Source organism: Leopardus geoffroyi, chromosome A3 (assembly GCF_018350155.1).
Source record: "Leopardus geoffroyi isolate Oge1 chromosome A3, O.geoffroyi_Oge1_pat1.0, whole genome shotgun sequence".
NCBI lineage: Eukaryota > Metazoa > Chordata > Mammalia > Carnivora > Felidae > Leopardus > Leopardus geoffroyi.
The window spans coordinates 55,288,401-55,412,248 of NC_059336.1; the positions used below are offsets into that span (position 1 = coordinate 55,288,401).

Sequence of the window (123,848 nt, forward strand, 5' to 3'; positions counted from 1 at the left end):
GATGCTGTTATTGTCTCCATTACATGTGAGCAAATGGAGAGAAGCTGAAGAAGCTGCCCAAGATTGCACAGATAGCAGAAGATTGAGTGACTGAATCCAGAAAATCCACCTGTACAACCTACCTGCTCTCATGATGGACTGGGAACATGGGCTACAGAATGGAGGCCATTCGTGATGCTGTTGAAATAATCCAGGCAGGAGCTGACAAGAGTTGTGGAGCGAACTCAGGAAGCAGTGAAGGAGGGACATGAGGAGAGAGACTGGAGAGCTTTAGGAGGTGGGATGGACAAGCTCCTGGTGACCCTGGCTGCGAGGAAGGGGAAAGAGTCTGAAATGACAGACAGCTTCTGACCTCGATCACATAGGTGGGGAGTGGTGTCATTCACTACGAGGACGTGAATAAACTGGCAAGTAAGGGGAGGAGGGAAATGATGATTCTATTCAGTACCTGCTGAATCTGTGGTACCGGCAAGACCTTCAGACAGAGGTGTCCACCAGGCCCCCGTAAGATAAGAGCCAAACTCAACAGAAAGACCTTTTTGGAGGCACAGATTGGGAAGCCATTAGCATAGGGGAGGAGTACGATCTTGGAAGCAAATGAGCCTATTCATGGATCATGTGTAAAGAATGAAAAGAAGACAGAGACTGAATCCAGGATTGGGAATCACAAAGCCAGGGTAGAGGACACACTGGGGTTTGTAAATTTTCGAACCAACATGACAGCATAGAGACAGGGTGTGATGCCCCATTGCATTGTCCTATGTACCATTTATCTCATTTGGGGGGAACACCAATGGTTAAGGGCTGGGTCCAGAGAGGGAAGACAGCAGACATTTGCAACGAAGCAGCAGCACGGAAGGAGGACGTGGAAGCCAAGGCAGGAGAAAGCTTCCAGAAAAGTGGTATCAAATGCCTCACAGAGAGCAAATGAGAAGTACCTCAAAGATGTCCACTGACTTCTCTGACATCACCAGCATCCTTAGAAAGAGCCATGCCATTGAAGAAGTGGGAGCAGGAGCCACACTGCCTGGAGTGAGGCACGAAGGGGAGGTTGGAACATATACAGGGTATGGAAGCACACCCAGGGACGAGGCAGAACAGCCCTCAGGGCTGCTGGAGGGCCCCTGGGGAAGTGTGGGCACGTTTACAGAAAGAAGAGGAACGGTTCTGAGGGTAACCAGAAGATAACCAGGGGGACCTGGCCTGGGAGGTCAGGGCGTGGGGGCTGAGATAAGGTATACACTCTCAAGGTGAACACCCCCAGAACAGAGAAGGGCAGTAAAGAATGGCTGCGTGTCCGCTGGGCAGACTATGTTGGAAAGCTGGAGCCTTCCGAAAATGAAAGTGCTCAGCACCGACGTGGACACAGTGCACCTGGCACACTCATATGGGTGAGCGGCAGGTTCCTTTTGGGAAGTTGTGTGACACGAGGTATAAAGTCACAGTGCATGCCCGTTGACTCGATAAAGTCCGTTTGGGGAATTTCCCCTCGGGATAAAGGAAAAGAAAAAGCACGCATTCAACCATGCTTGTGGCATATTATTTACAGTATTATTTTTAAAACGCGCATGTGGCTAACGGTATGGAACCTGGTTAAATTATGGAACATATGCTCAATGGATGGAATAGTATGAGGTCATTAAAATCCTAATTATGATGCTTAGAGCTGCACAGAAAAGTGATGATGACAGTAATGGAAAACCAGTTTTAAGATCTGGTATGTAGAGGTCTCATTGCAACTACGTGAGATAGGCTTTCACGCGCAAGTATACGACAGTAGAATTCCTAAAACTGAGACTAGCTGTTGGCTGGGGATATTGGTAAGATTACGGGTGATTTGTTTTTTCTTTCCCCTGTAGTAGACTCCTTCTGAATCCTAATGCTACAGTGCTGGTTGGAAGGATAAAAATGTATCTTTGTATCTTATGAGTTATTACCTTATTCAAAAGAGAACATCGCTGATTTTCGCCCCCTCTATACTCTGATGGTACTGAGGTCCAATAAGATGGGTTTTAGGATGCCTGGGTGGCTCAGTCAGTTACGCATTGGACCCTTGATATTGGCCCAGGTCATGATCTCATAGCCCTGCAATGGGGCTCTGTCCTCGCAGCTCAGAACCTGTTTGGATCCTCTCTCTCCCTCTCTCTCTCTGTCCCTCACCCACTCACGTGCACATGTGCTCTCTCTCAAAATAAATAAACTTTAAAAAAGATGGATTTTTTGTGGTGTAGTGACTCCATTAGAATACCCCTTTCATCCAGTGTCAAGGTTGACTGTTGATAGTAACTAATGTTGGGGGGAAGGGGAACTCCTCCCTACCAAGGCAGCGTAGGTCATCAACAGCCCACAGCGTATTGGGGTGCTTTACATAGAGAACACGCTAGCCCCACTTTTTAAAAAAAATTTTTAACGTTTATTCATTTTTGAGAGACAGAAAGAGACAGAGCGCCAGTGGGGAAGCATCAGAGACAGAGAGGGAGACACAGAATCCGAAGCAGGCTCCAGGCTCTGAGCTGTTAGCCCGATGCGGGCTCCAACTCATTGACTGCGAGATCATGACCTGAGCTGAAGTCGGACGCCCAACCGACTGAGCCACCCAGGCGCCCCTATGCCAGCCCCACTTTGAATGACATTCTCAGTGACATGCCAGGAGGGGTTGTGGGTGGAAAGCAGGAAAGGGAAGAGAGGGATCCACAAACCGTTTTCATTCTGCGGGGGCAAGACCTTGCTGTCACCAACGCTCTCATTTGCTTCCCATGCCCCTCTCCCCCAAGCCTCAGGATGGAATGCGGTCCTTATGCCTTGGTTTTGGGTCTCAGTCTCTTACCATTGGTCTTCTTCTTTTTCTCTCTTTTTTTTTTTGTACACTAACAGAGAGTTTATTAGCCGTTCCAAACGTTGATGTAAATATACATTTTGAAATGGCCCTAGAAGGCCAATGGTAGCAATTCTTTGTTGGGGCAGCTTGGGGTGGAAGCCATGGGTACCCGACCTCCGTGTGCCAGAATGTTCTCTCATTAGAATAAGCTGCTGCTAAGTACAATTTTGGCTTCTAGTCTTCTCTAACAATTTACCTTGTATGAGAAGAAATCAATTTAATAAGTGAGATAACTGTAAGTTCAACATGTAAGCATAAGAAGAAATTTATCTGCAGTAGATGAATTTTAAAATACAATTAATAGGCCTGATGTGTTTCAAGAGGCGTTACAATGCACACGAATCACCTAGATTAAATTCTGGAAGGGGGCAGAGTTCCATTCCCCTGCCTCTCTGCATTGAGTTGCTTATTCGATTGTAAACTACTCCATCTTGTGGTTGAACAAGGGTACTCATAGCTAGAAATGACCCTTGTCACAGAGAAAATCACTGTATTCTCTCCCCTGTTATAAAAACGATGAATGAGCTGAAAAAAAAAAAAAAAAATCCAAACTATACCTAATAGAAAAAAGTAGCATTTATCAATAATTTCCTTGTCTAGACATATCTAGACACATATATTTTATAAGTCAAATACGGGGACATAATACTGGTACATTCTTTTATGTAAGACATAGTAGTTACCATTTCATTTGCCTGTTTTCGCCTCAACGGAATCACCATCTCAACACGATTCAGGAGAGAGCTCATCAGTGTTTGGTTAGCAGGTTGGAATAAAAACTGAATATTTTCAGGGGCGCCTGGGTGGATCAGCAGGTTAAGCGTCTGGTTCTCGATTTCTCCTCAGGTCATGATCTCACCGTTCAAGAGATCGAGCCCCCGGTCAGGGTCTGTGCCGAGTGTGGAGTCTGCTTGAGATTCTCTATCTTTCTCAAAATAAACATTTTTTTTTTTTTTTTAAAGCTGAATATTTTCCTAACAGGGTAACCACAGCCTCCATGGGCCTCGGCTTCCTGATCCATCACAGGAGGAAGGGGAGGGTGTCAGAGACTGAGTGCCAGGGAGTCCCAAATCTGGCCCCCAGACCTTCTGGTGCCTGTGATCTCATGCTGTTCAACATGTTTATGTTGCCTCCCTGGGGAAGTGTTTGGTCTGCAACTTAAGAATTAGTGGTTCTTGGGGCACCTGGGTGGCTCAGTCAGGAAAGCCTCCTGCTTTGGCTCAGGTCATGATCTTGCACTTTGTAAGTTTGAGCCTCGTGTCGGGCTCTGTGCTGACAGCTCAGAGCCTGGAGCCTACTTCAGATTCTGTGTCTCCCTCTCTCTCTGGCCCCTTTCCCCCGCTTGTGTACTCTCTCCCTCTTAAAAAACAAAAACAGGGGCGCCTGGGTGGCGCAGTCGGTTGAGCGTCCGACTTCAGCCAGGTCACGATCTCGCGGTCCTTGAGTTCGAGCCCCGCGTCAGGCTCTGGGCTGATGGCTCAGAGCCTGGAGCCTGTTTCCGATTCTGTGTCTCCCTCTCTCTCTGCCCCTCCCCCGTTCATGCTCTGTCTCTCTCTGTCCCAAGAAAAATAAATGTTGAAAAAAAAAATTTTTTTTAAAACAAAAACAAAAAAAACAAAAAACAAAAAAAACCTTAAAAAAAAAATTCGTAAATGATTCTTACGTCCCCTCCACTTGAGACATTCAAGGGTTCTGTTCCTAGCTTTGAGAACTAGTGGTTCTCAAAGTGCGGTCCCAGGACACTGGTATCATCTGCCTCAGAAATGCAAATTCTCCGGCCTTTTCAGACCTACTGAATCAGAAATTCAGGGAGGTGGGGAGCTGGATGCGTCCTAACAAGCCTTCAGATGATTCTGGTGCTTAAGTCTGACATCAGTGAAAACGGGCCGTCCGTTCCTATTCACTTCTCTCTCAGCTCCTCATTATTAATTTTCAAATTTTCCCCTCCACACAAGGATTGGGCTACTGCCGTTCAACTGGTCATAATGTGGGCTATACTATGAATTGGTCTGGCGGGTTAGTGGCAAGAGTGTCGCTGATAAAGTAACAGGACAAAGTAACATCAGCTTTCAATAAATCCAGAACGGCTTGAATTGGGACTTGGCTTTCAAACCCCAGAGGCTGCACCTTTTCTCCACCTCCGTTGCTAGCACCAGGTCCAAGCTAGCATCATATCACCCAACTTGGCACAGAAGCCCCCCACTCGGCCTCCCTGCCCTCCCTCCCCATTTCCTGCAGTCACTCCTGGGTGTAGCAGCCTCTGCATAGAACGCTCATGACTCCCCCCGAACCTTCAAAAGAAACCACTGCCTTAAATAACTTCAAGGCACCATGCTCTGCCCCTACCATGGCTCTGACCTCACCTTGTACTATTTCTACCCGCCCTCCCACCCTCTGCTCCAGCCATATCTGCTTGTTCCTGATCTCACCTCAGGGCCTTTGCATAAGCCCAGCCCTTGCCCGGAGCCCTCTGGTCCCAGAGGTACCTGTTGCTCACTGCCTGGCTGCCTTCACATCTCCGCTTCAATGACTCCCCCCTGACAGCCCTGTTCAAGTCACAGCCTCTCCACCCTCACCCCTACCCCCTCCTTCCCTGCTTCCTGCTTCCTGGCACTTTCCACCACACACAACACCACGCACCTGATTTAATTTATCGTTGGTTTCCCAGCTGGAGTGTGAGCCCCGTGAGGGGCGGAATTTTGCTTTCTGCTCGGGAACATCCTCAGGACGTCCACGGGGCTACAGGTAGTAGTGATCACTAAGCATTTGCTGGATAAAGAAAGAGCGTCTAGGGGCGCCTGGGTGGCGCAGTCGGTTGAGCGTCCGACTTCAGCCAGGTCTCGATCTCGCGGTCCGTGAGTTCGAGCCCCGCGTCAGGCTCTGGGCTGATGGCTCGGAGCCTGGGGCCTGTTTCCGATTCTGTATCTCCCTCTCTCTCTGCCCCTCCCCCGTTCATGCTCTGTCTCTCTCTGTCCCAAAAATAAATAAACGTTGAAAAAAAAAAATTAAGAAAGAGCGTCTGGGGAGCTTTGGCTGAGGGGGTTCCCACTCCTCTCGAGATGGGGTCAGCCCATGAACAATAGGAAGACCGAACTAGACTAGGGAAGGAAGTGCTACCATGACGCTCGTGCAGTGGGACTCTTTCCTGCCCAACTGAACTTGGACTCAGAATCCTCCCAGTGCAGAGATCCAGGCAGCTGCACCGAGACAATCCATCCATGCGCCATATGCCTACGACTTTGGCCAGACTTTCATTTTTTGTTAGTTTGTTTTTTGGTTAAAATTCACACATCACCAAATCAAATCTTTCCTTCTGGAAATGTCTTTATTGGTGGAGCCATTTGGAAGGTGTGAAATTACCCCACACAAGCTCTTCCCTCAGGCCACCTGCCACAGAAGCAGCCCAAGAGAAGGCTGTCTCCCTCGGTTTCATTTGGGAATTTGAATGTACGGATCTTTCCCAGAAGGCCTTGCCTCCTCTGACTCCATGATGTATTTGGACCTCGAGGTCTGGCACCAGCTTGACCTCGTTCTTTCCAAGACTCTGGTATAAAAGTAACAATAACATATACTCCATACACACCTGTATTAGTTTTGTACACCAGCTGTAACAAATTACCACAAGTTTAATGGCCAAACACAGCACAAATGTACTGTCTTTACAGGTCTGCAGATTAGAAATCCACCTCTGAAGGTTTAGTCTCACCAGGCTAAAATCAGGGGGTGGGCAGTCTGCATTCTTTCTGCAGGTGCACACTCCCCCTTAATATTAAGGCTAGGGATTTATTTTGCTGATTAGATCAAAAGTATAGACTATGCCCTCAATGATTCAATGTGTAAATTCTCTTATTTAGTTTTTCTGACTTAAAGGAAATGGGTAGATTTACGGAGCCACAAGCAAGTTTTTCTTACCCTGCAAATTGAGCTCAGAGGTTAAGCAAATTGTTTTGACAGTACTCGAAAAGAGTTGAGCACTATAATGAGTACTGACAGCCATATACTAGGTATGTTCAAAAAAAATTTTTTTTTCATCAAAGTACAGTTGACATGCAAATGCCCTATCACTTTGTGTACAACTCAGTGACGCCACAAGTCTGTCACGCTGTGCTCATCGCAAGCGTAGCTAACGTCTGTCATCATACATGCCATTATCGTGCCATTGACTATATTCCCTAAACTGTCCCTTTCATTTCTGTGGCCTTTTCATCCCGTAACTGGAAGCCTGTACCTCCCACTGTCCTTCCCCCACTCTGCCCATCCCCTGCCTGCTCCCCTCTGGCAACCACCAGTTTGTTCTCTGTATTCGTGGGCCTGTTTCTGCTTTTTGCTTATTATTTGTTTTGTTTTGTTTTTTAGATTCCTCAGATAAGTGAAATCGTGTGGCACCTGTCTTTCTCGGTCTGACCTATTTTGCTTAGCACGATACACTCTAGGTCCATCCATGTTGTTGCAAATGGTAAGACCTCATTCTTTTTTAGGCCTGAGTGATACTCCACTGAATGCATACTAGGTGTGTTAGAAATTAAAAACACCAGGGCGCCTGGGTGGCACAGATGGCTAAGCATCTGACTTTGGCTCAGGTCATGATCTCATGGTCCGGGAGTTCAAGCCCTGTATCAGGCTCTGCATTAACAGTGAGGGGCCTGCCCGGGATTCTCTCTCTGCCCCTCTCCCACTCATGCTCTTTCTCTCGAAATAAATAAATAAAACTTAAAAATAAAAAAAAAAGAAATTAAAAACACCCATCAATTTAGTCTCGAGCCACTAGTGTCTGTCACCCCCTCAAACCTCACAAGCCCTGGGTCATGCTTCACACACAGTATGGCCTCTCAGCTCCCGTTTCAGTGTTACCCATGAGTGGGCTCCATTGTGTGGAAGGAGCTAAGTTTGTAAAGATCTGCTCTGGAGTTTTGGGTGGCTTACTTTTGGTCTTCAAATTCTCCCTTCAAGCCCTCTGAGATCCAAAAGGGTCTCTACCCATCAGCCAGGCAGTTCTAGGGAAGGAGCGGCGTGTGGAGACAAGGGTAAAATGCTGGATGGTGAGCTGCCCCTTTGTCTGACATACCACCATTCGTTCATTCAGATCCCAAGTTCAGAGGCAGGCTGGGTGGGAGGCAAGTGGAGGAGGAATCTGGGAAGTTTGGGACCAGGGAGAGACCTCAGATGGCGATACCGTTTGGACAGTCAGAAACACCTATCACATACACGTGATGGTTTCTGGGGCTGGTATTTAGGAAGCCGATAGACAAAGGCCAAAGTTAATCCACTGTGCTTTTTTAAACAAGTATTTTAAAGGTAGGAGCAAGAAAATCAGAAATTAAGTAAGTTGACCTTACGATTTTGAATTCGTCCCATCTCAGTAATGAACTCAACGGGAATTCTTAGCTTGGTGGTGGGTAGAAGCCCCAGTCCCCGGGTGAACTTTGGGCTACTGTGAACCTCTCAACATTTTTGTATGGTATTGCCGATTCATGACATTTTTCCAGGGCCAGAGTCCTTTGCTTTCATCTAATCCGATTACTCTAACACGGATTAGTAGAATTTTTATGTGGTTTAAATTCACATCGTTTGGAAAGAAATTGAGCGCGGACAGCGTGCATGATGGCCTCTAGCGGGGACAGTATTTGTTTGCAAAGATGTCGGTAGAGAAAGCCTCCAACACCTGTGTGTCTGGCCACAGCTGACAGGCCTTTCATAGTTTGTGAGATAGGTCAAGGCAAAGAGAAACAAGAAGGGAGAACATCAACACGAACTTCAAGCCAAGTAAAGGCAAACCAACTCACATATGAAGAAATAATCATAGCATGGTCCTCAGAGACCCAGTGACACATCAAGTCAGGATTGTTTTCCTATCGATTCTGTTCTCAGGAAGAAGCCCAGAAAGAATGAATAGCCACGTCACAGGCTTCTCTAAATGCTCGCTGCCGGTCAGGGCTCACTTTTCCCCCCAAAAGCAGTTTTGACTTTTTGGGTCAACACTGGTAACATCTGTAGGGAAAAACAAACAAACAGAAAAACCCACAACTGACTTTTCTTCCCTTCTAGGCTTTTTTGGCTGGCCCGATAATTACATTGACACAAAACAGATTAATGGAAGAAAAACAAGCTTTAATTTTGTCCATATAAAAGCTCACAGAAATATGAGATTCCCTGAAGTGACCAAAGCCAATAGCTTTTGGTATCTTTTAAACAGAGAAACACTTATTTGTGAAGAATTGAGAAGGGGTTTGGGCTTGGGGTAGCAAATAAACGAAGAAGTTACGAGGTTTGTTTATAAAGCCTTGGTGGCCCTGAATGCCCTATTTTGGGGATAAGGATGCCTTCCACACTCCAGGTGCAGGGAGGGTAGCCTTCACATGAGGAGTATTTCCTGCTTTCAGGGGACAAAGGAGGGTCAGAGTGTCCGTTTTGCACTGTTTCTTAAGTAACTGTATACATTTTTAAACTTTATTTACTTATTTTGAGAGAGAGAGAGAGAGCGAATGCACAAGTGGGGAGGGGCAGAGAGAGAGGGAGAGAATCCCAGGCAGAGGCTCAATCCCATGAACGGTGCGATCATGACCTGACCTGAAATCAAAGGGTCGGATGCTTAACCAACTGAGCCACCAGGCACCCCTGTTTCTTAAGTAACTTTGACGCAAAATGATCAACATACCAAAGTGGCATATTTTGGGGTGGCCAGCCCTGAGCCCCGTCAGTTCCCTCCTCTGAAACTTCCCGGGAAGTGCACACATTAAAGCTGAGCTGGTGGTTGTAGAGAGCAGAATCAGGTTAGTAGCTGAGTGGTAAGAGGTCTGTGAAGGAAGAAAAGAGTGTAGATTAGAATCAGGATGGACTCGGGGCGCCTGGGTGGCGCAGTCGGTTGGGCGTCCGACTTCAGCCAGGTCACGATCTCGCGGTCCGTGAGTTCGAGCCCCGCGTCAGGCTCTGGGCTGATGGCTCAGAGCCTGGAGCCTGTTTCCGATTCTGTGTCTCCCTCTCTCTCTGCCCCTCCCCCGTTCATGCTCTGTCTCTCTCTGTCCCAAAAATAAATAAACGTTGAAAAAAAAAATTTTTAGAATCAGGATGGACAGATAAGAACAATGGAAGTAATTTTGCGCACAACTCATTAAACCACCTCCCAGTCCTGGGACTTGATCAGTGCAAACAAATGGCTGTGCTTCATTTAGCTGATGCACAGAGTTCATCTTCTCTTTCAATAGATGTACATTAGACGCTACTTGTCCTGTTTGATTTACATCACAGCAGCATTTTTCACCGATGATTGCATATGCTACTCCTCGCTGGACAGTGAGGGCTGGATGAACGAGGGGGACAGCTGAGGCCAAAGCTGTTAACTTCTGACTGGGTAGCTCCCAAGTTCACGTGATGGTGTTGAACTCTTGTTCTATTACCATGGAAAGGTTTAAGATCACCTTTTCCAATTCATAATTCCCACAGCTTGGGAATGAGATCCTCAATGCTACAAAGACCTTGCAGTGGTGATACCCAAGCAGATGTTCTACTCTGGGATGTTTATGTGGCCTGACTTCATGAACAAGGGGGCCCAAGTCTGCCATGTGACCAAGACTTAAAAAAATTTTTTTTAATATTTATTTTTGAGAGAGCAAGAGAGAGAGAGAGACACAGAGCGCGAGTGGGGGAGGGACAGAGAGAGGAAGGCACTGAATCTGAAGCAGGCTCCAGGCTCTGAGCTGTCAGTACAGACCCTGACGCGGGGCTCAAACTCACGAACCATGAGATCATGACCTGAGCCGAAGTTGGACGCTCAACCGACTGAGCCACCCAGGCGTCCCGAAATTTGGCCAACATTTAAGGAAGAGTATGTAGTGGCAGAAAGAGCCAGACATTTGAGTCCATATCATGCTAACCATTTAGCTGGGAACCCTTTACGTACCTTGTACCTTTACATACATACCTTTACATATATAAGATAAAAAGACCAATGTGATTCAAAGGTAAGGTCAGAGTGGAATCTGTAATATCTCAGATCTGGAGCTTTCTGTGACCTATCCTGCTAGTAATGTCAGCATCCACACATCTGCATTTTCTGTTTTTAAGACCAGAACATCTGACACGGGAAGCCTGTACTCTGGCTTTGGCAACTTTATTCTTGGTTTTGTCACCTGGCCAAGTTAGACTTTTGGTCTACTCCCATATAGCTTTCCATATAGTCACCTTACCACACAGTCAGGTAATCCAATCCAGGAGGAGCTGAGATACCCCAAGTCATACAAGGGTGGCCTGAGAACTACCTAAGACATTTGGTGACTTGGCAAACATCTGTGCCATGGGAGGTAGCGCTAAGAGTCATTTTCAATCTCCTTGACCTGTTGGAAGATGCCATCTAGGGACTCAAACCACGGGGTTTGACTGCAACATCGTCCTGGTATGTCACCCAGGAAAGGTCCAGTGGCATGTCTTTATCTGGGAGAGGGACAGTCCTTGAGCTCCTATAGAGGTTTTCCCAGACCTAAATCACCCCCCCCCCCCCCCGAAGAAGAGGCGGCGGGATCTTTTTCTCGTCGTGGATACCACACCTCATCGTTCACCCATTTCCCATTACTTACTCCACCAGGTGTTCACTGGCAGGATTGAAACCAGTTCAGGTTCTTTCACACTATCTAGATGTTGACATAATGAGCGGTCATATTCATCAGTCCCTGCAGCCAGGGTTTAGTAAACCGGTTAAATCTAAGGGGACCTGACAAGTGACAATAGATTATAGGCAACTCTGCCCATCTACGCTGCGGTGCTTAATACAGCCTTATATTCAGAGAAAATCATGGCGTCTACTAAGACATTACGTACTGGACCTAACGCCTTTTTTGGCATTCCGTTAGGACTTGAATCCCAAGACCAATTTACCAACACGTGGAATGGCAAACAATGGGCATTCCAGTCATTGCCCCGACAGTAGCTCCATAGCCCCATAATTTGTCATGGGATGGTGGCCAGGGATTTGAAAAAATGGATATTGCCAGAGGAAATGGTGCTTTCTTATGAGGTAGATGTCATGTTAACCTGTGATGATGTATCCTCCCTGTCTCAAGCAGCCACGTCACTCCAGTAGTTAAAGTCACAAGGGTGGGAGGTAAATGCTGTCAAGATCCAAGGTCAGGGTCAGTCAATACAGTGCCTGGGTGTCCTTTGGTTGAGTAAGACACAGGTGATGCGGGAGGCAGTTATCCATAAGATCTGAGCCTTCTCAATCCCTACCATGGTAAGGGTATTACAGGCTTTTGTTGGCTTATTGGATTACTGGAGACCTTTTATTTCCCATGGAGAGCAGCCGTTAAGACCTTTATATACCTTGGTTAGGAAGGGAAGTTGATGGGATTGATGTGCTAACCAACAAAAGGCTTTCTTAAAGGCAAAAATGATAAAGGCCCTGGGGTTATTGATGCCACATTGGAGTTGTGAATGAGCTGTGAGTTCATATCCAGAAGGGCTGTCTGGGGCTCATGGCAGTGACAAAATGGGAAACGAACCTCCTTAGCTGTGGCCCATCTCAGTTGTGGAAGAGAACACCAGTCAGGTATAGTCCCATCAAGAAACAACTATGAGCTGTGTATCTCGTACAGCAACAGCTAGCAGTCCTGCTGCCTGACCTGCCTGTGATGATGGCAGGAACCTCTCTGCAGGTGGGAGGATGGATGAAAGACATGTTCAGCAAACCTAAGAGTGCCTGTGCCCAGGGAAGCCCCTCGCAGAAACGGCACCCTTCCCCCCAACAGACATTATTCCCCAAGGAAAGGAAGGGGGAGGCTGGCCTCCAGCACCCACATGGCACACTGATGGTGGCTGCCGGGGAAAGCCCACCCCAAATGAAGTCCCTCTGCCATCCCACTGCACTCCGATGTGCTTTGGGTCAGAGGAAGAGATTTGGGAAGGATGCGCTGAACCCGACGCAGCTGTCCAAGTATGGCAAGTGTCCACTCAGTACCCACCCACACCACCAGGTGGTCATGAGGCAGATCCACAAGCTGCTGACAAGGACTGTCCCCGATGCCACCACCGGTGACAGCCGGGGCACGTTGGTCGGACCACATTGCAAATAGATGGCACAGGCCCTCTGCCGGTATTGGAAGGGCACAGATACGCGCTGACCTGCGCAGGGCTTTTGCCAACCTTTGCCTGTAAGAGAGCCAGCCAGGCTGCAAGTATAAAGGGATTAATAAACCAGAGGGCATGTGTGGGACTTGACTCGGATACATAGAAATCAAGGGACTCACTGTACCGGCTGTGAGGGTCAAGAACGGGCAGAGGCCCGGGACATATTATGGACTTTCCATCTGCCGGACACTCCATTGCTGCAGGACTAACTGAAAGGAAGAATGGACTGATCACAAACATTTTCAAGACTTTGTCACCAAACGGCCTCCTCAGAAGATGGTCTCTATGACTAACGGCAATTCCACGCCGTGACACCTCACCTACAGCAGGACAGGTATCGGCGTACGGTGGGTAACCAACAGCAGCCCCACGCCTGGGCGCTCAGGTGCAGGACTCTCAGGAGGTTGAGGCCTGTCTGGTTGGAGGAGGGACTCAGTTTGCAATTGCTACAAGCCCTCCCACCTGGTAAGGCTTCCGTTCATTGGAAGTTAGCTTGGAGTGCCTCTCTAGGGAGCCTGGTGTCCTAATGCCTTGGGGCCAATGGCTCACAGCTGGTATTATTCTTTTTAAAAAATTTTTTTATCAAAATTTTTTTTAATGTTTATTTTTGAGAGAGAGAGAGACAGACAGAGCATGAGCAGGGGAGGTGCAGAGGGAGACACAGAATTCGAAACAGGCTCCAGGCTCTGAGCTGTCAGCACAGAGCCCGACGTGGGGCTCGAACTCACAAACTGTGAGATCATGACCTGAGCCGAAGTCGGACACTCAACCAACTGAGCCACCCAGGCACCCCACATCTGGTATTATTCTTAACCCCTGGACATTGGTTGGGGCCCAACACCTGCAAATAACTTCTCAACCTCCCAACTCTTCATGATGAGCAGGGTTGTTATTATGGGTACCAACCAAGATGACAATATAGACACACCCTCTCATTATATTAAGGAGCGACATCTATAGTATCATCCCCCGGGAAAATCCCTAAGCCAATGGTGGTGTTGACTCACGGGGACCAAACTGCTGTGTTGCTCTGAAATGAAGATTTGTCAAAGCTATTGTTGTAAAACATTTCTCTTATCGCCCCTACCCTCACATTTCTGATGTTCCTCTCCTATCACGTCAGGAAACCTCCTCCTGTCATGGGCCACCACTTACACTGAAGTTCACCATCCCCCTGTGGAAAGGACCTCTTTACTGGGTCGCTGGGGAACCATTCTTTTTTTCCTTTGGGCTTAAAGGTATATTAATGTTGCTGTCATGGCACAGGGGAGCAAGTCACATCCTGATACCTGGCTCTAGGGTCATCACAGAAGGACAGGAGATTGTACGTGCTGTAAAGATGGCAGGGGTGGAGTGTAGGAGTGCTGACAACATTGACTCCATCTTGGGCCTTCCATCTTGTTCATGCCCCATGATGACCCCCCTCAGGGCCACATGTTCCAGGCCCCATGGAGGTTAATGTACACCCTGACTGGAACGTGGGAGGGCTTGTTCTGGTCTGCCCTAAAGTGGTGCGCAGAGGGCATGTATTACTGGAGATGGCTGGTGTGCTGAAAGTCCCACTTTGGGTAACTAGTGGAGATCCTCTGGTGCATAGATGGTGCCGCTTTAGAAAACTGCCCTGTGACCTCACCACCATGCCCCACACTCCAGAAAAGCTGGGGATTCAGGTTGGTCTGGGCAGAGACGAGGGATGGAGAACGGCCACGTACCTCTTGGATCCTCCTGCCTGCCCGATCTCCACGTCAGTAAGAACCTGGAACGAAACTCTCCGTAAACGGTACGCACAGTGTCTTGCGTCAGTTTTCAGTCTCAAAGTGCCTTCTCTGTGTGGAGGATACTTTACTGACCCTCTTCCACTTTCTATCACCGTCTGTTTCAGGAGCCTGGGGATTGGCTCTAGAAATGCTTCCTTGAAGGTCACCTGTAGGGGCTATCTTCCAATTATCTCAGAAGTGATGAGCTGGGTCTTTTCTGGCATAGCTTGCATGAATCCAGAAGGACTTTTTTTTTTTTTTTTTTTTTTTTATTGCCGTGTAGGTGGTCAGCAGTACTCTCGAAGGTCCTTCCCGGTGAGGTGACAGTGCATGTTTCCTTCTAAAGACCTTGAGATCTCTTGGTCTTCTGGTCAAGAGCGATGGTGAGGCTTGTCTGTCAGTGGAGGCCATGCCTCTTTACCTGCTGGTGATGCACCTCAAGGATGCTAGTTAGTTCTTATATATAGCTCGTCATAGCACACGTGGTTCCCTTAATTCCCACAGTGTCCACTGAATCCAGGAATGGAAGTGTTTTTGTTTTTAGAGAGAGATAGGGTACAAGTGAGTGAGGGGCAGAGAGAGAGAGAGAGAGAGAGAGAGAGAGAGAGAGGGAAACGGGGCTCACCCAAGGCAGGGCACAAGTGCATCTGATGTGAGGCTCGAGTTCACGAACCATGAGATCGTGACCTGAACTGATTGAAGTCAGATGCTTAACTGACTGAGCCACCCAGGTGCTCCAGGAATGGAAGTTTGTGTTTATCTATTTATGTACTTATAATTAAAAAAAAAAATGTGTATTTTTCAGAGAGACAGCGTGCGAGTGCGGGCAGGCAGAGAGAGGGAGACACAGAATCTGAAGCAGGCTCCAGGCTCTGAGCTGTCAGCATGGAGCCTGAGGCTCTGGGCTTAAACCCACAAACCATAAGATCGTGACCTGAGCTGAAGTCAGATGCTTAAACGACTGAGCCACCCAGGCACCCCAGGAATGGAGGTTTTTAATTGAAATCATTTTCTTTTTATTTATTTTTTTCTTTTAACGTTTTTATTTATTTTTGAGACAGAGAGAGACAGAGCATGAAGGGGGTTGGAGCAGAGAGAGAAGGAGACACAGAATCGGAAGCAGGCTCCAGGCTCTGAGCCATCAGCCCAGAGCCCGACACGGGGCTCGAACTCACGGACCGCGAGATCGTGACCTGGCTGAAGTCGGACGCTTAACCGACTGCGCCACCCAGGCACCCCAGGAATGGAGGTTTTTAAATGTCAGGAGGCATTGGATGTCCAAGCACTCTTTCAGAAGCGATCAATCCATCTCTCCTATTTGGAGTATTCTGGATCTTTACAAGGGCCAGGGGCAGCATCTGGCCATTTAAGTTCAGTTTCTTGACTGGTCTTTTCTAGAGTCCTTTTTATGTCTCAATTTTTTTTTTTTTTTTTAATTTTTTTTTTCAACGTTTATTTTTATTTTTGGGACAGAGAGAGACAGAGCATGAACGGGGGAGGGGCAGAGAGAGAGGGAGACACAGAATCGGAAACAGGCTCCAGGCTCTGAGCCATCAGCCCAGAGCCCGACGCGGGGCTCGAACTCACGGACCGCGAGATCGTGACCTGGCTGAAGTCGGACGCTTAACCGACTGCGCCACCCAGGCGCCCCTTATGTCTCAATTTTTATGTTCCACTTGCCCTGATGATCGAGGACGGTGTGGAGTCCGAAACTGTAACGAGTATCTCCGAGTCTCTCCAAGCAGGTGGTTTATCTCTGCTGTAAAAGGAATTCCTTGGTCTGACTCGATCCATAAAGGAATGACGAAACACGGCTTAATCTGTTATTAGTTTCCTTACACTACTGCGGCAACAGCATATCACGTCAGCTAGCATTCAGTCTGTCCACCAAAGGTACAAAAACCAAAGAGCGAGAATAGCCCATGCCTGGGGGCAAATCTATACAACGCATTTGGAACACTCCCAAGGGCGGTGCAGCCCTGGGAGGACTTCCCAGGGAATGTCAATTTCTTCTAGAAATTTGGTGAGGCTGACAAGTGGGCACCGGGAAATAATCTGGGCAGCAATTTTGTGGAGGCTGGGGCGGAACCAATTGTCTTTTAGTTCCTTACCTACACCCCACCTGCACATGGGTCCCATTCGATGGGAGAGAAATACAAGCCAACAAGTTCAAAAGAAAGGGGCTACAAAAGTCCATTTGGCCCAATGGGGAATCCATCTGGTAACTTGTTTGCTTTGGCAGCTTTTAGGATCCATTTGTCTTTTTCGGATTGGGGTGGGGAGGAGACATCAGTCGAGGAGAAAGGCGGGCTTAAAAGCTGGCCGGAGAGGGGCGCCTGGGTGGCGCAGTCGATTAAGTGTCCGACTTCAGCCAGGTCACGATCTCGCGGTCCGTGAGTTCGAGCCCCGCGTCGGGCTCTGGGCTGATGGCTCAGAGCCTGGGGCCTGTTTCCGATTCTGTGTCTCCCTCTCTCTCTGCCCCTCCCCCGTTCATGCTCTGTCTCTCTCTGTCCCAAAAATAAATAAACGTTGAAAAGCTGGGCGGAGATAGGAAGGGACTTTTCTTGGGCTGCACACTCAGCAGCTCCGTCCGCCCTATTCCTTTCTAAAGATACAACATCCATTTCCTTAGTGTGGGTTGAATACTGAACAATGGGGATTTTAGAAGGAGGGGAATAGCTTGTAACGAGGCAGCAATCATACGCACATTAGCAGCAAGAGGACTGCAGAGGTTAAGAATCCGAGGGATTTCCAAATTGCGCCAACAGCATGGCAGACCCCCAAAGCCTATCTGGAGTCCGTGTGAAAACTGGCAGTTTTCCCTTCCACCGACGTACAAGCTGTGTTGAGAGCTAGCAGTTCAACTGCTTGGGTTGATTTTATAGCAGGTAAGGAAGGAGTATGCTGCCAGTGTTTCACGTGGGGACACTATGGCATAGCCGTTTTTTACATTTCCCTGGAAATTTCATTTCTGGAAGCCATGACAAACTAGAGGTAAATCTGGGCTGCCTCTGGGCGGGGGGGGGGGGGGGGGGGGGGGGAAGCGGGTCTAGGAGGTCCCCCGGTGGCTTTGAGACCATTTCTATAGTTGCAAGGCAAGCATCATGGTGGGGGGTGCAGGGGGTGCAGTGAGCATGGTCGCTGGATTGAGAGCATCACAACAACTTAAGATGGTAGAAAGTCAGTCACAAGGACTTGGTCATAGGTGGTCTGTCGCTGTGTGGAGAGATGCTGGGTCTTACGAACTTGTCAGAGGGCAGACCCCTCACGGGGAACGTGGGCGAATGGGCGAGCCTAATGAAAGGCTTTGTCAATCAAGGAGGCAATGGTGGCTATAGTGGGCAACCGGGGGAGCCATGCCTGATGCCACAGGGCCTGGCAGACATGAGCAGTAGGCCACAGGATGAGTCTGAGAGGCAGAGGCTGTCCTGGGACCCTGTTATTTTCATGGCAGTACAGATAAGAAGGTTCGTCCGAATTAGGTAAGTGGAGAGCTAGGGGTGTGGACGATGTTTATTTTAAGGCTTCAGAGGAGGTTAATGGCTTCAAAGGCTGGTCAGCAAACTGGCTCTGGGGTGTTCTCTGGGAGGAGGACATACAGAGATTTAGCAAGGGCTGCAAAACTAAGAATCTATTGGTAGCAGTAGCTGGTTGCCCGTAGAAATTTATGTAACGGTTTTGGTTTTGGGGAGAGAGACAACATTGACTCAAGGCATTTTAGGGTGAGCTTTTTTTGTTTTTAACATTCATTTATTTTTGAGACAGAGAGAAACAGAGCATGAACAGGGGAGGGACAGAGAGAGAGGGAGACACAGAATCTGAAACAGGCTCCGGGCTCTGAGCTGTCAGCACAGAGCCCGATGCGGGGCTCGAACTAGGGTGAGCTTTTGAACACCCCGAGGACATCTCATGTCCTAAGTAGGTAACAGTTGCTTGGACCCACTGAAGTTTAGATGGGGAGGCCTGATGGCCTCGTTCAGCTGGTGCCTTTAGAACGATGAGGGGGTCTGTAAGAGCAGTTGGTCTCGTGTCTTTACAGCATAACAGATCATCAACAAACTGAACAAGAGGGGGGCCTTGTGTGAAGGCTACAGAATCCCAGTCAGCTTTAAGGACTTGGGAAAATATTGAGGGAGACCCATAATATCTTTGAGGTATGCGAGTTCACGTTAACTGCTTCCCTAAAGAAATCTTGAGTCAGGGCACAGTAGTATTAAAGAGAAAGCCAAGCAGAGGTCAGTCACTGTGAACCAGATGGCATTCCTGGGAATTGAGGTAAGAGCAGTGGCCGGATCAGGGACACAGGGTAAGGAGGGGGTGCAGGACTTTATGGCTCTTAGGTGTTCCAGAGGTCGATAGATTTGGTTCCTGTCCGAGTCAAATTTACCTTCTTTCTTTACTGGCAAAATTGGAGTGTTACAGGGTGAGACAGTAAAGACCAGTGCAATCTCCTCCCAATGAATTTCCTACAGGCTCAACCCCTCTCTCTGTGTATCTGGGGATAGGGTGCTCCTGGATGGAAAACGGCTTACTTTCCAAGAAACGCACCTGGCTCGGCACTCAGTGACAAGCCAGCCTCACCTGCATGTGTGGCCCAGAGACAAACCGGGCATCTTTTCAAGACCCCTCCTCTCCAGAGGAATCTAAATCAAGATGAGTTACCGTGTGGTCTGAGGGCAGGGAAATGAGCACCTGTCTCGTTATGCTTAACAGTGGCGTTGTACTTCCGTAACAACTCTGTACCAGAAAGGTTTGCCAATGAGCAGCCGGACCCCAGCAAGTCATGCTGGTCGAGGTGGTTGAGACAGGGGCCATGGAATGGGTGCCCGGAGTCTCTGGTAGCTTGAACAGAATCAGGTGACAGGCAGAGATGAATCCTCGGAGGGGCTGGTAGGGCAAATCACACCAAGGTCAATTTAAATATCCAGTCCCTCGGCTCAGGTCATGATCTCACGGTCCGTGAGTTCGAGCCCCGCGTCGGGCTCTGTGCTGACAGCTCAGAGCCTGGAGCCTGTTTCAGATTCTGTGTCTCCCTCTCTCTCTGCCCCTCCCCTGTTCATGCTCTGTCTCTCTCTGTCTCAAAAAAAAAAAAAAAAAAACGTTAAACATCCAGTCCCGTAAGACGCCTGGGTGCCCCCATTAAGCATCTGACTCTTTTGATTTGGGCTCAGGTCACGATCCCATGTTCGTGAGATCGAGCCTTGCATTGGGCTCTGTGCTGAGTGTGGAGCTTGCTTGGGATTCTCTCTCCCTCTTCCTCCACCCGTCTCCCCAGCTTACATACACATTCTCTCTCTCTCCCTCTCTCTCGTGTGCAAGCTCTCCCTCTCTCTCTCAAATTAAAAAACAAAAATACAATTCCAGGTCCTCTATTTTCAATTTAACAGTGGGCTTGGGTGTGACTGAGGATCGGCTGACCCTATGAGTTGATGGCGAATTGTCCCACAGGAGAAAAACTGACCTTCTGGGGACACCGAGGTCCCAGAGGATTGTTTCTTTGACTTTTCTCTTAAGGGTAGGACAATTATTGTTCCAATAGTATTTGTTATACTATCTGCGAATGTCTAGGGGCAGATAGGGAGGGTCACAGTGGCCTTTGAGTAGCTTTGAAAGTTACAATTCTGTCGCTCTAAAGATTCAAACTGCAGAGAAAGAATAGTTGATTTTAACTTTTTTTTTTTTCCTGCCAGCTATTTTCAAAGAATTTAGTAGCTGCTTCTATTGTGACATTTATAGGCTGGCTGGCCCATCCAACTACATTATTTTGAACTTGCCTCTTTATATCAGGGAGAAAGTTTCCTACTAAAGTGGAAATTAAAAGGTTTTTACATTCTGGAGTTTCTGGGTTCAGTGCAGTTACACGTTTGAAGAGTTCGTATAAAGCATTCAGCCAAGGCCTCTGGATGTTCTCCTTCCCTCTGAGCTCACAATTCAACCTTAGACCAATTCACTTGAGGGAGAAAAGCCTCTAATATTGTTCCTATCAAGCCTTGAATATCAGCCTCCAGCTGAGCCACATCCTGGTCATTTGCAGAAGGGCCTTGGAGAATTCCTGGCCATCTGTTTCCTCCGCGAGGGGGTTTTTCCAGGGGGCTGTCTGGCCTGCCTAATAACCCCGGTATAATCACGGGAGGAAAGAACACTCTTAAGCAGGCAATCAAGGTCTCCGGGAGTAGGGTTGTGAATGGCCACTAATCTTCCTAATTCCTCTCTAAATTTGGTAGGATCTTCTGAAAGTGGAGGTAAAAGGCTTTATAATTTCAAAGGTTTGCCGCTGTCCAGGGGATGTGAATTCTTTGTGGTGGCTGTACCAGGATGCATCCATAAAGGACATTGATAGGAAGGCCTGAGGCTGGTAGGGTCTGCCTACAGAGCCCTGGAAAGTAGGAGGAGCTGTAAGGGACAGTAAGCGAGCCTCATCACCTGCCCCAGGTGCTTCTGCTATATATATTCCCTTTTTGACGTTCAGCATTTCCACAGATAACCTGTATACCCTGGGCCGGGAAGTCAGGCCAGAGTGCCCTCAGTAAACCTTGTAGGGAAAGAGAAGTTAAAACAGGTAGCTGGGTGTTTAAGGGATTTTTCTAGGGAAGGTGGGAGAGTTTGGGAAGCTAAGGGAACTTCCTGGGGAGCTGGGGCTGGCTTCTGCGAAGGGGGATTTTGACCCAGTGCCTGGAGATCCAAAAGATCTTCTGGAGGGTAGGGGACAGGGAGATGGGGAGTAAATCGGTGCACCAGAAGTTGGGGACAGGGGATTTGTGTTAGATGTGGATTTTAATCTTTGTTCCCAGTCTAATTTCTGTTCTTTTGTCTTGTTAAGGGAGCCCCTAATGTTAGGCATTGTATTCCCTGGTGTCCTGTTCTCAATCCGATCTTCCCAGAGATACCAGAAAGATAGCTCCGTAGGAGGAGAGCTCATTACATTTGCTTTTGTTTTTTCATTTTTAAATTTTTTAATTTTTTTAATGTTTATTTTCCACAGAGAGAGACAGAGAGCATGAGTGGGGGAGGAACAGAGAGAGAAAGACACAGAATCTGAAGCAGGCTCCAGGCTCTGAGCTGTCAGCACAGAGCCTGACACGGGGCTGAAACCCATGAGCTGTGAGATCATGACCTGAGTCAAAGTTGGATGCTTAACTGACTAAGCCACCCAGGTGTCCCACATTTGTTTTTAAATATAGAAAATTTTCCCATTCAAAACATCCCTCATCTGGCCATTGACGAGTGGGGTCTCCGTTAGTATATTTATTCCAAATGTGGCTCAATCCAATAAGCCTTTTTAATGGAAAGACCTGGAGGTAACTTCCGAGGCTTAGAATAAATCAGTAAGTCTTAGTCATGGATGCAAGTGGCATCTCCAAAACAGTGCCCCCACAATCCAAAGTCTCCCGGAGTTACCCTATGAAAGCACAGACCTTTGTTGTCACAGGCGAACAGTGTAGTGAAAACGGTGTCTCTGGTCTGTCATGGGAACATGAGACGCCTGCAGTCACAGACCCGCTAATCTGTGACATGGGGCAGGTGCCCCAGGAACGGGGCTTATGGGGCTTTTCTAACATTATTTCAAAATAATGAAAGTTGGGGTGACAAAGGCCCCCTATAGGCTGGGACCCCTAATAACAAACTCCCCTGAGAGCCGGCATGGAAGGACAAAGAGACCACTGCCTGTGACCTCGTGTCTCGGATCCCCAGTCTCTTGGACTGGCCACCAGATGCACGGTGGTACATGTACCTTCTAGATGGTGGATGCCAGCAGGAATACTCTCACTGGTCACAAAGCCAGGCTCTCAGGACACAGAACAAGACAGAGGAAGACCTCATTCACTTTTTACGTAGGGGACCCACAGCAAAGTCGGTCGAAAGAGATGCTGGTCTGGCGAGAACCGTGAACTTATCGGTGTCAGGCCGCTGGAACAGCCGGCCGATGGGGCCCATGTCTGTGTTCCACCGTGGGGGTTTCTTCCCTGTGACAAACAACACAAAAGACAGACAAAAGAAAGCAGTGAGCATCTGTGGGAGGAACAGAATCAACAGAGGGCAAAAGTACCCCTGACAAATCTTTACCAGAGTCGCTGTACCCAAGGAACTAGTGCACACAGATGTTTTCTCCTAAGGAAAGGGCTCTCACCGTCAGACTCCGTGCTCCGTCTTGCTTTTAGGGGACCCTGCGGGCAGAGCTCTGGGAGGCTGGGGGTAGCAAATAATTGAAGAAGTAACGAGGTTTGTTTGCACAGCCTTGGTGGCCCTGAATGCCCTATTTTGGGGACAAGGATGCCTTCTACCCTCCAGGTGCAGGGAGGGTAGACTTCACATGGGGAGCATTTTCTGCTTTCAGGGGACAAAGGAGGGTCAGGGTGTCCTTCTTAAGTAACTTTAATTCCAAATAATCAATATGCCAAAGTGGCGGCCTGTCCTGAACCCCCATCACACACATTCACCAAGAACGTGCCCACATCAGATACTCTGCTGGGTATTTTGCCCATGTTTGTTGAGTGTCCATAGAATCCCGGAAAGCACAGACAGTGACTCCGTTTGTCCGACGAGAAAGCTGAGGCTTGGTGAAGGCAGAGTCATGGTTTCCCAAGCACCCAATACGGGCCAGGCCCTCCGGGCTCAGAGCCCGTGAGCCCAGAGTGTGGAGGCCCCATGGCTGTCACCTCCGGTGACTGTCCTGGTTGTGCCCTCTGCTCTGACTCATTCCCTCACAGTCAACTGTTTGCCGCAGTTGCAGCAATCGCCTGCCTTCTAATTGTTTTCTCTAGTTGAGACTCTGGGGACATAGCTCTGACTTGATCATTTTTTTCATAACCCTGGAAAGTAGGAGGAGCTGTAGGGGACAGTAAGTGAGCCTCATTGCCTGCCCCAGGTGCTTCTGGCCTTTGGGCCAGACCCAAAGGAGTTCTCAGTGAATGTGGGTGGGGCCACAGAAGAGTCCAGACTGCACAAGGCAGACAGGCAGATCGCTACCTTTGAAACTACCTGACCGTTTTTATGAGGAATCAGTGATGAAGTCCTTGAACTCTTCCTGTCCCTTCTGTGAGCCAGGCCGTGGGGCACGAAGATGAGCTGAACATTCTTTCTGCCGTTGCTGAGTTTACAGTCTGGTGGGAAGAAAATACATGGACAGGCACTACCGGCTGAGCACTGTGACTGTTGCATGGGACCAGTGCTGTGAGAGCAGAGGAGATCGAGGGGGGATGGTGAGGCCAGGCCTCAGCACCTCAGATGGCTGTTGGAGGGTGTTGGAAGAAATAAGCCCAGAAAGGTGGGTAGAGGCCATATTCTTTAATGGTCAGGGGCTCCCAGCAACTGTGTGGCAGAGAGAGCATTCAAACAGCCTCCTACAGACCTTCACTGGCTGTTTCTGTTTTAAGATGGCCCAGGGGTGACCCTGGGATGCACGGTTCTTTTGTCTGTGGGACCACTGCCTTCTGGGAATAGGACCTGCTGTCTTCTAGTTGTTGTCCCATCTCCTGCTCCAACCACGGCCTTCCATGGGAGCTGCCACAGTTCCAACACGAGCCCCGCTCCCTGCAGCCACCTGGAGGTGGGCTCATGAGTGGTTTCTTGGCATTGCCGGAAGCGCCTTGAGAAGCAGGAGATACGAGAGCCAGCAGGAGTGTTTCTCGCCTGCGGGAGTAGCAGTTGTGCGAGAAGGGAAGGAAACAGAGGGCGCAGTGAGAGTTCTGGAAGCATGGCGTCCTACAAGCCTGAGGCGCTACTCCCTTCCTGCAAGATGGCGGCACACCTCTTCCTGCAAATAGGCCGGATATCCTGAGAGCTTCCTGGAAAATCCCCTTTGCGGTGTAAAGATAGTCCAAGTTTGGGGCTTTTGCTGCCCACAGCCAGGAGAGTCCTAATAGCACCTAATCCTAAGCAAACACCACTACCGACTGACCCGATACTCAGTTTCCTTAACTCTATCCATTGAACACCCCTGTGAAAACCTCCTTTCCTTCTGCCACTTTCTCCCCTCACTTCAGAGAAGCAATGCTTGAAAATTATAAAAGAGAAATTCACCTTAATGCTGGGGGACACTGTGAGGGAACAGTTTCCTCCAGAAGCCGTGGTGGCCTCAGTGTGGAGGGCTTCCAGGAAGGTTACATACAATTGTGAAGAGCTGGGTAGGAATCTTTTCATTCCTGACCTTGAGGTAAAGGCCTTACACTGTGAGGCTGGCTCCCCTGGAGAGGTTTCAATCTTTTTTAGGATGAGTGCAACCAGGTGCTGAGAAAAGGCAAAAGGAATAAATTTGGACTTCTCACGAACAGTTTTCCGAGAAGATCCCGAAGTGCTTCTAACTTTTGTTAAAGCTGAAGCAAGGGTGAATTAATGAAAAGTAACAGGGGGGCACCTGGGTGGCTCAGTTGGTTAAGCTCCAGACTTCAGCTCAGGCCATGATCTCGAAGTCCGTGAGTTTGAGCCCTGCGTTGGGCTCTGTGCTGACAGCTCAGAGCCTGGAGCCTGCTTCAGATTCTGTGTCTCCCTCTCTCTCTCTCTGCCCCTCCTCTGCTCACATTCTGTCTCTCTCTCTCAAAAATAAATAAACATTAAAAAAAAAAAAAAGGAATTTACCACCCTAGGAAAGGGTGGTAAATTGAATAACAAAAAGCACTAACATAGAGAAGTTACCGCAATCGTAGAACAGAGAGGTCATAGTATAGCAGTGCCTTTCATGGTTGAAGCCTTGTTGACCATGTAGGTTTTATTATGATTCGGGTATGGTGAGGCCGACAGATCAGGAGGTGACTGCCATGGGAAAGTCTTTTGTCACAGTTCCCGAGAGGAAGGGGCATGCAGTGCCACACTGGGCCATGCAGGGCAGCACCAGGAGCCGCTGGGACACGTGGCCTTGAGGTGATTAGGGCAGGAGGAGGGTGTCCTCAAGAGTGACAGCCAAAACAGGTGGTGGCTGGAGGTGTGGAGGCTGGACCGGTTGGTTTGCATATGAAAGGTTCGCTGGCAGGCAGGTCTGGCCCCAGGATGTGAACGCATCAGAAACACATGGTTAATACAGGCCTCTGCTCCATAATCATTTATGACTTACACGAGGAAACTTGAAGTGTCTTCTAATCCTAGTGAAATACTTGATCTGTGGTTCCTTTCATATATATCATATATATATATATATATATATATATATATATATATATATATATCATATATATATATCATATGTGATATATATATATGATACTAATTTCATTGATTTAGTTTTTGTTTTGTTTTCTTTGAGAGACAGAGAGTAAGAATGGGAGGGGGGAGACACAGAATCCAAAGCAGGCTCCAGTCTCTGAGCCATAAGCACAGAGCCTGATGCGGGGCTCAAACTCATGGACTGTGAGGTCATGACCTCAGCCGAAGTCTGATGCCTAACCGACTGAGCCATTTGGTGCCCATATTGATGCTTTAGTTTAAGAAGCTAATGGTTTATGATTGACAGATGAGTAATACTATGATAGCACTTGAATTCTTCTTTGAAAATCCTTTGCACACTTTGCACCTCAGTAATGATTTGTATTCTACTTCCTGTAAAATGACAGTAAAAATTCTTTGCTAAGACTTTGTGCACAGTAGTGATGTTCAGTAGCTTTTATAGGTCAGTGTTCAAAAATTATTTCCGGTTTTTAGTTATGCGTTGATTGTTTTAGCCAAAGGCTTGGAATAGGAGAAAGTTCCGTTGTTTTTCACCACACAGTTGTTCACCAAAGGGGCAATAATTTCTGAGGCGATGATTTTTATTTTTATAGTTCAGTGCCTGTTAATTCTGGGGACTGTGTTACAGCCTATTAAAGGCACTTGACTTCAGTGTTTGCAAAACACAACCTATTGATCCTTCCTCGTAAACGCCTCCAAGTACCTCGCTGGGTGCCCTCTACCGTGGCCCTGGAGGCTTTCCCAGGCTGAACACACCCGATGTCTGTGTGTCCCTGGATCCAGTCTGGCCTGGACACTTGCTTGTTCTGCAACATCAAATCGCTCCGCCATTTGTGCCATTGCGTTTCAGTCTGTTCTGGGTAGCCCGTGAACTTCGTGCCACACGAGGAGGAAAACACCTACCGAATGACGTGGTCCTTCATTTTCAAGGAAACCACCTGCTGACATCACCACTTCTTCCAAGCTCGTGGGTTACCATGCACTTTTGTTTAGCCGAACGACAGAGGCGAAAGAGGGATCTTTTGATGAGAGTCACAGCCAACGTTTATAGAACACTTCCTGTGGTTTCAGGACTCCTCGTGATCCTTGGACGTGTGCCACTGTTCTCCCCACTTCGCGAATGAGCAATCGAGGGGTAAGGAGGTCAGCTTGCTCGAGGTCACAGTCACGAACTCCAGAGACTGTTCTGAAACCTCCACGGACCGCCTCAGGGTGGCCCTGCAGTTACTTTTATGATGTAACAGTGCAGAATGAGAATCCAATGGAATCCAGATGAGAATCCAATGGAATACCTGTGGAAGGTGTATTAAGTGGACACCCATGGACCCATCTCCCCAACCCTCTGCCCCCACCGGGTGCAGCGCCTCTCCCCAGTGTCCTACAACACCTGCTCTGCCTCACCCACCGCATTCGGGCCTGCCCCCAAAGGCCAGGCTTGTTTTCCTTATGCAAAACAAAACAAAAACCTTCTGCCAGTGGTCCTTACCATTACAGGGAGGGACCCCTTTGGGCATCTTGTGAGAGCGATGGACTGGACCTACGCCCAGGAAAAATGACAGAGCCACAAGACCTTGGAAAGGTCTGGAAGGTTTCACCTGTGCCCTGAAGTGTGGGGAGCAAAAGACAGAACTACTTAGCAGTTCTACTGAGATAACCAATTACAATGAGGGGTGGAGGCTGGGCCATCGTGGGCAAACTGGCGGGGGTCTCACCTTCCTCAGGCTCCGTCCCTGGACTGCTGTCGTCGTCCACGCCTCGCCTAGAACCTTCTCCCCAGGCATCTGGCCCACCACTGTTGTCCTAGTGATCCCATCTCGATGGCGTGGCTATGACACCCCTCTTTGGATGTGATGCAGGCTCTAGGTAGGGTATAGTACAAATGCGAAGTAATCAATGCTTACCTGTCCATTAGGATCTGCCGGAAGCCCCGCCTCCTCTGTCGAATCTTCTGACTGCACCAAACAACGTGGGCCATGTGAGCACAGGTGGTCAGGGCGGCTCACGCGCTCCATCCTGTCCTGCCTCGGTGGGTTCAGAGCACGCATGCTGGAGCCGATTTTCCAGATTTCAACCTGGCTTGGCTGCTTCCTCACTGTGTGACTTTGGGGAAGTTACTTAACCTCCCTGGGCGATGATTTTTCTGTGTCTATCTAACAGGGTTCCTGCAGGGATTAAATTTGCCAAGTATTTAGAACAGTATCTGGCACCGAGTAGGAACTACAGAAGCCATTAGCTCTTGCTGTTATCTCGAGGCCATAATCTTGTCAAATGCCTACTTTAAGAAACTGGCTCTTATCAGCCCTTCCCAACGCTGTCCACACACGCAGTGGGTGGGGTGTTCCGGACACACTCCCCAAGTTTCCGAACGAGGTGGCTGAGAAGGTCACGAACCAGAGGCTGGAAAGCCAAGTGCCTGCTGCTCCTGCCCTAACCACTTGTTTGCGAAAGAGCCCGCCTCCAGCTGAGCAAAGAAACAAGGGCTTGGAGCCGATTTAATCCTCTTGGTTGGCTGCCCCATCCCCACACTCGGATGGCCCGGTGCCTGGGCTGCAGTTGGAACAGGCTTTCCCACTTTATCTTACTTGATCCGGGTGCTGCCAGGGCAGACCGTGACCCCACCCTGACGTGAGGAAATTGAGACTCGGAGGGCAGGGTGATTCGCCGAGCACACAAACCCGCGTCTCCGCCGGAGCCAGCACTTGCCTGGCCCGGACGGGGAAGACACCAACAGCTTCACCCCCCAGATGTCCTCCTTCCTCCACCGTCACTGGTGCTGCTTCTGGCTCTTCTCCCTACCTCAGGCTTTAAAGCCTAGAGCGGAGTCTCTGCCTTCTTTCTGCTGTGCGTCCCTTCCAGCAGCACTGCAAATGCCCCACCATGTGACGGCCTCCCCAATAGGTCTCCAGCCTGATGCACGCCAGATCCGCAAGATCTGCAAGATCCAAGTTACAGCCTCTCGGTTCCCAAGTGTGTGCCGGGCAGCACCACTCAGGGGTCCCCAAACACCGGAAACTCTGCAAAACCCACGCCGGCCCCTGTCGTGTCACTGTCCCCTCTGCCACCAACTGCCCTTCCCGGGTTTGTGGTTCTCTGAAGTACCAGATGCCCGCTTACTCTCCTGCTTGGTGTCTACAGCCCCTGCTTCCTACAGCAGTCTGTCACCTTTGTCCAGGCCGTCTCTGGAACATTCCACACACCCATCCCCTTTCTAGTCACTCTGCTTGCTCCCTCAGTGTCACTGCAGGCTCCAGAGGGGTCCCCTACTTCGAGTCCCTCTTGCTCCTGCAACAACTGTGATCTGCATGAAGGACAGATTTCAGAGCGTGTTCCCTAGAGCTGCCTTACAGGAAGGTGGCACTTAACACTCATATTCTGTTATAGGATGACCCTTGTACAACGTGGGAGCTCGGGGCGCTGACCGTGATGCAGGAGAAAATCCGTGTGTAACTTCTGACTCCCCCAAAACTTAACTACTAATAGCCTACTGTTGACCGGAAGCCTTCCTGATGACAAATACTTGTTCAAAACATCTTGTGTATATCTATTATACATTCTTATAGTCAAGCTAGAGAAAATGTTATTACGAAAAATCGTAAGATATATTCACAGTACTGTGCTTACTGAAAAGAAATCCACATGTAAGTTGGCCCGTGCAGCTCAAAGGACAACTGTACTATGTGCTATGATCCTACCTAATAGCTAAAATAAGGGAGTCGTGTGGCTAACAGTCTGAAATCCTTGTTCTAATCTCAGCCCTCGTTGCTATTCTCTCAAAGGCTATGAATCCCCCTGGGCGGTGAGCAGGGACATCTCTCCAACATTTCCCGCTGCCGCAGACCTGGCTGGGTTTCCGTGGCAACCTACCCCACCGGCAGCACCCCAGCCCTCAGGTTTCCTTCAGTTCCCCCAACATCCAAACGTCCGTGAACTTGCCTCCTGCCTGTCTCCTGCTGCCGGAGTCTGCACTCCCACGTCGTACCCCACTCCCGTCTCTGCTGGGTTTCCTGTCCTTCAGGGCCCTGGTCAGTGGCTCCATTCCTGGCTTCACTGTGACTGCACCGCTTTCCCATGAGACCTCCTCCAGTTGGTCTCCTCCACTACACCGAGGGACCTGCCAGGAGAGCCTCCGGCCGGCGCATGTGCGGTTGGCCCTGCCCATCCGGCAGGAGGGCGGCAGGTGCTAGCCCCACGCTGGTGGCCCCACAGCCACCTACAAGCCCTGAGCAGACCCGTACCGCACGGCGGGGCCACACGTCACTTCTCTCTTGTCAAGGTGAGAGAAAGCATTGCTCGGACAGGCAGGGGCTGAGCAAAACCTGCCAGGACTTCACAAGAGAAGGACTCCTGCATAGGAAAAAAACAGAACATGTTTCCCGCGATTCCGTGGGAAATGAATAGTGCATTGGGTCTGATGCGGTGACATGCCTCCCACATTTCATGTTACCGTACCCTTCAAGGATCTGAAGTATGTACACGTTTCAGACCTTATCCTAGATTTTTTTAAGCCAAATTTACAAAGAAACCAGTACTAGATAACTCTCTACAGAAAGAAAACTGAACACTGAGGGTCTAATTCTTTAAGTATTGTATTTATTAAAACAACCGTATTAAAATAGATTCAAGGTACCTCTGACACCAATTACCTTTTCCCCCGCCAGAAGCCTACTGCAAAATTGCAATAAAGTTAAGATCCAAGTTTCTCAAAGAACTTTAGGAATCCTATAACCAACTCAAGTTAACATTTAGCTATGACTAAGGAGTCTGTCCAGCTGTTGGCCAAAAACCTAAATGTGATCCTTCAGACCCAACACAGGCACCAAGGCTGTACCGGGGAAGCAGCCCTCCCCGCCGCTGACCTGCAGATGGCTACTGCGCGGCCGCCCCGGGGGCGGGGAGGGGTCACCTGCAGTCAAGGACTCCACACCTGGGCCCCCACCCCTGCTCTTCCGCCTCTGAATTCCCGGCCTCCCCACCTTCTTTCAGAGCCTCTGGATCTCCTGCCTCGGACACCTCTGCTGAGACCTCTGTGGGCTGGGGGAGCACCTCCCTCCCCTGGGTTAGTCTCTTGTTGACACTATAGCAGTGATTACAGACTCTAATTCCATTTGGCTCTCTCTGCAGCTTTACTGAGGTAGAACTGACGAAGTTGTAGTAATATATTTCAGATGTACAGTGCGACGATGTGGTATCCAGTAGTCCCCCCCCTTTTTTTTTTATTTAAAAAAAAATTTTTTTTAACGTTTTATTTATTTTTGAGACAGAGAGAGACAGAGCATGAACAGGGGAGGGTCAGCGAGAGGGAGACACGGAATCTGAAACAGGCTCCAGGCTCTGAGCTGTCAGCACAGAGCCCAACGCGGGGCTCCAACTCACGGACCGCGAGATCATGACCTGAGCCGAAGTCGGCCGCTTAACCGACTGAGCCACCCAGGCGCCCCAGTAGTCCCCCTTATCTGTGGTTTCAGATAGCCGAGGTCAACCCCTGTCCGGAAGCACACGACCCTCCTGCTACTTTATCAGAAGGTCAGCAGTGGCCTAACACTATGTCCCAAGGCCCAGGGCACACACCTCACTGCATCACCTCGCGTGGGCATTTTATCATCTCATGGCAGCATGAGAAGGGGGGATACGGCGCAGAAACGTATCTTGAAGAGACCACATTCACGTAACTCTTATTACAGCACATTGTAATGGTTCTATTTTATTACTGTTAATCTCTTGCTATGCCTAATTCATCAACTAGACTTTATCATGATATTTATGTGCAGGATAAAAGCCCGGTATGTACAGGGTTTGGTACCATCTGTGCTTTCAGGCACCCACTGGGCGTCTTGGAACAAATGCCCGGTGGGGGGGGTGGGTGGCTAGTGCACATATACATGGATTGTGAAAGGGTTCCTACCATCAAGTTAACGAACCCAACCATCACCTTGCAGAGTTACGCACCCCCGGTCCCACCTTTTTTGGCGAGAGTGCTTCTGGTCTACTCTCTAAGCAAACTTCCATTGTAACAGTACAGTATCATCATCACCATGTTAGATCCTCAGAACTAATTCACCTTGTAGCTGAAAGCGTGTACCCGACGTGGAGAGCGTTACGCTCGGGGCAAGAAGCTGGACGAAGACCAACAGCACGCGGTGTCGCTTCTATGTAGCATCTTTACGAAGTTGAACCCATAGAAACAGGAGGATGGTGGCTGCCAGGGGCCGGCGGGAGACTGGCCTGTTGTCTGAAGCCACTCCTCTGACGCCTGGCAGCCCAGCCCTCTCCGGCTCCTGACAAAGACGCTCACAGCTTACTTCATTCTTCTGAACAAGCATCCTCACCTCTCAGTTTGAAAAATATGGGATAACAGCCGCCGTACGGGAAAACCACAGCAGCAGGAGAAGCGAGTTCTGGTCTACCTCTCTTGTTCAGTTAGCAGTGTAGCGCTGGTGGGTCCCTTCATTTTGGAGGCCGGGCCTTCTCGTCTGCAGAATGAGGTTACTTGACTAGATTTTGTTGAATGTTCCTTTCAGATCTAATATGCCAAAATTCTATGAATCATGCTTCTAAAACTACCTTCTGAAAAAGTTTAAAAAATAAAGCAGCAGAATGAAGCTAAACATGTTTTAAAAATTGTATTTACAGGGTAACCTTTACGAAGTAGCATTTAAAAATAAACCGTCTCACAACTCAAACGCACGATAGTGTTGCCCTCATACTGGCCGGCAAATATTTATCATATGTCTGCCGCAGGCCGGGCACATATACACAGCGTTTCCTCTCCTCTCCTGTGAAAGAACACTTAGCGCTTCTTCCAGGTAAACTTTCTGCGGGCTCCCTCCTGGCCTGGCTTCTTCCGTTCTCTGACCCGTGGATCAGCAGTCAGCAGTCCAGCTGCAGTGTAGAGAGAGAGGCCTTTATGAACCATGGAAATAGCACGCTGCCTAGCCGGAAAGCAACCAGACCTGTAATAATTTACCAGCCTGGAATAAATCTCATGAGAGCAGTTTGCTTTCACTCTTTTAGGACATTCTCCCCATTTCGAGACAAACACCAGCTACGTTGTTTGAGTCTGCTCTCCTTACTTATCCCACGAGGGCCATGGGTTCTTGTAGTTTTTAAGCCTGTTCAACTTAAGTCTGCTCTTATGTGGGCGGGCACTCTTCACTGTGACTGGACTTACGTCGCCGACTTATTATTACAGGTGTGGAAGTTCGAATGGAGAAGAGGCAGAAAAGCAGCACTGTATGGTGAAGTAAGAGGGAGTATATGGGCACTATAGGTTAAGAACATGAGTTCACAAACACATACAGTATGACTTATCAAACATATCTGAGAAAAGAAACTTCTGGAAGCTTCCATTCTCTTAATCATCAGGAGCAATTAAGATTTCTAGGCAATTAATGAGTTATTCTCAAACATATGCCCCAAATAATGTGCCCCAGTGGTGGCTGGAACCACAGATTTCAAGAATACCAGTGATAAGAAAGCTCTTACATTGCTTTTATAAATACGTAAACAGACCCCAGTCTTTCAGTGTCTTTCTCACTCTTCCAAAACTAGCACTTCTTGTCACTGCATACAGGTCTAGGTATCTTATTAGGAGTATGTGAATGGCCGTAAAGCAAAGGGGAACTTCAATCACTTGTTATGTAAGTTTTTGCATTTACTTGTCTTTAAAAGGCATGGAATAAAACAGTATTTTGGACAAAATGCAGACATGACTTGTCTAAATTCTAGTTTGAATTATAAATAATAACACTTTATTACTTTTTAATATACACAGTAAGTCAAACTAGCAGAACTGTTAAGTAAGGTCCTACAAGTTACTTTAACAACTAGATATGAATCCCACAGAACAGTGGGTTTCTTAAAAATCAATTTGTTTATGGACTTTTAAGAGACTTAAAAACGCAACTAACTTAAGCCCTAAGCGGTGCTAATCTGCAGCACGGAGTGAGGACCCAGCGGCTCCCGTGGGAGGGCAGGGGGTGCAGAGGCCAGCTTGCGTGCCCAGAGAGGAAGTGCAGGCACAGAGGCGCTAAGTGACTCGCCCAGGCCATGCAGCCAGCTAGGAGCGCCTGCAACGCTTTCTTCCCTTTGTGAACAGTTCGAGGGTGACCTTCAGCTAGAACTGCCCTGATTTGTAGTTAAGTGTGAAAGTGGGGCCCTAATGGACATATTGACTGTGTATTCTTTCTCACATTGCACAGACTCTTGTATTCATGGTGAGGTGACAAGAGTGTTGCAGTGAATAAGACAACATAAAATTCACAGCCACATCACAGTGGAAAAACAAAAATCTCCAATGATGTTGGAAACAGTAGGGGCTTGGTTATTACACCAAACAGTTACAAATTTCTATGATAAAACAATCACCGGGGGGGCGCCTGGGTGGCTCAGTCGGTTGAGCGACCGACTTCGGCTCAGGTCATGATCTCACGGTTTGTGAGTTTGAGCCCCATATCAGACTCCGTGCTGACAGCTCAGAGCCTGGAGCCTGCTTCGGATTCTGTGTCTCCCTCTCTCTCTGCCCCCCCCCCCCATACTCTGTCTCAGAAATAAACAAACATTAAAAAAATAAAAACAAAAAAACAAAAAAACAAAAAAACCCATCACCAGTTCACCTGTGAAACACAATGGAGTAGCGCTTGCTACACTGGATAAGAGGTTAGGCCTTAAAGGCCAAAAGAAACTTTCCCGGACGTCGGGAGGACCTCCTTTTCTTTTTTTAATTCAAACTCACCTCACAGAAATCAAAACCGTAAAACACTGTTATGATCCTGGAGCACGAAAAGAGAAGCCAGCAATCTGCGATACCAAGTACTCTCTGATTTCCGGTAACTGGTGCGGGACTCCGTGACCACTTACAGATGGCGCGGAGACAGCTGCCCCCCCACCCCCAACTCCCACCTCAGTGCGTACCTTGTCTCATCCACTCGACCTCTTCCTCGGTGACAAAACTGCACAAGGCTTTGGCCATCGCCAAGCGTATGGCTCCCGCCTGCGAAGACCGCCCACCACCCGACACGGTGCAGGTCACATCGTGTTTTCCAAGCCGGTCCAGGAAGTGGAAAGGGAACATCAGCTGTTCTCTAAAACGCGTCACAAGGAAAGGAAGTTTACTGTAAAGATACCCGCTTTAGGAACTGCTCACATTCTCAACATGTATACAAAGCATATGAGGCTTGCCAGAGATCATACTTCATGGCCAAACCCATTAAGTGAAGGACGACTGGTATTTCCGATACTTGGAATGCGAGGTTGACTCCTTCTTCCTGGATACGGCGATATATGCTCTCTCACTGCTGACCCCTTTTTCTCTCACGAGAACCTTGCGAAGCTCGAGGATAACCTCGTAAAGAAGACTCAAAGTGGGGGACCTCTCCTCGTCAGCTGAATCTCTCTGGATTCAGTCGGCAAGCAACGTCAAATGCCATCTGGACTCGCTGAACAAGGCGTACCATAAATACCTGTCTAGTGTGTGCTGTTCATCCTGGTGTGGTTGGTTTTTAAAATTCTTGGCACCACATTCCACTCCTCTCACCCCCACGCTCCCCCCGCCGAAACACCCATTCCTATTACCAGTTCTCGAAGTGGCGGGGTCCCACTACCCGCCGGGTGCCAGGTGACGCCGCACAACCCCAGCCAGGCCTGCTTCCCGCAGCAGTCAGGGAGTGCCCACTCGGGCATGGGCAGGCACCCCCGGATTAGAGACCGGAACACAGACACGACACGGCCCTGGAGCTTCTCTCGCTCAACCCAGCAAGTATTCGAACATCATTTATGTACCAGGTACAGTGTTCACCACTGCCTCTGTCAGGGACTTGGATTTTGCTATTTTTTCTTTAAAAATTTTTAAACCTTTATTTATTTTGAGAGAGAGACAGAGTGTGAGCAAGGGAAGGGCCGAGAGAGAGGGAGACACCGAATCAGAAGCAGGCTCCAGGCTCCGAGCTGTCAGCACAGAGCCTGATGGGGGGCTCGAACTCACGAACTGCAAGATCACGACCTGAGCCGAAGTCGGATGCTCAACGGACTGAGCTGCCCAGGCGCCCCTGCTATTTTGCCTTAACACCTCTACTGAATATTTAGCAAAGCCAATTTATATTGCATTTGCTTGCTTTATCTGACAGTGTGGCTTTCTGGACACCAAATAAAGCTTACTGTCCCACAGTGATGCTGAAAGACTGATGCGGACGGGACATTCACATTGTACTCCTTGGACTGCATGAGCAAAATAATCGCATGCAGATACATGGGCAGAACCTTCTCTCTGAACAAGACCTTCCAAGAACATAGTTAACTGGAGTTTGCAATAGCACTGCTTCAGTAGGGATGCTCTTTCCATAGCACACGGAAGGTCTCTGCACTGCCCAACGCAGGTAAGCGGTCAGTGACAGGTACGTGACATTAGTAAGAGAAGCTCTGGCCACCCACTTGTTTGGGAGCGTAAACATTTATCTGTCTTAATTCCTAAGATTCCCTAACAAATGCTTACATAAAGAAACCTAGACTAAAATTCAGAAGACATACATTCTACCATCTACTCCAGATATACTACAGTGACTGAGACGGACCGGTCAAGGTAAGACAGACCATCGTGAAGGGTCTGGACGGTTGGGAAGCTGGTGCACACGGAGGAACAAAACTAAATTTATACGCAGATGAAAAAACACGCAAAGGGAAATGATTACCTACAGCTATCAATTTTCGCTCCTCTGGACTGCAAACGAACATAGACAAAACCAGCCTTCATCTTCTCGCAGGCATCTCAGAGGAAATCCTGGGCTAAAAGAATCAAATTTGGGGCGCCTGGGTGGCTCAGTTGGTTGAGCGGCCGACTTCGGCTCAGGTCATGATCTCACGGCCTGTGAGTTCGAGCCCCATGTCGGACTCTGTGCTGACAGCTCAGAGCCCGGAGCCTGCTTCAGATTCTATGTCTCCCTCACTCTCTGCCCCTCCCCTGCTCATGCTCTGTCTCTATCTCAAAAATAAATACACATTAAAAAAAAAATTAAAAAAAAAAAGAATCAAATTTGTTTTGTTCTTTGTTATATAATCAAAGTTATTTTGAAAAAAAAAAAAATAAAACGATTTCCTTTCTCTCTTCTCTGCCTTATGGCACCAATTCAAAAGCCTGTAACTTAGCATCTGTACAAACGCATACTTTTTTTTTTCTGTAACCACTTAGAATGCTAACCTTATCTCCCCTACTACATGGCTAGTGTTGTGTGAGGAACGTGTTTCTTTTGTACAGATGATCAACTCAGAGTTGCTTTAATGGTTGGCTGATGGAGCAAAGGCCTTTCCAAATCAGAAGGGCTATTAATCCTTGTATCCCACAGTGCTAGGCACATAGTAACAAATGTGTAAGTGACACATGAACGAACGAACAAGTTTTCTGATAACCCTGGGAAGGCAACACAGTCAGTGCTCCCAATGATCTGTCTGCTATGTTTGTGCAAACAGCCTGAAGAAAGGGCCCCGGAGAGACAGCTAGCAGTCCAGCGGACTTTCAGAAGAGCCATCTGAGAGATGAAGTCCAACTCTCTCCTACTGACTAGCCAAGTGACCTTTAAGTATCTGGGCAAAGGTCACACAACTAGAAAACAGAACTAGAAGCAAGATCATCTGATTCTCCGTTCAGCTGTCTTCCTACTGGTCAGCGGTCACCTCGCTGCGGAATCTGTAAGCTCTCGAGCTGCTTCCGCATGAGGAAAGGCCAGTCCACAGCTAGCACAGCTGCCCCAAATCCCTGCAACCGCTTAAAGACGAGATGGTCTGGGGGCCCCTTCCCGCCAAGACTAGCCTTAGGCTTCCCAGAGAAGAAGTTTCTTAATGACAGAAATCGTTATCTTCAACAGCTCTGATCTCTTCACAACGCCCAGAACAGGACTGTGTACACGGACAATCCTTAGCAGATGCCTGCTGAATTCAGAGTGAAAAACAAGTTCTAAGGATTGTTAAGGCTACCATTTAATTATGAGACCAAGCCATAAACTGAGACTTGTTAAATCATCGGGAGCTCTATCTGAAAGCAAACTGACAGTTAGGGTCAAATGCCATTGCTCCAAGCAGTTCCCAATGCTCAAGTTCTGGGTCTCTCTTTGGCTTTTCTGAAGGGAAAGAAGGGCTTCCTCCACCCATCTCCCTGCAAGAGGGACGGCAGAATTAGTTCACTCCGTGAACTACAAGCTGAACGGACTTGGTTACTCTTTGACCCAGACATATATGGCAATAAAATAAACATACATTTCCTGAAGTAAGTATGCAATCCAGAAGCTTGCACTACACTAACAGGGTTCTCTTTTCCTTACATAAGCATGGGGATCGTAAGAGCTCCTGCCCCCTTTCACCTTAAATAGCACACTACACATTCAGGGCACAGGAGGATTAAAGAGGAGGGCCTGATCATGCAGAACTTGTGTTACCTGTGGATAAGGACAGTAACTACTAGAAAAATAATAACCATCTCCAAAAGAGGCCTTTAGATAGTGACTCACAGAGATCAAAGAGGATCATGTTTCGAGGACTTGAATTCTGATACCTGTTTATGATTAATGTCTGTTTCTCCATGGGCTACAAAGTTCCAAACATAAAGCTGCCATATTTAGCCCTGGGAACTAAAGCAAAGCCTGATGAGCTCCTATTTTAACACATAAACGTCAGGTTTCATTGCCTGCTCAATATATAATCAATTTCCTCTGAGTAGGAAAAAATCCAAAGTGACAAAGCAGACTTTTTCTAATATTTTCCATGTAAGGGCCAAGGCTGGTTTTTGTTGTTTTGTGTGCATCCACCCCCCCCCCCCCGCCCCCGCCAACTAGGGAAACACAAGGTGGTAGTCTACTCTTCTTTCATTCTGGCATAGTCTGCATTCCAGAATGTGAGCTACATCCCAAATACTCCACTTCCAGTAGGAGCTGATGAAGAGAGGAGGAAGATTCAACTGATGAGGAATTCTAGAGATGCTTTTCCAAAACCTGAAAAGCTACATAAAGAATAGTGGTAGCTTCCCTCTAGCTAGTTTGATAAATTAATTACACTGGTAAAGAGAAACCATCATTCAGACATACATAATCGGAAAATCGGAAGCCCCCTTAATATAAAGAATAAAGACGAAAAGCAAACGCAAAAGCAGAAACTAACCTGTCTTGTGTCACTGGAAAGTAAAGCAGATAATCGATTCCATTTACTTTTATTCTTCCACTTCCATGCTCATAAACAACGGCTTCTGCTTTTGCACTCTTTCTTTTACCTTTAAAATATAAAATTTCTACCAGGGAAAGTCTTTTAAGATATTGGCCGTTAGGCCAATGCTTTGAGACCGATAAAACAACATTAGATCCCCCCTCCCCACACCCCAGAATGACAATATATACAGGGGGCGTAGGGAAGTTCTAGAACTACTGTAAGTCAAACAAAAACAAAACAGGTGACTACACCATAATCCATGTAGTAAAGCTTATTATGGGGTAGTTTTGTTCCTCAATTGCATTTTAGGAATACCACAATGATTTTCAATCAGTTTCAATAAGCAGTGAGATAATTCCTATGTATTTATGATACTTGAGAAAAACGACCAATTTACAGTGTTTGTCGTTTACAATCCATCAGAGCGTATTTAATCCGACAGCTTTTACAAATATATGAGGGGTATGAAAAAATATCATCGGTAGAAATGAAAGGATTCCTCAGGAAAGGTCCCATTTCTTTGAAATCACTCGGTTTCTTCAATTTTGAAGAACTGCAGGTCTATCATGTAACAGGGTCGGTCCTTAAAAGCAGCAGCAAAATGAACGTCCGCCTGGCCACAAGGAAGAAGGGAGGCGAGGACCACATTTCACGGATTCGGTATCTGACAAGCAGATTTCCCGAGCATTTTCATTTTACACAGGAAACCTTTATTAGGAACACTTTTTCTTTCTGGCAGTTGAAAAGGTGAAAATAAAAAGATTTAACATAGATCTGCGAAAATAAATTGTTAACGTGATCGTGTAGGCAAACATCCACATTTTTTCTTGGGGCCTTAAACGGTTCAGACTTTCAAAACTTCAGTAGAGCCTTGAAAATCAGAAAATCCAATGTGGCATCAGTGAAAAACAAAACAAAACAAAACAAAACAAAAAAACACAAAGAAAAAAACCCCCAAATGAACCAAATGAATACCAGGGAGCAAGAGCAAATAAAAATAACTATAGTTTCTCCGTTTTCAAGAAATTTATTTTCTCTCCCCAGAGTGTCATTACCTTCGCTTGTGCTGAAGGCCATTCCTTGCCCGTCATACTGCAAGGGTTCAATCAGCTGTTTTCTTGATTGAACAGTTACACTCCTGCGAAACCTCTGCACAAACTCTTCTTCTCCGGCACTGCACTCCACTGTCAATAACCTTTCTAGCAGCCGAATGAACTGTGCATACTGCAGACAATAAAATAAAAATTCATTAGAAGATGCAAGTGTAATTGCATTTGCTAAGTTTTTTCTATTTTTGTATACTTGATCTTTCCGATGTTGCTTTTCTTGATGAATTTTGACAGGATGACACCCGTGCACCTTCACATGCTGCTTTTAAACAGCGTGCAGATGCAACGCTTTCCCTGCGTACCCGCCGTGCCCAGGCTTTTCTCTTAAGAAACAAAAGACACTTACCATGCAAAGAAAAGTCCATTTCTCTGTATTCTAATTACATGAAATGGAGACTTAAATTCGTTTAAAAACATATTTAGATGATCTTCAAGTGTAATTTCTACTCTTTTATTAACTGGATCAAGAGGAGGTTCCAAAATAATTTCCAGTAAGTTATGTATCGTAAAATGGGAAGAGTTTGATTTTGAGAAAATGTACCTCTTAAATTATATTTCATAATATATTTGGCAAATATATCTTTAGCTGTTCAAGCTGTGTTACTTTAATGTTTATGATTTCCTTTAAAACCGAACAATCAAGCTATTTAAAAATTCAAGAGATACTTGACTTAAAGGGCAACCTCTTGAAATAAATTATCCCTGCTACTCTGTGCGTTTTTTTTAATAGTTCTTGAACATGTGATTAGAAAGTAAACAACTTGGTATTAACCCCTTAAAATTAGAAGCCACAGTAATCACTCTAAAGTGTTTACGCAGAAGGAGACAACTAACACTGGAGATCCTTAGTTAATGTGCAGTGTGAGACTCAATTTTTGATAACCTTATGTACGTTTTTGTCAGCCCTAAAAATCACACTCCTCTGTCACCTCTGACTTCATTGTGAACATCCGCCATTAATAATTTGAAATGTGGAGAAATCTCACCAGTAAGATTAAACAGATGGCTCCAATGACTGCTTCCTGTGCTGTTACCGCACAAGAGAAGGGAGTTTTTCTGAGTAAGGGTGACATACTTTGCCACCTGTGGTACCCGGCCTGACAAAGCTCCGTTCTCGCACTCCATTTACAGGACCGCGTCCTTGGTTCTCAGCGCTTCTCTCAATCCCACCACACACTGACTGTGAACGTACAAAGAAGTACCTACAAGTACAGCATGGCCTTTCTCCGGGACCAGGGTGAAGGTTTAAGAAGTCCCTGCCTCCCTCATCTGGATACCAGCCATCCGTTTCAGGATTTCTATTGCTACCCTGGACCCTAAAAGTATAGAAGACTATCGTATGCACTACATATACTATCTATGCATGTGATATACACATAATATATATATATATATATATATATATATATATATATATATATATATACACACACACATATATATATACATATACATATGTATATATACATATATATATGTATATATATATATGTGTGTATATATATATATATATATACACATATATATACACACACACACATGTATATAAAATGTATCTATTTGTTTTGTCTTTCCTGTTGCATACCTGTAATGAAGTCCTTGGGATGTCTTCAAAATGGGAGAAAACAAACAAAAAACTAACAACCCCAAACTTGTAGTATAAAGATCAAAGCAGCCAGAAAACAGAGGACACAATGAAATGACACGTTCAATGAAGAAGCAAAGAGAGATTTTTCAGTTAGATCCATGCAGCAATACCGACTTGGCAGTTTGGATATTAGAAATTAACTCCAGATCCACCGCTCACCAAATGCCTGACACCTTGTTAAGCAAATTGCAACGTTTCCAAATCATTAATTTCTTCAATATGTTAAATGAGAAAAAGAGCAATTTAAGTACATGACTTAAAATCAACACGGGTGGCAAGGTACTAACAATGTTAGCCAGTGCCATGGAAGAAAAAAAACCCTTCTTGGAACAATCTGTGAAATTTACATTCAAATCTTCTAGAATAATCTAAATTTGGAACACCCACATATGTAAAACATCAAATTTCCTCTGATAACATTGGCATGTATTAGAACATTTAGCAAAAGACTCCAATTAAAACCTAATGCGGGAGCACAAACTTTATAGGGTAGAATACTCCCCAGGGAGCTGTTAAAAATAGGAATTCCAGGAGGACACCCCTAGAAATTCTGAGGTAGGTCTGAATCTTGGGAAACCGCATTTTCTAGCCAGCATTTCAAATGACTGATGCAGGTGGTGTTACAGATTCCAAGATGAAAACTACTGTCCTTACAGATCCTGCACGCGGGTCAGCCGGGGAGCAGCAAACTGCATGAAAGTAACCAACCGTGTGCTCCGTTCTTTTCTGACTTAACCTCTGAGGATTCCTTCTACTTACCATTAGCTTATACAATCAGCTATCTGCTCTACCGGAGAAAGTGAAAACTGACATCTGCCACAGTCCCCTAGAACAACTGGCCGAGCGCACAAAGGCACTTACACACAAGGATCTAGACACCAGGCATGTCACTTTCCTGACCACAGTAAGGCCCTGTGGCAGAAATCAGCTGTAAATATGTTCTAGAAAGGAAAACTGTCTTAGGAACACCTGCGTCTGAGAAACATTACTATGACGATCCTAAATACAGCAATTGTCTGCATTCTTATGACACAGGTCCCCTTAAATTTAAAAGATTAATTACTCACATCTTGATCTGACAGTTTTTCCACTAACATTTCTTCTAGTTCCTCCTTAATCAGCCATCTGCTGCCAATCAGGTCTCTGTTAAAATATCACATATATTCTCTTTTAAATTAACCATGCAATTAGAGTTGTATCACAAAAGATCACACATGTAGTAGCGATTCTTGATTAGAAAACAAATTTTTGTATTCTAAAGCCTTAAAACCCAAGTAAACTATTTTTGAGAAGTATTAGCTCATGCCCTTATTCTACTTTAGAAAAGATACGCAGTCTAGCAAATGTTTTGTTTGAGGATTTAAACATGCCACTGTGGAACTCATGTGATACGAAAAGGTACCAGGTTCTTAAAAATTTAAATGGTGCTTACTTTTCATAATTCACTTCAAAAGAGAAGTTATGGACACAAAGTTAGCCTGTCAATGGACTAAAGTAGTATTAAGCCCAAAGAGCCAGGGGAAGGATTTACGACTTAAACAAGGGATGCTCAAACCACTTGTCTTCTGCCTAAGAAAAAGTTAAGTGAATAGGCCAAAATAACCAGGTTGACAGATCTAATCCATCACAGTCTTTCACTGTAGATCTAATCTGATTCCACTGCCACATGGAAGTCCAAATCTTTGTTTTTGGTATTTCAGTGAATAGGCAGCTATATAAACAAAAATTCTAAGGACATCATCTTCAAATATAGAAATTAAGTGTCATTTAATACATAAATCTGGAATGCAGATTTAACTTTAATATCAGCTTCCCCCCAAACAAAAAACTCACCTATTATTCTGACTCCTAACTTGAATGATTAATGCTGAAATAGCAAACAAATTCCTAGCCTTTAAATATGCCTAAAAACACCAATGACAAGTGTCATGTTCTTCATTCAAATTTTTCATGTTATTTTTTTTTTTAATGTTTATTTATTTTGAAGAGAGGGAGAAAGTATGAGCGGGGGAGGGGCAGAGAGAGAGGGAGACACAGAATCTGAAGCAGGCTCCAGGCTCTGAGCTGTCAGCACAGAGACCAATGTGGGGCTCGAACCCAGGAACTGTGAGATCATGACCTGAGCCGAAGTCAGACGCTTGACTGACTGAGCCACCCAGGAGCCCCAAATTTTTCATATGTTTTAATGCAAGAGAAGAACTTACTTGGTTTTAGTTTTTTCTGAAAATAGACCTTTGGCTTGCAACTGATTCTGACGTTTTTCTACATCTAGTAGCTTTCCATATGCTTCCTGTGGCAAATAAAATATACACACTAAAATAAGAGATACAGTACATTATTTCTACTTCCTACCTTCCCTGTGAGCAGCCTTCATTTCAGAAGTGACCTCATATAATCTAGCTGCACAGCAAATAATACTGAAAGTGCTTTTTAATTATACTATTTCTCATTCAAACTAAAGGACAGTAATTTCAATGAGAATTCTGTATCACACGCAGTGCCATACTTTAACTGATTTTTAAATAACCCTATAAGAAATTTACTCTGTAAAGAACTCTATATAAAAAAATTCCAGTGAAGTTGGTAAAAACAAAACAAAGCTATGAACTATCTTCCTTTAAGTTCCACGAGTAGGACCAAAAATTTTCCTTTAAAAAAAAATCATAATTTATATAGCAATATGCACTTTAAACTTAGGGAATTAACCAATAAAAGTTATGGCATTTGTAGCTGAACTACTTACCTAATATTCAATATTTATATAATATTTAAGTCCTCACCATGTTAGTCTGTATCTTAAAAAGTTTGCTACTACGTTTATTTTTCATTATTTGATTTCTTTCCATTAATTTACTTTCTAACAAAGACTGAGTATTATGTCACTTGTTAAATTATAATGCAAACGGGGAAAACTGCCATTTTGTTAGAACTTGTAAAAAGCAATAATCTGGCAATGAAGATTATCTAGAAAATACATTTTCCAAGAAATGAGTTGACAAAAGCAGAATCACACAAATTGTCTCCCAGTTTTTTTGACTGAGCAAATTTACCTGAGGACTCACATCCACTATGTGTGTACTCATTTATAATTTTTAAAAGTTTTTTTTAAATGTTTTACTTATTTTTGAGAGACAGAGTATGAGCGGGGGAAGGGCAGAGAGAGAGGGAGACACAGAATCTGAGGCAGGTTCCAGGCTCCGAACCACCAGCACAGAGCCTGACACGGGGCTCGAACTCCTGAACCACGCGATCATGACCTGAGCCAAAGTCAGACGCTTACCCAACTGAAGCACCCAGGCGCCCCCATGCATTTATAATTTACCATCATCTACCATACGGATACCCAATAAGTAGACATTTTCAAAGCATGAGATGGAGGGGACATGACTTTTATTTTCTTGCTGGGAATGACCCCTTCCAATATCATTAGCTAATGTCAGGTAATGAAGACACAGCTTATTACCAATGGATATGTCCATTCATATCTCAGTCTTGAGAATTCCAAATTTGTGAGATGCGACTTCTTACACACACACACACACACACACACACACACAATCACAAGGTTGTTGACAGAGTCTGTTCTAGGAAAAGGGTACGTGTCCCTTTGCCCTGGTCTGTGTATGTACCGGTGTGTACATTAACAGTGTATGCGAGTATCTCAAACAGAGTGAAACCATCGCTGGGTCAGTAATTCAAAGGTAAATTCCCAGGGAAGACGCAGCAGCACACAAGCCTAGCACTGGTTAGAAATACAACCTCTCAGGTCCCAGCCCGTACTTTCAGATGAGGAACGTCTGAGGGGGCGCCCAGCGACCTGTTTTAATGATGAGCCCAAGTGATATACACTGCAGTTTGGATGTGAACGCTAGAAGTACCAAGAGTCTAGTTCAACACAATACAGCGAAGGGACAAAATCAGTTAATCGCACTCTAGTGTGCACATTAAGTGTAACAATGTCTACAACTACATCTGAAGTACAAACGTATCACCTGTAGCGGCACAACTACAGCGGTCTACCCCAAAGAAAGCAAAAGCAAATGTGAACCACCCACGTGTAGCATGTGTGCCTGCTACTCAACTTAAAAGTTTACCACTTCTCTCGCAAGAATTATGGCGAAGCCTCATTTGACTGTTTGTGCTGCGGGTGCTTTTAACTCACTTCAAAAGGCTAAGATACTGGGTTGTGACCCCAGCTGGATGCGACCATATCAGAATCATTTCTGTGCAACTGTTTCTAGAAAGTAATTCTCAAGTGCTCTGAACAGGTCAAATAAAGGAACAGGTAAACCAAAAGAAGAAACAACAACCTACAAAACGAATCCTGCCCCACTTGTACGAAGCAGAACAGACACGGTGCCGAGAGCACCTCACCGTGCACCTGGCACGAACCCGTCAGCAGGCAGGACATCAGCCACGCTGCCGCACCTCGGCGTCTGGGAAAGGGATGGCGCCAGTCTCTCTGGTCTGCTCCAGAGTCTGGAGATTCTGAGAATACGTAAGTCAGACACGTTGTATCTTTCAAACACAGCTAAAAAAATTGTCCAAGAGAACACCAACAATAGTAATAACGATGCCCTCCCCTGCTTGTAAGGCTCTTTTGTTATTTTCTGTAATAACTAAGGCAATAATAATAATAATAATAATAATAATAATAATAATATTAAGCCTGCCTCATAGTCAAATTTCAAGTCAGTGTGTAGGCTGCTAAAGTCACCACCATTTTCCAGTGACTCTGGGCCAATTTTTAGGCCCATACTCTTCTTCCCATTTTTTTTCACTATACTATTATTACCTTCCAGGGTTATATTTAGCTCCATAATAATGTGTTAAATAGTCCAAGTGAAATAATCAGAAAAAAAAGTGTGTAATATGAAAAAAACACCCATGAAAAGTACATGCCAAATTTCAAACACGGTACATTCTATTCATTTAGGGCAGATACTTACACTTTGGTGGTTGTAACCCATCGATTTACACGATTCTCATTACACCACCCCATATACTTCTTCAAACAGGAAAACACATGTCAAGTACTTAGCACAGTGCTTGACCTGTAGTAACGGTCAAGAAGTGACAGCGGGGGGCCGGGGGGGGGGGGAGGTGTGGCATTCAAGAGTCTAACAATTGAAACAGTTTTACCGGTGTACCATTTCTATTTATTCTTTCTCTTCTCTATATAATAAAGCCGCTCTTGAGATTCTACTTGGTTAGTTAGAGACAACAGCTCTCTGGAAAGTAGATTGTATAGCTTCAACTCCCTGAAGAGATGTGTACTAACGTGTATCTAAAAATCCTTGAGGGTATAAAATATGCCAGGAACTGTCAACATCACAGATTATCACTGGTAGCTTCTGGTATATTGTTAAGTTTCCACTTAATTTTTAAAGGACACTAGAGAATCAGAGTGACCCCACCTACACTAAGTTTATATACTGTATTTAATAGTATAATTTTCAAATATGACAGGAATAACCCAGATGTGAAATGCTGAATCATTAATCACAGCTATGATTAATATTTCATAAAATCAAAGCAAGCCTATCCACCCCTCGTGTCATCAGATTTCCATAATGTATGAGTCAAATTTAGAAAGTGCCTAATTTGAAAATACCAGATGCTCAGGTTGCAGAAAAAGGATACTTAAACCAAGCCCTCCCCGAGCATAAGCAATATGATTTTTAGTATCCTTCTAAAATCTGTTTTGGGTGTATTAATCATGTAGAAATTCCAATTTTAGGCAAGGTAAACAAATAAAAATTTCTTGTGGGGGTGGTATAGGAAGTCAACTGTATTTTGATACCCAAAACATACAATAATAAACTAATAGTAATTACCGTCTTAGATACTAGTTAAATAACAGAAAAGTAACCGACTTAAAATATGTTGTTTAAAAAAAAACCCACAGAGAATTCAATTCCCTAACTAGCAATCTTCTCAATTTTTTGGCTACTGGCATATACAAAATGAAATGAAACAAACATAATATATAATTCATTTGTCACAGTTACTGCTATTTACCTAATATTCCAGGTGACATACTACCCTAGACCCTTGCTATCACTCTGTTAACACAATAGAGCTACAGAGTCTTAAAAGAGCATGCAGAGATAATGTCAGCACCAATCCGGAGCTTTTTAAAAATCAGCACTTGGCATAGTTTTAAAGGAGTTCTTTCATAATACCTCACTGTGAGAAGGATCACTATTTTAACTCCATTTTTAAAGATAAGGACACTATATCAAAAATTTTCAATATTCACCACAGGGTTACAAAGAAGATGTAAACGACGTGAGAATTTTGTCATACTAAGTCCCCAGGACTTTGGCTTCTTGGGAGTCTGGAATCTTCACATAATGAAGCCGCATGCTTCTGGGGCTGCCGTTCTCGCGCTTTATGAACACAGAAGGTTACTGAAGTCATTTAAAATAAACCAGAGAATTTCTAAATAAGTCAGCCTTCCTTCAAAAGGCAAATGAATCCCATTTATGCATAAGTTATCAGGATTAGAATTACTTGGTTTTCTTTCAAATTTTAACCTTTTGTTTTTTTTTCACTTCAGCAGAATAGTTTAAATACATAATGATCTACTTATTCCTTAGTTTCATACTTTTTTGGGTACAAATTCCCTATGTGGCCATGTAATTCCTTCAATTTATAGAAATACTTTGAAAATCATCCATTGTTTACTGCAAACTAGTCCTGAACATGAGGTTTCTATAAGATGCGCAATTCCCAGAGCCGTTTTTAGAGATGCACAATCGTATCTTAAAAATCGGGGTGAGGGGGCTCCTGTCAAAGTTCAGCAAATGCCTAATGTATCTGACACCTGTTTGCAACATCAGTGCCACCTTTCCCAAGTACTGGTCTCATGGGGCGTTAACAGGTGTTGTGGGTAGGAAGGGTTCCGTGACCCATTGTTTGAGCAGCAGTGGGTCACTGCAACAGGTTTCTTTACCGAAGGACTTTATCGTGCTGTCGCGTAGCTCCTTGTTAGAGCTCCCCAGGGTGCAATACGCAGCACTGCCAAACTCACTCAGTTTCAGAACCTTTCTCATGACGAATAGTTGATAACTTGTGTTTCTCAGCAACCACTTTGGGAAAGGCTGCAGTAGACACGCCTGGACTTAACGAATCATCTTTTACAGAGGGTTCCCACTTCAGAGTCAAATAATCACCTCCCGTAATGAAATTGAAACAGTTTTCAACTCACTTTTAGTGAGCGAACTTAAAATTTTTCAAAAGTGTGTGTCTGCATTAACGAGTGACCCGGAATTCACATTTCCCTACAATTAAAGGCCCTGCCCAAACTCGACCATGACTGTCCAGGCTGCAGGTGCAGTTGTCTTGCTCATGGGTCCAGCCTTCTTTGCCACCAGCACGGTCGGCCTGGCCAGGCTCCGGCTGCTGTGGACAAGGGGTACGTAGCCCCGGCAGACTGGCCGACCCAAAGGCAGACCGCTCTTCCGGCCCGTCCCTTAACTATGTACACACGGTCCTCCTCATCTAGCCCTCAGCTACTCCCAGCTCAGTCGGTCCACGGTACAGCATTTTCTTTTCTGCACAAACACGTGTATTCTCTTTAAAAACTCTTCCCTTTCCTTTACACTTGGGCTTGGCTGTTTCAGGAAAGTTCTCTCATTCTCCCTTTGCTTCCTCCTGCCGCGGCTGAAACCCTAAAACTGAAACTCTAAATCACGTCTGAAAAGTATACAAGTGCTACTCGTCACATGGCTATTAAGGAAATGGAAAGCCATCCATTTTGGGTGAAAAAAGACAGATGAGCCAGTGCCAAGCAAGCGTGGAGCTCCCTTTTCAGTACTCAACCATCCTTGGAGAAACTCCCTGAGTGTCTTATTTCTTCTTCCTTAAACCACTTTTTACTGCTTAAGACATGACCTGTTTGTACTGTTCTATACTTTTTACATTACATAGGTACACCTTATTCACTACTGGGTAAAGGAAGTGTTGTTTTTTTTTATTGACTTCCCCAGGAACCTGAGGACATATATTGTCTCCGTAAGAAAAAGGGAGTTCCAACGAAGGGGGTAACATCCTTTAGAACGTAAAACACATCTACGAAGCTGAGACTGCCACGGATCGGCACGTTTCCTCCACTTTACGCTTTCCTATCATGCTTCACTTCTGGGAACAATAAATTGCTTTCTTCTCGTCCTCATCTTCCCTCAAAATCCTCCCGCTTCTCCACAAAGCCCGGATGGACTAATGATAGGCCAGTGGGAGACAGTGTTCACTAAAGCATTATATGTTCTCCCTCACCGTAAGCCACACCAGGACTCTCTCGTATTAGCCACTGTCAGGTAATAGATAAGCTCCATACACATACAAACGGCGACCAAATACTCAAAAGAGGAACCGGCATTATTACAGACGATAAAAAGGTTAACTGATGTCAGAAAGGTCTCCTGGCAGAACTGCATACAGGATCTAGATCTGTGGGGGGTTTTTTTGAGTTCTGTTTCTGCTTTGTTTTGACTGCCATGCCTCACACAATTACAGTTGGCCAAGGATGAAAACCGAGACTGGCTCAGGGTCTTTTTTACCTGGTCACGTGGTAAGAAATTACACCAAAGGGACACGGTAACAACGACGATACATTTCCAAGTGTTTAGTGCCTGCCTCGGTCTCTGGGGGCCAAGTCCTTGCTGCGTGGGACAGCAGCACGGGGCTCGCTCTCCCACAGAATGGAACACCATCCACCCCCCTCCAAGAGAAGGCAGAACAAAGGAGCCGGCAAACACACGAAGCGGCTTCAAGTTGGAACCTTTTACTTTATACCCAGTGCGGCCTTCCCCCACAGAACCACTTCTGTAAAGTGGCCAGTCAGTGAGTATTCATTCAGTCACGTACTGTTTCGAAGCAACAAAGGGTATCTGGCATGATCTGGAAAACGAGGCTGGTAGGACTGCAGTTGTGAATTCATAATAAAACTGGCCACACATGACGCTGAAGTGACTGGCGTATGTTTAGGAAAGCATTTATCCTTTCTTCCTTACAGAAGTTCACCTTAAAATTCCATTCGAGAAAGTTTGGGAGATACAAGGTTTTACTAATTATCTGAACTAAACGCTCAAGTTAAGCCCGAAGATCTGTGATTCGCGGGTGTAAGCGAAGCCCCACGCTGCGAGGGGAGTCAAAACCCCCGACGAAATAAACCAGACCGAAACTACTGAATTTAACTGACACAGAAAAGCCCAAAGAACTCTGCTCTCTGCGACACAAACTGTATTACTCAAAAAGAAAAAAACAACCAAAAAAAAAAACAACCAAAAAAACACGTTTATTAATGTAATTCGACCTTTGAGTCAGACTATGGTAGTGTTTCATCTACGGAGAAACCGACCGGTTTCTGGAGCGGTACCTTTCCAAAACACACACGGCAGCCAAAATAAAAGTTGGGCCTCTTTTGCAATGTGTAATTTCTTCATTATGATGGAATGCAACAAAATATCTTGCCCTTGGGTCGCTCAGTTTCAGCCCAAACAAATGCAAATGGCTTGTCAGATGACAGCTGTTTGATAAGGCTCCTCTACAAGACCTGCATGCTTTACTTTTTTCCGTGAAACTTGGGATGAAAGGCAGAAGGCAGGAAGAGAATTAATGTAGCATACAGTCTAAAGGCAATGCTACAACCGTGATTAAGTAGAAAAGTTAAAAGGCACAGATTTTCCACAGCTTCGCTGCGTGCAACCCATCCGTGTAACAAGTTGACAGGCCGAGCGCGTCAGCTCCATCATCCCCTCCGACAGCTAAAACGCGGCACCGCATCCCTTTTCAGAGAAAATTTGCGTCTGCACCATGAAGCGTTGTACATTATTTCTTAGCACTGCAGGGGGCTCAAGTCCATATGGAACCTTCACAAATATTACCACAGATCAAACCAGCGGCGTTGGGAGGCAGATTTGACATACCTATTTAAATGAACAGCAGGGGTCCTCGGGCAGCCTCGGGCGGCGCGGAGGAGCTCGGCGGAGCGCCAGCCGCGGCTCCATTACTCAGCAAAGACACCCTCTACATTTATCATTCATTTCATTTCTGCCAGGGCAAGAAGCTCATTTGCCCAAGGTCAACAAAGAGCGAAAAGAAGGTTTTCTTTTTTTTTTCTTTTTCCCCAAGAAATAAATGTACCTGACAAGGGGGGATTTTTGTCCTGTGGGTTTGTGGAGCACAAATAAACACCGGGGCGTTCTGAAACAGCAGAGTGAATGTGTGCCTGGGAGTCAAGCAACCTGAAATCTGACGGGGGACGGGGGAAGCCCGGTGAATGTTTTCGCAACTTTTAAAAATCACATAATGAAGAAAATAAAACTTGACATCGTGTTCTTACGGTGAACGGGTTCTGCTGTTGAAAACTGGATATTAGCATCCAGGCCTTTCATTCGTGGTACCCTAGGGACTTCCCAAATCTGCCATCAGACACCTCTAGCTCTGAAACAAAATAAAAGCGGGTCCCAGTACACTCAAATGCGGTTGCAAGTCAAAGTGTAATAAAATCATTTCTTAGGTCTTGTGGAGTCACAAATTCTAGATTCCTACACTGCCTTCGCTTCTGAAAAGCAAAAATTATGTATGAATAAACAAAAAGCACAGACAACAATTGGACTCTCTCCCACGGTAAAGGCCTTACAGCCCCTGACAGCAGTATATACTTGTCCCCTTCCCTGCTTCGCCCTTTACCTTCGAAGCACGCGCGGGCCTTATTACTGAGCTGAGCACCTATCCCCTAAAATGATCTTAATTTGGAAGTAACAGCCTTTGAAGGTCAAACCGCCCTGATATAAATTCTGTGATGTTTACCATTAGCAAAAATGAATTAATAAAATATAAAGCTTTTCAACACACTGCCTTACCTCTAGACGTCTTAGTTTTAATTCAATATGAAACATACAAGGTAAGTTCTGAAGCTGACTAATCTCTGATATAATTAGTCACTTACCTTACGGTTCATATTATTAATCATAAATGTAATATACTTACATGCATTAGTGAATAATACGACTGTTTGCCAGTATAGAAGAGAAAATGAAATGGACGGCCATCTTCTCCCCACTGGATTGCTAATGAAAAGCCAGATGGAAAAAAAAATAAACAAAAATAAAAATATTCACGGAGAGAGCCCAAAGAGCTGTATTTAACTGAAGGTAAGACAGGTCTATAATTCCGATTAACTTTTAAAATAACAAAACAGCATTAATATATAGTACTTTAATATGTAGTTCAGCATGTTTAACATGTAAATATTCAGGATATTTAAAATTCCATATTCATTAACATAAAACAACGTTTATATCTGGTAACATATTCCTATATATTTCACCATGAGAATTTCTAGAACTTGTTTTAAATAAACACATATAAAATAGCCCAAATCTTCTTGTTAGGACAAAAACATTTAAGTTTGGCTGTAAATACAGTACGCCCCCATATTCCTTAAAAGGAAAACGGATAAAGTCAATGACATCGTACATTCAGGACATTAGGAAAAAGCACACTCTAACAAAGGAAAACACTAAATGGATTTTTCCATGCCACATTATTTGTTTCAACTCTGTGGTGACATACCTCTGAGAGTTTAAACGTCTAAAACAGAAGGGGCCCCTGAAGGTGTTATGTGTAATTCCTTTTGAAATACAGATGGTCATTCACATCTAATAAACACCAAATAAACTGAGGAATGGAGTCACTGCACTACATAAACCAAACCTAACTCCACGTCCTTTGCCCTTATTTCTACTGAGTTGTTTCTTGGTTAACCATTTGTGGGAACACCCAATATGTTAAAGGTACACTCCTTTGTCCACTACATAAGTTGAAAACTCTTTTCTCTCAATCTGTCACCCACCTTTTAATTTGGTTTACAGGTCTTTCATAACCAGTAAGTTTAAAATGTATATATATGTGTGTGTGTCTATAGCATGTGTATATATAGCATGTGTGAAACATAGCACGTGTGACACAGTCACTTCCTCCATGGCACCATTTCGTGACTGTTTTTCACTATCACCTCTACTAAGAAGTCTTGTTAGACATTTCCCGCTCTAACTGCCTCTGTCTCCATGAAATTTCAATACCACAAATACACTGCATATTTGTTGATGTACATGGTGGCCCTCTGGAGGGCCATAAACATTGTAACAGCTCAGACTTTTCTCACCTCCTATGCACCCTTTTATGCCACCTCAGGGACAACATCACTCCTATTGAGTGAGCATGCTTCAAGACTTTGGCTTCCTAAAAACTATTTTCCTATATTTTCTTCTGGAATTTTTATCTTTTTCATGTGCAGAAATTTCACCTCTATGAAATTTGTGTTCGTGAGGCAGAAATCCAAGTTATTACTTTGTCTAGCAAAGAGTCATTATCCCATTACTCTTCTGATACTATGCTTTGTTGAAACACCACCTGTACAATAAGTAGGATATTTTTGTCTTCTGAGGATAGCTGACATTACACATAGGCCACTTTAAGTGAACATACGTAAAATGAAGACCAAAATTTCTAATAAATTATGAAGGAAAGTCTTGATAGGGATTTCAGCTTGAAAAAGAAAACCAAATTCTTATTTGCCAATGGCTATGGATGAATTAAATACTTCTCCCACATCATTTTCATAGACTTCATGAAATCCTGCATATCTTCCAAGATTTAGAACTTTACTCTGCAATCCGTTTCCACTGTATCGTTAAAGCATTCAAGTCAGAATGTGCCCTAGAAAGATAAAACTCATGGCTGCAGATACGACTCTACTGTAAAACTTGGAGGGGTTTCTGAATTGGGTCTCATTTCATGAGTGTAAGTGCATGAGTATGTATGTGCGTGCATGTATATATATTTGATTTCATGATATTTCATTCAATCTAAAGATGTTCCAGATTTTAAGATGCCCTATCCTGTATGTTCTATAAAGAGAGAAGGAAAAAAAGCTGATCATCATAGCTTACGTTAATTGTAAAATGAGTCCCGTTGTCAAAGATCTTAAAATTGAAAAACTGTCTTAGAATTCACATCGACAAGCATGCTGACGCTGAGTCCTCTAATCTGGTCCACTGGTCTGTCTGTCGGAATACTGCACCACTACCCCACATGATTCAAAGAAGCCTTTGCTGCATTTTGATAGCTGGTAGGGTAAGTTTCCTTCATCATTCTTATTTCTTTTTAAACACTTCTCGCTGCTTCTTGCACATTTACTCTTTCGAATAAAGTTTCTGAGTTTCCCCCAAAAGTCTTACCAGGACTCTGATGAAAATTACGCTAATTAATACTTTGAAAAGAAGCAACCTTGCAATCTTTCCTTACAGGAACATGAAGTCTTTCTTCCCAGCTATTCAGATTTTCAATTATGATCTTGAAGCTGCATAATTTTCAACATAAATCTCTTGCATGTTTTTGTTAACTTGTGTCTGTTTTTAAGTTTTTGTTGTTCTGGACACTGCCCCCTCCCTCATTTAACTATGTTTTCTAAAAAATTAACTATTTTCTTAGTAGACTTTTTGGTTTAGAATATATCACAGCAACAGTGAGAGGAACGTAGAGATTTCCCATATACTATCTTTGCCCCCACCTATGCATAGCCACCTTCATTATAAACATCCCCCCCCCCCCCCCCCCCCCCCCCCGCTAGTGTGGTATCCTTGTTACAAGTGAACATACTCTGTCTGGCCATAGTTTACATTAGGTTCATTCTTGGTGTTGTATACTCAGTGGGATCTGGATCCACCAGTATAATATCATAGACTAGTTTCAATGCCCTAAAAATCCTCTGTGCTCCACATACTCCCCTCAATTCCCGGCAACCACTGACCTCTTCATGGTCTCCATAGTTCAGCCTTTTCCAGAATGTCCTATACTTAGAATCATACAGTAGGTAGCCTTTTCAGTCTGGCTTCTTTCACTCAGTAATTTGCATTTAAGTCTCCTCAAGGCTTGACAGCACCTTTCTTTTCAAAAGTGCTGAATAATATTCCGTTGTCTGTACCTACCACAGTTTAATTATCCATACACATACCAAAGGACATCTCGGTTACTTCCGAGTTTGGGCAATTACAGATGAAGCTGCTTTAAACATCTGTATGCAGGTTTTTGTGTGGTCTTAAGTTTTCAAGCCCTCTGGATAAATACCAAAGAATACAACTGCTGGGATCACAGGGGAAGAGGATGCTTAATTTTGTAAGAACCTGCCAAACTATATCTTTCAGGGTGGCTGTCCCATTTTTGCATTTCTACCAGTGAAGAACGAGAGCTCCTGCTGCTCAACATCCTTGGCATAATTTGATAATGTCAGTGTTCCGGGTTTTGGCCATCCTAAAAGGTGTGTAGTGGTATCTTAGGGTTGCTTTAATTTGCGTTTCGCTGACGCAAGGCATCTTTTTATATGCTTATGTGCCACGCATAGATCTTCTGTGGTATCACTAAGAACTTAGGCTCGTATTTAAATTGGGTCATCAACAGTAAGAAATTACTGTTGAGTTGAAGAGTTCTCTGTGTATTTTAGGTAACTGTCCTTTATCAGATAGGTCTTTTCCAAATATTTTCTACAACCTCTTTGTGGCTTTTCACTCTCTTGACAGTGTCTTTCTCACAGCAGACAATTTTAATTTTAATGGAATCCAGCTTATCCTTTGGTGTTGTATATAAAAAGCCATGGCCAAACCCAAGGCCTTCTAGGTTATTAATTGCTGATTCAATTTTCTTAACTGACATAGGCCTATTCAAAGTGTCTACTTCCGGAGTAAGTTTTGGCAGATTGTATTTTTCAAGGAATCGGTCCGTTTCACATAGGTTATCCAGTTTGTAGGTATGGAGTTGTTCATAGTATTCTTTGATTATCCGTTGAATGTCCTGGTATCTGTAGTGGTATCCTCTCTTTCAGTTGTGGTATTTGTAATCTGTATCCTCGCTCCTTTCTTCTAGTTAGCCTGATTAGAGGCTCATCGATTTTACCGATAACATAAAACGGATGTATACAATCTATGATCAAAGAACCAGCTTTTGTTGATTTTCTCCACTGATTTCCTGTGTTCAACTTCAATGACTCCTGCTGCAATTTTTATCATTCTTTTTCCTTTACTTACTTTGGATTTAATTTGCTCTTTGTCTAGTTTCCTAAGATGGAAACTTAGATAAGTGATTTTAGATCTTCTTTTCTAACATATGCATTCGATGCTATAAATTTCCCTCTGAACATTTCTTTTACTCACTCCTCTCATACAGATTAAATATTAGAATTCTCTTGCCAGAGGCAAGGTTAAAGTTTACAGCTCTGGACTCTCGCAGTATATGTATGTATGTGTGTGTGTGTGTGTGTGTGTGTGTGTGTGTGTGTATACACACACACACACACACATACACACACCTACTGAAATAGAACTGTCTGCATGTTTTTTTTTTTTTAAAAACATGAGTGATATTAAGCTGTATTTACCCTACATACTTGCTATAGACTGTCTTCCCCTGCCCCCCCAAATTCATGTTGGAACCTAATCCTCAATGTGCTGGTATTTCAGTGTGGGGCTTTTGGGAGGTAATCAGGTCGTAAGGGCAAAGCCCTCATAAATAGAATGAGGAGTGCCCTCACAGAAAGAACCCCAGAGATCCCTGGTCCTTTCACCATGTGAGGACATAGGGAAAGACAGTGGTCTATGAACCAGGAAGCAGGCCTTCACTAGAGTGAGATTTTGGATTTCCCAGCTTCTAGAACTGGGAGAAATAAATTTCTGTGATTTGTAAGCCACCTGGCATGTGGTAGCCTGAATGGACTAAGACAATACTACAGCATTTTCACTTGCTTTTCTCACCCAACAGTGTGTCTTATCTGTACTAACACAACTAGAACTACCTCTCTCGATCATCAGCATATTACTCCACAGTAGGATTCTCTGACAGTTTAGTTAGCTATCCTAAATTGGTGAACATTTAGTTTCTAGTTTTTTGCCGACACGTAATACTTACAGCTTCCAATCTGATAAGGGATAATGGTTTCTTCTCATTGTTTTATAGAGCATGGTTTCTGATCTGATAGTTTCCTATGTTTACTGGTTGCTTGTATTTTCATTAATGAGTCGCCTATTTTTCTCTTAAGCTTTTTTTAACTTTAAGAGTACTTATTCTAGATAACAGACCTCTGTCTTGTTTCAATTTTTCTCTAGTTTGTTGCTTGCTTTTTTTTCTTTTAAGTTTATTTATTTTGAGGGGGTGGGGAGGAGCAAAAAGAGAGGAAGAGAGAGAATCCCAAGCAGGCTCCATGCTGTCAGGGCAGAACCCGATGTGGGGCTCGATCTAATAAACCGTAAGGTCATGACCTGAGCCCAAATCAAGAGTCTGACACTTAACTGAGCCACCTAGGCACTCTAGTTGCTTTTTAAATTTATAGTGTCTTTTTTCCAATTCAGAAGTTCTGAATTTTAAAATAGTTTATTGATCTCTCTCCTTTGCTTTTCTTGTGACTTACTGGTATAATCTTACCCATTATTTGATAGTTGTATGTTTATCCTTCAACTAGCCACTTTAATTCTATTCTAGAATCTAAATCTCTTAATTCATAATGAACTTTTTAAGTCTTGACCTAATTCTGTCATCTTATGGATACAATTTTTTTTTTAATTCCGTTGAGTGGATTAAGAAATAGGACACTTCTGTCCACAGAAATGCAGACACCTATTTCCATCTATTTTTTAAAGACTGCTACAAAGTTAAAACAGAAAATGAGAATAATCCAAATGTTCAGCTCAAGAAATTTTGTGTCTATGAGCCCTCTTTGAAGAATCTACTAGAAAATGAACTCCATTCAACCAAGAGATGACAAAGGAAACTGTAGCAAAAGGAGTTATGGGCAGCTTTTAATAATTTAATTATAGATGTAAGATTAGAACAAAGATGAGTAAGGGGTATACAGAATAAAATGTTACCCAAACCAAAGGCAAAACAGAAGGAAAGCGTGAAATGCAACACTCTAAACTGAATTAAGTATCCTCAAACAAGCATTTGGGTTTACTGGAACATACCCTGAATCAAATCTTCGAAACATGGGATCATAATGCACAAAAAACTAAAAGAAATGAAACACCTTAATCAGAGAAGAAACAGAAGAAAAAGCTAAAATCATCAGAAATGTAGGGGCACCTGGGTGGCTCAGTCGGTTGAGTGTCCGACTTCGGCTTGGGTCATGATCTCACAGCTTGTGAGTTCAAGCCCTGTGTCAGGCTCTGTGCTGACAGCTCGGAGCCTGGAGCCTGCTTTGGATTCTGCGTCTCCCTCTCTCTCTCTGCCCCTAACCCACTCACATCCTGTCTCTGTCTCTCTCAAAAAATAAATAAAAATAAAAAAAAATTTTTAAATCATCAGAAATGTAGACTGACTTATATGTTACTCAAAGAAGAATTAGATTAAAATATAATAAAGGACATTGGGGGAAAAAGTAGAAAAACAATCAAGAAAATGAAAATGAGACAAAGGAAGAAGAGGAGTCAGACAGACAGACCACGACTGATGTGGGAAGCAACCAAAGAAGGAATAACATTTATATAATTGGAGACCCAAAGGACAGAAAGAAAAAATGGAACAGAACTAACATCTATAAAACTTTCTGGATGTAAAGGACCTGAATCTACATACTGAAAGAACTCATCAGCAGCACAGTAAGCTAACCTTTACCAGTCAATTCAATGACATATTTTCATAAAGTTACTAAACAAAGATAAGGCATCTCTAGGACCACCAGGGGAAGAGGTTAAATGACTCCTAAGGAAAGATAACTAGACTGATATGAGACTTCTCAAGAACAACAGCCAAAGCAAAGCAACAACAGAGCAGCACTTTCAAGAAACTCAAGAAAAGAAAGCGTGAACCAAAGATTTTTCCCTCCAGCCTCGCTGTCCTTAAGTATCAAGGCTATAGGAAAACAATTTAAACACATAAGAGCTCTAAAATTTTTGTATCTATGAGCCCTCTTTGAAGAATCGACTAGAAAACGAACTCCTTTCAATCAAGAGATGACAAAGGAACCTCAGCAAAAGGAGTTACGGGCAGCCTTTAATAATTTAATTATAGATGGAAGATTAGAACAAAGATGAGTAAGAAGTATACGGAAGAAAAATATTTTAAAAAATAGAATACACACAGACACATATTTTTGTATGTGTACACATAGACATGAATTTATTTGTAATGTTGCAATTCGGTCTTTTTAAAACAGCTCCTGTCCACCAAAATACATACAGGCAGAGAAAAAAAAAAATCGCAATTTATTTGTTACCAATGAGACCATCATGTTACTTATTAGATCATCCTTACGCTCCATTCCATACTGGTTTGTGTGGTTTTGACCACCTTGTCATCAACTGGCAGGATGCTCGTATCATCTTTGCATGCTTAGCATTTCATCCTTCACCGATACTGCAGCATGTTTTTGTAATGGAGTATCATTTTCAAAAATCAGAACAATTGATAATTTGAATGTTTCCAATATTCAGATATTTAAATACTGATATTCTACTGTAAATCTAATGTAGTTTTTAAGTTTGTGGTTTTGTATTTTCTAAGTGGGCAGTCCTAACCTCTATAAATAATAATTGACTTACTCCCAATTTCGGTGCCTTTTTTAATCCTACTGCTTAAGCCTTTCAAAACAATACCGAGTACCAGGGGCAAGTGGAGACATACTTATTTCTGAACTTAAGGTAAAGGAATCCAATGATAGCTTTTTTTAATTTAATGTGTTTCTGTTTCTCAAACTGAGAAAGTTTCTGTTTAGTTCCAGTTTAAGAGTTTCATCAAAAAATAAATGCTGGGGGTGCCTGGGTGGCTCAGTCGGTTAAGCATCCCACTCTTGGTTTCAGTTCAGGTCACGACCTCACAGTGTGTGAGATCAAGCCTCGGGTCAGGCTCTGTGCTGACAGCAAGGAGCCTACTTGGGATTCTCTCTCTCTCTCTCTCTCTCTCTCTCTCTCTCTCTCTGCCCCTCCCCAGCTCATGCATGCACACATTCCTTCTGTCTCAAAATAAATGTTAAAAAAACCCCAAAACACTGAATTTTGTTAAATTACCTTTTTTTCATCTATGAAAATGTTTTTTCCCCTGACTCGAATAACACATTAATAAATTCCTAATATTAAGCCATCCTTATATTCCTGGGGATAAAAAGGTTCTGGCACATTTTTCATATAATGCTTTATTTGGTTTGCTATCATTTTATTTAGTGAGAACAGACTACAGGTATTTATGCGATTCATGTCTAGATCTAATAATCGTGTGAGCCTTTAAAGTGACTCTGCAAGCTTTCGTTCTTTTTTTCTGCTCTGCAACATGTTAAAAAGTTCAAGCTTTAGCCAAGGTATGACAGACCTCACGGACAGAAGCTCTGGGCTTTGCTCCTCTCTGACTACCTGTGACTTCTCTAGCTTTGAGTCTAACCAGTATTCTCCTGATTAGGACAATTTGGGGAATCATATTTTTCTTTAAACTACCTGTGTGAGAGTCAGTGGGGTGCGGCAGTGTTTTGGAGCAACGACTGCTGGGGCCTGTGCACATCCTGCCTCAGTCGCTTCCTAGCTGTGTGTCCTTGGTGTTTCAATTCCTTCGTCTGTAAGATGAGGAACACGATGGTATCTACTTAACAAGACTGTTGTGAGGATTAGGAGGACATACCTACAAAGCATTAAGAGCTGGCCCTGACTTGCTCTATGTTTCCATAAATACTGGTCATTTTTATTAATTAGGATACTCTTCAAATTAGAATAAAGCCACCCAAAAACAATCTTACACTTTAATAATACCCTCTGAATATTATTTAAAAATTTTAATACTGTCCTTTTATGTTTTCCTTTCTCCTTGACCAGACTTGCCAGAAGTTGATCAATTTTCAAAGAACCAGTTGGTTTTATTTATCCTACCTCTTCTTTCAAATTTCTTCATTCAATAGAGTTCTTTTCCTACATTCTTGAACTGAATACTTAGTTCATTTACTTCTAGTCTTTCTTAATGTCTGCCAAATACATGTTTGCCTCTGTATAACACCTGCCCATATCCCACTGGGTTTGCTATAAACCATTCTCATTGTTCTACATTTCTAAATAATCTGTAATCTCAATTTGGATTTCCTCCTTAAACCAACAGTTTTATGGTCCTGTTGATTTTAAGTCAGAAAACCTAATCTATATAAATTCTTGGAATTTGTTATTTTTCTCTATGACCTATATAATTCTATTAATATTCCATTAGCATCCATACAGAAAAATGTATTCTTTGTACTTGTATGTGTAGCTATAAAATCATGCTGTGTTATTCAAATTCTTTAGAGCCTTAGTTAACAGCTTTTGCTATGAACATTTCAATGCTAAATGCTTGGTACAAAAAGGTTCATGGTCGTCAAAACCACTTAATGGATATTAGATCCTATCAATATAAATTAACATTCTTGTCTCATCGAACCATTCCCCGACCTCCTTGAATTCCATTTCATCTAGTATTAGGTGCTATTCCTTGAGCTTGTCACCAATCTGGTATATATCTTTGTTTTTTCTGATATTTTTATCACTTGCCTGTCTGTAACAGCAGAGCAGGATTTTTATGTTAACTCAATCCGGAAGCTTCCATCTTTTAATAAAGAGGTGGCACTTTCCAAACATCATAGTCTAGTCAAATCGAAATTTCCCTGGTATTTTTAAACATAAAAAAATCAGTTTGCCTATGTTTACAAAGTACAGCAAAACTGGTAGGTAGGTGGCAAAAGGAAATTTGCTAATTCTCAAGGAGTCCTGTTTAAATACAGTTAACTGCAGTGTAATAAAATCCTACTGCTACTGACACAGTTCCAAAATAACAAGCATTCTGCAGGGATCTCTAGAAGTTTCAAGTGTTGCATTCCAAGTGATGTAATAACAAACTTTTAATACTGAGAAGCTGGTGAGATTTGAAAGAAACAGCCTCAGAGGGGTGGATGCATAAGAGATGCAAAGAGTAGAGATACACAGAACAAAGAGAAGAAGACACGTAAGTGAGGAGCCTGTGAGGTTGAAAAATAGACAAGCCACTAAAAATAAGAAAAAAAAAAAAATCAGTTACACATTTACAGAAACACCACTAGGTTTGGGTGTGTATGCCTTGTATATGCAGTTTTATTTCTAAAGTGTGCTGCATCTTTAAATTTGACCTGTACTTGTAACACAGCCTTCATGTATGATGTCTCCAAGAGCTATTAAGTGAATTGGTGTTATAGTTTACAATCAACCATGTCAAAGAAATGAGAAAATATAAAAAGACAGAATGTATTTATAAGAAGACCCCTAATACTTGTAACGGGATTCAAAATACAAGTTCTCATTTCGAAGAGAGAAGGGAAGCAGCAGAATGAAAGAAGGCCTGGCTCTGCACACAGGTTAAGACTTAGCAGAAGTATCAAGGCAACGCAAATACATTTTTTATAGAAATATCTGCTCTCCTACCAATCTCTACTTAATCAGCTCTAATTAGATACTGAGTAATGAATGCTGCCTGCACATCGAGCATCTGCGGCTACTGGGCTCTTCTCTACCGGGCACATTTTTGCTGCCGAGTTACATGCTTACTAAGAGTCAGTTGTGTTCGTTCCCAAACCCGTTTATTACAATTGTACCTCCTTCTGTAGTTATGTGAGTTAAGTATTACATAAACGGATGAAATATGAGTGGAAACAGAAAAGACAGTTTTCGCATCTATGAAAACGAAGTTGAATGCTTTAGAAAAACTGAAAGGCAGGTTACCAAAAAACCAAGTTTGTCCATCTTCAGTGTGGTTAGAGAAAAAGTCTGCAGAAGTGAAGAAATATTTTGCACTCAGATTTCTTGGAAAGTCTAAGTTCTGTGCTCCACCGTGAGGAAACCAAACCTAAAACACTTTGATGATACGTCAACGACAGCAGGGTTATGCCAGAGAAACAGGGAGAAACAGATACCTACTCAAAGAAAAATACCCTCTAGGGTTATAGGAAAAGATTGATGAATAAATGTAAATTTATAGCAAGTGTTTTTAAGAAGTGATTTCTGGCTTTAGTACTTTTTAAATTAACTGACAACTACACCAGTCCACACTAGGGAACAGGCTTTTAATGTAAATTAGACAACAGTAAATACATGATTTCCTGGTTTGTATGTCTTCTTCAAGATTTAATTTTACACATTTAAAAAATAAAGAGAAAAGCTTAAAAGAAGCCAGAGAAAACAGAGGGCCAGGCAAGAATGATGGCTAACTGCTCATCAGAAACAATGCAAGACAAAAGACAATGGAATTATATCAATAAAGTAAGGAAAGATCAAAGGTGGGGGGGGGGGAGGATCTATATTCAGTGAAAATATGCTTCCAAAATGAACAAAAATTTTAAATTTTCAAGTAAAAAAAAAAAACTGCATTAGGCTTCAGCAGATCTGTTCCACACTCTTCCTCAAAAAAGCGTATTAGAATGCAAATAGATTAGTATGACATTAGTATAGGCATGAACTCTAACCTGACCTGATTGTAATAGAACTTACTTTAAGAAAACAGCTTGTAAATTGCAGTCATTTCTCATTAGGTATAAAATATCACTGGCTGACTTCACAATGGCCATGACACAGGAGCGCATCTCCACCATGTGCGAGCGGCTGCAGATACGCAACGTAACACTGCAGCACAGGAAGAGCTGTTCATTCATTCTTGAGCCAACTTACCTCTCTGTTTTGGAAAAATCTGTTCAGGATGCTGTAAAATAAATTAAAGTGCATTAGATAAATTACTGTAACATAGAAACTGAAGTGAAATTTTTAAAAAATATTAAGATAACTACCTTCATTATTGGCCTGGCTTGCTTCTCAAACAAACCACTTGGAAAAAGGTAAGCAATAGCTCTCTGAAAAGACACACAAAGGTTCATTAACAGTTAACATAAACACAAGTGACTGAGTGCTTACTACATGCCAGATTGCAAACTAAGAGTTTCATACACGTTATCTCATCTCATAATCTTTTCAATGGGATAGTAAAATCACCACATCCACATCCCCCCAAAGAAAATAATTTGTAACTATTAAACTGGTTATTAACAACTTTGAAACACGGAGGTGATACCGCAAGCTTCTCTTTTTTGAAAGCAAACGAGAGGCACTCGTCTACAACCTCTGTGCTCAAGAGCACCCCTTCGAACTCCCCGCTGGCGGTGCAAATATCAAAGACCGAACACCGAAAAGAGCAGGCTCTAAGTCTCATCCACCGTGACAGCCCCGACGTTTTCTGACACTCTTTGAACTCTTCCTAGAAGTTGTGAGAGGCTTTTAAGCTACATTTTTTCCAGCCAAGTTCTCCTAAATGTCTGTTTCTCAATGGGGATGCTACTGGCATTTTGAGTGGGACAGCTCTGGTGCAGGCAGCCCTCCCCTTCCCCTGGACTGCAGGTCACTCAGCACCCCGGCCCTTCTCCACAACCTGTGCCAGTAACATCCCCGGTGCCTGTGACAAATCTCACCCCCACGTTTCCAAATGCCCCTCGCCTCCTCGTACGCCGCCACCTTGACAACTGCGTAAGCCATTCATTCCAGCGTCTTCTTCTCCAACACCGCTCCTCACAATGAAAAGCAAACCACGTGCATTGTCATTTCTGTTGAAGGGTGTCGGATGAGAAGTCTGTGGCCTTGGATCTCATTAGCTCTGTATATAAACTCTAAATGAACTGGCAGCTCATGGAAACACAGTGCTGCTCTTTTAGAGAGGCTGTTCTCACGATGGGCCTCTCTGCCCACCCTCACAGGAAATGTGCTAGACCAGATTCTGCCCCCGAAAGTAGGGGCCTGTAATTTGGGGCTTGTAAATTCCATTATATTAGGGAGCCCGTCTGTGACTCTGGGTCGAGCTTCATTCTCCCATTCGGCCTCTTGGCAATAAAACCGACACTGAAGACACTCTTAGATCAAACATCAGAGGGCTCATTTTGTGAACTTTTTTTCTTTCCAAAACCAGAGACTCCTCTGCCTTCCTTCTCTGAAGGAGAAAAGGTGGACTTTTTAATAAGTGATGTTGAGAGAACTGACTGCCATTTGGAAAATGATAAAAGTGGATGCAAACCCGACAGCATACACAAGAATAAACTTCAAATGAGTCAGACGGCTAAACACAGAGAATCAAATCAAACAAGTACTAGAAGAAAAAACATGGTGAATTCCTTTACAAGCTACACCCCCACAGGCAAAACCAACATACAGCTTATTCATGGATTTATAACAATAAAATATGAGAAACACTCAGCACCGCCCCCCCACCCCCCGCCAAGGTTGGTTGCATAAATGATGGCACACCCTTGCCATCAAGCACTCGAGCCATAAAAAAAAAAAAGACAGGTAAAAGCAAGATGCAAAAGAAATGTACTTAGAGTGTGACCTCTGGTGTAAGAAAAAGAAATAAGATAATACACATATGAATGGGGGGGGGGATATACATCGGCTTCTTTCCACACGGAAAGGTAAAGTGGAAACTAAAAAAAACCATCATCTATTAAGGGGTGGGCAGCAGCAGGTGAGGGGCATGGGGACGAGTCCTCTGAAGCGTGAATATGTCATACACATTAAAGACTAAAATTTTCAAAACAAACTCTAAAACTTAATGCAGACATAAACCAATAAACCTAACTTCTAATGACAAAAACAATTGCAAAGAAATCCCCAACTTTATTTGGAAGGCTTAGCATCAGGAATATTAATACTAAAACTCTGAAATATTATGTGTATCTTACATAGCATAAAGTAAATACATATATTAATTTTAGAGTGACCAAAATTTTACTGTAGAGGAGATACAAATATAAAAGAAATGTCAGTTTGAATGAGACAAATCAATACACTCATGATCTTTAAAAAATATTATTTCCTACATTATTCCTCTAATATTTAAAAGATACTAGTTTTTAGTTGTGTCCCCTGAAAGTGCATAGAAGCAATGAAACTCTAGGAACAATGCGTGGCCCCTAGCATCCAGATCTTAGTTTCTAAATACAATTTCTTAGTACAAGGAACAGCGTATGGCAGAGAAATGGTTAGGCCTTAGGCAGGAAAAGTATAAAATAAGCCTGAGACACTTTCCTATGCCAGAAAACAAGGAAGTGCTCAAAAAGACAGAGAAGCCAGCTTCAAGGAGCTCCCACTGGCCATACCTGGGACATCGCGAACATCAAAAAGAACAATGACTATGCCTTGTACATGCTCGATATGTACATGTTGAAGAGTGTGCTTGTGAACACACACACACACACACACACACACACACACACACAAGCTCACTGGCTTTCTCTTTTTTCCGGAGTTCTGAAGTAGGGGGCGAGGAGAAAAGGAAAGCCTCTGTATGAAAGAATACCAGTTAAATAAAAATAGAAGGAATGGCGGAAGTAGAAAATCATTGTTTTATAACTGTCAAGGTAATCACCAATTTCAGCCAAGGATCACCAGTGGATGCTAAAATCATTGGATGAAAGGTTACTGGGGAATGGAATATTCAAATGAATCCAAAGTATCACCCTAGAGATTACCTGCCAGTTACAAGGCGGGGAAGAAGTTCCTTTTACAATAAAGAGGTCTAGCGGTTACTAGTTTTAACCAAGGGATAAGATATACAATCAATAGTGGGACAAACTCACGATGTGCCTCCCGGTGTGAGGGAACAAGAAGTACACAATATCATGGGAGAACTATCTGTATATACTCTAAATCTAATCACAAGGAAGTAGAAAGCCAGAATGTGGGATAACTGTAGAAGACAAATGGTCTGAGTTCTACAAAACTAGCTGGCTATAAAGGCATTTGGGAGAAAATTGAGAAAATTTAAGTATAGACTATATAATGCATGACATTATAGAATTATTATAATTGCATTTAGGTACAATAGTGGTATTGTGGAAACAATGGTATAAAGGTTGTATGTATTTAGCGGTACATGCTGAACCATTTAGGGGTTAAGTGTTATATCTGCATTTTCAATGGCTTATTCAAAAAAAGCTTTAATGTACAGAGAGAAAGGGAATGTGGTAAAACGTTAACTGGCAAATCTATGTGAAAAGTATACGTATATATGTATGTGCATGTTTGTATTCGTTGAATATTCAAATTTCCTGGAAATTTGAAAAATGTCAAAATAAAAAACTGAGGAAAATGTTAAAAATTAAAAAATAAGTCAGCCAGATCTTTCCAAATCTAACCGGTCTCAGCAGGGCCACCAAGAGCCTACAGCACCTGTGGGCCACCTAGACTTCAGGCCTGGTTCCCACAGTCGGACACAAGGCTGGTCAGACATCTTGGCCAAGGGGCTACTGACTCCAGGCCTGGGGGAGAGTATTAGTGGGGAGGACTAAAGGACAGCTCTTCAGCTGGGGGTGAGCACTCCATAATTACAGGGGGGAAATCCAACCAACTTTCAAATTCGGTTCAAGCTGTTACTGGCATCATTTTCAAATATAAAACTTACCATTAACTTAGGAGTCCAAGAAGAGAATGAAAATGTAAAGAATTCCATCCCACCGCTGGATTTCTCATGAAAACTAAGACTCAGATAAGTCACGAGGAAGTTAATTGGCAGAACTTGAAAATAAAGTGTTGACTGCAAGGGGCGTCTACGTCTTACAGGCAATCTCAGTTTTAAAAAAATAAAAGCAAGCCAATAAAGAATCTGCTAGAAATACTCTGCAGTTTCCTGAAAGGATGAGGAAAAGTAGCACTGTCTTAAAAAAAAATCTCAGCTAAAAGCAAATTAACACATATTTACTAATTCATAATTCCTCACCATATTATTATATTAGGTGATAATATAGTCTGAGATGATAAAATACCTACACGATGGGATGAAGTGAGGTGAGTGATGTAGACACTGTAACGTAGTATTAGGCTACTAACGACCTTCTGATATGGCAGAGAGAGGATCATGTGCTTCTGGACTGGGACTCACCACAGATCACTGGAACCACAGAAAGCAAAACCACAGACAGAAGGGTAATACTGTACTCAAGGGATAAATCAAGAACCAAATTGACTGCAGAGTCCTCAAGTGAATCAACTAGAAAATAGAACATTTTATAGACAATTGGGGAAACTGAAATACAGATTAATATATAAATGTTCTCACACCCTGCTACAGACTATATTCAAATTAATTTTGTTAAACGTGATAATGGTATTGTGGTTGTACAGGAAAACATCCCAATTTTTTGGAGATATGCACTCATGCATGAAGGGCTAAAGTACCCTAATGTTTGTAATTGACTTTAAGAGAAAGTAGTTCAGGGGCGCCTGGGTGGCGCAGTCGGTCAAGCGTCCGACTTCAGCCAGGTCACGATCTCGCGGTCCGTGAGTTCGAGCCCCGCGTCGGGCTCTGGGCTGATGGCTCAGAGCCTGGAGCCTGTTTCCGATTCTGTGTCTCCCTCTCTCTCTGCCCCTCCCCCGTTCATGCTCTGTCTCTCTCTGTCCCAAAAATAAATAAACGTTGAAAAAAAAAAAATTAAAAAAAAAAAAAAAAAAAAAGTAGTTCAGCCACAAAATATGAAGGTGAAGTAAATATGGCAAAATGTCAAGTTATTTAAACTAGGTGACGGTCATCGGGTATGCATCGTACAATGATGTCTCCTTTTCTGTATGACTGAAATTTTCACAAGAAAAAGTATACAAATTCATGTTTACTGCTATTGCTATTAGCCTAGAATATTTCACTTTTTCAGTTCTGGTTTCTACCCCCATGTTTAATATACCTACATAAATACATAGATGTGTGTGTGTGTGTGTGTGTGTACACAGATACATACACACATACAAGTGATGAATCTTATTCTTTTACAATTGAACTGAAATTGTTTTCAGTTCAGATAGAAGCAACTATTGTCCGATATAAGCAACTGCTGTTTCAGTCAGATATAAGCAACTATTGTCTACACTTCTAAATTTCTATTGATTCTTTCAGTGTATTTTTGAACTGTTTTCAAAACCAATATTTCAGGTATTTTGAATTGTTTTACTGAAAGACAAAATAAAATGAAATCACAGAATGATATTACTTATACTTCCAAAGTGTTCTCTTTCTTTCAAATAAGACAAGGCAAAAAATACAAATTCTCACTTGGGGGGAAATGACAGAGCAATCTTCTGGTCAACACAGTCCAAAGGAAGTCTCTCCGATAATGGAAATATTCTATAATCTGTGCTGGCTGATACGACAGCCAGTAGCCCACGCGGCCATGATGCACTTGACACGTGGCAAGTGTGACTGAGGAACTAAACTTTAATGTTAGTTCATTTTAATGAACTTGATAGCCATTCCTAGTTTTCTCTTCTGTGAGGTGAGGGCATTTTAATACTCTGGATCTGTGATTTGATTCCTTGGGGGCTTGGATGGGGAACTCAGCATCAGGGAAAGCTGTGGAAAGTCCAATTTCCTGACATTTCTCTTGATATCACTGAGGCCCTCTGCTACTAACCAGAATGACTTTAACTTAACTGTGTCTCAGAACTTGGATTCTATACCCCATTTCTGCCTGAATTTGAATGCTGGAGACAGGAGGCAGAAACATTTATATACAGTAAGTGGCAGGAAAACCTAGGCATATACATACACACACGAACACTCATGTGGGGTGAAAATGAAAGTAATATCACAAGACTCCACAGATACCCAATTAGTCCTCTTGTAATGTTTATTAATTCAGGGGCCCTTATTACAGTTGGCGGCTCCTGCCACCCCCGTTTGTTCCTTTCCAGTTAATCTTAACTTGCTACTGGAAAGAAAAAGATGTAAATAGTGAGTTGTGACCAACACTGAAAACTCCTGCTTGTTTTGCACCTCTTTCCTCCTAGGAACAAAGCAAAAGGAAGAAAAAAACAACCAAAATGACAAGCATCCCCTTCTTTCTTGTGGCCTCGTAATGCCCACCTGATGGAACAAGGTCATCCTCCAGAGCCCATGAGGACAGAGCCTCGTCTGCAACATGCCCTCCAGGGAACCCTCTCCCAGCGTCTGCAGCGCATTCAGTCCAGGTCCCCACCGCCACCTTAAAGGCAGAAATGGTGAGGGGAGGCAGGCACCCATCAGCTTTCTCTACCGCTGCTGGTAGTGACACAGCTCCTGGACACTGTGCACGTTTGCAAAGAATGAGACCGTGCGTGTGTGCTGCAGTCTGCTGTGCCAGCACCAACCTCCGAGCACGGTGTCACCCAAGTCACTGCCGTCTCGTTACAGAAGCTCTTCCATCAGCTGTAAGGGTACTGGCCCCTGCAACGGGAGCGAGACCCACCAGGGAACACGACAGCTTTCCTGCTTCCTGCCTTTCAGACTGTCTCCTTACCCAGGGATAAGATTTCACCTTCCTTGACCAGGATGACTTGTGTGTAATCAGGACCAGGCAGGCACATCCCAAACCCCTACGGGGGTCTGTTAGGGCACGGGGACCTGACACTTTAGCAGAAAGGGACTTGTGCAAGCCCTTCCAAATACGGCATCTACCTCTCCACCTCTCTCCATACCGCCACTAATTTGCCCCTTTGGCTTCCTCAATCAGTTTCTCTCCAAAGCCACAGGCTCGAGAGACTTCCCCAAGCTCTCCCTGCAGATGGCATACAGCTTCACCCTCACTCCTTACAACGACAGCCTCTGCCCCGCACCTGAAAAACATCTCATAGAAGATAAAGTCTTCCACGGGCTCATGCCTTGAGTCCTCGGGGCTTCCCAAAATGCACAATACCTAACAATACTATTCCTAATTCAACATAAGGCTAAGGACCGTATTTCAAATAAGTATAACAAAGAAGCAGCAGCAAGAATGGTTAGGGGCAGAAGGGCTTTTTCACACAAAATTTTGAATTAAGGTGGGGCGCCAGCGTGGCTCAGTCAGTTGAGCACCTGACTTTGGCTCAGGTCATGATCTCGCGGGTCGGGAGTTCGAGCCCTGCGTCGGGCTCTGTGCTGACAGCTCAGAGCCTGGAGCCTGCTTCAGATTCTAGGTCTCCCTCTCTCTCCTCCCCATCCCTGCTTGTCCTCTGTCTCTCTATCTTTCAAAAATGAATACACATTAAAAAAATTTCTTTTAATTTTAAATTAAGGTAAAGATTTGGTTGGGAAAGTTTTAGAAGTACGAGAAACGAAAATGAGAAACAAAGGCAAAGAAAGTGTTAAAATACTTTTTTTAAAAAGTTTTCCTGATGTTATTCAGAAGTATCTATATTAGCATGATAAAAAAAACGGAGAATTGAAATATTAAGATAGGTGAGGTTAAGTCAACCAGAAAATCAGTGAAGGAAGGCGGTGAGAGAAATATTTGACTCTCTGCTAATGTAAACTCGTCCCCTGTAATGTTCCAGGGTTCCTGGCACATGTGTGGCACTTACTGGGCACTAGAGAAAAAGCACCAGCAGGACATGGCCTAGGACCTCAAGTATCTTAAAATTAGAGGAGAACTAGCAGTTCACTTCTGAATTGTGGCTTAGCCCACTTGGACCACATGTATCAACTACAGTAGAATTAACGGAAGTTTCCTAATCATCTGAAATAAGCATTGTTTCACTTCTAAGCAATCTACATAAAAAACTATTACATAAACTAAGAAACAGCCAATTCTTCCACAGAAACAAAAAACAGAAATATATGCATTTGACCAGTGAACGACACAGGTTTCAATTCCTGTGAGTCCCTGGTATGCACGGAGTTTTGTTCTGATAAACACAGTGCAGTACTTGTAAATGTATTTTCCTTGCGATTGTCTTAACACTCTCTTTTTTCCAGTTTGCTTTATTGTAACTGCATAGTGTATAATACGCACAACATACAAGGTATGTGCTAATCAACTGTATCGATACAAGGTATCGATAGAGCTTCTGGTCAACAGGAGGCCATTAATAAGTAGCTAAGTGACATTGAGGGGAGTCAGAAGTTCTCTGAGGATTTTCGACTCTACAGGGGGTTGGCACCCCTGAACCCTGTGTTGTGGAAAGGCCAACTGTAGGGGATCAATTTCCTTCAAGAAGCTTGAAAACAATATTACTAGCTCAACATCGGTACTTGTCTTAGGCTAGCATTTGGGTTTCAAGAGAACCTTTTCTTAGTAGGAACCAGATTCTGGGTGTAGCTTGTAGTTGACACTCGTGTGCAAACATCATCAATGTCTACGATTATACACCTGAAGTAGATGCCAAATCATTGCCTGACTCTGATTTAAGGTTGCTGATGACTTAATCTTTCAGACTTAAGTTCACTCAGAAGAAACTCTGAGCCATAGGGATAGGGGGAAAAAAAGTATTTTCTTATAATTAAGTTCTAGATTAACATTTCCTATATTAAGTTCTGGAATTCAACTTGGCAAAGTTCTTAGGTATTTTAAATCTTAGGTGTTACGTCAAATTTGAAAACAATGTTATATACATGATGTAGGTTCAATAGTTGGTTGTCACAAAAACAAAAAAACAAACCACAAAAATCCTGCTTCTTTTGGAAATAAAAAAAGTGGAGCATACATTTAATGATAAGTACAGAAACCTTTAAAAGTTTAGAGGCACCTAAGTGGCTCCATCGATTAAGTCAACTCTTGATTTCGGCTCAGCTCATGACCTCACGGTTTGTGAGATCGGGCTCTGCGCTGACAGTGCAGAGCCTGCTTAGGATTCTCTCTCACTCTCTCTCTCTCCCCCCCCGCCTTTCCGCCCTCCCCCTCGAAATAAAATAAAGATTTAAAAATATTTATTGGACGACAGCATGGTTTACCTGAATCTAAAACAAAAAAATACTGTCAAAAATAAAGAATGTAAATTAAAAAAAAATTCATCCACATAAGTCACGGAGTAAGGTAATTCTCATCTCGTAAATGTTTCCTACATTTCTAGGTGTCTAACTAGAATACTGGGTAATTCAAGCGTTCTCTAAAACGAAGGCGAAGTATTTAGCTACATTCTTAGGCTTAAATCAAAGTATAAAAGGACTGCAGGCTCAACCCAGGAGGAGCACCGGGTCAGGAATGCAATCTCTATTAATTAGGTATCCCAGCTGGGCAGTGGGTTTGCAGCTGTTAACTTGATCAATGACTTACCTAAATGTCATCTCTACTGATTCGCTTATAAATTACCAGCAAGTGAGACTAATGTACAGGTGCTAATTTATTTAAACTGTTCTCTACAGTTCTACATAGCTTTATAAACTGCATCTGGCACCTAATGTTAGCTGTCAGTTGTACTTAGACATGCCTGTCCTAACGACTCTGTTCATTAGAAGTGAGCACAAATTATGAAATATTGTGAAAAATGATACATCAAATGGAATGGGCACAGCAAATCAATTAGAGAAACTTCATACAGCATATTCACACTTAGGAGAATAAAACATTCTGGTTTCAGAATGAGGTCTATAATACCAATTAAAAAGTAATTGGTAGACTTCAGCAGTGTTATATATCAATTTGCTGGCTTTTTTCCTGAAATGCTACAGTAATGTAGAACTTAACTTTTAATTCCCAAATAAAGACATTAGTAAATGCAAGTGCAATTCTGTATCCATAACGTTTAACACAACCGAAATGTCTCCAACTTAAAACTGGTAAGTGATACTACTTAATTCAAAAAGGGAAATGCAAATACCAGTGGTCCTCAACTTCTTTGGGTGCTGACAGCATGATTTTGAAATAACCGTAACCCACTGTCTACTCTAGCATAACAATGTGTTACAATGTCACTGAACCAGCCTTTTGCCTTGGGTCACTAACGAAAACGGATGCAGCCCTGCCTCCGTTACACGCTGGGGGCTTATTTCTTTACAGTCTCCGTACACAGTCTTCTCTTGGCCAAGTTGGAACTGTTTCACATTGAATACAGAACCCACTCGGCTCACTGTTCAATCTGACAGTTCAATCCTCCTCATGGTAACCGTACGGTTATAGACCAAAATATTTTTTACACGGTGATCAACATTTGGCAGTAATCTGTGAAAGGTTTAAGGAACAGGAGTTGAGAACCACAGGATTAAGACAGATTTTCAAAACATTCAGCATAGCATTTAAGTATTTCCAGCAAGTGACCGTATACACTACTGACTGTGAGAGGGGACCGACCCTCTCAGATCTGCTGGAGGTAAAGTAGCATCATAGTGGTTCAGTGGGGAAGTGCAACGAGTGGTTTCTTCCTTTTCAAAAGAACTTAAAATAGTAGGCAAAAATTAAACTATCTCGAAATGCAGAAAATCTACTTTGCCCATGACTAACTTCTTTCTAGTTAATTTGTTATTTCACAAACTAAAAATTTTTTTCACATCAATACAATACCAAGATTGAGCATTAAATACAGCAAAGTAATTTTGCACACACACAAAAAAATGCTAGCCAATATACAGTGCTGTAGCTTTAACAATAAACTTCTAAATAATGTAACTTTTAAGTAAATATTAAAAGTGACAAGAATTATTTTTATTCAGAAAATTTTATAACATATATACCTCTTTTTATTTTGCAAATCCACAACTGTAATCTTTTTTTAAAGTATTTTTTAAGTTTATTTTGAGAGAGAGAGAGAGAGAACATGCAAGTAGGGGAGGGGCAGAGAGAGAGAATTCCAAGCAGGCTCTGCACTCTCAGTGCAGAGCCCAATGTAGGACTCGAACTCACAAACCGTGAGATCGTGACCTGAGCTAAATCAGGTGGACACTCAAGTGAGTAGACACTCAAGCGAATGAGGCACCCGGGGTCCCCTGTACTCTTTTTAAAAGCCTTTATACATGCTATACATACATAGCATGTAAGATTAGCAAGGTATAATTTCACATATTCTATATGCTGCACTCAGTAGGGCCAGATTTCTATTCAAGTTCAGCCTTCTGCAATCAAGTTCTAAACCTAGAAATCCACAGAAAAATGCCTACAAAGAGCTGAATTAGCCGACGTAAATTCACGATTTTACTTAGTAGGAAGGACACGCAGGGCCTCACGCCAAGTTCAGTGGCTGTTAGTTTTAATTCTCAGGCCTAACAAGTTTAGTTATGCCAGAAGGCTGGAGGGGAGAGCAGCCAGAGGCAGACTCACAGACATCTTGACAGGAAAGGAGATGGCAGGGATCAGCAATAAAGCATAGCCAGGCCATTCAGTACAGGGACAAACAGGAACGACGAGCCACAGTCAGGGTTATCACAGCTCAACAACCATGCTAAAAGGAAAATCCTGAGGCGTAGTAAGGTTAAATTACACTCCCTATACTCTGCTAAATAAGGCTGGGGAGACCATCATTTATTTTAGAAAATGTTACCCAAAAAATTAATCTTCGAAAGTGTGGAAAAACAGGCTTTGCATACAGAAAGACCTGGCCAGCCCCGGATTCCTCAACAGTAAATACTGACCCCATAAGGTTTTTATAAAGATTGAATGTGGTAATGTATACCAGGCTCCCAGACAGCATCTTGCACATACATAGGAGGTTTTTGATAAGTGGTGGTATTTTTCGTTACAGATAATAATTAAAAATAGTTTCCCCCCCACGATCTCGCCGTCCGTGAGTTCGAGCCCCGCGTCGGGCTCTGGGCTGATGGCTCAGAGCCTGGAGCCTGTTTCCGATTCTGTGTCTCCCTCTCTCTCTGCCCCTCCCCCGTTCATGCTCTGTCTCTCTCTGTTCCAAAAATAAATAAACGTTGAAAAAAAAAATTAAAAAAAAAAAATAGTTTCCCTTATCTGCAAACTTCACTTTTGCAGACTGTCTAATTTCCTCATCATATAAAATAAGAGAAAAATTACTGTACCTGGTTTTCAATTCTAAAACACATTACAAAAAAGCATTACAACTTCTAAATATGTAAAAGCAATCACAGTGTTCTTCCAAAAGATTATCTGGAAGTGTAAAGCATTTTCCTGATTTTTGGGTATCTGAAATTTATTTGGTTTTGTCTTTAGAAATAATTAAGCATTGTGTCAGTATGGAAACGCTACATAAGACTCATCAGCTATATACTCTTTCAGGTTATATATACCGCCAAATCTCAAACACAAATAATAGGTTTGAAAACACACACACAAACAGGAACTGCAATAGGTATATATAATTTTAATTCTTTGGTTAAAGAATTGAGCTGGTTGTCTCTGTCCTTTTTTGCTTTTACATCTACTTAGATGCCAAAGACAGTCCACTAAATTTAATAAAATGCCCAGAGCTAATTGATTTAAATGTGAGACTTAGTGAGGCAGATCAATCACTTGCAGGGAAGTCCAACACGGCAGAATTATGTCACTGGGGTCACCATTCACTTCCACACGGGCATTTAGGCAGTGTGCTAGGTGAGACCAAATCCAACCTGTGGCTACAACGCAATCTCTGGTTCCACTCACTCAGTGATAAATCAATATACTAAACGGCACTTCCTATTATTCTCCTCGACATCCAGTCTTAGGTGGGATGGGAGATGTGTGTGACAAAGGTAATTAGAGAACTAGTGAATGATTCAAATTATAGTAGATTTTACTTATGACATTTAACAGTAATGAGAACAATAACACGCTGCATTAATCTCATACTCTACTTATATTCTGAGGTAGGCAAACAGGTATTATTTTAGAGATGAGAAAATCAAGTGACAGAGTGCTGTGACTTGCCAAACATTATAGTGGTTAGTGACACTGCAAGGAATCTCCTGATTCCAGGTTCTGCATCTTGCAAAAGCATCACTTCAACTACAATGAATCTCTTTAAAAAAAAAAAAAAAAAAAATCAACTTAAATTTAACAACAAAGTCCTATATGTTCCGTAGATATATGCATTCCTTACAACACAAGAAATTCCGCTTCATTTTAGAAAATTTTAAAGAAGCAGTTGGATGGCTTTCATGTTAATTCATGATTTTATCACTCTATTGGCTAAATCTAAGGGAGATTTTTACTATATTCTATTAGCAAAAGGACACAAAATAACATCAAGTTACCTTCACCACCTGCATACACACATGCAGTTTTAAAAGTACAGAGAAGCTGTCACCTCTCACATTCACATACTGATTTTAAATACCTCTTCTCCGGAAAGCAATTCTATATTGTAAGAACCAGAACAAAACATATTGTTTCAACCTGACTGAATGATAGGATCCTTTTAGATTCCTCTAATAATACAAAAAGAATACGCTAGATGGAGACACCCATGTGTGTCTGTGGTGAACACCTTAACAAATTTTAAAGATATCTTCATATATGAAAGTTGTTTTCAATCTTAAATATTTTTGCTTAAGTACATTTTACAGATACTTTCAGCTATCATTATTTTAGCAATTGGATAAGTAGTACGGAAAAACCAATTTCTAAAATATATAAAATAACAAATCGTTTAATCTGAATATAATGGCACCTAATTTACCAATGTGAAAATTACACAGTGAGCCTAGACTTTCAAGCAGGTAAATGAATTAAATTATAGACTGTGTCTGCTACCTAGAAGTTAAATCCTCTTGAAAGTATTTTTAACATCCCAAACTAATATTCTGATTAAGTATCTAAGCAATGAAATAACCACTCCAAACAACACAGGTAATTTTTAATACTAACAGTGTGAAAATGGTTATCTTCTCAGACAGAATTACAAAACCACTGAAGGGATTTATTTCTTTCAATAAGCTAAATATGCCCCATATGCCCAGAAAGGTAGTAAAGATCCTCAAAAATGCCATAGTGGTAAACTCAGTTGGGTAGTGGGATTCTCTTCCTGACAACAGTTACTCAGGGGCACACAGGTCCCAAGAAGAGAGAGGAGAACCAGTTTTATTGTTTTTTTTTTTTAATTTTTTTTTGGAATCTTTGTTTATTTTTGAGAGAGAGAGAGAGAGAGAGAGAGAGAGAGCATGAGCGGAGGAGGGGCAGAGAGAGAGAGAGAGAGAGAGAGAGAGAGAGAGAGAGAGACAGAGTCCAAAGCAGGCTCCAGGCTCTGAGCTGTCAGCACAGAGCCCGATGCGGGGCTTGAACTCACGAGTGGTGAGATCATGACCTGAGCTGAAGACGGAAGCTCAACCGACTGAGCCACCCAGGTGCCCCGAGGAGAACCAGTTTTAAATGCAAAGAGCAGTAAAAAGAAAACCAACCACAAAGAAATCCCAGGCCCAAATGAATTCAACCAAACATTTAAAGAATACCAACTCTTCACAAACTCTTGTGAAAACAGAAGAAAACACCCACCAACTCTTTCAATGAAGCCAAATATTACCCTGAATTCAAAATGAGACGAAGACATTACAAGAAAACCACAGATCAGTATCAATCAGATACAAAAATCCTCCACAAAATGCTAGCAAACTAACTCCAAAAACACATAAAAAAGATGACCCACACAAAGTGAGATTTATTCCAGGAACACAAGGTTAGTTTAACATCCACATCAATTTATGTAAATAAAATAATAATAATAATTAGAAAATCAGCATTTGCTTCCATCAAGTCCAGAACAAATCTGTCGGTAAAATGAGACCCTCCTTTATGACAGACTTTGCGATTTGCTATGTCATAATTTTTTTTTTGCTTATGCTTATCTCTTCAGTTTTACAACACGAAAGTAGCTGTTACTACTCTAACTTAATAATGATAAAAACATAAAAAAGTCAACTACAGTGACATACCATACCAATAAAAGGCATGATTGTCTCAATAAAAGCAAAAAATAAAAATAAAAATAAAAATAAAAAGCATTTGACAATATCCAGTACCTCTTTACAATAAAAATACTCAATAAATTGGGTATGGAATTGCCTATGCCTGATAAGAGTATCTGCAAAAAGCCCATTGCTAATGTATTTATTGGTGAAAGACCGAATGCTTTTCCCCTAAGATCAGAAACAAGATGAGGATGTCTACCCTTGCCATTTCTGTTCAACATTACTGGAATGTCTAGACGTGGCAATTAGAGAAGAAAAAGAAATAAAATGGATCCAGACTGGAAGGAAAGAAGTTAAGCTGTTTCTATTTGCAAGTGAGAGCATACTGCATGCAGAAAACTACATGAACAACCACAAAACAAGTAACAAAATGGCAATAAATACATATCTATCAATAATTACTTTGAATGTAAATGGACTAAGTGCTCCAATCAAAAGACATACAGTGACAGAGTGGATAAAACAAGACCCATCTATATGATGCCTACAAGAGACTCATTTCAGACCTAAGGACACCTGCAGACTGAAAGTGAGGGGGAAGAAACTTCATGTAAATGGATGTCAAAAAAAAAAAAAAGAGCTGGATTAGCAATACTTACATTGGACAAAAACAGACCATTTTTTTAAGGTTATTTACTTATTTATGAGAGAGTGTAAGCAAGCGGGAGAGGGGTGGAGGGGGTGGGGAGAGAGACAGAGAGACAGAGAGAGAGAGAGAGAGAGAGAGAGAGAGAATCCAAAGCAGGCTCTGTCTGCACGGTCAGCACAGAGCCTAATGGCAGAGGTTGAACTCATGAACCGTGAGATCATGACCTGAGCCAAAATCAAGAATACACTTAACTGACTGAGCCACCCAGGCACTCCACAAAAATAGACTTTAAAACAAAGTCTATGAAAAGAGACAAAGAAAGACATCATATAATAATAAAGGGGACAATCCAAAAAACAATATAACAACTGTAAATATATATATGTACCCAACATGAGAGCATCCAAATACACAAAATGATTAATAACAAACATAAAAGAGCTAATTGATAATAACACAGTAATAGTAGCAGATTTTAACACCCCCACTCATAGCGATGGATAGATCATCCAAACAGAAAATCAACAAGGAAAACAGCGGCTTTGAATGATACACTGGAATGGATGGATTTAACAGATGTATTCAGAACATTCCATCCTCAAACAGAATAAACATTCTTTTCAAGTGAATGTGGAACATTCTCCAGAACAGATCACATATTAGGCCACATAACAAGCTTCAACAAATTCAAAAGGATCAAAGTCATACCATACATCTTTTCTGACCAAAATACTATAAATTTAGAGACCAACCACAAGAAAAAACTGGTAAGAGTACAAATAAATGGAGGTTATATAACATGCTATTAAACACTGAATGAGTCAACCAAGAAATCAAAGAAGAAATCAAACAGTACATGGAAATAAATGAAAATGAAACACAACAGCCTGAAACCTTTGGGATGCAGCAAAAGCTGTTCTGAGAGGAAAGTTTATAGCAACACAGGCCTACTTCAAAAGCAAGAAAAATCACAAACAATCTACTCTTATACCTAAAGGAACTAGAAAATGAAGAACAAATACAACCTCAAACGAGCAGAAGTAAGGAAATGACAAAGATTAGAGCAGAAATAAATGATATACAAACTAAAAAACAACAGATCAATAAAACCAGGAGTTGATTTGTTGAAAAAAATCAACAAAATTGATAAAACTCTACCCAGACTCATCAAAAACAAACATACAAACAAAAAACAAAAAACAAAAAACTCAGATAAACAAAATTACCCATGAAAGAGGAGAAATAACAACCAACACCACAGAAATACAAACAATTGTAAGAGAGTATTATGAAAAACTATATGCCAACAAATTGGACAATCTAGAAGAAATGGAAAAATTCCTAGAAACATATAACTTACCAAAACTGAAGAAACAGGAAATAGAAAATCTGAGCAGACTGATTACCAGCAAGAAGATTGAATCTGTAATCAAAAAACTCCTAGCAAACAAAAAGTCCAGGGCCAGAGGGCTCCAGAGACAAATTCTACTAAATATTTAAAGAAGAGTTAAGACCTGTTCTACTCAAACTATTCCAAAAAACAGAAGGAAAATTTCCAAATTCATTTTATAAAGAGAGTATCACTCTGATACCAAAACCAGATAAAGACACCACAAAAAAGGAGAACTATAGGCAAATATCTCTGATAAACACCGATGCAAAAATCCTCAACAAAATACTGGCAAACAGAATCCAACAATACCTTAAAAAAAAAAAATCATTCACCACAATCAAGTGGGATTTATTCCCAGGATGCAAAGGTGGTTCAATATTTGCAAATCAATCAATGTGATACATCACATCAATAACAGAAAGGATCATCTCAGCAGATGCATGAGAAGTATTTGACAAATTATAACATCCATTCAAGATAAAAGCCCTTAACAAAGTAGGTTTAAATGAAATATACCTCAATATAATAAAGGCCATAAAAGAAAAACCCACAGCAAACATCATACTCAATGGGGAAAAACTGAGAGCTTTCCTCCTAAGGTTAGGAACAAGACAAGGACGTCCACTCTCACCACTTTTATTCAAAATAGTACCAGAAGTCGTTGCCACAGCAATTAGACAACAGGAAGGAAAAAAAAAAAAGGCATCCAAAGTAAAACTTTCACTATTTGTAGATGACATGATACTACATATAGAAAACCCTAAAGACTCCACCAAAAAACTAGAATAAATGAATTCAGTAAGGTCACAGGATACCAAATCAATGTGCAGGAATCTGCTGCATTTCTACACACTAATAATAAGCAGCAGAAAGAGAAATTAATACAGTCCCATTTACAATTGCACCAAAAACAATAAGATACCTAGGAATAAACCTAACCAAAGAGGTGAAAGACTTATATTCTGAAAATTATAAAACACTGATGAAAGAAATTGAAGACGACACAAAGAAATGGAAAGACATTCCATGCTCATGGACTGGGAGAACGAGTATTGTTAAAATGTCTATACTACCCAAAATAACCTACACATTTAATGCAATCCCTATCAAAATACCAACAGAATTTTTCACAGAACAAAAAAGTCCTAAAATGTATAAGGAACCACAAAAGACCCTGAATAGTCAAAGCCAAGTTTAAAAAAGCAAAGCAAAGTTGGAGGTTTCACAATTCCAGACTTCAGATTATATTACAAAGTGGTAGTGATCAAGATCATATGGTACTGGCACAAAAACAGACACACAGATCAATGGAATAGAAAACCCAGAAACAAACTCACAATTATATGGTCAATTAATCTTCAACAAAGCAGGAAAGAATATCCAATAGGAAAAAGTTCCTTCAACAAATGGCGTTGGGAAAACTGGACAGCTACATACAAAAGGATCACTTTCTTTCACCGTATACAAAAATAAATTCAAATGCATTAAAAGGGCGCCTGGGTGGCTCACTCGGTTAAGCATCTTGACTTTGGCTCAGGTCATGATCTCACGATTTGTGAGTTCGAGCCCCACTTTGGGTGAGCATGAGTCCTGCTCTGGTGAACACAAGCCTGCTTTGGGTGAGCCCTTCTCCCTGTCTCCTAATCTCTCTCTGTCTCTCCCTCATGAGATTCTCTCTCCCTCTCTGTCTCTCCCACTTTCTGCCCCTCGCTCACTTGGGCCCCCTCTCTCTTAAAATAAAACAATAACAAAACAAATAAAACAAAACACCCAAAATGGACTAAAGACCTAAATGTGAGAATTGAAACCATAAAAATCCAAGAAGAGATCCAAGCACAGGCAGTAATTTCTCAGACATTGGCCACAGAAACATTTTTCTAGATATGTCTCCTGGGGCAAGGGAAATGAAAGCAAAAATAAACCACTGGGGCTATATCAAAATAAAAGCTTCTGCACAGTGAAGGAAATAACAAAGTGAAAGGCAACCTATGGAATGGGAGGAGATATTTGCAATTCATTAGTATCTAAAATAATAAAGAACTTCTATAATTCAACATTCAAAAAGCAAATAATTCGATTAAAAATGGGCAGAAGACATGAACAGACATTCCTCCAAAGAAGACATCCAGAAGGCCAACAGACATGAAAACAGGGAAATGCAAATCAAAACTACAATGAGATATCTATCACCTTGTGCCTGTCAGAATTGCTAAAACCAACAACACAAGAAACAGCAGGTGTTGGGAGAGGATGTGGAGAAAAAGAAGCCTACTTGTACTGTTGGTGGGAATGCAAACTGGTGCAGCCACTCTGGAAAACAGTATGGAGGTTTCTCAAAAAGTTAAAAACAGAACCACCCTACGACCCAGCAATAGCACTACTAGGAATTTATCCAAAGGATACAGGAGTGCTGATTCATAGGGGCACATGTACCCCAATGTTTATAGCAGTGCTTTCAACAACAGCCAAATTATGGAAAGAGCCCAAATCAACTGATGAATGGATTAAGAAGATGTGGTTTATACACACAATGGAATATTACTCGGCAATGAGAAGGAATGAAATCCTGCCATTTGCAACAACGTGGATGGAACTGGAGGGTATTACGCTACGTGAAAGAAGTCAGAGAAAGGGAGATATATGTTTTCACTCATATGTGGAACTTGAGAAAGTTAACAAAAGACCATGGGGGAAGGGAAGGGGAAAAATAGTTTCAAACAGAGAGGGAGGCAAACCATAGGAGACTCTTAAATACAGTGAACAAACTGAGGGTTAATGGCGGGGGAGGGGGAAATGGGTGATGGTCATTGAGGAGGGCACTTGTTGGGATGAGCGCTGGGTGTCGTATGTAAGTGATGAATCAAGGGAATCTGCCCCTGAAACCAAAAGCATACTGTATACACTGTATGTTAGCTAACTTCACGATAAATTATTTATATCTATATATCTATATCTATCTATCTATAATAGAACTACCCTATGATCCAGCAATGACACAACTGAGTATTTACCCAGAAAATACTAAAACGCTAATTCAAAGGGATACACACATCCCTATGTTTATAGCAGCATTATCTATAACAGCCAAATCATGGAAGCAGCGCAAGTGTCCATGGATAGATGAATGGATAAAGAAGATACGATACGCACATACACACAGAAGAATATTATTCAGCCATTAAAAAGTATGAAATCTTGCCATTTGCAATGGCATGGATGGAGCTAGAGAGTATAATGCTACGTGAAATAAGTCAGTCAGAGAAAGACAAATACTATATGATTTCATTTATATGGAATTTAAGAAACAAAACAAAATGAGCAAAGGAAACAAAGAGAAAGGCAAACCAAAAACCAAACTCTTAACTATAAGGAACAAACTGATGGTTACCAGACGGGAGGTCGGTAGGAGGATAGAGTTAAGTAAGTGATGAAGGAGTGCACTTGTGATGAGCACCGGGTGTTGTATGGTGTTGAATCACTATGTTGTACCCCTGAAACTAATATAACACTATATGTCAACTATAATGGAATGCAAAATAGAATAAAAAAAACTTAGAACAAGTTACAAAGTTGTTAAATTTTAAGTATCTTTGTTAACTATGTTGGGACATGTCTAGCAAAAATGTATCATTACTACTTTTATGAGAGTTAGAACAACTCAAGAGTGGAACAATAATAGAGTTCTAACTCTCAACTCTCAAATCATTTAGAACATGCCCTGACTTTGAAAATTTATGTACAGTTAAGATAATAAAAAACACTTGACTCAGGTTTACTTATGGAATTTCCCGTATACTTGACTATATTTCCATCATCATTTTGCAAGAAAGTGGAGTTTAAGACTACACAACTGGATAAATGTTTCCCAATTGTGTATAAGCATTCATAGTGGCTCCTAGGACCTTGAAACAATAAAGTTATCCATTTCTCATTAAAATCTAAAACTCACTCTGCTTTATAATGCTTGAGATACAGAGCAGCATCTCTCTTCGAAAGCCTGGTTCCAACATGCAACGCATAGTGGTATTTGTCCTTATTCTGACAGTTTGATTAAAATTTACACAGAGCTAAAGAACTCAAGCTGGAGAAAAGTAATTTCAACAGTTAAAACTACAGTAATTAGTTTCTCAACAGAGTAACTGTACTTACATCAATATCCTCTTGCGTAAAAGTTTCTGGATCTTCTCCCATCATGTTGGCTAAATGTCTCTTTCCTATGTTGAACTCTTCAATCTGCTTTTTAATAAAATCCACTGTGTAAGTTTCACGTCTTAAGGCTGCAACATTTTTCTTTGCTGTTACACCTGTGGTGTGTCTTAGCCTTAGTATCTAGCAGAAAATATAAACAAAAAGAAAAAAGATTTTAAAACAAATAATGATCTTGTAGGCCACTGTCTCTACATAAAACAGGATGTTCAAACAGTTGTCTTTATTACAGTACTCAGTTGGCAAGAGTCTGGAAACAGGTAAAAGGCTTGTTAAGAAAGCTACTAGAAATTGTCCCCCACTCAAAAGCTTGCTTTTTAAAAGCTTCTGCTTACATAGCAGTTTAAACTACTAGCATTTCAACACATTAAAACCCAAAATACCTATAAGTGATATGCCACCTCCTTATCTATGACAAACATCCACATTTGATACTGATTGGTCAAAGACAACTAGTTGTGATATCTGACACACAGGGAGTGAAGAGTAAAATGCCACTCCCTTAAAAAGAGGCAAATGTAGAGGCTCCTGAGTGGCTCAGTCAGTTAAGTGTCCGACTCCTGACCTCAGCTCTGGTCACGATCTCAGGGTCCTGAGTGCAATCCCTGCATTGGGCTCTGTGCTGGGTGTGAAGCCTACTTAAAAAAAAAAAAAAAGGCAAATGCACATGCAGGCAGAAACTAGCAAACAGAAGACATGGGAGGGAAGGGACATGCACTTGGGAATTAGCACACTTAGACTAGTCACCTGGTTCAAGGGTACAAATATAGCCCATCTTTCAATGCCTTAAAATAGTTTAGCTTAGCTGGAGACTCTTCTGCGGTCCTTATTTTAGGCTGATTCAGTGAAGAGACTGCTTCACTAAACACCAAGATTTATCATTAATTTGGTTCCACATGCTAACTGTAGAAATAAGGGCTTTCCCCTCCTTTTTTTTTTTTTTTTTTTTTAAATTATTTATTTTTGGGACAGAGAGAGACAGAGCATGAACGGGGGAGGGGCAGAGAGAGAGGGAGACACAGAATCGGAAACAGGCTCCAGGCTCCGAGCCATCAGCCCAGAGCCTGATGCGGGGCTCGAACTCACGGACCGCGAGATGGTGACCTGGCTGAAGTCGGACGCTTAACCGACTGCGCCACCCAGGCGCCCCTCCCCTCCTTTTAAAGTATCGGTAATGGTATCACACTTGCTGTGAATCATTTCATGCTGTGGCACTAGGAATCCCCCCCGCCTCCCCCAAGGCATTAATAGTTCACTTCCAATATGGGTGCTAAAGAACCAGAAAACTGTTTTCAAATGACTGCTCAGGTACATTCAGCAGCTGGATGTAACTAGCACAGATACTTCTGGTCCTGGCTTTTCTCAAAGCCTTAACCTGTGGTTTTCAACCTTCATCCCAGCCTCAACAGTTTTCAAACACTCTCAAGCAATTCAGATCTTAAGAACTACAATTCTTAGTAACTCATTCACTTCCCTTTTCATCAACATAAAAATCTCTCTTGCATAATACCACCACACCACCACCATCCCTCTCTCATCCATTCCCCAGCCCTCTGAGAAGCAGAGATTCAAATAACTATAATCACTTGTCACTATAGTTATAATAAAAAGTAGAAGAAAAACTACAGGACAAATATCACCATACCCTATTAAGAGTAAAAATTATGTTCTTAAACTAACAAATCAACATAGTGATAAAATGGTTTCTTGTCACTCTTTAATGAGTAAGATAGGGCAATTTAAAATTCCATGAAATTTTAGAGTTTATTTTTCCTTAGGGGAGCACAAAGGAGTTTCTCTCTTTATATTATTAGTCAGGAATCCTGAGATGCTTTATAAAGAAAGTATCACTACCAACAAATAAAGACATGACCCAAACTTCTTAAGTACAGTTAGCCTGCCCCTTTGTACACCCTGCCACCTCTCCCCACAGCCAAGTGCCACCAGGACCAAATCCCTGTCTCAGGATTTTACCATCTTATTATTTTTACTTTTTCCAGGGTTTTGCTTCTGTTTTATTTTGTCTTTTTTTTTTTTTTTTTTTCTGATTCCATGTCTTCTTTGAACACTGGAAGATGTTGCTTCCTATATTCAAAGTGAAGAGAAAATGCCTGTCTATCCCAAGAATCATGGCAAAGGCATGGATTTGGAGGAGAAGGTAGCAGTCACTCAGGAGAGGAGATTCTCCCAAATATTCCACTGCCAAAAGGATGATTATGCTGCGGGTTTTGGAAGTCATATGACAAAATGTTTCTGTCCGTAGCTAAAACAACCCATGTGTAATACAGGTGAACCCACTACACCTCCCACCAATCACCAACCACAGCCCGTATGAGAAATGGAAGTCTCCCGGATTCACTAGGAGACTCATTCACTGAAGTAATGAGTTCTACAGGAAGAGTAAGATTAGGGAGGAAAGTGATGAGTTCAATTTGGGGCATGACAGGTTTGAGATGCTTGATGGGCATCTCCAGAGAGATAGGTGTCCGCGAGGCACATGGCTCTGTGGGTGTGTGCACAGGAAAGATCTGAGCTAGAGATGCCGTCTGTTAATAATCAGCATGGGACATGATGTGACACCATCAATGTAGGGGAAATGCAGGCATTAGTGTTAGAATAAGAAACATCTATTCTACTATGCAAAGAAACAGCACAGTATGTGAGAGAAGGCAGGCAGAAAGGTAAGATTACTTATGCCTTACGGCCATTATTTTTATAAAACGGGACGCGAGATGGGTCTGCAGAGTAAGGAGTGACAGGTTTGATGGACTGAATACCTCACATTCAAAGAGCAACAATACAGCAGTTATAAAGGAGGAAGGACAATTAAAGGAAGAAAATTAGAAAAAGAAATTTAAGTACCCCTTTATACTGGATGTGTGCCAGGAAAACACTACCAAAGAAACAGTTATGAATCTACATCTATACAACAGCTACAATATTTTCTTTGTCAATTACCTTTTTGTTTCCTATAGATTTCCTTTGTATGTTTCAGTGGCATATTCAATGCACTACTTAGTTCAGGAGAGTTCTTAGGGCAGACTGTACCCTTCAGCGTTATAAAGTGTTCCATTCCCAGGCAATACTTTTATTTTTAATTTAATTCTACTGGATCATAATATTGCAACCCTTTCAAAGTTCAATTTGTATTTCCCTGGAATGTCACTGCCAGTACTTTTCATTTAAATTTTGAGTAATTTTAGTTTTTTTGACCCAATCTGAGTTTTTAATACATTTAAATGGATTTCATAGATATTCTGTCTCATTTTTCATCTGATTTTATCTTTATTGTTTGTTATGCTTTCATTCCTGTTTTCTTTCTTTTACTAGATGGTCTGTAGATTTTTATATCTGTTTTTTGATCTGGCAATTTGGATATTATAGAGCCTGCCTTTATTTCAGTAGTGATTACCTATGTCTCTGAATAAAATGTTTAAATGTATTTCTTCTATCAACTTCAGAAAGTGATACTCATTCAATTCTCACCTATTTATCTTTTCTTTTTCGACCATAAAAATTATGTTTTTCCGTCCTCCAACCGTATCAGCTTCACTTCTTTCTTACTTTTTGCTCCGCATTCTGTATGATTTTTAAACCTTTATTCCTTGGAGACGTGTGTGTGTGTGTTACAGTGTCAACTGTGCAGCCACTCTGAATTTTTAGCTTCTTAAATCACTGATCTATCTTCAAAAATCTTTCCTTAACTATTTAATTGTATATTCTTGTCTTATCCCCTGTTTCATACAGCTCTCCCTCACCCAACATTTTCAAAGTGTCCTTGACAGTGTGAAGGAGTTATAGCAAAAAAATTCTTCCATGTTGCTGAGTAAATATTCTTTGTTTTCTTCATCTCTCTCTCCTATTCGGTTCCTTTTCTTATTTTGTTCTGACAACATTTTAGTATCACCTCAAGCAAAAGAGTTGATTATTGGCTGGAAGACTCATTTTTTCACTTGATCTTCACTTGATCTTGTGTCTGTCTATATTCTTCGAGTTTGTGATGCTGGCAGCTTTCTTAGTTTTAACATGAGTCTTAAAAGACTGTCAAAAAAATTTTATTGTTGTTCATTTAGAAAGAACTTTTTAAAAAAGTCCCTACTTTGTTATTTTTCATAAAAATCTCTTTAGGATCTTTTCAAAGACAAGTGTACTGCCTAAGAATATGACATTCTGGAAATTCATATTTATTAAAGTTACAAAGCCATTACAGCATCAGTACCAGAGTACTGAATATATTTATAAATGTTCTAAGTTATTCTAGCAATGACTCACACAAAAGTATTTACATTCAAAAGAGACCATTATTCATTAGTACAATCCACGAAGTCAGATGAGGCTGAATCTGAATCGACTAGATCTTTAGCTATGAGCAGTCAGAACTCCTGGAGAGAATGTGCTTTGCTACTGGTAAGTACAAATCCCCAACCAAATATTCTATAGGTTCTATTTCCGACTGAAAAGCTGTGGCAGAGAATTTTCCTCACACTCTGTTTTTACGGAATGGTATAGATACAAGTTGACAGATTTGTTTCTTTTTTAAGATAATCAGTGGGTCAGACAACTATAATTTCAATCAAGCAGGTTTGCCAAAGAAGCAGACGCATCCTGACAGAGCAGTGATGTCCCAAATTTGGCCAAATGCCAGTGCCACACACTACTCTAATGATACTACGAGAGTATTGAGGAGTTTCCTTTTCGTTCAATTGGATAAAAATGGAACAAAGAAGAATGCACCGCTAATCTGAACAGAAAAGGCAAATAAAGAAATACTTTGAGGAATAAAAGATAAAGACTGAAGTCAGATTAGAGAAAAGGTGGAAAGAAAGAAACAATATAAGGACACCAAGAGAGAAATGATAGTAACCTTTCTGAATGAGTTTTTATTTTCATCAAGTAGAGGTCTCTGGATGCAAGCAGAAGAAAATATAGTCCTGCTATAGACTAGCAGGACTATAGTTGAAGCAGGCAGCTAAAAAGCAGGAACTCCAATGATCCACAGCACACTCAATGAAGTCTTGGCCATTAAGATAAAATGCTATTCCAATGGTCCTTCTCTCTCTGCTCAAGATCTCAAGGGAGGGACTATCTAATGGGGCTACCTTGGGTCAGATGCCCCAGATGATAGTTCTTCCAGGCTGTATCTAGTGGGGAAGAACTCATTACTCCTGAGAAAATAGGAGTGCCCTGATGAAGGGGAAATGGACACCAGGTTAGACAAACAAGGAAATGTCCTACATACTCGAGCAAAATTCACCATTTATATTCACTCCACAAACTTATAGATTTAGAGCCTTAACATATTCACCAAATAAAATATATGCAATTTGTTGGAATCATGATTTAAACAAACCAACTATAAAAGATTATTGTTGGAACAACCAAGGAAATTTGAACACGGAATAGGTAATAGATGATATTAAAAAATTATTGTTCTTTCTGTTAGGTATGTGCATAGTGGCATGGAAGCTATGTTCTTTTATTTATTTAAGAAACTTTTTTAATGTTTATTTTTGAGAGAGACAGAGAGAGAACGCAAGCAGGGGAGGGGCAGAAAGAGAGGGAGACAGAATCCAAAGCAGGCTCCAGGCTCTGAGCTGTCAACACAGAGCCCGATGCAGGGCTCGAACCCATGAACCACGAGATCATGACCTGAATCGAAGTCGGGCACTTAACCGACTGAGCCACCCAGGTGCCCCAAGGAAGCTATGCTCTTTAAAAAAAAAAAATCTACCTGTTAAAAAAAAATCAAGTATATATATAAGTAATATAACAAAAAGCCTGAGATTTACACAAAAACCTACAGAAAAAAAAAAAAGGTAGAAAGATAAACAGGATTGGTAAAACATTAATAATTGTTGAAGCTGATTGACATATACATGGGTTCCTTACAGTATTTTATTTTTGCAAATGCTTGAATGTGCTTTAATTTTTATAGTAAAATTCTAAAAAAGTAAACTATTTTACAAGTTCATTGAAGAAATTTAAGGAACTACTATGGGCCAGGCTATACACTGAATTTTAACAGAAATAACCGTCAAGCAGAATTGAGTGGTGTTAAAATGAGAACGTTGCCATACTGAGAAAAGCAAACATGAAACAAGGTAAAAACGCAGTTTTCTTATTTAAGCTACTATCTATCTGGCAAAAAAGAATGTGGCAGGTGTTCACACATATACAAATGTGCATACACACATGTACACATGCACATATCCCTACATGTAAGAACTCCTCACATGTTTAAATTTTGAAAAAATGTTTATTTACTTTTGAGAGAGAGAGAGAGAGAGACAGAACATGAGTGGGGGGAGGGGCAGAGAGCAAGGGAGACACAGAATCCGAAGCAGGCTCCAGGCTCCGAGCTGTCAGCACAGAGCCCCACGCTGGGCTCGAACCCACAAACCATGAGATCATGACCTGAGCTGAAGTCAGATGCTTAACCAACTGAGCCACCCAGGTGCCCCTAGAGCGCCTCACGTTTAATTCAAGAAATGATCCATGAGCATCTAGGAGGTGTCTGTGGGCACTGCAGGAAACATCAGAGTAGGAATACAAAGGTTATGCTATTTTTCTCAAGAGGTTTAAAAAAACCAACTGTAAGGGAAAGACCTAAACACACGAGACATTGAGATAATAAAAAAGAAGTAAATGTGGGTCTTTCACAGTTGTAGGCAGCTTCCAAGATGGCTTCCAGTGAGTCTACTGGTTGATATTCATCCTGGTCAATCCCCTCGAATGCGCGCCTGAGTAACTTGCTTCTGACGGATAGAACACTACTAAAGTAATAGAACGTCACCTCTAAGATTAGGTCACAAAAAGATGGTCTTCCCTCTTTTCCCCCCTCTGTTGATCAACTGATGGAAGCCGGATGTGGTGAGCTGCCCTACAGAGGCCCACGTGGCAAGAACTGAGGGTGGCCTCCAACCAACAGCCGGCCCAACAGCCTGCCAAGATATAAATCCTGCTAACACCTACAAAGAGTGAGCTGGAAGGTAGATTTCCACCCTCCAGCCTGGAGAGGACTAAAGCCACAGCCAACACCTGGACTGCTGCTTTATGGGAGACTGTGAGCACAAAACCCAGTTAAGCTGTGTGTGGAATCCTGACCCCCAGAAACGACGACGTAACAAATGTCTGTTGTTTTAAGCTGCTAAGTTTGGGGGTAACTTGTTACACGGCAATAAATAATGGATTCATCATCCTAATTACAACAATGAAGCACAGTACAAGCAAACTTACTTATTTGCTTTATAAGGACAAAACAGGTGGGAATGATGGTAGCATCTATTATCAGCCTCTCTTTAAGTAAGAAACTGCTACATGAGGAAAATGCTACTTTTAATGTCAATATTTTACTTTTAATGTCTCAGTATTTTTCATAATGGAGTAATGAGGAACACACTAAATCTATCCTTTAAAGGACAGGGTGAGATCTCAAAAGAAACAACTTATCCCACCAAGGGGTTTTTATCTCCATTGCTAACAAAATGGGATTTTTAAACAATTCAAAGTTACCTGGGGAAAAACATAACTAATTTACAGAACTGCATACAGCATTTGATACAAATGCAAGTCGATTTTTAAATCTGTTTGTCGAAGAGTTTTTAAGCAATTTATCAATAAAGTTTATTAAGACCCTACCGTAAACCAACTGGCTGCTGTGATAAATACAGGAGAAGAACAGATACTTAAGACAAGGACAACAACGTTTTTCCAATAAAACCAAAATCTACAAGGGCTAAGCTCCCAAACTGCCACTGATTGTGCCTGTCATTCCTCGGCAGATAGTCCAATCCCACAAGGGAAGTATATTGGCTCAATAAAAACAGAAAGTGTAAGCACTAAGCGTTTAGTAGAAAATAAAGAGGGCATCTCCTTGACATGTGGCAATACTAGCTTTCAAAATAGAAACTGGGTGGCTCAATCGGTTAAGCATCGACTCTTGATTTTGGCTCAGATCGTGATCTCACAGTAGCGAGATCGAGCCCTGCGCTGGGGCTCCGCGCCGGCCACGGAGCCTGCTTGGGCTCTCTCTCTCCCTCTGCCCCTCGCCAGCTCGTGCTTGCTCTTGCTCTCTCAAAAATAAATCATAAGTAAAATAAAAAATAGGAATTGGCCTACGGGTTTACTTATTATGGAAGTCACAAATAAATAATACTTCGGGAAACTAAATCAGTATTCTTGTCGTATACTGATAGAGGGTTTAAGAATTCACAGGTAACCTTTGCAGGACACCATGACTGTCACCTGCTTATAATAATGCCGGTGCTACTCTCATTAGCAAAAGATAAAAAAAAAAAAAGAAAAATTCAAGTACTTAGTACAGCAAAACTGACCATAAGCTGGGCCCTGCCAAACTTTCCCGTCTCTCACCATTCTTGTAACTACACTGATTGTAACTGCTGGAAGAACCAATTATTTGTTGTTGGCAAGAGTCCACACACTCTGTACACATCTGGCCCCTTCTGTAACCTATTTCATCTTCCTAGAACAGAATACCTCCCTTTTATCATGTAATTCCTCACTGCTCCTGAAGACTCTATCATCTCCTTTGAGAAACTGCCCACCGCACCACTCTACGTGTTACAACTCATTTGCATTAGGCACTGCATATCTGGGCTCTTCTGTATTTACCTCTGCAAATCTCAGTACACTGTAACTAAGTCCCTGATATTTGGGGGTTCATAATCTGAAGTTTTGCCATTCACACGTAAGACTCCTTCCACCCCAAATTTGCAGTTGTAGAGAAATTAATATGAAATGTGTATACCACAAGAGTGGTATGCAAGAGGAAGTCTGCTGGTGAGGGTCCCAATTGAGCCCACAGGAATCCTAGTTTAACAAAACTTGTTTCTTTTTCCTTGTGGCATCAGTGCTCCTCAAACTTTTCTGACTGTGACCCACAGTAATAGCTATTTATATCACCACCTCGTCACACTTTTAGATATAAAAAAACTGCAAAAATACCCTGTACGAGATGTATTTATTATTATTCTATCGTTTTATGAAACATGGCCCCTAAGAGAAATACAACTATTAATGTTGGAGACAGAAATGAAGAAACATTAATATTTAATTAAGACAGACAAGTTCTGTGCCAGAAAAAAGCTTCATAAATGTCTTTAACCATATATATGGTAACAGTAAGGGTCTGACTGGGGTCAGTTAAGTCTTTCAGTTATGTCTGAGTCCTGCTTCACGTGGTAAAACATGAGCTGTGATACTATTCACGAATTTGGGGATTTGGCAGTCTCAGGATCATCCCTGGAGAGTGCTATGGGTCAATACTGTCTGGGTAATTATTCGATAATGATTTGTTTACTTCACAGTGCCTGGCTCAAGTAAAGTGCTCAGTAAACATTTGCCATATGGGGGGAAAAAACCTTGAAGAGTGGTCAGGGAGATGAAAATTACATTTTTCACTCATCTTAATGGAAAACATACCTGATGCCAGTAGAAAAGGGGGCACTCTCATACATGAAAGATAGAGCGTGGATTGCTACAGCCTTCCTGGAAAGCTATGTGGAAATACCTATTAAAATTTAAGATGTATTATACATACTTTGTAACAAGAATCTCACAACTGGAACTCTCTACTACACGATTAAAAGCAACAGTACCAAGAATTATGCCACGATGTTTACTGAACTCTTTATTCGTGGGAAGAAAATGGGAACAAAATAAATGGCCATCAAATATTAACTCTGACACATTCATAATAAAATATTATATAGCAGTTAGATACATAACACGTGACCTGAAGGAATTTCTACTATATATGTAAGTTGGAGAAGCAAAATGTCGAATGGAATCTACTTTTTTGGAAAGCATGCACGTGCATGGATGTTTGCACGCAATAAAAAGAACATAGAGAAAGACACAGGAGGATACGCATATTCCAGAGTTTGAGGGAGAGAAAGTTAGCATTCTCCCCCAGACACATATTAAGTGTCAGTATGTGCAACAGTCCCTTTTATAGATGACTATGCATACACAGGAAAAATATATTCAAATAAGATGCAGGAAAAAAATAAAAACTTCCAACATATTTTCCACCGAGAAAGTATTAAAAAACAAATGATGGACAAATGAATAGGTGGACTGGTTGATTTACGTTAAAATAGACTTCTTTTTTTCAAGTTTTTTTTTTTTTTTCACGTTTATTTTTGAGAGAGAGAGAGAGAGAGAGCTCAAGCAGGGCAGGGGCAGAGAGAGGAGGACAGAGGATCCAAGGCAGGCTCTGCGCTGACAGAAGCAAGCTCAACGTGGGGCTCGAACTCAGGAACTGGAAGATCATGACTTGAGCTGAAGTGCGAGGCTCAACCAACTGAGCCACCCAGGCACCCCTTTCAATAGTTTCTATATCATGATAATTGACTTCTTCACAATACTTGGTACTTCTTTATCACTTTCCCTACTTCAAACATTCACCTGTTTGCCATGACACCACACTGCCTGGTTTTCCCCCTACTTCTCTGGCAGCTCATTCTCAATCTCTGGGAGGCTCTTCTTCCTTGACTGTTGTCGTCCTTCGGGGCCCTGTACCTCTACTCATTCCAATTCAGTACACCTTTACTAGGTGTTTGAATTCACTCTTAAGGCCTCAATTACCATCTACAAGGTAACAGAGGATTGTAAATCAGTACTCTTCTTGACCTACAAACTTGCCAATCTTTGAGCCTAGTGGAAATCTCCACTTGGACATCCCAATTATAATTGTATAATAAATATAATTCTATCCAAAACTGAACTCGTTTTCTACCCTCTCAAATCTTGTCCCTCCTGTTGGGATCCCATGTCAGTAAATGGCATCATCACTCAACCAGCTGGGAAGGTAGAATCTTGGCTTTTCACTGCCCCCAGGATGAGCGGAAACGTTCAAGTTCTGGGCTCCACCTCTCCAGAGACAAGGTGTCGGGAAAATTAAGAAAACAGAAACTGCACAGATGCAAGGCACTTTTAAAGTAGCTATCAATCCTATCCACTGTGAAGTCTTCCAGACCACTCACTGCAGGAGTCCAGTTCTCATTCACCGCCTCTGGTGCGGCCCTCCTTCCCACTGGACCGCGGGGAAGGCGGGAGGGACCGGACCCTACTCCACACCTAGGCACAGACTCCCCTTTGCCTGGCAGCCAACTCAAGAAAGGGGGTCGCTCTAGTTCCGTCTGCAGGTAACTTCCTCACTGCACACCCCGCGAAAACCAGACACAACCCCAAGTGGCCGCTGCAAGCCAATACCCATTCCTCTCTCAACCGCACAACTCTACTAAATACCCAAGACCCTAGGGTCCCCGTCGGCAGGCACGCGAGACGCCGGGGGAAGGTAGCAGCGCCGGCTCCACATCCTCGCGCTACAACGGACCAGTGTTTCCACTTCTCCATTTCTCTCCGGTACCTACCTGCAACTCAGCAGCCGCGGCTTTCCAGACGCCCTGTCTGAGGGCAAGGCTAACCCTACCTCCGAGAAAGAGCCGGTAGGAAACCGCTGCGCCCCAGAACACACAGGGAGCCGCCATCTTGGCTGCTGGAGACCCGGGCTGGAGGGCGAAGGGGCGGGGCCTGGCGGCTGCGCAGGCGCCTGTGGGAGACGGGGGGACCCCGAGGGTGTAGGGAAGGAGCAGGGGGCGTGCCCCGTGGGGCGGGGCGGCTCGTCGCTGATTGGGTGTGTGAATCCCCCCCCCCGGGGGGCGTGTCCGGCTCCACCCCCTGGAGTAGCCAGTTCGTAGTATCCCCTAGTTCGTAGTAGCCCCAAGCTGAAAGAGTATTGGCCTCTTTCCGAAAGAGACCTCTTGGTCTCTTTCACCTGCTGCAGCTGTTGAATTCTGTCGTTGTCTAAGTCTGGGTACGACTTCCATGTGGTTCTTTAACCCACCCTTCCTTCCCTGGCCCAGTGCTGCACCTCTAGCAGGCTCTTCCGGAACGGGAGAACCTGCGCAACCCGCCCGCATCTCCCTCTGCAGTCTGTCTTCACCACGCTCCAACCCGGGTCCTGCTCTCCTTGCTCACACAAGAATGGATTTCAGACCTTGGCTCCTATCTACCTTACTAGTAGGATTTTCCCCTCCTGTATACCTTTCCACGTTTCTCAGGGTCCAGGGTCTCCACCCTCCTGAGCAGCTGCCAAACCACTCTACGTTCCAGGGCACACACTTCTAATTGTATAACGTGCAGACTAAACCATTAACAGGTAAGGATGAAACAGTCTTACCCATCTTTGCACACCACTCCCCATAGTGTTAGTCCTAAGCCTTACTTGCAACCAATCAATTAAATCCACCGTCATGGAATAGAAATGAGTATACCTTGCTTTATGAGACTTGTGTGTTCTTGAGAGTAACTCCCAGGGTGCTTCCTACAAAATGCATTTTAAATAATGCACTAAACTGCTCTGAAAGGACTTCCAAACATTTAGACTTCAAGGATTAGTAAAATTAAAACACAAACATACACACACAAAATCTGAGTTCAGACAGAGTAGTCAAACAAATAAATACACCATAATTTCTTAAAACACATTTTGTCATTAAAAAGGTAGAAATGACATAATCTCAGGGGGGAAATGGGGGGGGTGTTCCTTTAAATGAAATGCATTTCATTGTATTGAAAAGCTCACTCTGTTGTTTTTCTGTTAGTACCTTTTAGGCTAATAACTTCCATCAGAAATTGGCAGAGGTCCGCAAACTAGCGTTTGGGAACCAAAACTTTATAGCTCATTAAAATAGACGCCTTTAAATAGCAATTCCTACACATTGTCACAAAAAAATGGTTTTAACTGTGGAAATTTAATTAAGTATAAAACAATCAAATACGTATGTGAATGCAGAATTTTTACTATTTTTTTTTTTTTTTTTACAAAATGACATGTTGGAACATATAAGAACGAAGTAGGTTATGTAATTAAGGTTAGGAATTATGGAGGTTTTTTTCTTCTTTTTTTTTTTTTTTTTTTTGGTCTAAATTCATGTTACAGTCTTTAACTAGATTACAGTAAGGTGAATGTAGTACATTTCCTACCTCTAGGGGCAACACTTGGACTGCTGCCTTAAATTTCCTGCGTAACCTTTGAGTTTGGAAAAAATATACCACTAACGGTTGACATTAGGTACATAGTTTGGAGTCAGAAAGAATGATTGGAATCAGGAATGTGCTGATAAACATTTAAAATGAAAGAAAAAGTGTGGTTTTACCAAACAGCTAAAGCATAAGATTCATTTAATTTTTCTCTCATTTACTGAGCACCTATTATGTCAGAGGCATCAGGCATTCTAGGCCTGAGGATCATAAAGTCCCCAAAAAGTCTAATATGGTGGTGTCACATCTAATGTGAGGGTTTGGTTCTAAAGTCAGCTTGTAGGGTAGACATCAGGCAAGTCAAAATATTGAACTAATAATAAGTGCTGCTGAGCTGTGAGCTAGCAATAAGTTAGGTGCTCCTGGTGGGAGTGTTCTAGTACAACCCTCCTGAAATCTACCAACCAATCAGTGATGCTAAGGGGAGTGCACCCTGCACTCCATCAGTTACATTCCTAGGCATATACCCTGCAGAAATTCTTACACAGTGTATCAAGAGACATGTAAAAGTGTCATCAGCGAGACCCCTGCACTCAGGAAACTCCTAGAAGCTTCTGCCTAACTACAGATTTTATCTTTTAGCAACTAACAAGTTGCTGGAACAAGACAAGAAACCTTTGAATATGACCCCCCCCCCAGGACAGATGCCTGGGGAGATGAATCAGGAATCATAAAGTGACTGACAGTTACCTGAGCTTCATGATAATGTTAAAATCCCCACCCAGGCAGGGACATAAGCCTCATTAGATGACATGTAATATATGTATAGGCATGTTTTCTGAGTGGGAATGTGTAACTTGATGCCTGCCCATTACATTCAGTGATGAGACTTGCCCCTCTGAAGATTCATCCAAACCCCAATAAAAAGAACCTGCTTACCCTTGTTGCAGGAGTCACAGCTTTGGAAATTATTCCCCCGATCTCCTTATTTGCTGAAAATAAAGATGGCCTTGTGAGGCAACTCCCCCTGGTATCGTCTCTGTGTCTAACTCACCAAGGAGTGCACACATAGTGATACACTAACATAAGAATGTTCATAACATTTTTGTGTGTGTGACAGCAAAAGTAACCTATCTATGGATCAGAGGATGGGTGGACATCAATGACAGTGAAGGAACCACAGCCACGCAACATGGATGGGTTTCACCAGGTGGAGGAAAAAAATAGAAAGTCATGTATGCTCACCTAGACTGATTCCATTTATATAAAGTTCAAAAACAGGTAAAACTAGGCAAGATATTGTTTAAGGGTCTATCTGTATGTAGTAAAACCATAATGAAAACCAAGAAAATGATAAACACAAACGTGGGACTAGTAAATAACCCAGGAAGGAGGGAGAGGGTGCTGTGAGCTGTGCACACAGAGGCATCGGTGCCCCTGCCACTGTTCTTTGTCTTTAGATGACTGGCAGATACACAGGTGTTCATTTTCTTCTTGAATTTCTAAAAATATAGATACGGATAACAGTAAGAGTTGATTTTATCTCACCTCCCACCCTGCCTTACACTGGATGATGTAGCAGGCTATGGTAGGAGTCTAAATTGGTACAATATTTCTTTTTCCTGTATTTCTCATATCTCATTTCCTTACTCCTTTCTCCTTCATTATCTCCTCTTCATCTCCTACCCTCTCTATTCTCCTTCCCAGTGTAGATAGCTTAAATGATGAATGATGAGGTTTCCAGAAAATTCACACACACACACACACACACACCTTTGAAAGATTCCTGGAACCTCAGAGCTTTGTGAGTCAATATGAAGAACCTAGAACCTATAAAAAACACAAAGGTTTCATGGGTCCACAGATAACAGAGGTCCGAAAAACCTACATTTCTCATTGGAGTAACCAAGGAGTGGATTAGACCAGTGATTCTCGAAAGTATTGTCCCCAGAGCAGGACCCTCAGTATTACCTGATTGTATTGTGTGTTAAATTGTATCCAATTCAAAAGATGTTGAGGTCCTAACACCCAGGACTTCATAACGTGAACTTTTTTGGAAGTAGGGTTATTATAGAGGTAATCGGGTAAAAATGAGGTCATTACAGTGGGTCTCCATCCAATATGACAGTAGTACTTGTAAAAAAAGGAAATTTTAATTTAGAGATAGACATGTATAGAGGGAAAACAATGTAAAGACACAGGGAGAAGATGGTCATCTGTAAGCCATGGAAAGCGTGAGGTTACCAGAAGCAAGGACAGAGCTCTGAAACAAAATTTCTCCCGTAAGCCTCAGAAGAAACCAGCCCTACTGACATCTTGATCTTGGACTCTCAGCCTCCAGAATTGTGAGACAACAAATTTCTGGTGTTTAAGTCACCCAGTTTACAGTACTTATAGCAGCCCCAGGAATACATCCAGGGTATTTATTGGCTTTTAAAATTGGTTTTTCAGTACTCCTCCTTTTGAAAGGTCGAGCCCCTCCTTTTGAATATGAGCTGCGTTTAATGACCTATCTCTGAAAAATAGAATTTGGATACTAGTCACAAAAGCTGGCTTCCTGCTTGCTCTCACTCTCTAGAAGCATCCACTCTGGGAAACTCAGATGCCCTGTGGTGAGACAGACATATGGAGAGACCAACCTAGTAGGGAATTAAACCTCTTGCTAACAGGGAGTGAATCATCCTGAAACTGGGTCCTGCCCGCCAAGTCTTCACATGACTTCAGCCTCCATCAACAGTTTGACTGTCACCTCATGACAGATCCTGAGCCAGAACCACTAGACTCCTGGACCACAGAAATTTTGAGATAAAAAAATATGTTCTCGTAAGCCACTAAAATTTGGGATAATTTGTTATGCAGCATTAGAAAACAAATACCCCAGGGAATTTGTTAGAAATGCAGATTGTTGGGTACCAGTCCAGACCTATTACCTATCTGAGAGGGGGACCCAGCACAAAACCGTCCAAATAATTCATGATTCTTATTTAGGTCAGACTCCATTACCTTTCATCTGTGTCAATACTCCTTCAACTTGACCATCTGGACTGACCATACAGATTCCTACATGTCTTTTGTGTGCGTGCATGGTTAAAAAATACATACCTTAAAATTTACCATTTTAACACTTTTTAAAGTATACAATTCAGTGGCATTAAGGATATTCACAGTGTTGTGCAACCACAACTGCCATTCATCTCCAAACCGTCAATCTTCCCACACAGAAACTCGAGCCCCATGAAACACCTCCCAGACACCCTCTTCCCGACCCCTGGTAACTGCCATTCTATTTTCTGTCTTCATGAACTTGACTCTTTTAAGTACCTCTTGTAAGTCGAATCACACAATGTTTGTCCCTTTGGGCCTGGCTTAATTAACTTAGCATTATGTTTTCACGTGTCACCCATGCGGTACCATGTCTCAGGGTTTCATCCCATTTTAAGGATAAATAATATTCCATTGTATGTATATACCACATTTTGTTTGTCCGTCATTCATTAAGGGACACATGAGCTGCTTCCACGTTCTGGCTATTGTGAATAATGGTGCTATGAATGTGAGGGCACGAGTATCTGTTTGAATCCCTGCTTCTGATTCTTTTGGGTGCATACGCAGAAGTGGCATTGCAGAATTCTTTTTCATGGGGCCAGATTTTTAACTTACCCTCCACAGGCAGGTGCCCACACAACTTCAGCGATGTTTAGATCTACAACTTAAAAAGTTTTAATGACCTAGACCACTCCCAGCTAAATAAGCAGTGTACGTGGGGTAAGGAAATGCAAATTTCACTGAAGTGTAAAAACATTTATGAGAGGTAATTTTAGTACATAATTGCTATATAAGAAGCTTCTATAGCAGCTTAAAAACTGAATCTGTCTCAGCCTACAAGTGAATCTATTCTCCCAGGATGCATATATTTTACCATGTTAATTGAATTTTAATTAATAAAAAATAGAACAAATTTCTTCTTTGGTGTTTTCCCCCACTGTGTTCAATGTGGGCTCAATCCGTCTACATATGCTCTTTACCTATGAGCTGTCAATTATGGTTGCTATAAAAGACACGGCACTTAGGGAGCTGTCAGTCAATGCTGTTATGATGCTTCGAGAATCATTTCTCCAGGCTTCATTATCAAAAACAAAACAAATTTACAGGGAACATAAAGGTGGATCAGTCAGACCTTTTGCTGTGCCTTGAAAATGATTTCCAACATACACAGGTGCAGGGGCAGTGTGCTTGGGGCCAGGGTCTTCTTGACCATATTTGTAATTATTTTGCATAGATTAAGTCATTTTTTTAAGTGCATGTAGACAGTGGAAGTAGTTATTCCAATTGGGTGGTGGAATTATAAGTGTTTTTCCCTATTAGAAATAATAGCGTGTGGAAAATGTTCTATGACATTATGTGTATTTCTTTCATCCATGAGCTAAGGGTGCATTCGGGCTCCAAACAGGACTTTCTTGTGATGAAGGCCAAGTGGAGGTAAAGAAGGTCTAGAAAAAAAGAGTTGTTTGACTGAATATAGTTGAGATACTAGGATGTCAGAGCAAAAATAATAATAATAATAATAATGAACGTTAAGAATATAATCAAATAACGACGTTTTGAGTATAATCAAGATCAATAAAGTCAGTGCAGGCCCGGTTAAAACAAATGCGGACTTAATAATCAAATTCCAGAAAACTAGAGCAAAATAAACTTGAGGCAGAAAGAGACCATTTTAGGACAAACAGGAAGGGCCACTTTACCCAGCAGGGAGGCGCCTTAAAAAGTGCATTGCTGGGGCGCCTGGGTGGCGCAGTCGGTTAAGCGTCCGACTTCAGCCAGGTCACGATCTCGCGGTCCGGGAGTTCGAGCCCCGCGTCGGGCTCTGGGCTGATGGCTCAGAGCCTGGAGCCTGTTTCCGATTCTGTGTCTCCCTCTCTCTCTGCCCCTCCCCCGGGGTGTGTTCAGTAACTTGCATAGTGTTCCACAACTAGGAAGGCATGGAACCAGGCACCATGGCGCCCAAGGACACACACACAACCACTCTTCCATATTATGCCTGGTCCTGGAAGAACCGTGAGTTCGTCAACAAGGGTGTCTTTAGAACCCTCACTCTCCTCTTTATACATTGTATCTGCTTGCTGTTAACCATTCTCTTTAGGGACCCCGTTCACTTGTCCTCTTGCCTTAGCATCCTACCCCACTTAATTCTGTCTGCTGCTTTCATACTTCCCACGCATCCCATCTCCTGTGGAAGGACGTGAGAATACACCGGTTTAGATTGCTCTTCAGAGGTCGAAAACTGGTCGCCCTTCACGTACGTTTTCCTTGATCTGCACAGGGGTGTGTGTGTGTGAAGTTTAAATATGGATGCTTTAAGTTGACCACGTACCCTCCATTCACCATGTCCCCTCCACTCTTGGGACCCCACTCAGGCTGTTCCCGTGCATGTTCATACTCTACCCTGCTTCCTACAGTGCCCACCCTGAGCGCTACCCATATGCACTCGTTAAGTGTTTCCTGACGTAAACATGAACCCCAGAACTATTCAGATTTTGCCTACTCAGAGATAGCAAGGGCTCTAGGGCCCACAGGATTCTTCCAGATAGGCCAACCAGGAAACTGGATATTTCATATTTTGGAGACATAGATAAATCTGCCCAGTATGTCTTCTGACTCGACTGCCCAGCTGAAAAGTGGAAATTTGGTACTTTAGGAATTGCAGTCAGAATTTAATCTGCACAAAAAACTATTTTAGCTTTATCACCCGATATTTATTGATACATACTTTGAAATTCTCTTTGATAGGAACCGTCTGGGCATTAATATGATACCTGCCTTTCAAGGGCTTATCAACACATATAGAGAAAAAGATATTTACACAAATATGATCATTCTAGAAAGATTGTGATACAGTCATGAAAGAATTGCAAAGTAATTTGGGACTTTGAGAAGGAAAACATTACTTCCTGCCAAATGGATCAAGATGGTTTTATTTCCTAAATGTTTTATAGAGCTGCAAATCAAAATAAGAAAACCATCTAACTCATTTCTTTACCATTATGCAGAACCACTTCCAAACCCTCTCTGAAAGCAATTAACCTACCCCATTTTATAATACCTACAAAGTAGAATTTTCCATCTCAATTTATCGAATCAGGCGATTAAAAATTATTCTTCAATATCCTTAAATGACTCTTAAGCATTTGCATGCCACCTTTCCGATTTCCACTGAAGACACATTGCTGGCCCATTTTCCAAAATCAAGTATCATATCTGAAACCTGAAATTGTGTCCAATTTCAAGAAGCATATCACAGCCTGGTGTCTGATTAAACTATCTCATCTCTTTATGAATAGTTTGCTGTGATTAGATTGTAAACACCTGCATGGTGTTATTCTGGCTTTAGACTCAAAGGAACATTTTATCCTGGGAAATACAGATTCCTGAAATAAGCATATCAGTTTTTGAACCAAACTGTTAGAGTTACATTCTTAATGACCCAATTTGAAACTTACAAATACTTAGGCTTGTGTGGTAAACCCATGGTTTCCTGTCATCTTATTTAGATGTCCGGCACTTTTTAGTTGTAGATCTCTGAACTCAAGGCACAAACTTGCCAAATATTCATATTCCTTACAACTTCTTATCCAGTCAGTGCAATGTGTTTCTTTACGTCGTTAGAATCAAGAGTTCAACTGAAGAATTCAACAACTCATGCAGTTATGTCAAAGGTAAGATTGATGGCATGAGGTAGCATTACTTCCAGATTTTTTTTTTAATTTTTTTTTTCAACGTTTATTTATTTTTGGGACAGAGAGAGACAGAGCATGAACGGGGGAGGGGCAGAGAGAGAGGGAGACACAGAATCGGAAACAGGCTCCAGGCTCTGAGCCATCAGCCCAGAGCCCGACGCGGGGCTCGAACTCACGGACCGCGAGATCGTGACCTGGCTGAAGTCGGACGCTTAACCAACTGCGCCACCCAGGCGCCCCCAGATTTTTTTTTTTAATACACATTTGGCCTATTGTTGAAAAGAGAGAATGTGAGAAAAGAAACGAGATTTCGGTTTTCGTCTTCTGTCTTTTGTGTGTCCATAATCATTAGTGTAGATTCATAGCTTCCCAGCAGCAGGGAGGAATTCTTGCCAGACAATGGGTCCAAGCATCGTGTTAATAACACTGTGTCAGTTTGTGTTCACTTTCAGGCAATTGGATCCACTCTAACTGGTTTCAGTAGAAAGGGATTTATTACCAGGTATTTAAAAATCATTGAAAGGGAAAGTGGATCAAGCTGTAGCCGTACTTCGAGGAACATCTCTCCAAGGACGACTGCTATTATGTGCATCAGCCAACTGGATATGCCTCTTGGCTCTGCTCGTCTTTTCCACTCAAACCAGTTACTGACTTAAGTTTCACATGGATCCCTCTGGTCGGTAGAAACTAATCCATACCTGGAACTCAAGCTGCAAGGGAGTCTTTAGCTTTCCTGCTTTCATAGTGGATGCTTACATGAGATGCATCTGAAGTCCTTTTATAAATAAATCCCTGGAGGGCAAGGTCCATGTCTGTTTTGTTCATATTGTATCCCAAAGCTGGACTGTGCCTGGCACAATGCTAGGCAATCAGTAAATGCTTGTTGGCTAAATGAATGATCACATGAAACATAAATTGTCTTTTTCTCCTATCTACACCATCCTTCAATGCTCAAGGTTCATATACTGGTTATTCTCCAATTTTTGTTTGATGTCATATAGATATTTTTGATAACTTTGTCACTTGCTTTCCTTTTCCTTAATTAAGGATGTAGTACAAACTGAGAATTTGGGAGCATGTTTGGGTGCACCTTCTCTTTATTCTGGCAACTAAATTTATTTTGCTGCTTACTTGGCCCCGTGCAAGATTGGCCGTTACAGTAACAGTGCGGTGGCCCGATGGGTCCATTTTTACTTTTATTATACAGAAAAGTATCATTGATGATTTTTACGCTTCAGAAAATGCCTTCCTTCTATGTTTGGAAAGTGGCATCTTGGACCTTGAAGCAAGGCAAGTGCAACATGATTAGTCAGAAAACAATGACCATCAGGTCAGTTTTCCAAACAGCTTGTCCTTGATGTGGCTTTGTTTCTGTGATTTGAGGTGAAGGATGTAACAAGAAGAACTGCCAGTTTCTTGGCAAATGCCTCTCTCCTTTGTTTCATATACGTAATAGGTTTTTTTTTTTTTTAACTTATTTTTAATTCCTGAGTTTAGAAACCCTGATTGTTTCATTTCCCAAAAAATTTCACTGGTGTTTCTTTTTCTGTTCAGACATCTCCATTTCGTGTTGTGTGCAGACCCAGCATGCACATATCTCTATAAGTGAATTATTGTAATGCTTATTTAATTGAGGTACCCAAAGCTCAGCACCTTTAGGAATTAATTAAAATGAATGTATTGCACATGATACACAACTCCATGTTTTATGTTACAAATTTCCACTTTGTGAGATTTGTTTTTCTCCATAATTAGATTTATTACCGTGTCTAAAACAAAATGTAGACCTTAACTTTATTCAATAATCTACATTTTCCAAAGCATTTTTTATATATTTTACCTCGTTTGATTCACACAACAGTCTAATTAGATTTTAAGCATACCAGAAATGGTCAAGTTCGGATACACTGGCTTGCATATTTTAAATGTTAAAAGCACATATTAACAATGGGAAAGTGTTATTTTATCTTTAGATAGAAAAAAAAAACCACCTATTAACACTATGAAAATAAAATACCTCAAAGGAAAAATAAAACATTAACTAGGTAGATTGGTTGTGAAAAATGAAATTACCGTTTAAATTTCTTAGATGTTCTTAATTTATTCAGAGAGAGAGAGAGGGAATCAAAATACCCTGACTAATGTGAAAAAATCCTTTAATGATTTTTGACATAATTTCATCACTGAAAACACTAATTTGCGTTAAATACTGGTATCCAGGTTTCATGAAATACCCCGTTAGCCGGGGATTCAAGCTGATTCTCCAAAATCAGAGTAAGAATGAATAAATAAGGATTTAGAAATACAACTGGGTGAGATATCCCTTCTGTCTTTTCCTTGCCATTTTCCTTCTTTAACTTACAACCCTTTCCACATAAACCCTCTCTCTCTTAGCTTGATATTAATGTGTCTTTTTTCTTGTTGTGGTAAAACACACATAACATAATATTTACCATCTTAACCATTTGTGGGGTACCGTCTAATGGCATTAGGTACCGCTGTTGTGCAACCATCACCGTTGTCCGTCCCCAGAACTCTTTTCATCTTGCAAGCCTGAAACCATGAACTCTCAATTCACCCCCTCTCCCAACCCCTGACAACCACCATTCTGTTTTCTGTCCTTATGCATTTGACTACTTAAGGAACCTTATATAAGTGGAATCTGACAGTATATGCCTTCTGGTGACTGGCTTATCTCACATAGCATAATGTTCTCCAGATTAATCCATGTTGTCGCATGTGTCAGAATTTCCCCCCCCCCTTTTTTTTTTTTTTTGTAAATGTTTATTTATTTTGGGGAGGAGGGAGATGAGGGGCAGAGAGAGGGAGAAGAGGATGTGAAGCGGGCTTTGTGCTGACAGCAGAGAACCCGATGTGGGGCTCGAACTCATGACCTTCAAGATCATGACCTGAGTTGAAGTCGGACGCTTAACTGACTGAGCCAGGCACCCTGAAATTTCCTTTATTTTTAAGGTGGAATAAATTCCATTTTAGGAATATACCACATTTTGCTTGTCACTTCACCTGCCAGTGGACACGGGTTGCTTCTACATTTTTGCTATTGTGAATAATGTGCTATGTGGTTACTATTTGCATGGAATATCTCTTTCCATTCTTTCACTTTCAACCTGTTCGTGTCTTTGAGCTAAAGTGAGTCTCTTGTAGACAGCATATATTGGGATCATGTTTTTAAAGCTATTCTGCCAATCTGTCTTTTGACTGGAGAGTTTAATCCATTTACATTTAAAGTAATTACTGATGTGGTGCCTGGGGGGCTCAGTCAGTTGAGTGTCTGGCTCTTGATTTTGGCTCAGGTCATGATCTCACAGTTTGTGGGATCAAGCCCCACATCTCCCTTTCTCTCTGCCCCTTCCCCACTTGTGCGCTCACACCTTCTCTCTCAAAATAAATAAATTAATTAAAAAAATTATTGAGGAGAGACTTCTGTCATTTTACTATTTGTTTTCTGCCTGCTTTATTACTTTTTGTCTCTCATTTCCCACGTTACCGTATTATTTTGTGTTTAGCTGATGTTTTCACAGTGAAATGTACTAATTTCCTTTTGTGTGCATTCCACAGATATTTTCTTTGTGATCACCATGATTACATTTAACATCCTAAAGTCAAAACACTCTAATTTGAATTTATACCATCTTAACTTCAGTAACACCGAAAACTTCTCCTATACAGGTCTATCCCCACTATTTTCAGTTATTGATGTCAAATTATGTTTTTACATATGTGTGTCCAAAATGTAAACTAATAATTGCATTTTTTTATGCATTAGTTTCTTCACTTATGCACAAAACAAAATGTAGGGTCACAAACCAAAGTTAAAGTAACACTAGCTTTTAGACCAAAGAATTTTTTTAAATGCATTTGTCTCTCGGGGCGCCTGGGTGGCTCAGTCGGTTCAGCGGCTGACTTCGGCTCAGGTCATGATCTCGCAGTCTGTGAGTTCGAGCCCCGCGTCAGGCTCTGTGCTGACAGCTCAGAGCCTGGAGCCTGTTTCAGATTCTGTGTCTCCCTCTCTCTGACCCTCCCTGGTTCATGCTCTGTCTCTCTCTGTCTCAAAAATCAATAAATGTTTAAAAAAAAATGCATTTGTCTCTCAAATCACATAGAAAACAAAAACTGGAATTACCAATCAAAATTACATTAACACTGGCTTTTATAACCGCCCATGTATTTATCTTTACTGAGGTCCTTATTTCTTCATATGGCTTTGAGTTGTCTCATGTCCAGTTATTTCAACCTTCAGGATTCCTTCTAGCATTTCTTACAGGGCAGGTCTAGTGGTAACAGACTCCCTCGGCTTTCGTTTATCTGGAAATGTCTTACTATCCTCCCTCACTTCTCAAGGACAGTTATGCTGAATCTTGGACTCTTGATTGATGTTTTTCTCTTTCAGCACATGAATATATCAGCCACTGCCTCTGGTTCCAAAGTTTCTGATGACAAGTCTGCTGATTATTCTATTGAGGATTTTTATTTGTTGAGAACCACTTGTCTCTTGCTGCTGTCAAGATTCTCTCTTCATCTTTGGCTTTCAACAGCTTGATTGCAATGGGTCTTGGTGTGGGTCCCTTGGAGTTTATTCTGCTTGGAGTTCATTGAACTTCTCGTTTATATTCACGTCCTTCATCAAATTTGGGGAGTTTGGGGCCATTATTTGGGGAGTTGGGGGCCATTATTTCTTTAAATAATCTTTCTTCCCCTTTCTCTCTCTTCTCTCTTTTTAAAAAAATTTTTTTAACGTTTATTTATTTTTGAGACAGAGAGAGACAGAGCATGAACAGGGGAGGGGCAGAGAGAGAGGGAGGCACAGAATCCGAAACAGGCTCCAGGCTCCGAGCTGTCAGCACAGAGCCCGACATGGGGCTCGAACTCACCGACCGTGAGATCATGACCTGAGCCGAAGTTGGACGCTTAACTGACTGAGCCACCCAGGCGCCCCTCTCTTCTCTCTTTTGAGATTTCCACAATGTGTATGCTGATTGGCTTACGGCGTCCCACCTGTCCCTTAGACTCTGTTCACTTTTCTTCAATCTTTTTTCTTCCCTCAGATTTGATATTTTCAATTTTTCCATATGCGGGTTTGCTGATTCTTTCTCCTGCCTGCTCAAATCTGCCTCAGAATCCCTCTGATCCCTCTAGTGAATTTTTCATTGTAGTCACTGTATTTTTCAGGTCCAGAATTTCTGATTCTTTCTTTCTTTCTTTCTTTTTTTTTTTTTTTTTTTTTAGGTTTTTAAATCTCTTTCTTGTTATTTTCATTTTGTTTTTACAGCATTTTCTTGATTTTTCTCCCTGTCTGCTTTAGTTCTTTGAGCATCTTTAAAACAGATGTTTTAGAGTCTTTGCCTAGTAGGTCCATCGCGTGTTCTTCTCAGAGACAGTCGCTGTTGTTTTTTTTCCCCTGCTTTAAATGAGCCACCCTTCTCTGTTTCATTGAATGTCTTGTGTTTTTTTATTGACAACTGGGCATTTTTATCTAATAATGCGGTAACCCTGGAATCAGATTCTCCCTTTTCCCCAGGGTTTGCCAACTTTTGGTTTTGTTTTTATTTTTTGATTGCTGTAGACTGTATCTGTGCTGGGGATCAGCCTGAGGTATAAACTAAAGGTCTTCTCAATTCCTCGCTGAGGCTGCAACTTTCCCTGGGCATGCCTGATGATTTTCTAAATTTCCCCATATGTGTGGTTACTTTTGAATAGCCTAGACCTTAACTATCTGGCTGCCAAAAGAGGGAAATGAGAGGGAACAGAAAACAAAAGAAAATTTTGAAAGACACTGGCCCTTTAAATCCTCTGACAGTCATTTCAGCCTAAAGAGGAAAGGCTTCTAACAGCGGAGTGAGGAAGGCAACAATGCTTCTGTGTCTGCGCTCGGCTCCAGCAATCAGTGATCGGAGCAAAGATCCCTGGTATTTGGAGGCAGAGTCCTTATTATCCACCCTGGCTCCCTCAAGCTGTATGCAAGCTGCTCCTGAGACATGTGCACAGCTGTCTTTGTGGGGCCAGAGGATGGGAGATGGGTAGTTGCTACAATGAAATTGACTGAAATTAAGTGCAATTTACCATCCAGAAAATTTACTTCCCCTGGAAGTAGCAAGCCTTCGATAGACTCCAGAGTTCCAAAATCGTTATATGAGACAGATCCTGCCAGTGCAATTACTGTCTAGGTGGGGAGACCGATTCCTACTCGGCCATCTTCCCAGAGTCCTCCCTTTATTTTTATAAGGTAAAAGGTAGCTGTCTCATTATTTGTTAAAATAGTTCTCTTTGTTTTGCATTTTTAAAATATTACAATGTTTCCCCGTAGATTTCTGCAAAACTCTTAATAGCTTGTCCCTGAACCAATTAAACAATTTTAAAATAAGTACCAAACTCTATATTAATAGGGAAATAGACTGATATTTTTGCCAAAGGCAAGACATTTTCCCACTAACCTGTTATCTATCACATTAAGGAGCCCGATTGTTGTTTGTTTGTTCTGTTTTTTTACAGGTTATGAGCAAAACCCGTTTTAGGAAAGGCGACACATCCTTTGGCAAGGGTCATCAATATCGAGACCATATTCTGTGCCGAAGGTTCTTAACGCTGAAAAAAACGTTGATGTCTGGCACCAGGCCCAGAGATGGTGATTGAATGGTCTGGGGTATGTCCTGGGCTTTGGGAGTTCTGAAAGCTCCCAGGTGATTCTAATGAGCATGGGAATCTCTGCTCTGTGCTTTCTTTGTCTCGTGGCCATGAGCATGCTACTCAAAATGACTGCACATTTTTGTACTCTACCAGGACGGAGCTCATGATTTCTGAATGAGCTCTTATCCTCACTTTACAATTCCAGGCATATTGTCTAATGTTCCTATGTGTATTGAACACTGCTGGGGCTCAGCCAGATTCAGCTGGATCTCTTTTATTCTTATACACCCCTCCTTTGGCTTTGGTATGCTTTTGCTTGTAACTGTCCACACCTGTGTCTTTCTTTGGAGGTCTGCCCAAGGTCTGCTGAAGTCACTTTGGGCACAAGTACAGAAAGCAGGAAATGCCTGGGAATTCTTGCCTCCTCGGGGGGAAGCCCCTGGCCAATGGCTGACTGGTGCGGCCAACGAAAGCCCAGCTCTCTTGCCTCCGGTCCGGATACACTGAGGCAAAATTTGTAATCCAGTTCCCCTGCCGGATCAGGCTCGTTCTTCTCTCCAGGGACTTTTGCCTGAGATCATACCCTGGCTTGCACTCTGCCTTTCCATGTCTTGCTTCCCCAGTCCCTTATTAGTTTCTCCTGGGAGGCACTTCCTGAATAAATCATTTGCACACGTATCTTTGTCTCGGTATCTGCTTCTGGTGGCTCCATGGTAACTAACCCTAGAAGTAGGTTAGTGAAGAGAGGAAAGAGAAGGTAATAAAGACCGAAACACTGATTGGAAACAAACAAACTTATTCCACAACGCTTGAAGAAATTTCAGGGTCAACAAAGAGGACTTTCTATGTTTAATCATTTGAAAGTTAAAAGATGATTTTGTGTGTTTTTGAAAAACTGCCCAGGGATATTACGCCATGACTGCTGATGTTTTCATCTATTAGGGAACAGCCCCAATAGCAAAATGTTTTCATATATGCAATCATCAGTATCGAGTTTGCAGAGATGGGTATATGTGTTCTGCCAGCGTGACTTAACCAGGCAGACTTTTGCAAACTTAACGTACCCTCATCATGTTCTTTGGTTACTGGCATGAAAAATTGACATGCTCACACAGGGACATGGTTCCATGAAAAGTCAGAGCAGACAGGCTTTGTCTCCCATTCGTGCAAAGAAAACGTCGGCTTATTTTTAAGTAGGTCACGATAGGACAGGAATCATATGGACCAGTTGCGGATAGAAGGACATAGAGGTCTTCAGCCTTGTTTCGGACACGTGACGCTCTGGAAAGCACCACAATTACAGATGCTCATTTTTCCCCCCAAAGGTGGCAACCTTAGCAAAGAAGCAAATGCTCCATGAAGGTTAAAAGTGACCTGAGCCTTCTAGTTTCGGTACGCAACTGAGGCCCATAGCAGCATAAAGGGAGCTGTTTTCCCAATACACAGATTCTGAGCCTGAATAAAAGGCTTCGTTTTCCAGAGCTGTCAGTCTGATGCAATTCCCAACAATTAGATTTACTAAAGAATTTTATAGAGCAAAAAAAGAAAGAAATCAAGCAAAATGTCCAGATGTCATCTGTTAAAAATGTTTTATTGAGACAATAAACAAATAACATCAACAAGTACTAAAATTTTAATTAAAATATGATTTACAATGTTGCTATATACCATCAGAAGCATTCTTATTGACGGGAAATAAGATTGCATTGCTTGTATCCTTAGGACACTCAAACATCCCATTTGACTTTGTGGGTCTCCCCCCCTCCAAGTAGTGTGCTCTTAAGATGTACTTTCCATGCCCATGAGCATGAAGATTTTCTTCAACACTTTAAAACACAATGGGAGTATCAATCGTTGCCTTTCATTGCTGGCTACATCACTAAATAGATGTATATTATGTTCTCGAGCCTTCTGCTCAGAAAAATCTAAGTATTGCATTTCTGTCAATTCATTGATTGAAGAGCTTCCCCCTCAAAATGTTGACAGCTGTTTCAGACGTTTATAAAATAACTTGGATAACAGCTGCAAACGGATTGGCTAAAGAAGATTTGGAACCATGCAATTAGCATTCATCAAATGCACACATTTCCATTGAAAAACCTCTTCAACCCAAAAGTTGACTATCAGGAAGCTGATGACTCTTGTTAAATCTGGGAACAGGCCTTGCTAACACTTAACTTTCCATTAGCTGATTTAAAAAGGAGCATATTAATATAGTTACTATTGAATACCATTGAATAAGTTATTGGTGAATGCTGTCTGTAACTAACACTGCTTTGATTTTTGTCCTTTATCTTTCAGACAAGCATCCATGTGAGAATGGCAGGCCATGTCTTAATAACATAATTCACTGGTAAATTCCTCGTACTTGAGCAGATATAATTTCCAGAGACAAAGTAGAAATAAACCCAGCTAATTAATTACCTTTATGGACAAAAAAAACATTCTTCGCAAGAAACAATAATGTATACATCTCGTAGTCACCACTGTGTTAGAAAGTGTAGTAAAAGCCTCAAAAAGTTAACAGTGGATGGGTAGTGTGGCATGACTGTGGCAGATTTTCCCTTCTGTGTATTGTACGTATTTTATTTGAATATGTAATTCTGATATGATTGAAAAATAAAATGTATATTAAAACACTTTGAGTCCTTCAAGGATGATACAACTGTACTTTCAGAGCCAAAAGGAGCACTAGCCTTACTCAACTATCTTGAAAGGACCTTCAGTTTAAAAAGAACTTCCCCAGGGGGCGCCTGACTAGCTCAGTGGTTAAGCGTCCAATGTCGGCTCAGGTCATGATCTCACGGTTCATGGGTTCGAGCCCAGTGTCAGGCTCTGTGATGATATCTCAGAGCCCAGAGCCTGCTTCAGATTCTACGTCTCCCTCTCTCTCTGTCCCTCCTGTGCTTGTGCTCTGTCTCTCAAAAATAAGCAATGAATGTTGAAAAAAAAGTAAAAAGTAATAAAAAATTAAAAAATAATTAAACCTAGAGTGGCAGAGTGGTCAAAAAAGGCTTTTACCCTCTTGTGCCGTTGGTGGGAATGCAAACTGATACAGCCACTCTGGAAAACAGTATGGAGGTTCCTCAAAAAGTTAAAAATAGAACTACCTTACAAGCCAGTGATAGCATTACTAGGTATTTACCCAAAGAATACAAAAACACTAATTCAAAGGAATATATGTACCCCAATGTTTATAGCAGCATTATCTACAATAGCGAAATTATGGAAACAGCTCAAGTGTCTATTGACTGATGAATGCATAAAGAAGATGGGGTATATATATGTTATATTATATATATATATACAATTATATATATAATATAACATATATATATAACATATATATAATGGAATATTATTCAACCATAATAAAGAATGAAATATTGTCATTTGTAATGGTGTGGATGGAGCTAGAGAGTATTATGCTAAGCAAAATAAGTCAGAGAAAGACAAATATCATATGATTTCACTCATATGTAGAATTTAAGAAACAAAACAAAGGAGCAAAGGGGAAAAGAGAGAGAGAGAGGCAAACCAAGAAACAGACTCTTAACTATACAGAGCAAACAGATGTTACCAGAGAGGAGGTGGGTGGGGGCATGGTGATGGGGATTAAGGAATCCACTTGTCATGATGACCCAGTAATGTATGGAATTGCTGAATCACTATATTGTACACCTGGAACTAATATTACATGGCATGTTAATTAACTGAAATTTAAATAAAAACTTTTTTAAAAGGCTTTTTTTAAGTTTATTTATTTTGAGAGAGAGCAGGGAAGGAGCAGAGAGAGAGAATCCCAAACAGGCTCTGCACTTTCAGCATGGAACCCAACGCGGGGCTCAATCTCATGAACCATGGGATCATGACCTGAAATGAAACCAAGAGTCAGACACTTAACCAACTGAGCCACCCAGGCACTCCTAAAAAAGGCTTTTAACAATAGGAATGGTTCATAAGCAATTTAACAATTTTGCTACGTAATATATATGGAGAACCCCTTGCTATAACCATAAGACCTTATAAAATTTATATTCTCATGAGTATGGGCTAACTTATGTTATCTCTAAATTCATATTGAAGGGGGAGTTGAAGTTCTAACCCTCCATTACCTCAGAATAGGACTGTATTTAAGACCGGATCTTTTAGAAAGTAAATTAAAATGGGGTCATTAGGGTGGTTCAGGTCCAAAATGACTGGTGTCTTTGTAAGAAGGGGATTAGGACACAGACACATACAGAGGGAAGGCCACGTGAAGACACAGGGAGCAGATGACGACCAGTTGCAAGCCAAAGAGAGAGGCCTCAGAAGAATTGAACCCCGCTGGCCCCTTGATCTTGGACTTGCAGCCTCCAGAATTTTGAGAAGATAAATGTCTGTTGTTTAAGCTACCGGTCTGTGGTACTTTGTTACAGCAGCCCTAGTAAAATGATAACAGTCTTCAAAATATCATGTGGATGGTTCAGGAAGTCAGTGAATGGCTTATATACATAAATCAGGGCAGATCAGGTACACGACAGAGGCAACTCACACAAAAGCCAAAGTCTAGAGCTAAAATTCACCTTGCGAAATCTTGAAATCTGCAAAAACCTTGGGGGAGGGATTGGACACCGACAGGGAGATCGGGCCAATATTCCCCAGGCCTTTGCTATACTTAACATCCTGGAGGAGGGGGGGTGTTCATCTTGGCAAGTGCTTGCTTACATCAAAAGAAGGCGTGTGGGCCAACTCCTTTCCACTGCCTGTTTTTGTCAATAAAATGTTACTGGAACACAGCCACAACTATTTGTTTACATATCATCTATGGCTGCTTTCGTGCAAAATGGCAGAACTACATGGTTGCTACGGAGGCCATATGGCCTGCGAAATCGAAAATAGTTACGAAACTTTACAGAAGAAGTTGGAAAAGTTTGAAATGAAGTGAATATTACAACAAAGTCCCCCTTCTTTCCAAACACATGGTGAATCTGCAGCCATTCGGGCCCCTTGAGTTCAAGGTGATTCACGTGTACCTGAGATGGAACTCTGCCAGCCACGGCTTCCGGGCTCACCTCCTGGATCAGCGAGCTCGGGAAAGCAGAAGGGGGGTGCTTGGGAACCCTTGGAAAATGCCGTTTCCACAAAAGGAAGGAAGGAAAAGCAAGCTAATGAGGAAGACAGGCGGAGTACGAGGGAGCAAACTGAGGAAGTTGTACGAGCCCAGAGATAGCGAGGACATTTATCAGGAAATTCATACAGAAAGATCCCAAGGCTGGGGCTTCTGGGTGGCTCAGTTGGTTAAGCTTCTGCCTCTTGATGTCATCTCAGGTCATGATCTCATAGGTTTCTGAGTTCGAGCCCTGCAGTGGGCTCCGCACGGATAGCACTGAGCCTGCTTGGGATTCTCTCTCTTGCTTGCTCTCTCTCTCTCTGCCTCTCCGCCGCTAGTGTGCACATGCTCACACACACTCTCTCTCTCTCTCTCAAATAAACATTAAAAAAAAAAAAAAAAGAACCCAGGTGCAGGAACCACCGTGGAGAGCACAGTTTTGTTCTGGAAGTAGAAGTGCTCTGTCTCCCAGATGTCAGCTGGAATGAAGTCCCCCAGACCCTGGCTGTCCAGGTGGGCTTGACTCAAACCTTTGCGGATGTCCTACCCTCCTTGCCTTTGAAGATTTCTAAAAATTCCTAGGAGCTTACACCCTTTTGACCACCTTTGTCTCCAAGCTCCTCATTTCAGAGAAGCTGTCTTATTTATTACACATCAATCCAGATGGTACATTCAACCCCTTCTGTGAATGTTTCATGTGCGTGCACACACACACACACACACACACACACACACTCATAGAAAGCATTCATCAGAAGAAAATATTCTACTATAAATTTCTGAGCCATGGCTCATATAGTTCTTCAAAATTGTTGTCCTTAAAAATACTCTTTGGCTATTTCACCAACTGGGACATTTCTTGTGATTGCATGTGGTGGCATCCTGTCCAGCCTCAGACCAGCTCACTCTCCCCCACTAACTTGTCTCTACACATCTTTCCTCTCTCCTCTTCCTGCCTCTCAGAGGCGAGGATGCAATCCCATGTAGCCAATCTCTTTGGGGGTCTTCAATGTCTTACCACACCGCCTTCTTGATGCCAGTGGTATTGTTGAAAGCCTGATTTATTTTGGTCCTTTGTATGTGATTTGCTTTTTCTCTGTAAAGTTCTGAGAATTTCCACTAATTATAATTTATATATATATGTGTGTGTGTGTGTGTGTGTGTGTGTGTGTGTGTGTGTGTGTGTGTATTTGGAGTACAAGCAGGAGAGGGGGCAGAAAGAGGGAGAGGGAAAGAATCCCAAGCAGGCTCTGCAATGTTTGTGCAGAGCCCAACTCAGGACTTGAACTCATGAACTTGTGAGATCATGACCTGAGCTGAAATCAAGAGTCGTACACTTAATCTACTGAGCCACCCAGGCACCCCTATCATTTCTTTGTCAAATGCTTCCTCCCCTCTGTTTTCCCCTGTCCTTTTGGTGCTCCTGTTACCAGCACATTGATCCTTTAACTACTTGCTGATGAGAGGATTTCTCGACCTGGTCTTCAGCTCATAAAATCTGCTTCCGGTGGAATCCATGCTGACATTCACCCCTTCCATTCAGTTGTTTCAGCAATTACAGTTCTGAATTATTATTTCCACTTGGTTTCTTGTTAAAAATAACTGCCTATTATTAAATAGAATTTAATATTCCATGTTCTAGAAGGAAAGAAATAATGGAAGACCTCAGGTTGGAAAAGTTCACAGGCTGGGTAATAAAATGAATCCTTCCTCTAAGTACAGTACCATAAAATTGAAGAATCTCAAAGACAAGGAGAAAGTTTATGTATCAATTCTGCCATACTTATTTTAAATTCTCATAGCCCATAAATTAATTTGGTAGAGTTATTCAGTGAATCTTCTTGGTTTTACTTTCAATGGGAGTAATTTGTAGATAGCAGCCGTTTTTGACCTCTTCTTTACTTAATGATAATCTCTTGGGTGATTTGTGAAAGTATGGTGTTGGCTATTGTTTTAACTTAGATATCCTTTATTGTAAAAAGTTTTATTTTATTCTTTTTTAGTAATCTCAGTACCCAACATGGGGCTTGAACTCACGACCCTGAGATCAAGAGTCACACGCTCTTCCAACAGAGCCAGCCAGGTATGCCTTATGTTGGATACTCTTCATCATGTGCAGGAGAGAGCATTTTGTTTAGTTTTCCAAGAGTTTTTATTTTTCCACTATATTTAGATGTTAGTGTCAACCATATACTGTCTAAAGCATATAAAACCCACATATAATGCAGTTTGCAAGTACCGTGGGTCCTGATTGCTTGCCATGAGCAACTTTTGGTTCACACTCAATTTACTAGGAAATAAATGTCCTGAATTCTCTTGTAGGAAAGGGCAAAGACCCTTAACTTAGTCTGCCTTTTCTCTTGAAGCCTGATTGAAACTTGAAAGTTGTCATATTCATATCTTAAAAGCAATGCAAATATAAGATTACTCCCACCCTAGGGACCACGGCCGAATCCAATATTGTTAACAGCCTATTCAGACCCTCTGCTCCTCTGGTGTGGAGAGAAGCTTCTGGTCTCTCTGGCCCTGTGTTCCTTTCTAGGAATGCTGCTGTAGGCTCACCTTACCCACCTTTTTACCTTCACCCTTTGCTGTGACTTCTATCCTTTGTTGGGTGACCATGGCCTGAAGGCCACATTTCTCCTTTATGATTTTGGACTTCTCTGTGGGGTGCAGCGCTCAATGCGTATACATTAATTGGGTTGTATTAATTATAGGTGTCATTCAAGCATTTAAAAATGTTTCCTTTACGGGGCGCCTGGGTGGCGCAGTCAGTTAAGCGTCCGACTTCAGCCAGGTCACGATCTCGCGGTCCGTGAGTTCGAGCCCTGCGTCAGGATCTGGGCTGATGGCTCAGAGCCTGGAGCCTGTTTCCGATTCTGTGTCTCCCTCTCTCTCTGCCCCTCCCCTGTTCATGCTCTGTCTCTCTCTGTCCCAAAAAAAATAAATAAACGTTAAAAAAAAATTTAAAATGTTTCCTTTACATCATGAAATATGCAATACATGCATATTCACTCAATGCATCACGAAGTCTTTAAATCTGCCTTTCATCCTTGTCTCCTTTATGTCTCCGTGCTTCGTTCCATACTATTCTTTGGTTCTGTCTTTCAGGTAACTCATTCTTTCCTTGGCTATGTCCATCGGGTCTACTGCTAAATGGATCAATTGAATTTTAAATTCCAGTTACCGTATTTTTCATTTCTGAAAGCCCTGCTCGGCTTTATTCAAAATTGTTTGCTCTTTTGTCATGTTTCCAAGCCTCTCTTGAGAAACACATCAAATATATTTGCACCATACGTTGGGTTTTTAAATTTAATATTTAAGCAAAGGTTCCCAAACTTGAGTGTGCATCAGAATTACCTGAGAACTTGTTAAAACACACATGGCTGGGCGTCATGCCTAGGGCCTGTGATTAGCAGGTCAGGGCAGAGCCTAGGAATGTGTAGTTCCAACAACTTCCCTGGTGACGCTGATGTTGCTTAGTTTAGGGACTATGTTTTGAGAATAACTCATCTAAAGTATTTGTAGGTCAGATTTTTCAGCTATTGTTGGTGTTATGCTCACTCATGGTGCTTTTGTTTTTGTGGTTTGTTTTGTTTTGATTGAAAACATTCATTTTCTTTGGACTTTCCTTCCTTTCCCTTCCTTTCCTTTCCTTTCCTTTCCTTTCCTTTCCTTTCCCTTCCCTTCCCTTCCCTTCCCTTCCCTTCCCTTCTCTTCCCTTCCCTTCCCTCCCTTCCCTTCCCTTCCCTTCCCTTCCCTTCCCTTCCCTTCCCTTCCCTTCCTTTCCTTTCCTCTTTCTTTCTTTCTTTCTTTCTTTCTTTCTTTCTTTCTTTCTTTCTTTCGGAGAGGGAGGGAAATACTTGGGACCTTGGATAAAGGTGCATTTCTGAAGAAAGGATTTATGTTTGCTCTTGCCAAATGTTTGGGAACACTCCCAGAGCATTCTAGGTTAAATTCTTGCCTTGAGGTTTTTTGAAACCCCTAGTTAAATTGAATTCAGGGTATTTCATTGCCGGGTTATAGTTTTGCTACTCAACAACCGGTTTGAGATTGGTCATGTCTTTCTAGACCAATGGAGTAGGGGAAGTGTCTCTTCTAGTTTAACTTTACTGTGAGAGTGTAGTCCTTTGATGTTCCAGGTTTATGGGGTGGCGAACAGGGTCCTACTTACTCGCATTTTGGGCCTTTTCTTCTACCCCTGTTCTCCCGAGCTGTTGAAAATTGGTGATGAGGCTCACCAGGTCACCAAAACTCTCAAGTTGAAAGCAGACTGAAGCTCCCTGCTGGCCCCTCTGTGTTTTCTGAGTTGCAAACATTCTCTCTTAATCCATTTCATCTTTTTACTTTGTCTATGGTATTTTTTTCAACATAGAGCAAATTTAAATTTTAGTAGGAAAATCTAGGAATTATGTCCAATTTTGTCTGGTTTCTGGACTTTATCTAGAAGGTCATTCTCCAATAAAGATTTTTTTAAACTTTCTTAAAATTTTTCTCTACTGGTTTTGTAAACCATCACTGATAAATAATTGTATATATGCATATACATACATATACATGTACATATACATATATATATATCTCATAATGCAGGAAGCTAAGTTTGATTTACTCAAAATGGATATTCAGTTGTTCCATTATCCAAATACTGAATAATTCATTCTTTACCTACTGATTTAAAATGTCGCATTTTTCATGTATTAAATAGATACATATTTCTGGATTATATTCTGGTATAACAAGCTATTTGTCTATTCCTGGTATAATAATATGGCACTTTAATTATAATAGTTTTCAAGGACATTTTCATATCTGATAAGACATGCCTCTACTCATTATTCTGTTTTTCAAATATTTCTTGGCAATTCTGATGGAATTATTGTTCCAGATGAAATTTAGAATCAATTTATTACGTTCCTTCAAAATCCCTTTGATATTCTGACTGAAAAAGCACAATGTTTATATATGACTTTGGGAGGACTGACATTTTTATGTTATTTGAATCTTCCTGTCTAGGAGAATGGTATGTTTTCCCATTCAGTTGGGGCTTTATTTCACGTTTGTCATTAATGCCGCAAAGTTTTTTTTTTTTTTTACATGTATATATACATATATATACATGTATATATATATATATGTATATATACTTTTTTCTTGTTGAATTTTGAGTTGCCATTTTTGCAAATGGAATTTTATTTTCAATTCATTTCTAACTAGTTATGGCTAGTTAGAAACAAAGATATTAATTTGTAAATCTTTATTTTTTTATTGGGGTACAATTGATGTGTAACATTATATTTGTTTCAGGTGGTTTTTCTCTATGTATACAACCATATCGTATGTAAATATTGCCACCTCACTTTTTCCTCTCATTTTGTTTTCTAGATTTATTCCATTAAATAGACTGTCCAAAGTACCGTAGCAGTGAATAATACAGATAGTAAACATACTTGTCTTGTTCCTGACAGTCAGAATGCCTGTAAATTTTTAGAATTGTTTACTATTGATTTCTGATGAATACTGTTCAAAATATTTGAGAAAAATTCTTTACTTTTATTAAACATTTTGGTAATAGGTATAGAATTTTGTTCATATTTTGTACCTATAAAAATCACCACCAGTTATTTGGTATTTCTTTCTTTATTTATTTATTCATTCACATTTATTTATTTTTATTTTATTTACAGAGAGAGGGCACGAGCAGGGGAGAGGGGCAGAGGGAGATAGAATCTTAAGCAGGCTCCACACTCAATGCGGAGCCAGATTCAGGGCTCAATCCCACGACTCTGGGATCCTGACCTGAGCCCAAATAGAGTCAGACGCTTAACCAACTGAGCCACCCAGACACCCCTGGCTTTTATTTTTGATTTATTAACATAATATTTGAATATTTTAATGTTGAAGCATCTTATCAATCCAAATATAAATCCTATTTGTTTTATATCATTATAAAATGTACTGCTTGACTGTATATGCTTAATATCTTTCTTAGAATTTTGGTTATTTATTCTTATGCTATTGCTTTCTCACGTAGAACATGGTATGTGTCTGCATATAATTTATGGCAAATTCATTTTGGATTGTTGCTCATCTTCGAATGAGATGAGTTCTTCCTGGACGAGTTGTCTATGGGAGGTGCAGGTCAGACATCAGGCAGGATCACGCCCCAGGCTGGCAAGGATTCCTGTGACAGAACCCTGTATGACTGTTCTCTCGGCTGTGACTTCTCCCTAGACAAGAAATATAAGCCCTGCAGTCAGTTTGTGAGGCTCAGCACACTGTCCTCCCCTCCCGCTTTACCAAGACACCTCTTTCTGCAATGGTGATCTATGTGATGGTTTATGCAGCATCACCCTCTCTGCTTCTGGAAGCTCCCCCATCAAACCAAGGCCAGGGACAATAGATCAACCAGCCCTCAAGAATGATTAATTTTTCCCCTCTCAGTGGGTCACTTACTTCTGAGGATAGTGATTTTATATCTGTCAGGGTCCAGTCAGGAAAACAGAACTCCACAAGTTACTTCAGCAGTGAGTTTCATATAAGAGCTGGATTAAACAGATCCTGGGCAGATGGAAAATGGGGAAAGGGACGCTAACTTAACAGAACGATAGGAACTGCAGGAGGCCCCCACCACTCTTAGCTCTGGAGGAAATCGGAGGAGAGCCTAAGGTCATTATAACCTAGAGGCTTGGTGGGCAGGAGACA

The 123,848-nt window shown here is 42.2% G+C and overlaps 1 protein-coding gene and 1 long non-coding RNA gene across 2 annotated transcripts; both read right to left on the reverse strand.

Annotated features, from left to right (window-relative positions):
• Positions 1-21,976: 21,976 nt before the first annotated feature.
• On the reverse strand, positions 21,977-25,181 carry LOC123580611. Its single transcript, XR_006703384.1, has 2 exons — positions 23,719-25,181; positions 21,977-22,715 (listed from the first exon to the last, which is right to left on the reverse strand). It is a non-coding gene; the product is annotated as an uncharacterized LOC123580611 (long non-coding RNA).
• Positions 25,182-31,578: 6,397 nt separating this feature from the next.
• On the reverse strand, positions 31,579-97,235 carry MRPS9 (mitochondrial ribosomal protein S9). The gene is made up of 11 exons (XM_045445559.1): positions 97,058-97,235; positions 85,605-85,784; positions 64,661-64,723; positions 64,545-64,575; positions 52,846-52,925; positions 44,052-44,137; positions 42,915-42,990; positions 40,146-40,314; positions 39,046-39,154; positions 34,819-34,988; positions 31,579-32,787 (listed from the first exon to the last, which is right to left on the reverse strand). The coding sequence occupies exons 1-11, from the start codon at positions 97,172-97,174 to the stop codon at positions 32,696-32,698; spliced, it is 1,173 nt and encodes a 390-aa protein (XP_045301515.1). The 5' UTR covers positions 97,175-97,235; the 3' UTR covers positions 31,579-32,695.
• Positions 97,236-123,848: the final 26,613 nt, after the last annotated feature.

What these genes read in the sequence shown, in the direction of transcription:
- MRPS9 (XM_045445559.1), bottom strand. Translation starts at nt 97,174, where the DNA reads ATGGCGGCTCCCTGTGTGTTCTGGGGCGCAGCGGTTTCCTACCGGCTC. An exon ending in CCGCGGCTGCTGAGTTGCAG is followed by an intron (nt 85,785 to 97,057) that starts GTAGGTACCGGA and finishes ATTTTCTGCTAG; the next exon opens with ATACTAAGGCTAAGACACAC. An exon ending in GATTTTTCCAAAACAGAGAG is followed by an intron (nt 52,926 to 64,544) that starts GTAAGTTGGCTC and finishes GCTTTTCATTAG; the next exon opens with CAATCCAGTGGGGAGAAGAT.